The sequence below is a fragment of the Haematobia irritans genome, chromosome 5 (assembly GCF_050003625.1).
Source record: "Haematobia irritans isolate KBUSLIRL chromosome 5, ASM5000362v1, whole genome shotgun sequence".
In the NCBI taxonomy this organism is placed as follows: domain Eukaryota; kingdom Metazoa; phylum Arthropoda; class Insecta; order Diptera; family Muscidae; genus Haematobia; species Haematobia irritans.
In genome coordinates, this window is record NC_134401.1 from 129,737,285 (window position 1) to 129,881,463 (window position 144,179).

The 144,179-nt window shown below is 33.2% G+C and overlaps 1 protein-coding gene across 1 annotated transcript; it reads right to left on the minus strand.

Annotated features, from left to right (window-relative positions):
* Window positions 1–3,013: 3,013 nt before the first annotated feature.
* On the minus strand, window positions 3,014–97,036 carry Liprin-gamma (liprin protein kazrin). The gene is given in 13 exon segments (XM_075313092.1): window positions 3,014–4,645; window positions 6,188–6,211; window positions 16,223–16,334; window positions 45,997–46,141; window positions 55,666–55,827; window positions 55,969–56,463; window positions 56,527–56,774; window positions 56,776–56,836; window positions 56,909–57,822; window positions 88,503–88,958; window positions 88,960–89,030; window positions 89,033–89,323; window positions 96,481–97,036. Coding segments are annotated over 13 exon segments (3,756 nt in total). The 5' UTR covers window positions 96,595–97,036; the 3' UTR covers window positions 3,014–3,982.
* Between the last annotated feature and the right edge of the window lie 47,143 nt (window positions 97,037–144,179).

The following is a 144,179-nucleotide window of genomic DNA, read 5'->3' on the forward strand; positions in this document are numbered from 1 at the left end:
AATATATAAATAACTAAATAAATTAAAAAATTTCTATAAAAAATGTTTCTGTAGAAATAAAATTTTAACAATTATTCTATAGAAATAAAATATTAACAAAATTGTCTATAGAAATCAAATTTTACCAAAATTTTGTACAGAAATAAACGTAAAAAAATTTTTTGTATAGATATTCTGTAAAAATTTTATATAGAAATAAAATTTTGCGATAATTTTCTATAGATATAAAATTTTGACATAATTTTCTATAGAAATAAAATTTTGCGATAATTTTCTATAGAAATAACATTTTGGCAAAATTTTCTATAGAAATAAAATTTTGACAAAGTTTTCTATAGAAATAAAATTTTGGCAAAATTTTCTATAGAAATAACATTTTTACAAAATTTTCCATAGAACTAAAATTTTGACAAAATTTTCTATAGCAATAAAATTTTGACATAATTTTCTGTAGAAATAAAATGTTGACAACATTTTCTATAGAAATACAATTTTCTATAGAAATAAAATTTTCACAAAATTTTGTATAGAAATAAAATTTTAACAAAAGCCTTAAACAAAATTTCTATAGAAATAATTAAAAATAAAAAGTTGACAAAATATTCTATCGAAGTAAAATAAAATTTTGCGATAATTTTCTATAGAATAACATTTTGGCAAAATTTACTATAGAAATAAAGTTTTGACAAAGTTTTCAATAGAAATAAAATTTTGGCAAAATTTTCTATAGAAATAACATTTTTTACAAAATTTTCCATAGAACTAAAATTTTGACAAAATTTTCTATAGAACTAAAATTTTGACAAAATTTTCTATAGAAATAAAATTTTGACATAATTTTCTATAGAAATACAATTTTCTATAGAAATAAAATTTTCACAAAATTTTGTATAGAAATAAAATTTTAACAAAAAAAGTTGACAAAATTTTCTATCGAAGTAAAATTTTGGAAAAATTTAACTATTAAATGATATTAATTTAATTTGGAAAAATGGTCCGCTGGTATGAAATTTGGTTCAAGTTTGGAAAAATGGTGGTACAAAATAAATATTCATTGTGGCAACGCTGGTATGCATGGAAATCACATAGTTTTATAAATAAAATGATAAAATAATATGGTTGCGACAAAAATGATATAGGGTCCTCTTGAAAAAGTAACATTATGCTCGTGAAATATGTGTGAAGTGATCATATTCCTTCTTTAAGTGTATATACGTATGTTTACAACTTGTGTTTCTCACTGTATATTTATAGCGCTATGAATACGGCCTCCTTTTAAAATTAGCCCAAATACCTAAATGAAATAGGACCCCAAAAATTATATATGGAAAACAACAACACCAAATTTTTAATTTTTTTTGAGGAGAAACCTCAAAGTAAGCTGATGCTCCAGTTTTCTTTTTTGGGTATTGTGCTTCGTTGCTATGACTAAGGGCCCCATGAAAATTAGCCCCATTTGCATTATGAATATAAGCCCCAATATTTCAAATTAAAATTAACCCAAATTTCCTTTCTGCTTCGTTTTCACGTGAAGACATATTTTCGTGAGTTGATAATGGTTTCAAATAAAGACACATTTTTGTTTTTCCGAATAGAATTGCATTAAATTTGTTTTTCTCAGCAACACACATTTAATTATTTTCTTAAAACTTTTATCTATAGGTTGGGGTTCATTTTCACACAGTATTTTAAAGAATACTAAAAGTGAGCCTCAATTTTATTCAGCTAGATTTTGTTGAGGCTCATATTCATTAAGAGGCGTCGCCCCACATTTGTGGCCGTGTTTCATTTGGGGTTTGAGGCTCAAGTTTGTGGAACCGTCTGGTGCTTCGTTTTCAAGTGGAGACATATTTTCGTGAATTGACAATGGTGTCAAATATATACACATTTTTGTTTTACCGAATAGAGTTGCATAGCATTAAATCTGCTTTTCTCAGCAATACACATTTAATTTTTTTCTTAAAACTTTTATCCATAAGTTAGGGTTCATTTCCACACAGTCTTATAAAAGAATACTGAAAGTGAGCCTCAATTTTATTCAGCTACATTTTGTTGAGGCTCATTTCATTCAGAGGCGTCGGCCCACATTTGTGGCCGTGTTTCATTTGGGGTTTGAGGCTCAATTTTTTGGAACCCATTTTCATACCGTCTGGTGCTTGGTTTTAAAGTGGAGACATATTTTCGTGAATAAACAATTGTGTTAAATATATACACATTTTTGTTTTTCCGAATAGAGTTGCATAGCATTAAATCTGTTTTTCTCAGCAACACACATTTAACTTTTTTCTTAAAACTTTTATCCATAAGTTATGGTTCATTTCCACATAGTCTTTTAAAAGAATACTGAAAGTGAGCCTCAATTTTATTCAGCTACTTTTTTTTGAGTCTCCTATTCATTAAGAGGCGTCGCCCCACATTTGTGGCCCTGTTTCATTTGGGGTTCATTTTTTTGGAACACATTTTCATACCGTCTGATGCCTCGTTTTCAAGTTGGGCCTTTTTTCGAATTCTACAAGAATTTTTGCCAAATTTTATTTCTATAGAAAATTTTGTTAACATTTTATTTCTATAGAAAATTTTGTCAAAATATTATTTCTAAAGAAAATTTTATCAAAATTTTATTTCTATAGAAAATTTTGTCAAAATATTATTTCTAAAGAAAATTTTATCAACATTTTATTTCTATGGAAAATTTTGTCAAAATATTATATGTAAAGAAAATTTTGTCAAAATTGTATTTCTATAGAAAATTTTGTCAAAATTGTATTTCTAAAGAAATTTTTTTAAGTATCCTTTAGTTAGAGGGGAATATTTTGCAAAATCTACCAAAATATGAAGAATTCTACTAATCTACCAAACAGTAAAAAATCTATCATTTTTTATAATTTTTTTCACACGTATTTGTGCCAAATTTCGATTTGTACAAAACTGCAAAGACACCATTCTAAAAAATCTTTTTTCTTGGGTATTCAAAAAAATTTTCTCCTATAATTAAGTTTCTGCCGGCAAAATGAGAATTTCCGCAAATCCTAGACTAAAAATATTTTAAAAATTTTCTAAAATTCTCTCTCTGGTACAAAACTCTATGGAATATTTGGTGAATACCAAAAAACAAAAAATGAAATGAATTACCATTCCATTTCCCAAGTTGATTATTATACTTTAGGAATTGCTGTCCCCCATTTGCTGATGACCAACTGAATAACCACAAAATTAGTTATTAATTGCATTGTTATTGCCAGAGATGACTACCATCTATGGTTAGACCACACTAAATGGATATGCTCATAGCATAGTTTTGTGTTATTTTGAGCTCGAACAACAACATTAACAGCAGTTGGAATATGGTGTATGGAGATGAGATGGTCTATTCCAGGGTTATGGGAAGCCATAACCAGATACAAATGCAGATGCAGAACTACAAACAAACCAAATTAAACGAAGTGAAGATTAAATTATGTTGTGGACACATTATTGGATTAAATTTCCAAAGCTCAATGCCAGTGTGGTTGGGAGGACATAGTACGAGTACAGGCTGCAAAATAAAAGCTCATGGAGTAGCATAAAATCGATGAGGTGGATAAATGGGTGGCTTGGATTTTAGTTTGTATGTTTTTTTTTTGTTTGGGTGGGTGGGAGTGCACTTTCGTTTTATTTTTTTATTTTTTTTTTGGTTAATCTCCTCATGTATACTGCTGAATTGGCTCCTGTGGAGCACATCATCTGTTTTGGTTGTTTGTGCTAATTGAGTATAACTAACTACGTTTGATTTTAAATGACTTTAATTAAACTGAAATTGTGTTAACCTACAATAGTTGTTGACCAATGAAGAGGAATGACTCACTCGGGCAAAATTTCCGAGATTTATGGATTTCCTCCATGGCTCTTTTACCTTTCCGTATGATGACTACAGCTATAGCTACGGGTGAATGCAAGTTGTATGCATGACACCATGCACACCAACTTACATTATAACCGATTCTCATACAGGTGAATTCGAGGATTCCGTTGATGCTCCCTGATTATGTTCAATGCCTATTAGGCTACCACTAATGCCACTTGCTATGCTGCCCGTATCCGATAGGCCCATATTACTAAGACCACTTATACCACTCATACGATCTCTACTGCCGTTGGCCGTCGATGAACCATAGGTTGAAGCTGTGCCACCTATATCGCTGATACTTTTGACTCTTCGATGTTGTTCATAGAGTAGACTAGAATCGATGGGAGCCTCAATACCTGCACTAGCTGGTGGAGCACTTATACGATGGGTTGCTGTTGCTTGGGGATGAACATAGAATTGTTGTTGCTGTTGACTTTGCTGATAGTGTTGCAATTGCTGTTGGGATATTGATGTTGAAGGCGTACTAGTGGGAGGTGGTGGTGGGGCTGTTGTGGGTGGTGGGTAATGATGATTACTATAGTGTGGTTGCTGCTGCTGCTGCTGTTGATGATAGTTAAGATGATGCATTTGTGCTCCATGAGGATGAGAACCTACAGTGGCGTAAATTCCTCCGCCCCCCTCTGAGCTGCTAAACGATGGTGTTGGGGAGGTGGAGTTCCCAAGAGAGGTGCGGTCACCAATTGAGCTACCGCTGCGGGATGATTTTGCATTGAAACGGAAGGCTTTTGAGAGGGAACTCTACAAGGGGAGATGAGACAGAGAATAAAGAATATTAGAAAAACTTGTATAATTAAGTAAATAAAAAAAAAATTAATAAAAAAGGGCCTAAATAAATAAATAATAATAAAGTGCTCTCAAAAAAAAATATTATTGGCAAAAACAAAAAAATTGAGCCATTTGCCGTAGAGAAATTTAATATCAATTGAAAACTTTATTTCATGATATTGATCTATTCTTTAGGCATGGTTAGGTTAGGTTAGGTGGTAACCCAATGTATCAGGCTCACTTAAACTATTCAGTCCATAGTGATACCACATTGATGAACTTTTCTCTTATCACTGAGTGCTGCCCGATTCCATGTTAAGCTCAATGACAAAGGACCTCCTTTTTATAGCCAAGTCCGAACGGAGTTCCACATTGCAGTGAAACCACTTAGAGAAGCTTTGAAACCCTCATAAATGTCACCAGCATTACTGAGATGGGATAATCCACCGCTGAAAAACTTGTTGGTGTTCGGCCGAAGCTGGAATCGAACCCACGACCTTGCGTATGCAAGGCGGGCATGCTAACCATTGCACCACGGTGGCTCCCAAAAATTGGGCTTTAACACTGTCTAGAGAATAGGGAATAACATAGTGGACTTCGCTAGTCTTTACTCTTTCATACCCAAGGCGCATGTTAATGAACTACATAACAACTACAAAAAACATAATCTTCGATAATTAGGTACACACAAAAAATTTTTTTTCTGATTCAATCACGAAATTAATTGATCCAATTAATTTTTTAATTGAAATGTCTTCAATCACGAAAATGATAGTATCAATCACAGTTTTAATTGGGCATAGAAAAAAATCTTGATTAAAAAATTAATTGAATTCATTACCAAATTTCAATTAATTTTTTAATTAATTCAATTAAAAATTTAATTGATGTTGATTGCAAAACTCAATTAATTTATTAATTAAAAAAAGGTAACTATTTTCAATTACCTTTTGAATTGGCTTAGAATTTTTATTTGGATTAACAATTGATTGTTTGAAAAAAAATTTAATTAAAAATGTAAAAAAATGTTAATCACTTTTTTAACTGACTTAGTCTTCCGAATTTGATTAAAAGTTTATTGTATCAATTAACTTTTTAATTAAAAATTTTAAAATTTTCAATCATTGACTTAATTAACTTAATGTTTCTATCTTGATTAAAAAGTTAATTGTACCAATTAATTTATTAATTGAAAAAATTTTCAACTTCAATTAACTTTTTAATTGGAAATATTTTGGTGATATTTTTTTCTGTGTAAATAAAAAATTAAGACAGTATTTAGTCACTAAATAAAAATAATGTATACTCAGAAAAAAATTGTTATTAGCAAAAAACTTATATTGAGCCATTTCCCCTAGGGCAATTCAATGTCAAATGAAAAATTTATTTCATGATTGAATCAAATATCTTTTTGTTTGTGTATCTTTTATTTAGGCATATAATTGGGCTTTAATATTTAATTTAATAACTACAAAAAAAAACATAATCCTTTTATTAATAGTTTGATGTAATTACCTGTGATCCTTTCCATGCCGATATCTATTTATGTATATAGTGTGTTGAAATAGTGTTTAATGAATAAAGATAAATACAAGAAAAAACAAGAACAAAATTATTAAAGATGTTATGCCGTAATTATTTTGTTATTTAACTTTATGTTGTTGTTTTTGTTGTTTTCAATTTAATTTTTTTTTTTTAACAATTGTTGTAAAAGTAAATAATTGTGTATATGTATAATGAGTTGTGTGTGTGGGTGTGCATTACCACATGCAGTGTTACATGTTCATATTGTAATTGAGTGTGTGTTTGTGTGTGGATATTCTCTGTTAAATTAATCTTTTGTATTTGTGGCAAAATCATTTTATTTTTCAATTTACAAAAAGAAGACACAAGAAAAAAAACAGAATTATAAATAAGTTTAATTGATTTCATTAATGATCCGGCACGTAAATCATGTATATCAATTTATTATTTATAGTCTGATTAATATTCACATTGTGGTATTAATCTTTTAATATTTGATGTGTTCAATTGAAAGGCACTTACTAAGAAATTACTGTGGTCAGTAGCAGGGTTTGGTGTACTTCAACTTTCAACCACTGCATTGATAATTGTGACTATTTATATTGCATTCGATTTACAGAAGATTTGAAAATAAAAGGAGGTCTCTTGTTATTAAGCATCACTTAGAACAAGTATATACGGCCGTAAGTTCGGCCAGGCCAAATCTTATTTACCCTCCACCATGTATTGCGTAGAAACTTCTACGAAAGACTGTCATCCACAATCGAATTACTTGGGTAGTGGCATCTTAAAACTTCTTAACATCGTTTTCTAAATTGTGAGTTAGTCCATACGAGACATATATTACAAACAAAAAAGGTATGAATAGGTACGTCTACAAATAATTACGAATCGATATGGGCTTTTGCACGGTACGTAGATTAACATTATTTTGTAATGACAATTCGTGTTATGAAAAAATAAAAAGTAGTGAAATAAGTGCTGGTATGGTAATAATACATTGGTTTTAAAACTATCATTGCCGAAAAAATTGGTCTAATTCTTCTGGAAACTCTATCAATATTGGTTCCTCTTCATCATGTTTTCTGATATAAATTAAGCCACGCATGCTAAAAGCAGTTTTAATTTTTCTATCACGTTTTAGCTTTAATGCGGATTTTAATATTCCATAGTTGTGAGGTGTTAAATTTTCATGGATATAAACAGGGACTGTGCTCTCTAGACCAAAATCAGACAAATTTATAGGTCTCTTATTATATTTTCGGTGTTTTGCTGCTTCTTTTAAAATCAAATTTTTATTAGAAGGGGTGTGAAGTTTTATGTAAATGGCATCCTCAGTTTGAAAACTTTTCCTCACTGCATACTTTCTTATCCTGTCGAGCCGATAGATAGATTCTATTTTTGGTACGGGAATATTTAGCGTCCCACAAAATTTACTAAATATTTCAATAAGGTTTTCATTTTCTTCTTTGGGAATTCCAGTGATACGCAGTCCACTAGAAACTACAGAATTTTCTTTTGCTAAAAATTTTCTTTTAAGCTGGACAACTTCATTTTCTAATTTATCCAGTTTTTTATAATTTTTTTTGCTTTCCTCTACTCGAGATTTCAGTTCATTTATATCCTTTTTCACAACATTTATTATGGAATCCAGTTCCGACAGTATACGCTGCTCACTTTCTTTTATCAAGTTTCCCATCGACTTGATTAATTCACCATTCAATTGTTCTGTTAGTTTCTCAAATCGTTTGTCTATTATTTGAATAAATTTAAGTGGAGATTCCATGGTTGTTAATTTGGGTGTACTTATTGCACGATCGAGCAGTCTATGATGTAGAGACTGATTGAGTCGTGATGGTGTGGAAGGATCCATTTTATCTTATAACAGCTTGTGTATTTGCGTTTGTCGCTTTTATTGTGTTTTCACTATTGTGAATTATTTGATTTGGCAGTAATGTTCTTACTGGGGGTGTTCGTGTGACTCGATACTCGCACTCGGTATATGTATGTTAGTCAGCAACTGTGCAACAACTAGCCAGTATTTTGCCAGAAAGAGGGCAGCTGGTTTTGTTTTTGTGGTTGCAATTGAGTGGTTTTTGGTTTGTGATTTCCAGTGAAATTCACAAAAATGTTAAAAATTTATTATTATTATTGTGCTATAATCACCAAAAAGTGCTTCCAACCAACATCTACGCGTCTTCTACCAACAATGTGCCGCATCCCCGTCAGGCCACTATATCACGAAAATGCTTGCGGAAACTTTTATTCGATTTTGTTTCGGCCGCCCAGAAAAACACGTACGTTCAATATCCCACAACAGAGGTATTTTTGTGTGATTGGGGATCGATTTATCTGAGGGCTCTATATAAAACTATAGACCGATATGGACCTATTTAGGCATGGTTGTTAACGGCCATATAATAGTACAATGTACCAAATTTCAACTGACTCGGATGAAATTTGCTCCTCTAAGAGGCTCCAAAACCAAATCTCGGGATCGGTTTATATGGGGGCTATATATGATTTTGGACTGATATGGACTACTTTTGGCATAGTTGTTAAATATCATATACTACCACCACGTATCAAATTTCAACCAGATCGGATGAATTTTGCTTCTCCAAAAGGCACCGGAGGTCAAATCTGGGGATCGTTTTATATGGGGGTTATATAGAATTATGGATTGATATGAACCAATTCCTGCGTGGATGTTGGATACCATATACTGACATCACGTACCAAATTTCAACTGAATCAGATGAATTTTGGTCTTCCAAGAGGCTCCGGAGGTCAAATCTGGTGATCGGTTTATATGGGGGCTATATATAATATTGGCCGATATGGACCAATTTTTGCATGGTTGTTAGAGACCATATACTAACACAACCGGACCGGATGAAATTTGCTTCTCTTAGAGGCTCCGCAAGCCAAATCGAGGGATCGGATTATATGGGGGCTATATATAATTATGGACCGATGTGGACCATTTTTTGCATGGATATTAGAGACCATATACTAACACCATGTACCAAATTTCAGCCAGATCGGATGAAATTTGCTTCTCTTAGGGTCCCTGCAAGCCAAATTTGGGGGTCCGTTTATATGGGAGCTATACGTAAAAGTGGACCGATATGGCCCATTTGCAATATCATCCGACCTACATCAATAACAACTACTTGTATCAAGTTTCAAGTCGATATCTTGTTTCGTTCGGAAGTTAGCGGACGGACGGACATGCTTAGATCGACTCAGAATTTCACCACGACCCAGAATATATATACCTTATGGGGTCTTAGAGCAATATTTCGATGTGTTACAAACGGAATGACAAAGTTAATATACCCCCATCCTATGGTGGAGGGTATAAAAACTTATTTCAAATTTTGGCTAATCTATAAAAATGTAGAAGTTCATTTTTTTGGATTATCGTTTTCCAACGGAATAATTTAATCGAATAATTTCCATTGCAAGTCTCTACTAAAATTTCAATTTCATGATTTATTTAGTTTTTAATTCTATCCATATGGCCTTATTGCAACTTTCATTTGCCTACTAGTTTTTATACTTGATACGCTATCTTATTTGAAATCAGTATTTAATGTGGTATTTGCGGTGTGTGTGTATGCGTCTGCATGTGTGTGGGTGGGTGACCTCGTTTCAAAGTTGTCATTGACAAATGATAAACAATTTTATTTCTGAATGAATTTTAATTAAAAAAACATTCGATTTAAAATTGAAAACAGATTTAAAACATTTATTTTAAATTTTATTTAGTTTATTCTTTATTAAATGAATTTTAACCATTCTCTTTATTGTGCTGACTGTGGGTTTGACAATGTTTTGTTTTTTGTTCATATTCATTTTGGTGCCTCTTCGAGTACAGAAGAGGGATGTGTGAGTCTATAGCTACCTCACTATAATATCATGGTATATGTTCTTTTTTCTTATAAATTTTGCTAGTTGTTCGTTTGAATTCATTGGAAGTTATTTTTGTTTATTTTTTTTTTTATTTTATTTATCGACGAATTTTATTAAATAAAATTTCTTTAAATTGTTATGAGATTTTTGTTTTGCTATAAGTTTTTTGTTTTTTTTTATTAAATACATTTTACTATTAATGCCTATATATCATATGTGAGAGTGTTTTTGTTGTATCTCTGTTTATATATACGTGTTCAATATTTTTTTTTTCTTTTCTATTTTTTTGTTTTTATATAAATTATTTATATCATTCACACATAAACGAAAAACAAATAAAATAATACCAGAAACGATAGTATTGCATCTATACCACACATATGTATGTATTTATTTATATCTTTTGTATACAAAATCCATTTGAATCTTTGTTTTTAACAATTGATTTTAATTTAGTTATGTTATCCAGAATATTTGTTTGCTTTTTTACCAAAAATAAATATAAATAAAAAATAACATTTATTTATTTGTTATGTTTTTTCTTCCAGATTTCTGTAGTTAGAATTTATTTTGAAAACATATCCTATGAATGTTGAATGTTGTTTGGCTATTTCAAACGTGTTAGTGATTTGCTTTAAAAAAAACAAAAATTGGCAACAAGTTTGTTTAGTAGTGTTTTGTTTGATTTGGTATTTGGCCAAAAGGAAGCTGTTTTTTATTCCCTAGATTTATAGTTTTGTTTATTTTTACTATCAATGCTATTTGAAATAAAGTTTTAATTTTGAAATTATTTTAAAATCATCATGCAATTTATTTACTAAATGTTTAGTTTTAGACAAGCAGAAAAAAAATTGTAATATTTGTTGTGATGGTATGTATTTGATTTTAAATCAATATTATATATATAGACACAAAAATGCATGGGAGTATAAAATATACGATGTGAAAAGAATTGAATAATTAGTGCTCTTTGAATATTTTCAGTGAATTCCTATGATATTCAGAAAAGTTTCTGGTTGGTCCCTTAAAAAATTTGGTGGGTGAGTGGAACGAAATCCATACATTGCCACCTTCGGTAAGAAGAAATTTAAAGTGAACATTGTGAAAAGCAAACCGGCTTCATTTTACAATATCTGGGAGACTTTCACTTGTCTGACCATTTTATAAATCAAGTTCTATCATTTCCATTCCCGGGGGTCTACATTTTAGGCATGCTGCAAAAGTTCATGGCTCTTCCTTTTTTGGTTTTGTGATATTTGGAAGACAAAAGGCGTCTTTCGCCTGCCCCATGAAGTATGTAAATATTTTTTGAATTTCTGTTGAATTTCTGGCTTGAGCTAGTCAAGTCCGTTCATCTGATGACGGAATTGAAAACTCTTCTAAAGTACTTCTCTGTGCTGTGTGGTAGTGAGCATTTCAAATAGACCATACAAGATGGCTGATATGTATTGCAAACAACTTTAAGCTGCTATCCATTTCAAAATCGATCGTCTTACAGCTAACAGATTTATTCCAGTGACAGTTCATTTTATTATTTACAAGCTTACAAAAGCATTTTGATCTATTGCATTAAGAAATAAAATTATTGGTGATGGAATTCAATCATGATTGCTGATATATTTGGCTGGATAACCACACATGGTAATTGCCCAGTAAAAAAAGCGTCGCCAAAAAAATAGTGAAAATATTCTTTTTGGATCCGGAAGTGGTGCACAATTGGCGCAGAAGCGATGCATTTAACATGGGTCTCCTATGACAAGAGGGATACCCACCGTTTCAACAACCGTTGCACTGAATTTGCATTACATCTTAAGGTGTGATGCGAATTCAGTGTTTTGGATGTGAATTAAAAAATGTTGTGCTAGTTTGAGAAATAAATAATTTATTTAAATAATTATAAATAATTTATTTATTTTTATTTATTTTTTATTTATTTATTAATTACATTTACAATAAAATTATAAATATAATTGTAAGCTTTGACTGCTAGGGTCTTAAGCTTGAGTATGATTTTTAATGCATTCTAACGCTTGTTTGAAACGTCTGACATCAAATATTTTCAAAAACTCGTAATTTTTTTCCAAAATGGATTCAGCATTTATTTCGGCACATTTTAAATAATTTGTACCATTTTATTAATACTTGATCTGGTTTTAACCTATTTGAAACAAAAAAAGTTAAAATGTCCCATTAAAAATACGAAAAAAAACCAGTTATAAAAAAGTGACTCAAATTTACTTTCTGTGGAGTCAAAATAAAGAACATCGGAACATTCGGAGGATATTTTTGGAAGTGCTTTTAAAGTTGTGCCTTTAGAAGAAGAGCCACCGTGGTGCAATGGTTAGCATGCCCGCCTTGCATTCACAAGGTCGTGGGTTTGATTCCTGCTTCGAACGAACACCAAAAAAGTTTTTCAGCGGTGGATTATACCAACTCAGTAATGCTGGTGACATTTCCGAGGGTTTCAAAGCTTCTCTAAGTGGTTTCACTGCAATGTGGAACGCCGTTCGGACTCGGCAATAAAAAGGAGGTCCCTTGTCATTGAGCTTAATATGGAATAGGGCAGCACTTAGTGATAAGAGAGAAGTTCACCAATGTGATATCACAATGGACTGAATAGTCTAAGTGAGCCTGATACATCGGGCTGATACCTAACCTAACCTAACCTTCGAAGAACTTGTACAATTGCTTGTTACCGTGATACTGGCAGTATTGCATCGCGTCCAAAAAGTAGACGAAAAAACGGTAATAGAACTAGAAATTATCTGAAAAGTGAAAACTAAAGGGTGGTTAAATTGTAAGGACCGATGTTGAATGTGAACCACATCTAAACGCCAAGTTTTTTCCCGAATTTTATTTGACATTTCTCTATTTCAGACTTACTCAATTTGAACCATGGATGTCGTGAATGAGTAGAATGGTTCCCAGAAATGGCAACAGTGGATGATCAATTTTCGAAGGAAATCATCTTCAGTGATGAGGCACATTTTCACCTCAGTGGATTCGTCAATAAACAGAATTGCCGCATTTGGGCGAATGAGAATCCAAGAGTGATTGTCGAAAAACCAATGCACCCACAAAGAGTGACTGTTTGGTGCGGTTTATGGGCAGGCGGCATCATCGGGCCCTATTTTTTCCAAAATGAGGCCGGTCAGGCAGTTACTGTGAATGGTGTTCGCTATCGTGAGATGATAACGAACTTTTTATGGCCCGAATTGGAAGATATGGATGTGGACGATATGTGGTTTCAGCAGGACGGTGCCACTTGCTAACGAAACAATGGCCCTTTTGCGCAAAAAATTCAATGGCCGTGTTATCTCACGTAATGGCGATGTCAATTGGCCGCCAAGATCATGTGATTTGACACCGTTGGACTTTTTTCTTTGGGGTTATTTGAAAGAAAAGGTGTACGTCGATAAGCCAGCAACAATTCAAGAGCTAAAGGATGAGATAATTCGGCACATTAACGGCATAGAACCTCTATTATGCCTCAGCGTCATCGAAAATTTGGACCATCGGATGAAGGTGTGCCACCGAGGTCGCGGCGCCCATTTGGCCGATATTTTGTTCCATACATAATTGAGTAATACCAATATATCATAATAAAATAAAATTACAATAATTTCCTGAATAGTTTGTGTTTTATTCAAAATCAACATCGGCCCTTGAAATTTTAACCACCCTTTAGATTTGAACGAAATCCTCGCCTAATGAGCTGAACATATGGAAGTTCTCAAAATTGCAAGAGTTCATCGATGGACAAAATCAAGTTAGACTGGAAAGAGGCAAGGCGTGGGTTCACTTGCACGAAAGTGGTTACCCAATTTGGTTTCTCCAATGACAAACCATTTCTAATTGAACAGTTTGTAAAAAAAAACAAAATGATCGGATTTACTTGCAAAGAAGTCAGCCGAAAATTTACACCTTTGATTGGCAAATGGTAATAGTGTTGGCCATCGAACTGGCCAAGGGTTACTTTCCGAAGTTATCCACCGATATAATACCGAATACTATCAGGAAAATGTTCTAAAGACAGTATTGAGCTGAGATTGATTTTTACTCAGTACGAGGGAAACTCTAGGGTTTGCAATCCACCCGATAGTTTTGATGTTATACGTACTCAGAACGTTTTGACAAACAAGCGCTATTTTGTGTCCTTTGCAGCAATTTAGAAGATTCATATCGCCAAAAAATGCAATTAAATCGTGAAGATTTTCATGCTATTTATAACATTTGGCGAGAATAAACACAAAAACAGTGCATCGATAAACTCAATTCGATTTTTAGCGATGAAGCTAAGGTCCAGTATTTATCGATGGTGAATTCAACGGAGGTCGTAGTTCACTCCAAGATGAAGGTCGTCCAAAATCAGTTGTTGTTCCGGATGCTGAGACCGAGACAACTATAGGTATTAGTAGGACCAGGATATATTCAAGATTACTCCGAAAATACGATTACGGTACTTCGAAACACCTCTATGACATTGTGATAGGTGATGAATCGTGGATTTATGCCTATGAGTTTGAAAGTAAACAGCAGTCGACTGTATGGGTGTTTCAAGATGAACCAAATTTAATAAAAGTTGTTCGCGAACGAAGAACTTCCAAGAAAATATTTAATCGTTAATTCTGAGTAGTGAACAACCATTTGTTTTACAGTTATCTTCCAAGAAAACAGGAAAATCAATCGCCTAAGACGAGTGATCCAATTTGACCACAGCATCGACTCAAGACCTCAAAAATATAATTCGTGAGGCTATCGAGGACATAGTATAGTCACTTTATGATTTGAGAGCATTTCATGAAAAGAATATGGTCCTATAAACGTGGTCATGGTGGGCATATCTAAGGTAGATATTTCTTTTCGTTATTAACGACTTCATTATGATATAAACAACCATTCAGTTATCTAAAAAATAAAACCAGTTTCATGTTGGTTTGGAATGGTTTCTTATCATATTATTTCGCGAACGTATACCACTGGCCTCTTCAAATTAGGCTATATATGGAGTTGTTTCCTCCTGTAGCTACATTGGTTTCTAATTCAGATTACCCATGTATATGTACTTTTTTGAGATTGAAATATTTTTGAAATCAGGCCGTAATGAAATTCCGATGAATTTTGTTTTGGGTTGATTTAATACTCAGAATTCAAATTGACATTGGACTAATTTTTTTTCTCAACCTAATAGATGCTAAATTAAGCCATTTCAAATAAAATAAAAAAATCCACATTTTAATTATATTTTTGTTTTATATATTCCTAAAAAAATGCCACATTGCTAGGAAATCTATGAAAACTTAAATAATAACAACACCTATATGGCTTGGTGGTATATGTTACCACTATTTTGAAGACCTTGAGGAAAACTATTTTAATCAAGGGATAGAATTGCTAGAAAAGCGTTGGACTAAGTGTATTGAAGTTTCAGGAGATTATATTGAAAAATAAAAATATTTTTGAAAAACTAACTATTCTCTTTCATTGATAGGCTAAGAAGTTTCCGATCCGCCCTCTTATTTCTTTTCGTTATTAACGACTTCATTATGATATAAACAACCTTTCAATTATCTAAAAAAAAATCAATTTTCGTCGAAAATAAAACCAGTTTCATATTGGTTTGGAATGGTTTCTCATCGTATTATCTTGCGAACGTATACCCCCGGTCTCTTCAAATTAGGCTATATATGGGGCTGTCTCCTCCTGTAGCTATATTGGTTTCTAATTCAGATTATCCATGTATATGTACTCTTTTGAGATTGAAATATTTTTGAAATCAGGCCGTAATGAAATTCCGATGAATTTATTTTGGGTTGATTTAATACTCAGAATTCAAATTGACATTGGGCTATTTTTTTTCCTCGACCTAATAGATGCTAAATTAATCCATTTCAAATAAAATAAAAAAATCCACATTTTAATTATATTTTTGTTTTATGTGTTCCTAAAAACATGCCACATTGCTAGGAAATCTATGAAAACTTAAATAATAACAACACCTATATGGCTTTGTGGTATATGTTACCACTATTCTTTTTATCATAGCTAACATTTAAAGCATATATGTAAGTAAAATGTAAATAAATAAAATTTAAAATTTAAACTTACCCTTAGACTCCCTGTTGAACGACGATCTGTTGAGGCATAGTGTTGAAGACCTCCTGGCCCCGTTAGCGGAACTATACCACAACCGGAACGTATACCTTGACCCAATGTAGTTCTAAACATACAGCATCACAATTAGGCAACATCCGCATTAGCATCAGCATCATCAACGAACAAAAATACAGACACACACACACATATACATTCACATCGAATGCACAAACCAAAAGAAATAATCAAAGGCAAGGCAGGCAAAGAGATGGTATTTTTTTCGTATTTTAGCAAACAACATCAAATGTAGCGCATATATACACACGCACAGAGCAAATGTAATTTTGTTGCCAATTATGTCAGTGTGGTAGTTTTTTGGTTGTCGTCGTTGTTCGGTATTGTTTTAAACAAGGCCATTGTTTGTTGTTGTTTTGGTTTTCATTATGTTTGTGGGTTATTGTGGTTGATTGTGGGAGTGAAGACATTGAGACAAAAACAATTATCACAATTTAACAAAAGACCAAGAAAAAGCATACATATAAATGTATGTAGATTGTGTGGCAAAGAACGTAGAAAAATATAGATGAAAAAGAGAAAAAAGAAGAAGACAAAAAACAGAGAGAAAAAGAGCATTAAACATTGGACATTTAAACATTAAATATATAATTTTTTTTGTCTATGCTATATATTTTTATATATGAATATATATATGTAAGTATTTCTCTAATTTTAACTATAATATGTTTTTAGTATAATTGTGTGTATGTGTGGGTGTAGTAAAATAAAAAAAAAATGGGATTTGTTATATTTGTGTCTAGGTTTGTGTGATCAATTGATTTTAATATTAAATTATAATTCAACATTATCTATCCTTAAAAATATTAATTAAAAATTTTCTATATTTTGTTTCATTATTTGTTATATGGATAAAATGATTTTAGCATAATACAACTAATTTTATAATGTTATTATTGTAGTTAGTGTTTTTTTTTAATAATTTCTTTTTAATATTTTATTGTAATTACTATGTATATTAGTTATCTTATTAGCTATATCTCTATAAGCTAATTAAATATGTTTTTTAGTAACAAATAACTACTTGTTATTTAAAATAAAATAAATTGAAATTTTGAAAAAAATGAAAATATTATAAAAAACGTGCCACTTAATACAAAAATCAAAAAAAAAAAAATGCTTAAATATAAATGCTAAAAATATTTTTTTTGTTTTTCTATTATGGTTAACGTTTTATTTATTGTTGTTTTTTTTTTGTTATTTTTATTTAGCATTTTGTATTAGTATACTAATGGAGTTCATTATTGGATGTTTATCGTTTTGAAAATATCATATGTTTTGTTTTGTTTGATATTCTTAAAATATACAATTATAGTAATAAAAATATTGGTCTTCCATTTGTTGCACTTTTTTTTTTGGAGTTTACATTTAAGTTACCTCAGAAATGTTGACGTGTATTTTGAGATCGATAATATCAAAATGGGAATTAAATGTGAAAAAATATAAATTATATATCTAAAGATATTAAAGTTTACATTTTGTGCCCAACATATAAATTTTTGGAAGATTTTTTGAGAGAGTTCTTTACCCTTAATCTCATTTTACTGCAATTTTTTTGTATTTAAATTGGACAATTTTTTTTATTTATATTTAATTTGTTTTGAGTTACAGTGAAATTACATATATTTGTAAAGTAGCCACAGTTAAATAAAGCACTGAACTAAACTGAATTTTTTTAACAAAAATTCTTAAACCTCATGTTTGGTTTCATCATCTAAGAAATGTGACATTGAAAAATATATTTTAAATTTGGAATCTATTAAAAAAATAAAACATCGGCTAAAATTGTTTGCTTCTTCACTTCTAATAAAATATAAAATTATTTTAAAATATGTATATCTCTTTCACTAAATGGCATTTAATTCCCACATTGATATTCACAATGTTTTTCTTTTAAGATTACTTGGAGTGAAATATAATTATGTGCAAAAAAAAAAACAAAATTATTAAAATAACTACATTTTCAATATCAGTTTTGATTTTACAATACAATAAAGTAAAATGTTGCTGTTTGTTTAAAATTTTTTAAAATTTTGTTTTTGTTGTTACTGTTGTTCTAATAAATAAAGTAATTGTGCGATATCTATTCGTTCTCTATTTGGTTGTTTCCCTATTTGCCTTACTGGAATTTTTAGTCTTCTATATTTTTTTGTTTGTTTTCTTACTTTAATATGTGTTTATAATTAAATAAATAAAATAACGCTTGCAATGAATTGTATAAATAACAAAAAAACAAGCTCGATTTAATTGTCACTGGGCTTAAATATGCATCACATAGATGTTTGAATGTAAATCTTAATTGGCTAGCTAATATTTAATGGATTTCCTTAATGAGAGTGGAAGTCTACGCAGGGTGCTATTTCGGTGGAGTATTTTTTTTTGTAGGCTAAGTGCTGAACCTACGTATGTAATAAAAGTCAGATGTGTAGAGTATTGTAACATTGGGATTGTACACAAATATGAATTTGGGCAGAATATGAATGATACATTGCATTACATATGCGGCTATGGGTGCGTATAAGTGATATGAATATTTATCTCACAAATAATCATTCGCCCCATTGTCCACGATTTAACACAAAAATAGTGTGAATATTATACCAAATTAAATTTTTATTTTATTTATTTATTTATTTATTTATTTATTTATTTATTTATTTATTTATTTATTTATTTATTCAGTCTATGGAATACATTCCTTACAGACTAGCAATTCTTAAAATAAATTAAGTCTAAAATAGAATTAAAACTATTTAGGGAAATTGAAAAATCTAAATCAAAGTTATTATTTAAATTATTAAATTCTTTAAGAGATCTTAAAATTGGTTCCGAAGATCCATAGTTTGTTCTATGAGCAGGAATTGCAAAATAATCATGCTTTCGCAAACAATGTATTGGTACATTAAAACCAATCAACTCTAAAAGAGACGGACAATCTATAAATCCATTAATTATTTTATAAATAAACAAAACTGAAAACTTTAATCTACGCGATTGAAGAGAATCCAAATGAATTAACCTACACCTAGCTTCATATGAAGGCAAAGGATCAGTAAAAGGCACCGACAATAATGCAAACTTTATAAACTTTTTCTGCAATTTTTCAATTCGATCGCAATGGACAGTATATATAGGATTCCAAACAATAGCGGCATATTCCAGCCTAGATCTCACAAAGCTAGTGTATAGTATTTTTCTTGTATATGGATCTACGAATTCCTTAGAATTCCGTTTAACAAATGCCAACATCGAATAAGCCTTTGGCATTATATAATCTATATGCAATTTGAAGGAAAATTTAGCATCAAAAACTACCCCCAAATCACGAACATGATCAACCTTTAGCAGCTCCTGATTATTTATAAAATACGAAGAATTCAGGTCATTAATTCTTCTCGAGTAGGATAGATATACGCATTTAGACACATTCAAAGGCAATAAATTCAATTCACACCACGAGAATAATCTATCCAAATCAGATTGTAGCAAGAATACATCAGATAAGGACTTAATATTTGCAAATATCTTAATGTCATCTGCATAAATCAAACAGTTAGCAAAATGGCAACAAAATATAACATCATTAAGGAATAATATAAATAACAAAGGACCAAGAATACTACCTTGGGGAACTCCAGACGTAGCAATATAGGGTTCCGATATTGAAGCATCCACATAAACAAAACATTTTCTCATATTTAAATATGACCGTAACCACTGCAGTAAACTCGAGTGGAAACCAATTTTGTAAAGCTTTGCAAGCAAAATATTATGTGAAACTTTATCAAAAGCTTTGCAGAAATCCAAGTATATAGTGTCAACTTGGTTCCCCTTTTCTAGACTATTTAAACAGAAATTAGTAAATACTAATAAATTTGAAACTGCCGAGCGATTCTTTACAAACCCATGTTGAACATCTGAGATATGATGCCGTACTGTCGAAACTATTCTTCATAAACTAAATGTTCTAAGATTTTAGATATATTAGACAATTTGGAAATTGGCCTATAATTACGAATATCCCCCTTCAAACAAGACTTGAAGACAGGCGTAACAGACGCAGTTTTCCAATTATCTAAAAATAAACCATTTCTTAAAGATAAATTAAAAATATATTGTAGAGGTCCAGAAATAGATGAGGCACATTCCTTCAAAAATAAAGAAGAAAGGCCATCCATATCTGACCTCACCGAATCATTAAGATTTTAACAATGAATTCCAAACATCATCCAGTGAGAACTGGATCAAACCCATATCTAGAACAGAGCTAACATTTTCTAAGATTCTAGAATCCAACTCATTTAAATCGAATTTCTGAAAATTAGAACTAAAAAATTTAGCAAATAAATTTGCCTGAGATTGCGATGAATCTGCAAACACTTCATCCATATGCATTGAAGAAGGAAAATCACTATGTCCTTTCTTACATTTAATAAATTGCCAGAACGATTTTGGATTACTTTTTATTTTGCCTTCATAATCAGAGATGTATTGTTTATAAAGAAACTTATTTAAGAATAAAAATTCCCGTGAATAGTGTTCATGAAGCCTTTTACTTTCAGCAGAATTAGTGGATTTATGGATTTTATGGAATTTATTTCTTAGATTTTTTAGCTTTTTCAAACCATTTGTATACCATGGAAGTTTATGATTACAACGCTTAAGCCGCGGTATATGCAAATTAATGATATCCTTCAATTTCCCAAGAAATAAAGTATAGCAACTTGAAACACACTTATCTCTAAACAAATGAAACCAATCAATTACATTAATAATTTCATTAATTAAATCAAAATTAGCAATAGAATAATTAAAAATATCATCAATTTGACAAGTAGTATTAGGAAAACAGTAAAATTCAATTTTGAGAGACATAGGTACATGATGTCTATCAGAAGCACTGATTGGATGAGCACACTGCTCTACAAGAAATTCTACGTTTTGAGTTATAAAAGCCAGATCCAAAAGTTTACCACGAGCATTAAATAGAGGATTAATTTGATAAAGATCCAAAGCATACATGTTATCAATAAAACTTATTTCAATAGTAGAATTTACATTATTTGGATAAAAAATATTTGAATTTATGGAATTAGACCAATCTAAATTACATAAATTGAAATCACCTAAAATTAAAGAGCCAGCTGAATCATTATCAGGGACCAGGCTAGTGATATTAAAAATATGAGCATCATATAAAGTTTGATGAAAACCAGGTGGTATATATGATACAATAATAAATAATACAGATTTAGAACCAATTAGTTTAATACAAAGTTGATCAAGTAATGAATCATTATTTACCAAAGGAACTTCAGCAGAAATTAAAACTTTTCTTACTGAAATTAATACACCACCACCTCGAGAGTGACCAGTCTTAACAGGGTCACGATCTTTACGGTATATATTGTAGATATTCATATCGAAAAATTCACTATTCAGAAAATCCGGGTTGAGCCATGTCTCAGTTAAAACAATAACATCGAACTCTGATTGAGACGTTTCCATAAACAGTTCATCGCATTTCGTTCTCATTCCACCAATATTTTGATAGTAAACACGGAGCAGGGAAAATTCTACTGGTTTTATGCTCCCGGTATATCCGTCCGAGTGTTTTGAAAATTCGCAAAAGGACGAATTTGCACATTAGCAGGCCATAGCGATGGTGTAAATACTGCATTATAAAATCCAGGCGAAATACCCACTTTAAAATTTATGCTCCTTAATTCATTCAGATTAGCATCCTTTTTGACTAATTTATAGCAAGTAAAGTTTTTGGCATCAATCTTAAGATGTTTTGCTAAGTAGTTTATAATCTCTTGTTCAGTAACTGTAGGACGGAACGAAGAGATATGAACCCATTTCTTTCTAACAACAACTTCCAGTTCTTCATTATCATTTTGCCCAATAACAGCCTTTTTACGATTTTTTCTTGGCTGTACAGTATTCCACTGTAAATTGTTTGCTGGTATGTTATTATTAACACCACCAACAGTTTCCAACGCAGCAGTATCTATGTTAGCAGCAGTATCTATGTTAGCAATTTTAAATTTAAATTTTTAAATTTTTATTAAACTTACTTTATAATAAAATATAATTAACCTAAAATATAATTAACCGATGGCAAGGTATCTTAAAACTTCCTAACACCGTCTTCTAAATTACAAGGTAGTCCATACGTAGTATATATTAAACTAAAAAAAGGCCGATTAAATACGTATATAATTAAGTTTAAAGTTTCTATAGAAATAAAATTTTGACAACATTTTCTGTAGAAGTAAAATTTGGAAAAAATTTTCTATAGAAATAAAATTTTGACAAAATTTTTTATAGAAATAAATTGTCTATAGAAATAAAATTTGACAAAAATCTCTATAGAAATAAAACTTTGACAAAATTTTCTATAGAAATAACATTTTGACAAAATTGTCTATAGAAATAAAATTTTGGTAGATTATTTTTCGCTCGAGTGGCAACCATGATTATGAACCGATATGGACCAATTTTTGTGTGATTGGGTATCAGCGGCCATATACTAACACCACGTTCAAAATTTCAACCTGATCGAATGAAATTTGCTTCTCTTAGAGGCTCCGCAAGCCAAATCTGGGGATCGGTTTATATGGGGGCTATATATAATTGTAAACCGATGTGGACCAATTTTTACAGGGATATTAGAGACCATATACTAACACCACGTTGCACATTTGAACCGGATCGGATGAATTTTGCTCCTCCAAGAGGCTCCGGAGGTCAAATCTGGAGAGCGGTTTATATGGGGGCTATATATAATTATGGACCGATGTGGACCAATTTTTGCATGGTTGTTAGAAAACATATACCAATACCATGTTCCAAATTTCAGCCGGATCGGATGAAATTTGCTTCTCTTAGAGGCTCCGCAAGCCAAATCGGGGGATCGGTTTATATGGGGGCTATATATAATTATGGACCGATGTGGACCAATTTTTGCATGGTCATTAGAAAACATATACCAATACCATGTACCAAATTTCAGCCGGATCGGATGAAATTTGCTTCTCTTAGAGGCTCCGCAAGCCAAATCGGGGGATCGGTTTATATGGGGGCTATATATAATTATGGACCGATGTGGACCAATTTTTGCATGGTCATTAGAAAACATATACCAATACCATGTACCAAATTTCAGCCGGATCGGATGAAATTTGCTTCTCTTAGAGGCTCCGCAAGCCAAATCGGGGGATCGGTTTATATGGGGGCTATATGCAATTATGGGCCGATATAGACCAATTTTTGCATGGTTGTTAGATACCATATACTAACACCATGTACCAAATTTCAGCCGGATCGGATGAAATTTGCTTCTCTTAGAGCGATCGCAAACAAAATTTGGGGGTCCGTTTATATGGGGACTATACGTAAAAGTGGACCGATATGGCCCATTTGCAATACCATCCAACCTACATCAATAACAATTACTTGTGCCAAGTTTCAAGTCGATAGCTTGTTTCGTGCGGAAGTTAGCGTGATTTCAACAGACGGACGGACGGACATGCTCAGATCGACTCAGAATTTCACCACGACCCAGAATATATATACTTTATGGGGTCTTAGAGCAATATTTCGATGTGTTACAAACGGAATGACAAAGTTAATATACTAATGGAGGGTATAAAAAAAGGGGATAAGTATTCTTGCTAAATATTGAAGAATAGCATCACAGGGAAGCGAAAGAAGTCACAGTAATAGAATATTCTTGAGCCAGCAAAAAGTCACCGGAGATTATTTTTTTGTAGGCTTTGTAGTACTTAACACCTACGTATGGAATGAAAGTCATCCGTTAAAAATACTGTAACGTTAACAAATATACGCAAACAAAAATTTAGGACAAAAAATGAATATGGCATTGAATTATATTTGCAGCCATGGGTACGTATAATTATTTTCAATTAAATTATAAATAACCATTCGCCGCACTGTCCTAAAAGGACATTGTAGGCATATTTTATTAAATTAATTTTTATACAGCTTACTTGATTTATAATAAAGTCTAATTGAAATAATGTTTATAATAACTAATCTAGTTGTATTTACGTTAAATTGTTTTATAATTTATTACAAAAAAATTAAAAAAAAATTTGTATAATTTTAAAATAAAGAGGATATGCATTAATATGGAGGAATACCATCGCACGGATATAGAAAGTCTCACGAAAATTTTTCCATTTAAAGTCTTAATTGAATTTTAAAAAATTAAAAATTTCATTGATTTAACAAATTTTTTTATTTAAACAAAAAGCAATCACAAAAATTAATAGTATCAATTAATTTTTTAATTGATACTATCGTTTCTATGATTGAAGACATTTCAAGTACAAAAATTAATTGGATACATTATTTTCGTGATTGAATCTGAATTTTTTTGTGTGGAAGCGAGAGAAGGCACCTAAAAATAATGGAATTCTCTGGAGCTAACAATCCATCTACATATGGAATAAATGTCATCCGTTAACAATTGTAGCGTTAGAAAATATTTTTGCATATTGTGCAAGAAGTTATAGAAGAAAACAAGTAAGGAAAGTATAAAGTCGGGCGGGGCCGACTATATTATACCCTGCACCACTTTGTATATCTAAATTTTCGGTACCATATCACATCCGTCAAATGTGTTGGGTGCAGAATTTGATAGACTTTTACAAAATCTATAGACTCAAAATTTAAGTTGGTTAATGCACTAGGGTAGAACACAATTTTAGTAAAAAACAAGTATATACGGCCGTAAGTTCGGCCAGGCCGAATCTTATGTACCCTCCACCATGGATTGCGTAGGAACTTCTACTAAAGGCTGTCATCCACAATCGAATTACTTGGGTTGCGATAACACTTGCCGATGGCAAGGTATCGTAAAAATTTTTAACACTGTCTTCTAAATTGTAAGTTAGCCCATACGGGGTATATATTAAACAAAAAAAGGCCGATTAAATACGTATATAATCTAGTTTGACAAAATTTTCTATAGAAATAAAATTTTGACAAAATTTTCTATAGAAATGAAACCTTGACAAAATTTTCTATAGAAATAAAATTTTGACAAAATTTTCTATAGAAATAAAAATTTGACAAAATTTTCTATAGAAATAAAAACTTGACAAAATTTTCTATAGAAATAAAATGTTGACAAAATTTTGTATAGAAATGAAATTTTGACAAAACTTAGTATAGAAATAAAATGTTGACAAAATTTTCTACAGAAATAAATTTTTTACAAAATTTTCTATAGAAATAAAATTTTGACAAACATTTCTATAGAATAAACTTTTGGCAAAACTTTCTATAGAAATGAAATTTTAACAAAACTTTCTATAGTAATAAAATTTGACAAAATTTTCTATGGAAATAAAGTTTTGGTAGATTATTTTTGGCGATATGGACCAAGTTTTGTGTAATAAGTCATCGGATATATATAACTAAAGACCGATATGGACCAATTTTTACATGGCTGTTAGAGGCCATATATTGACAAAATGTACCAAATTTCAACCGTATCGGATGACTTTTGCTCCTCCAAGAGGTTCCGGACGTCAAATCTGGGGACGGTTTATATGGGAACTATATATAATTATGGACCGATATGGACCAATTTTTGCATGGTTGTTAGAGACCATATACTAACACCATGTACCAAATTTCAACTGGATCGGATGAATTTTGCTCTTCCAAGAGGCTCCGGAGGTCAAATCTGGGGATCGGTTTATATGGGGGCTATATATAATTATGGACCGATATGGACCAATTTTTGCATGGTTATTAGAGGCCGTAAACTAACATCAGGTACCAAATTTCAACCGGATCGGATGAATTTTGCCCCTCCAAGAGGCTCCGGAGGTCAAATCTGGGGATCGGTTTATATGGGGGCTATATATAATTATGGACCGATATGGACCAATTTTTGCATGGTTGTTAAAAACCGTATACTAAGACCACGTACTAAATTTCAACCGGATCGGATGAATTTTGCTCCTCCAAGAGGCTCCGGTGGTCAAATCTGGGGATCGGTTTATATGGGAGCTATATATAATTATGGACCGATATGGACCAATTTTTGCATGGTTATTAGAGGCCGTATACTAACATCAGGTACCAAATTTCAACCGGATTGGATGAATTTTGCCCCTCCAAAAGTCTCCGGAGGTCAAATCTGGGGATCGGTTTATATGGGGGCTATATATAATTATGGACCGATATGGACCAATTTTTGCATGGTTGTTAGAGACCATATACTAACATCAGGTACCCAATTTCAATCGGATCGGATGAATTTTGCCCCTCCAAGAGGCTCAGGAGGTCAAATCTGGGGATCGGTTTATATGGGGGCTATATATAATTATGGACCGATATGGACCAATTTTTGCATGGTTGTTAGAGACCGTATACTAAGACCACGTACCAAATTTCAACCGGATCGGATTAATTTTGCTGCTCCGGGAGGCTCCCCAAGCCAAATTTGGGGATCGGTTTATATGGGGGCTATACGTAAACGTGGTCCGATATGGCCCATTTTCAATACCATCCGACCTACATCAATAACAACTACTTGTGCCAAGTTTCAAGTCGATAGCTTGTTTCGTTCGGAAGTTAGCGTGATTTCCACAGACGGACGGACAGCCGGACAGACGGACAGACGGACAGACGGACAGACGGACGGACGGACGGACATGCTTAGATCGACTCAGAATTTCACCACGACCCAGAATATATATACTTTATGGGGTCTTAGAGCAATATTTCGATGTGTTACAAACGGAATGACAAAGTTAATATACCCCCATCCTATGGTGGAGGGTATAATATGGGAAACATTTAAATCTGAAGCAATTTTAAGAAAACTTCGCAAAAGTTTATTTATGATTTATCGCTCGATATATATGTATTAGAAGTTTAGGAAAGTTAGAGTAATTTTTACAACTTTTCAACTAAGCAGTGGCGATTTAACAAGGAAAATGTGGGTATTTTGACCATTTTTGTCGAAATCAGAAAAACATATATATGGGAGCTATATCTAAATCTGAACCGATTTCAATCAAATTTGGCACACATGACTATACTACCAATTGTACTCTTTGTGCAAAATTTCAAGCTAATCGGGCTTCTGGGTCCATATAAGTGCATATCGGGCGAAAGATATATATGGGAGCTATATCTAAATCTGAATCGATTTCAACCAAATTTGGCACGCATAGCTACAATGCCAAATCTACTCCCTGTGCAAAATTTCAAAAAAATTGGGCCAAAACTCTGGCTTTTAGGACCATATTAGTCCATATAGGGCGAAAGATATATATGGAAGCTATATCTAAATCTGAACCGATTTCAATAAAATTTGGCACACTTGACTATACTACTAATTGTACTCCTAGTGCAAAATTTCAACCAAATTCAGCCAAAAATCAAGCTTCTGGGGCCATATAAGTCCATATCGGGCGAAAGATATATGTGGGAGCTATATCTAAATCTGAACCGATTTCAATCAAATTTTGCACACTTGACTATACGAGTAAGTGTTATGTTTGTACAAAATTTCAAGCAAATCGGTATAAAACTCTGGCTGCTGGGTCCATATTAGTGCATATCGTGCGAAATATATATATGGGAGCTATATCTAAATCTGAACCGATTTCTTCCAAAATCAATAGGGTTCTATTCTGACCCAAATTAGGAACATGTGCCAAATTTGAAGACGATTGGACTTAAATTGCGACCTAGACTTTGATCACAAAAATGTGTTCACAGACAGACGGACGGACGGACAGACGGACATGGTTATATCGACTCAGGGACCCACCCTGAGCATTATTGCCAAAGACACCATGTGTCTATCTCGTCTTCTTCTGGCTGTTACAAACATATGCACTAACTTATAATACCCTGTTCCACAGTGTGGCGCAGGGTATAATGAATGCGACTTTGCATTATATCTGCAGCCACAGGTGCGTATAAGTGATGGTAATGTTTACATTACAAGTAATCATTCGCCCCATTGTCCATGGTCTATAAGAAAATAGTTTGTATATTGTTTTAAATTAAAATTTAATCAACTTAATTCCGTTATAGAAAAATCTAATTAAAATAATTTTTTTTAATTATGTAATTATATAAATATGTTAAATCTAATACGGATAATTAAGGTTTTCTAATTGAATTTTACTCGGATTGACTTTATTTCATTGGGACAAATGCCTGGTAAAGTTTATCACAAAAGAACTGATGCCTACTTAATTGTGTACTATTGTTAGATTTTAACACTCTCAAAAAACACCTGGTTTTTATATAGAACATTTCGTTTGAATTAAAAAAAAAAAAAAAAACAAGAACTTAAACATTTTTTAAAAAATTTAATTTGAACATTAATTTTAAGTTAACGGATTAGGAAGAAATAATATTATTACAGATGATTTCATATATCCTTTTAATTTGTTTTCAATTGATATTTAATTTTTCTTAAAATAAAATGAATTAAATCGAGCCTTGTTTTAATGTTAAGCTTTAAAGGAAATAGTTTTATGTTATTTCTATAGCAAAAATATAATAGGCTTATTTAATCTAAAATGTTTTTAACTGACATCACATGAAGATAATATATTTTGTATGTTTTTGTTTTATTTTATAGTTGTGTACTTTGAAGCGTTTATTGTTTTGAATATGATTTTAGTTATAAATCTCTTTTGTTTTTATATATTTTTGGCAATTTTTTTTTTTGCCACTTTGCTCTTGGCCTTTAGTACTATATAATAGATAACATATACATTACCATATTCGATTATTTGTCTATATCATTAGAGAGCTCTAAACAAAATGAATTGACACAAACTATTATATTATTTCTCTAATAAAGCATGAATCCAGTTTTTGTTCATTCTTGGCTAAAGGAAAGTTTTACATCCTAGCCAATAGGTGATTTGAAAATTTTTGGAATTACTAAATTTACAGCATTTTAATAACTTATATTTACTGGCTATTATTAGGGTTTTTGAAAATTTTCGAAATTAATAATTTAATATATTTTTAAAATATTTTAAAACAAAAATTAAATGTTTAACAATGTCATTGAGATTTAATTTAATTTAACGTCCTATAGATTTTTGATTTAATATCATTTGCCGTGTATTACTATCCACTTGAAATTCATCCATTTGACAGTAGATCATATATCTGCAGACCATGTGTGTGTTTTTTTTTGATACGTTTATGGAAATCGTCATTGTTGCATGATGGTTTTTCGATTACGATATGCAATGTTAGTTGGGACATTACAATACGGTTTTTTGTTTTGTTTTGAATACGATTGTTGGTTAGTTAACGAAAATGAAAGCACAAAAAGAGAGGAAGGACGATATATACAGAGAATAATGATTACACTGTTTAGTTTTATTATTATTATTATTTTTTTTGGGAAATTAAATTAATTATTATATTTAAATAGATTTCCTATAATTTTTCTTCAAGTCTATATATATATATATATATATATATATATATTATATATTATATATATATCTATATATATTATTTTGGAGACGATTTTTGTTTGATTAATTGTTTTTTTTTTTTTCAAAGACATAGAATTGTTATTTGTTAATAGACATTACAATTAATTTTTGTATATACATATAACAGCAAACAATATTTAATTACTTCTACATGAGAGATAAAGTCTTGAAATTGTGGATGAGGTAAAGTTAAAGATTTTTCTCAAAAAGAGACATTTTCAAACAAATAAAAAATTTCATTAGATCTATTTCGGAGTTGACAAACACTATTGATTTTGTTATTGAAATTTTATAGAAATAAATATAGTATGAGAACTATGGTAAAATGATGTGAAACATGATAGTGGAAAAATGCTCTGATAACATATCGATATTTTAATTTAGATTAAGTTTGTCTATGGCGAAGAGAGTACTTTTAAACAAATATATTTTAATAATTATTGGTAATATTGTTTCATGCGACGAATAATAACATTATAAATGTTTCTTATACATCTATGATAAGTCAAAAAAAAAAAAAAATAAAAACAAGTAGGGAAAGTCTAAGGCTAATTCGATACCTGCTTCACGATACCGGGCTTTGGTTGAGAGTTTACCACGAAGATTGACCGAAGTTATTAAAAACAAGTATATACGGCCGTAAGTTCGGCCAGGCCGAATCTTATGTACCCTCCACCATTGCGTAGAAACTTCTACGAAAGACTGTCATCCACAATCGAATTAATTGGGTTGTGGTATAATAAAACTTCTTAACATCGTTTTCTAAATTGTTAGTTAGTCCATACGTGGTATATATTAGACAAAAAAGGTATGTATGGGTAAGTCTACAAATAATTGCGAATCGATATGGACTTTTGCACGGTATGTAGAGAGCCAGAGTTGAAATATTGGGGTCGCTTATATGGGGGCTCTATACAGTTATGAACTTGATATGGACCAATTTTTGTGTGATTGGGGGTCGATTTATCTGAGGGCTATATATAACTATAGACCGATATGGACCTAGTTAGGCATGGTTGTTAACGGCCATATACTAGCACAATGTACCAAATTTCAACTGACTCGGATGAAATTTGCTCCTCCGAGAGGCTCCAAAACTTAATCTCGGGATCGGTTTATATGGGGGCTATATATGATTATGAACTGATATGGATCACTTTTGGCATGGTTGTTACATATCATAACTACCATCACGTACCAAATTTCACCCAGATCGGAAGAATTTTGCTTTTCCAAAAGGCACCCGGGGTCAAATCTGGGGATCGGTTTATATGGGGGCTATATATAATAATGGACTGATAGGAACCAATTTCTGCATGGTTGGTGGATACTAGAGGTCTACACAATTCCATTTGTAAATGCAGAGTACACGTGTACTTGCAACTTGAGTACATCTATTTGAGAGAGTCGCAAAACAATTGGTACACATTTTGATCAGTGTGCCAGGTGATTTTTGATTCTTCACCCCAAATCTTAAGAAAAAAAACCCCTAAATTGGTCTAAGCTTTTTTCAAAAACCCCCAAAAAAAAATTCAGAATATAAAAGTACAAAAAGTGGTCCCATAATTACGTGAAAAAAATCCTGTAGTGATACACTTTAAAAATTAAATTTAACACAAATATATATCCTGAAAGAAGAGTTCTTTCCTGAGAAACGAAATTTTAGAAAAACTAAGTTTTCTTTTGATGCTAAATTTTTTTTTTCGTTTGAAGTAAATAAAGACTAAAATTTGCTATTTAAGAAAATACTTTAAAACAAAAGAGATTTTCGTTTGTTTAAAATTTCATCCCTGAGGAAATTATTTTTTCTATGGATGTAATAATACAATATGTATATCAATTTAAAAAGCGGACTTACTCTTAAAAAGCTTTCAGCTGCTAAGTTAAAATACGATTGTTTTTAATTTTGTCAAATACTAAAAATGCCCTTTCAACAGAAGAGTTTAAAAAAGATAACGAAAATAATGGTATTGGATACTTGTTTGTATTTAGGATCTTCTGTTGACTTTCCGCATCTTTCTTCTCATAACTCATGCTAGAATTGTTCCGAATTTGCTTGAGAATTGCTCCACTTTAAAAGGTCTTAAATAATTTTTTACCCCCAAAAATCCCCCTAAACGTGAAAAAACCCCTAAATTTGGGGGGGAAACCCCTAACCAGGCAACACTGATTTTGATGAACAACAAAAGCCACGAGTAACTTCTTGTTGCTATTCTGATGTCTTCACTATCAACAAACACATATTCCTCTTTCTCTGTTATTGAAGTGTACTCAGAGTGCTCACGTCGAGTATGTTGCGAGAACAAAATTTCATAGAGTACTCCATGTACCACGTGCAGTTTCAGAAATACAAAAAAACAGTTACTCTCCATAATATATGTTTTCGGTTTTATATAAAGAATGGCAAACGTTAAGGAAAGTGTGTAACATAAATATATGGAATATGTGACATACATATATATCTATGATTAATAATAATGGAAAGTTTTGCTTCGCACATAACGGAGAAATACTTGTGGTACCACGTGAAGTAAAGAGAATCCATGTTGTACTTTTTCTCAAGTACATACATTTTTATTGTTCCTTTTCTTCGGAACACATATTGTTTCGGATAAATACACGCAAAGAAAAAAACAAAACGTTTGGAAAACGTGTACCGAAAAAGTTTTTCTTTTGTTAGAGTTTTTTGAATTGCTGCGAAAATTTTAAACTTTTATCACCAAAAAAAAAAATCATTTTTTACAAAATTTTTATTTTTTCAATAAAAAAGTTATTTTTGAAACAACAACACAGTCCATTTCGTTTATATCAAACACTGTTCTTTTCTGACTTTAGGTCTTTAATAAGACACATTTTACAGTTCAAAATTTAATATACTACAATGTAATGTTGAACATTTTTTCGGAATCTTCCGAACATATCTGGAATATATGTTAAAACAAAAAAAAAAAAACTTTGGTCGAAGCAGGGATCGAACCCACGACCCTGGGCATGCAAGTCGGACGTAGCAACCACTGCTCCACGGTACCAAATTAAATGTTTGTTCCTGTTAAATAACCTTTGTTTATTCGGTTCGTATAAATATAACTTATATGGATATTTATCTATTGATGACCATAACAGGTACATAGCTCAGTGGTTAGTGTGTTGGCTTACAAAGTGCATGGTCCGCGGTTCGATTCTCCGTCCAGGCGAAAGGTAAAAAAATTTTAAAAATTTATAAAATCGTATAATTTCTTCTACATTGTTGGTATTACAGGAAAAGGTGTTAAGAACAAAAAAAACTTCGTCGATGTGAGAAAGATGTGAGGGAAAATGCAATTAGCAAGAAAACAATTTTTTTTTGAGTTTATCTTTATGAAATTGTTTTTACATCCTGGAAAAGAATAAACGTTTATCACAAAAAGTATATACTTTTCTTTCAAATAAACTTCCTTACAGCGAAAAGCAAATGAGAAACGAACTTTGTTTGTCTAAAATTTCGTTTGGGAGGAAAGAATTATTTTTTTGCGTGTACTTGGTGGTATTTGACAAGCAAGTGTTCTCTTCACTTCACTACTTGCGCTCTGAGAGAAAGACAGTGTATGTACTATATTCGACAGCGAATTGCATAAATGTAGTGAAGATTTATTCCATGCAGACCTTTAGTCGATACCATATACTAACATCACGTACCAAATTTCCACCGAATCGGATGAATTTTGCTTTTCCAAGGGGCTCCGGAGGTCAAATCTGGGGATCGGTTTATATGGGGGCTATATATAATTATGGACCAATTTCGACCAATTTTTGCATGGGTGTTTGAGGCCATATATTAAAACCATGTACCAAAGTTCTGCTGGATCGGATAAAATTTTCTTCTCTTAGAGGCTCCGCAAGCCAAATCTGGGGATCGGTTTATATTGGGTCTATATATAATTATAGACCGATGTAGACCAATTTTTGCATGGTTGTTAGAGACCATATACTAACACCATGTACCAAATTTCAGACGGATCGGATGCTATTTTCTTCTCTTAGAGGCTCCGCAAGCCAAATCTGGGGATCGGTTTAAATGGGCCCTATATATAATTATTGACCGATTTCGACCAAATTTTGCATGGTCATTAGAGACCATATACTAACACCATGGACCAAATTTCAACAGGATCGGATGAAATTTGCTTCTCTTGGAGGCTAAGCAAGCCAAATCGGGGGATCGGTTTATATGGGGGCTGTAATTATGGACCGATGTAGACCAATTTTTGCATGGTTGTTAGAGAACATATACTAACACCATGTACCAAATTTCAGGCGGATCGGATGAAATTTTCTTCTCTTAGAGGCTCCGCAAGCCAAATCTGGGGTTCCGTGTATATGGGGGCTATACTTAAAAGTGGACCGATATGGCCCATTTGCATTAAAGGGTGATGCGGTCAAAATTTGGTCAAGGGAAAACGCGTGTAAATCGGTGAAATCGTTTATTTAAAAAATCAAATTAAATTTCTTTTTCAAGTTCAATTAGTATAAAATTCAGGAAAAATATTCAGTTAGGCTTTCGCTTTTCCAAAAACGAATTGCCGGACCTCACGCTCGACACCAGCCATCAGATTTTGTACAGCCACCTTGTCCACCTTCTTCGCCGCAGAAAGCCAGTTTGTCTTGAACTGTTGCTCGTCCTTAGCAGTTTTTTGGTCTTCTTTAGGTTCCGCTTGACAATAGCCCAGTATTTCTCAATTGGGCAGAGCTCTGGCGTGTTGGGAGGGTTCTTGTCCTTGGGTACGTGCAGGTGGCACGTTGTTGGCGGCGTACCACTCCATGGCATTTTTACCGTAATGGCAAGATGCCAAATCCGGCCAAAACAGTACGGAACAACCGTGTTTCTTCAGGAAAGGCAGCAGACGTTTATTCAAACACTCTTTCACGTAAATTTCTTGGTTGACAGTCCCGGAAGCTATGAAAATGCTGCTTTTCAAGCCATAGGTACAGATGGCTTGCCAAACCAGATATTTCTTTGCGAACTTTGACAGTTTTATGTGCTTGAAAATATCTGCTACCTTTCCCCTTCCTTTTGCCGTATAAAACTCCGGTCCCGGAAGCTGCTTGTAGTCGGCTTTGACGTAGGTTTCGTCGTCCATTACCACGCAGTCAAACCAGTCAGCATCGTCGTATACAGCCTCCGGGATCACGCTTTGGCCGTCGTATTTTGTTTATCATCGCGATTTGGAGTCACTACCTTCTTGTAAGTCGATAGTCCGGCTCATTTTTTGGCTCGATGCACGGTTGTAGACGATACACCCAGATTATTTGCGGCATCTCGGACAGAGAAGTTAGGGTTTCGCTTGAAACTACCGGCAACTCTCTTTGTCGTCTCAACGGCTTCCGGTTTTCGATTTCCCCCCGATCCAGACTTCCTGGCTGTCGACAAACGTTCCCCAAACACTTTTGTAACTGTTGATTTGGCAACTTTTAGCGACTTTGCCAGCTTTGCGTGCGAGTAGCTCGGATTTTCCCGATGCGCGAGCAAAATTTTGATACGCTGCTCTTCTTGCTTGGACGGCATTTTGACAACTGAAGAGTGATTTCCAAAATCAAAAGAGGAGCAACATTCTACACACACACACCTTCAAAATGGAGGGTGTTCAGGTTTTTTAAATGCAAAATTGAAAGAAATACGTCAAGTTTATATTGACCAAATTTTGACCGTATCACCCTTTACCATCCGACCTACATCAATAACAACTACTTGTGCCAAGTTTCAAGTCGATAGCTTGTTTCGTTCGGAAGTTAGCGTGATTTCAACAGACGGAGGGACGGACATGCTCAGATCTACTCAGAATTTCACCACTTTATGGGGTCTTAGAGCAATATTTCGATGTGTTACAAACGGAATGACAAAGTTAATATACCCCCATCCTATGGTGGATGGTATAAAAATTCGAAAACATTGGGGCAAAATCAAAAAAATTCCATTTCGACCGACAATCGTACCAAATTTAAAAATTATAAATTTTTAGGACCAATTTTGATGCGACGCTGTTGTGGATGCCCTTTCTACCTATATATAAGATCCGAGTTATGTTTGTTTGTATATTCCGGGTACGATTGGAGACTGGTGAACCGATTTAGATATTGAAATCCGTATTAATACGAATTTCGAAAATAACTTTAAACCCTTTGGAATTTTTTCAAGAAAGATATCTTATCATATGTTCCGATACTATTATATATAATTTGTACACGGCAACGGGATTATACTAACGGTAATTATTGGAAAACAATTTTTATTCAACAAATAATACCAACAGACATTAAAAATATAAATAAATGAAATGTTTTTAATTTTTTGTTTTTTTTTTTCATTGATTAAAATATCGATGTGTTGATTGTAAAAAAAAAAAAAAACAAATACATACATACATATATGGTCAACACTTTGAGAGAGAACATTACAATAACAAGAGCAGTTTTTTGTTAATTGATTAAAAAAGCATTTTAACAATGATGATGATACATTCAATGAGTTATTCTGATTTTTGATTTTTAGATGATCACAATTTGTTAATGATGTCGAAATGATGGAAGCTTACATTTTTAATGATGACCATTTTGTTAATGATGTAGAAATAATAGAAGCTTTAATTATTCTAAGTAGTTAGATATTTGGAGTTGATTGATGTCTATGATTCTGCAGACGAATAAGATAACAAACAAAGCATTAAAGTTAAAAGCCTTTATGAGTTATGGATTGGGCTGTGAACAATAACAAGTTATAAATATTTTAATTTTGTTTTATTTTAAAGACAATAAATTTAAAATTTATATGTACTTTAAATTTGACAAAATTATTTCAATAGAATTATAAGATAATATTCGTTGAAATAATTATTTTATATATTTAGTTTTTTTTTTGTTATTATTCTATTCTTTACTTCCATAATTGCTCACAACACAATGTTTATAATGATGAAGTGGATTTAATGATATCAATGGTAACAAAGCTTTCTAAATAACCATAAATATTATAGCTAGCTATAGTATAGTATAGTAGTAAAGTAAAGCAGTCAACGTAGAACAATAAATAAAAACTAATATAGTTTTTTTTTTTTTTATTTAATTATTTTTATATATAAATTTGCACAAAGAGTCTATAATACATTACTAATGAGTTTATAGAAAAAAAAAAAAATTATATTAAATATTTTGTCATTTTTTTTGTTGTTTTAGTTTTGCTTTTATCCTATTATAATTGCTATTGTAGATCATGTATCAATGAGTGTCAATGATGAGATGAGATGTGAGATGATACTATTATGGATTATATCCATATGAATTTTTTCCCATGATTCCAATGAGCTTAATTATGTGTGTTTGTTTTTGTATGGCACAATAATGAGTAGAGTTGAAACATAATATGAATTGAATATACAATAATTTATAATATTATTTTTTTTAAGTATGAAATAAAAAAAACACTTAAATGATAATCTGCTATTTCAAAGAAACCGAATTGTCATGAGTAGTTGATGTTGAATTTTTTTTCGGTATGACCAACATATAAAGGAGTATAAAATTCCAAAAATTGTTTGATGCGGAGTATTTTTCTATAGAAAAAAAGTTTTCTGGGAAAATAAAAATAAATTAGTGGATATTTTTAACTTTGTGTTACGTGATAGCCTAAACGCTTTCCACTGGTTAACAAAAATTATAGGAATTTCTAAATCACTGGTACATAAACTCGAAGCTAGGGATCTATAAATCGATTAGTCCATTATTCGAATTTTGGCATGAAAACCTAAAAAAGTCGAAATCGATTATTAAACAAGTATATACAGCACTAAGTTCGGCCGGGCCGAATCTTAAATACCCACCACCATGAACCAAATATTAGGGTTTCCTTTGAAATTTCAGGAGGGCTTGAGAACACTTCCCGAAGATAAATTTAAAGATTTCACCTATGAGGACTATATCAGATTCTGGATTCATAAGAACCATTTTTGTTTGAGGTTTAGAGGAATCATTAACATCTCTTGTAAGGGTGCAAGAAAATTATAAAATGACGTCTTGATTTGAAATCTTTCATCTGTAGAAGTAAAATCTGGAAATTTTACATTGAATTTCAAGCAATTTTCATGATCAGTGCGCCTTCTACACCCTCAAGAAGTGAAGTCGGTCTATATGTAGGCATTACCAAATGGACCGATAAAAACTTAATCCGATACACGTTTTTGTGAGCCTAAAACACCAGAATACTTACAATTTCAGGCAAATCAGATAAAAACTACGGTTTCTAGAAACCCAAGGAGTTAAATCGGGAGATCGTTCTTATGGCTATGGGCTATACTAAAATATGGACCGATACTCACCGTTTTATGACCCGAAAATACCACTAGATTTCCAATTTCAGGCAAATAGTATAAAAACTTCGGATTCTAGAAGCCCAAGAAGTAAAATCGGGAGATCGGTCTATATGGGGGCTATACCAAAATATGGACCGATACTCACCATTTTCAGCACACCTCTTTATGGTCATAAAATACCTCTAGATTTCAAATTTCAGGCAAATTGGATAAAAAATACGATTTCTATAAGCCCAAGACCCCAAATCGGGAGGTCGGTTTATATGGGGACTATATCAAAACCTGGACCGATATAGCCCATCTTCGAACTTGACCTGCCTGCAGACAAAAGAGGAGTTTGTGCAAAATTTCAGCTCGATTACTTCATTATTGAAGACTGTATCGTGATTACAACAGACAGACAGACAGACAGACAGACGGACAGACGGACATCGTTATATCGTCTTAGAATTTCTCCCTGATCAAGAATATATATACTTTATATAGTCGGAAATCGATATTTCGATGTGTTACAAACGGAATGACAAACTTATTATACCCCCGTCACCATTCTATGGTGGTGGGTATAAAAATAATTGCAAAATCGATTTTAACCTAAACCTTAGGTTATGGAGGATGACACGAATCCGAACTAGCGGATTTCAGTGAGAACCGTAAGCTCTCTACGACAGCGGCTGACTACCTTCGACCTTATGTTCGTATTGCCCAGTGCCTTTATAGCTGACTGACTATCGATGAAAATGCTGATATCGCATCTAAATACACCCAGAGAAGGAATATGATCACCTCAAACATGTTTTAAGAGCAAAATGTTATTTTTGGGTGGTAACCATGTAAAATGGTTTTCGCAACCAAGTTATTTTCTCGAAAATCATGTACCTGATTTCGGCAAGCAGGTTATATTTGACGAGAAAATAACATTTTAGTGACAAACATGTTACATGGTCACCATACAAAAATAACATTTTGCTCTTGAAACATGTTTGAGGTGATCATATTCCTTCTCTGCGTGTAACGGCCTCATCTAAAGAAGTTCCACAGCTTTTGCAATAGCAAATATCTCAGCCTGAAAAATGCTGCATGTTTCGTCCAAATTAAAGGACTTCTTAAGTTCCAACTCCTTGCAGTAAATTCCGCTGCCTGTACCCTCGACTATTTTGGGGCCTCCATTGAGATTTCCAAAGTGTATCCTATTTTCGTCCCAGTCCTCTATGCTTGGGATAATTGCATCCAGGTTATTCTCATACATATGCGGTGTCGCCATATAGTCAGTTTTCAAATGTCGTCCGGCATAGACTATCAGTTCAGTGTGTCTGCAGCCAGTGCTCTCCAATGAGTCCAGGCCCCTCAGTCTGGTCAGTATGACCTCCGCGGTCCTCCTAATATGCAGGTCCAGGGGACATATCCCCATCAATACCTCCAGTGATGCGGTGGCCTTTGTCCTCGTCGCCCCGGTCATGTAAATGAGGGCCGTTCTATTTATTCTGCCCAATCTCAGTATTTTATTGTGGTGGTTTGTGATGGGCCACCATACATGACATCCATACACAGCTACTGGCCTTATAACAGCTGTATAAAGCCAGTTGAAAAGCGACGGTTTCATTCCCCACCGCTCCCCAACAAGCTTCTGACATGCGTATAATGCCTCATAGGTCTTCTTCATATGATCCGCTAAATTCTCGAGCCAATTCAGTTTGGAGTCCAGGACAATCCCAAGGTAACGTGACGATTTCGAGAGTATCAATTTCGTTCCCGGAAATTCTGGATCTTTGTATCCATCCAGTCTCCTTTTCCTGGTAAAGAACACCAAATCAGTTTTCCTAGGATTTACTCCTAATCCACCACCACTGCCCCATTCTGATAGGGATTTCAGTGACTCACTCATCACGTCCGAGATCGTGTCCAAGAATTTGCCTGAAACCATTATGACAATGTCATCCGTATACGCCACCACTTTTATATACCCTATTACTCAGGACGCTAAGAATCTCATCCACTATAATTAGCCAGAGCACAGGTGGTATTACCTCTCCCTGCGGAAGTCCTCTCGTCGTAGTCGCTTGTCGTTTGGATTCTGCCAATTCCGCTTCGATGCTCCTGTGGCGTAGCATTGCCTCAATCCAGTTCGTTACGATCTCGCTCACACCATTCCTCTCTAGTGCAAGTAGTACTTTCTCGAACTTTGTGTTATTGAAGGCGCCTTCAATATCCAGAAATGCCGCCATTGTGTAGTCTCCGCACGCTATGGATTTCTCAATGTAATGTACTACAGAGTGTAGCGCAGATTCCACCGATTTATCCTTTAAATAGGCATGTTGGCAGTTTGATAGCTTCTAATCCAATTTATTCCTTAGGTGGTTATCCAAGATTCTCTCTAGAGTCTTCTATAAGAAGGATGTTTGGCTGAAAGGTCTGAAGTCTTTGGCTGTTCCGTGTATTATTCTACCTGCTTTGGGGATAAAAATCACTTTAACCCTTTGCAGAGCCTTCGGTATATACCCGTGTTCCAGTGACGCCCTGAAAAGTTCCACATAAGTGTCCCCCAGGATATCGAAGGACTTCGGCGGCATACACGGATAGATTCGGTCCAGTCCCGGAGACTTATAAGGCCCGAAACTATTTAGTGCCCATCTAATGCTTCGTCTTGTAAAAATATCTGAGACCTCCTCTCTTCCTCCCTCGAAGTCTTTAAAACCACACGGGTCCGGTGGCATTTTTTAGATTTTAAATTTTTAATTAATTTTTAATTTTGACTATCAAACATCGATTTTAAATTTTGAACTATTTTTTAATTTTGACTATCAAAAATCTATTTTAATTTTTTTATTCATTGGTTTCAATTGAATTGAAATGTACAATTCTTATTTACAGAAATTTATTACCAATGAGAATAAAAATTTTGATTTGATTAAATAAAATAAAATACCAAATTGGTGGAAATGAATCCTTTGTGTTTTCAATTGTCTTGAGTTTATAGGTTAATTAGTTGGGGAAATAATGATATATGATTCGTACATGTTAAAAATTATTTTTCGAACATTTTAAAAATATATTAAACAAATAAAAAAAAACATGTTTGACTGGAACACTAATTTTTTGCATTTCTTACCAACTATTGTAGATAACACTCACAAAAAGACACATAGATTTCTTAAAATCGAATATTTAGTATAATCATGATTTGTATGAAATTCGATTATGAAGAAGTATATACGGCCGTATGTTCGGCCAGGCCGAATCCTATGTACCCTCCATCAAGGATTGCGTAGAAACTTCTACGAAAGACTGTCATCCACAATCGAATTACTTGGGTTGTGGTAATACTTACCGATGACAAGGTATTTTAATTTTTCTTGACATCGTCTTCTAAATTGTAAGTTAGTCCATATATGGTATATATAAGACAATAAAGGCAGATTAAATACCTATAAAATACACTTCTTAACCACTATATATAGGAAAGTCCACAAATAATAACGAACCGCTACGAACTTTTGCGTGATAATTAGAGAGCCAGAATTGAAATATGAGGGTCGATTTATATGGGGGCTATAACTATGAACCGATATGGACCAATTTGTGGGTGATTGGGGATCGGTTTATCTGAGGACTATATATAACTATAGACCGATATGGACCTAGTTAGGCATGGTTGTTAGCGGCCATGGTCGATAGAGACTATATACGTATCCTACGTACCTAATTTCAACCGGATCTGGTGAAATTTGCTTCTCCAAGAGGCTCCAAAACCAAATCTGTGGATCTGTTTATATGGGGGCTATATATAATTATGGACCGGTATTGACCAATTTTTGCATGATTGTTAGAGACTATATATGTATCCCACGTACCTAATTTCAACCGGATCGGATGAATTTTGCTCCTCCAAGAGGGTCCGGAGTTCAAATCTGGGGATCGGTTTATATGGAGGCTATGTATAATTACGGACCGATATAAACTAATTTATGCATAGTTGTTAGAGACCATATACTAAGACCACGTAAATTTTGCTCCTCCAAAAGGCTCCGGAGGTCAAATCTTGAGATCGGTTTATATGGGGGCTATATATAATTATAGACCGATATGGACCAATTTTTGCATGGGGTTTAGATACCATATACTAACACCATGTACCAAATTTCAGCCGTATCGAATGAAATTTGCTTCTCTTAGAGGTTCGGTAAGCCAAATCTGGGGATCGGTTTATATAGGGGGCTACATACTATAATTAGTGACCGATATAAATCAATTTTTTCATGGTTGTTAGAGACCATATACTAACACCACGTACCAAATTTCGGATGAAATTTGTTTCTCTTAGAGGATCGGTAAGCCAAATCTGCGGATCGGTTTATATGGGGGCTATATAGAATTATGGGCCGATATGGACCAATTTTTATACGGTTGTTAGATACCATATATAACACCATGTACCACGTTTCAGCCGGATCGCAGGAAATTTGCTTCTCTTAGGGGATCCGCAAACCAAATCTGGGGATTGGTTTAAATGGGGACTATATACTATAATTATGGACCGACATTCAGATGAAATTTGCTCCTCCAAGACGCTCCGGAAGTCAAATCTGGGGATCGGTTTATATGGGGGCTATATATAATTATAGACCGATATGGACCAATTTTTGCATGGGGTTTAGATACCATATACTAACACCATGTACCAAATTTCAGCCGGATCGGATGAAATTTGCTTCTCTGAGAGGATCGGTAAGCCAAATCTGGGGATCGGTTTATATAGGGGGCTACATACTATAATTAGGGACCGATATAAATCAATTTTTTCATGGTTGTTAGAGACCATATACTAACACCACGTACCAAATTTCGGATGAAATTTGTTTCTCTTAGAGGATCGGTAAGCCAAATCTGCGGATCGGTTTATATGGGGGCTATATAGAATTATGGGCCGATATGGACCAATTTTTATACGGTTGTTAGATACCATATATAACACCATGTACCACGTTTCAGCCGGATCGCAGGAAATTTGCTTCTCTTAGGGGATCCGCAAACCAAATCTGGGGATTGGTTTAAATGGGGACTATATACTATAATTATGGACCGACATTCAGATGAAATTTGCTCCTCCAAGACGCTCCGGAAGTCAAATCTGGGGATCGGTTTATATGGGGGCTATATATAATTATAGATCGATATGGACCAATTGCATGGGGTTTAGATACCATATACTAACACCATGTACCAAATTTCAGCCGGATCGGATGAAATTTGCTTCTCTGAGAGGATCGGTAAGCCAAATCTGGGGATCGGTTTATATAGGGGGCTACATACTATAATTAGGGACCGATATAAATCAATTTTTTCATGGTTGTTAGAGGCCATATACTAACACCACGTACCAAATTTCGGATGAAATTTGCTTCTCTCAGGGGATCGGTAAGCCAAATCTGGGGATCGGTTTATATGGCGGCTATATAGAATTATGGACCGATATGGACCACTTTTTTCTTGGTTATTAGAGATCCTATACTAACACCACATACCAAATTTCTACCGGATCTGATGAAATTTGCTTCTCCAAGACGCTGTCTTAGAGGATCCGCAAACCAAATCTGGGGATCGGTTTATATGGGGGCTACATAGAATTATGGACCGATATGGACCAATTTTTGCATGGTGGTTAGAGACGATATACTTACACCATGTACCAAATTTTGGCCAGATCGGATGAAATTTGGTTCTCTTAGACGATCCGTAAGCCAAATCTGGGGATCGCTTTATATAGGGGCTATATAGAATTATGGACCGATATGGACCAATTTTTTCTTGGTTATTAGAGATCCTATACTAACACCATGTACCAAATTTCAGCCGGATCGGATGAAATTTGCTTCTCTTAAAGGATCCGCAAACCAAATCTGGGGATCGGTTTATATGGGGGCTATATAGAATTATGGACCGATATGGACCAATTTTTGCATGGTTGTTAGAGACGATATACTTACACCATGTACCAAATTTTGGCCAGATCGGATGAAATTTGCTTCTCTTAGAGGATCCGCAAACCACATCTGGGGATCGTTTTATATGGGGGCTATATAGAATTATGGACCGATATGGACCAATTTTTGCATGGTTGTTAGAGACCACATACTAACACCACATACCAAATTTCAACCGAATCGGATGAAGTATGCTTCTCTTAGAGGATCCGCAAGCCAAATCTGGGGATCGGTTTATATGGGGGCTATATAGAATTATGGACCGGTATGAATCAATGTTTGCATGGTTGTTAGAGACGATATACTTACACCATGTACCAAATTTTCGACAAATCGGATGAAATTTGCTTCTCTTAGACGATCTGTAAGCCATGCCTGGGGATCGGTTTATATAGAGGCTATATAGAGTTATGGACCGATATGGATCAATTTTTGCATGGTTGTTAGAGACGATATACTAACACCATGTACCAAATTTTAGCCAGTTCGGATGAAGTATGCTTCTCTTAGAGGCTCAAGCCAAATTTAGGGGTCCGTTTATATGGGGGCTATACGTAAAAGTGGTCCAATATGACCCATTTGCAATACCATCTGACCGACATCAATAACAACTACTTATGACAAGTTTCAAGTCGATAGCTTGTTTCATTCGGAAGTTAGCGCGATTTCATCAGACATATATGCTTAGATCGACTCAGAATTTCACCACGACCCAGAATATATATACAGTAATCCCTCGATTTACGTCGTGATTGGTTCCATAATTTGACGACGTTAATCGAAACTATGTAAACCGAATTAAAAATTTCTCATACTTACTCTTAAGTCCATTTATGTATGTATGTGCGTGTACATAATAAAAAAATTCAAAAATACCTCTATTGTTGAAGTTTCAGTAATTTCGATAAGAATTTCAGAAAAAAATATTTCGATGTCATCATCGTTGATACTTAGTTTACTTATGGAAGGCGTTTCTGATAAAGTGTGCAAGAAAACGACGACGTAAATCGAAGTTTGATGGAACAACAAATTTGACGACGTAAATCGAAACAACGTAAACCGAGGGGTCTTAGAGCAATATTTCGATCTGTTACAAACGGAATGATAAAGTTAATATACCCCCCCCCCCCCCCTCCATCTTATGACGGAGGTTATAAAAATATTTTATATTTTTTTCTGGTTATCTTTAGCATTAGTACAAGATATTTGTCATGCTGGGTTTTCATAAAAAAAATAAATATATATATTAGATACCGCTCAAACATTTTGGAATTATTTAATGCTATGAATGTGAAATAAAAATTATGTTTCCTTGATGTTTTTATTATGTAGTAAGAATTTTAAATTGTATAATTTAAAACTTTTATTTTAAAAAAATCTAAGAAAACAATATATAATTTTAGTAAACCTACCCAAATACTCTATAAATTAAAATACCACCACACCCACACATACATACACACTCCCTTCCACAAAATATAAACATAAAGGCACATAGACATACACACACACACCCACAAAGGAATACATTACAATAACTTCATACATAGTAATAAAGAAATGATGGAAATAATGAACAAAGAGAATAATATATAGTGATAGTAATAGCTATTGTGGTAGGGAGGTGAGGTTAAGTGCATATTATCTAAGTTAATTGAGCATAAGGGATGAGGGATGAAAAAATCATTTTGAATCAAGATATTATAACTACATTCTCGTATATACTTTTCTGTTTATTAATTTCTATTATTCTATATATCACTATGTAGATGGTATTCGAATTTCTCTCTAATGTTATGATGATGGTTGCAATGGTCATCACCATATCCATCATTATCATCTTAGTTGACAACAACACTTACCTGGCGGGTAGTATTAATGCATCAAATTCCGTTGATAAATGTCGACGTATTATATTCTTTGATGGTGGTATGCCCAAAGCTGTTGCCATTGTATCACCTGAAAAGGATGGCTCCAACACAACTAATCCTCCATGAACTCCGCTATCTGTAATGGGACCAAACGAAGGACAAGAAGAATAATTGAAATAAATAACAGACAAAGAGTATGATAGGCTTTTGATTGTCATTGTTGACAGAATACATGTGTCCACATGAAATATAATTAGGGATAATTACGATGACAACATTTATGTCAGAGGGCAAGGATAATAGCATGGAGGCAATCATTGGTATTCCACAAAAGGGTCTTCAACGGAGGAGGGTATTGAAAATTGAAAATAAGTAAGTAAAAGATAAGTTTTTTTCGTCTTATTTGAAGATGGAGCTGTTTCTATGCGCGCAATGTTAGTAACATATTGATCGGAGAGCATAAGCGTAGTAAGGCCTCTGGGGAGGGCTTAGCCCCCTCCAGAAAAAAAATTAGCCCTCCCCTAGAATGTAAAAACCTATATATCATTTTCCATTATATATTGTTAATGTAGTATGGATAGGGGGGCTATAGCCCCTGGTTAAAAATGTATAGATACGGCAATGTCGGAGAGAATAGTGTTGTTTTCAAGATCATTACATTTTTATAATTTTTTTATATAATAAATATTTTTCTGATTAAATTGTATGTTTAAGCTGTGAAAAGTTGTAAATATTTTGATATAATTTAATTTAATATGTTGAACATAAGTCGATATCGACTTTTTGTATTTTGAAAAATCGATACCTTCTACTTTTAATGAAAAAGTAAAAAAATCGATATTTCATTAAAATAGTATGCCAATGGTAAGTTAACATACCATAGTTAACTCTAAAATTATCTGTTTACGATATCATAGAAAAGTCGTGAGGTCGACTTTACCAAAATTTAAAATATCCAAAGCTAGAAATTTTTAAAAATCAAACCGATTTTTCTAATTCTTTAAAATATCCACTTTCTCAAAGTTTGAAAAAGTAAATAGGACAAAATGTCGATTGTTTTCAAAATTATAGAACGTCGAAAGGTAGATTTTTCGGAATTTTTCAAATATTGAAATTTTTTTTAAAATTTTGAAAAATTCAAAAAGGTCGAATGTGGACATTTTCAGTTTAATAAAAATACGAAAGTTCCAAAAGACGACTTTTAACAAAATTTTTGGACAAGTTGAAAGTTTGAATATTCAAATTTTTAAATTTTTTAAATGACAGAGGTTCGCAAAATAATTTCTCCAAATTTTTAAGAAAGTTGGAAGGGTAGAAAATTTAAATTTTCCAAATTTTTCAAATATCGAAATTTTTTTTCAAATTTTGAAAAAGTCAAAAAGGTCGAATATGCACATTTTTAGTTTAAGAAAAATACGAAAGTTCGAAAAGACGACTTTTAACAAATTATTTTTGGAAAAGTTGAAAGTTTGAGTATTCAAATTTTTAAATTTTTTAAATGAAAGATGTTCGCAAAATAATTTCTCCAAATTTTTAAAAAAGTTGGAAAGGTAGAAAATTAAAATTTTCCCAATTTTGAAAAAAGTCGAAATGTCGACTTTCCCAAATTAAAAAAAAAAAACAATGATAAGCCAATTTTTCCAAATATATAAAATGTAAATTTTTCTTAATTTCAAAAAGTCAAAAATTAAAAAAAGTAGAATTTTTCAAATTTGGAAAAAATTCGACTTTTTCAAATTTAAGAAAAAGCCATTTTCATTTTAAGAAAACTACGAAAGTTCAAAAAGACGATTTTTAACAATTTTTTTGGAAAAGTTGAAAGTTTGAATATTCGAATTTTACAATTTTTAAAATGTCAGAAGTTCGAAAAATCATTTCTCCAAATTTTTAAAAAAGACGGAAAGCTAGAAAATTTACCCTTTCTAAATTTTGAAAAAATCTATCGAAATGTCGACTTTCCCAAATAAAAAAAAAAAATAATAAAATGAGAAGTCAATTTTTCCAAATATTTAAAAAGTTAATTTTCCTAAATTTGAAAATAGCAGAAAATTACAAAGAGTACATTTTTTTTTTTTAATTTCAAAAAGTTGATTTTTTTCGAAAGGTAAAAATTTCGATAGTTTTGAGAAAAGGGGCTAGATTTCGAATAGATGATTTTTTTTAATTTTGAAAAAATCATGTTGTCGATATCGACCCAAATTATAAAAAACAATCGAAAAGTCGATCTTTACAATTTTTAAAATATCCTGAATGAAACCCTGAAAAGTAGATTTTTCCAAATTTTGAAAAAGGCGTATAGTACTATTTGCTAAATTTTGAAAATAGTTAATAGTCGACTTTTCCAATTTTTAAAAATGGTTAATAGTCGACTTTTCCATATTTTGAAGAATTTGAAAAATAGATGTTCCACGTTGAAAAGTCGACTTTTCTAAATTTAAACCAGTAAGGAAAGTCTAAAGTCGGGCGGGGCCGACTATATTATACCCTGCACCACTTTGTAGATCTAAATCTTCGATACCATATCACATCCGTCAAATGTGTTGGGGGCTATATATAAAGGTTTGTCCCAAATACATAAATTTAAATATCACTCGATCTGGAAGAATTTGATAGACTTCTACAAAATCTATAGACTCAAAATTTAAGTCGGCTAATGCACTAGGGTGGAACACAATGTTATTAAAAAAATATGGGAAACGTTTAAATCTGAAGCAATTTTAAGGAAACTTCGAAAGAGTTTATTTATGATTTATCGCTCGATATATATATGTATTAGAAGTTTAGGAAAATTAGAGTCATTTTTACAACTTTTCGACTAAGCAGTGGCGATTTTACAAGGAAAATGTTGGTATTTTGACCATTTTTGTCGAAATCAGAAAAACATATATATGGGAGCTATATCTAAATCTGAACCGATTTCAACCGAATTTGGCACGCATAGCTACAATGCTAATTCTACTCCCTGTGTAAAATTTCAACTAAATCGGAGTTAAAAATTGGCCTCTGTGGTCATAGGAGTGTAAATCGGGCGAAAGCTTTATATGGGAGATATATCCAAATCTGAACCGATTTCAAGCAAATTTGGCACGCATAGTTACAACGCTAATTCTACTCCCTATGCAAAATTTCAACTAAATCGGAGCAAAAAATTGGCCTCTGTGGGCAAATGAGTGTAAATCGGGCGAAAGCTATATATGGGAGCTATATCTAAATCTGAACCGATTTTGCTGATATTTTGCAAGTTTTTCGAGACTCATAAAATATTTGGATGTACGGAATTTGAGGAAGATCGGTTGATATACACGCCAATTATGACCAGATCGATGAAAAATATATATGGCAGCTATATCTAAATCTGAACCGATTTTTTCCAAAATCAATAGGGATCGTATTTGAGCCGAAACAGGACCCTATACCAAATTTTAGGACAATCGGACTAAAACTGCGAGCTGTACTTTGCACACAAAAATACATCAACAGACAGACAGACAGACGCACAGACAGACGGACAGACAGACGGACATCGCTAAATCGACTCAGAATTTAATTCTAAGCCGATCCGTATACTAAAAGGTTGGTCTATGATTACTCCTTCTTGGCGTTACATACAAATGCACAAACTTATTATACCCTGTACCACAGTAGTGGTGAAGGGTATAAAAAGTCGAAAGGTCGAATTGTTGTCGACTTTTCCAATTGAAAAAGAAAAATCATGAAAACTTGAAAAGTATACTTTTCTAAATTTTGGAAAGTCTTAACCCTCTATTGTAAAATCAGGATGCTTTTAGTAAAACACACCTTAAGACAACAAAAATGGTTAAAATAAAAAGAAAACTAATACTGAATTTTACATCATAAATGTTTTTTGTTTCGTTTTCTTGCTTTTGTGTCGTTTACATTAAATATTTAATCAGCTGGCAAAAAAATTGGGGCATTAGAGGGTTAAGACCGATATAGACTTTTTCAAATTTTAAATGTGAAAATATACATTTTCATTTTCAGAAAGCTATTTTTGTTGGAATTCACCTAAGTGGTGAACAATCATTTTCTCAATGACTTCAAAAATCTTCGATTTTTCTCAAATTTGTGAAAAAGTTTAAAGGTCGAATAGTCGAATTTTCTAAATTTTGAAAATAATTCGAAAGGTCGACATTGCCTTTTTCATATTGTTAAAATTTAGAAAAGTTGATTGTTTCATGTGTTTATAATGTCGGTCGTGTGATTTTTTCCATAATTTAAAAAGTCGAAATATAGAAAATTTTTCCAAACAATTTTTTCTAAATTTTAAAAATGTAAATTTTTTCAATTTCACAAAAAATTTGAAAGGTCTAGTAGTAGATTTTTCGCTTTTGTGGATAAGTCGTAAGTTCCATATTGACTTCTCCAAATTTTAAAAAAGTTGAAAGTCAATTATTCTGCTTATATTTAAAAAGACAATTTTTCCAAATTTTAAAACAGAAAAATGAAGAGACGATTTTTCGAAATTTTGAAAAAGTTGAAAATACAATTTTTTAAAATTTTGAAAAAGTCGAATTTGTCAAATTTTAAAAATAGTAGAAAAGGCGATTTTTTGTAAAAGTTGAAATATTGAAAAGACGAATTTTCTAAATTTTGAAAAAAATCGATATCGACTTTTCCAAATTTTAAAAAAGTTGAAAATCCGAAATGTCTAAGTTTTCAAAAAAAAAAACGACATATCCCAATTTAAAGGAAAATTTGAAAGGTCAAGTCGACTTTGTCAAATTTTAAAAATAGTAGAAAAGGCGATTTTTTGTAAAAGTTTAAATATTGAAAAGACGAATTTTCTAAATTTTGAAAAAAATCGATATCGACTTTTCCAAATTTTAAAAAAGTTGAAAATCCGAAATTTCTCAGTTTTCAAAAAAAAAAAAAAACGACATATCCCAATTTAAAGGTCAAGTCGACTTTGTCAAATTTTAAAAATAGTAGAAAAGGCGATTTTTTGTAAAAGTTTAAATATTGAAAAGACGAATTTTCTAAATTTTGAAAAAAATCGATATCGACTTTTCCAAATTTTAAAAAAGTTGAAAAGCCGAAATGTCTAAGTTTTCAAAAAAAAAAACAACATATCCCAATTTAAAGGAAAAGTCGAAAGTTCAAAATTTCTAATTGTCTTGGTTTCATTTTTGATAGGAAAAAATTAACTTTTAGTTGCTTCCAATTTCCTTTCATATGAAATAAAATATTTATTTATGTAGTTATTTGGCTAGAAATGTTGATATAACATATTCACCACAAATTTGCTCGGTCTTTTAACATATAAAACATCCAATTTGTTTTACCCTTTTCATTTATACCATGTATCATAGATCAAGTAAAATACAATCTTATTCACATAATTAGCAATTGTTAAGCAAGTATCATTTTTTGTATTTTATATCCATGAAATCTGATGCTAATTAGGTTTTAAAAAATAATCAGAATAATAAAATTCTAAAATGACATTGTGACATATGATTACATATGCATAAATATTCACTTATGCTTTAACACAATTGAAAGCAAAAGTTCCCATATTTGTATATGTGAGGGCGACGGTTGATATGCGCAAGCGAATGGCAGGCTAGAATATCCGATTTCCTGAGTTCTCTGTGTTGTGCGAGAATTTAATATTACATAAATTCTACATGTTTTTAATCTGACACTATAACAGATGCTATACATTTAACATGTACGAGTATAATTGCATATGCCGGAAATACTAAAGGCAGTTTGATGCAATTATGTTTTTTTTTCTTTCAATATAATGAAACAATAAATGTATTATAGCAAATGAGAATAAATAGGCTACAGTTGGGTGAAGTTTATTGTATCTTTATTATTAGCAATAAAATTCATTTTAAATTTTGTACAATATGTGAAAATTGGTCGGTACATATGGTAAATCCCATCCCAATGCTGCTCAATGTTGGTGATAATATGAATGTCCACGGTGTATCATAGAGGAAAACTTTGTTCCCAAATTTAATCAGTTCGATTAATAAAAGAAGTGGTAACAGGTTGGCTGATAAGTCCCCGGTCTGACACATAGATGGCGTCGTTAGTATTAAATGCATATTATTTTTATATAGTACCAACTTTCAAATGATTCGTGTCAAAATTTGACGTCTGTAAGCCAATTAGTTTGTGAGATAGAGCGTCTTTTGTGAAGCAACTATTGTTATTGTGAAACAAGTAAGGAAAGTCTAAAGTCGGGCGGGGCCGACTATATTATACCCTGCACCACTTTGTAGATCTAAATTTTCGATACCATATCACATCCGTCAAATGTGTTGTGGGCTATATATAAAGGTTTGTCCCAAATACATACATTTAAATATCACTCGATTTGGACAGAATTTGATAGACTTTTACAAAATCTATAGACTCAAAATTTAAGTTGGCTAATGCACTAAGGTGGAAAACAAGAATTTAATTCTAAGACGATCGGTATACTAAACGATGGGTCTCAGACTTTTCCTTCTTGGCGTTACATACAAATGCACAAACTTATTATACCCTGTACCACAGTAGTGGTGAAGGGTATAAAAAATGGAAAAAAGGAATTTCGTGTTTTGATAAAATACTGTTTCCTGAAGGGAAAAAATACGGTGGAAGCAAAAACTTGGCTTGATAATGAGTTTCCGGACTCTGCCCCAGGGAAATCAGCAATAATTGATTGGTATGCAAAATTCAAGCGTGGTGAAATGAACGGAGGAGGGTGAACGCAGTGGACGCCCGAAAGAGGTGGTTACCGACGAAAACATTAAAGATATCAAAGGAACGTGTTGGTCATATCATTCATCAATATTTGGATATGCGGAAGCTCTGTGCAAAATGGGTGCCGCGCGAGCTCACTTTTGACCAAAAACAACAACGTGTTGATGATTATGAGCAGTGTTTGCAGCTGTTAACTCGTAATACACCCGAGTTTTTCCGTCGATATGTGACAATGGATGAAACATGGCTCTATTACTACACTCCTGAGTCCAATCGACAGTCGGCTGAGTGGACAGCGACCGGTGAACCATCTCCGAAGCGTGGAAAGACTCAAAAGTCCGCTGGCAAAGTAATGGCCTCTGTTTTTTGAGATGCGCATGAAATAATTTGTATCGATTATCGTGAGAAGGGAAAAACAATGAACAGTGACTATTGGAGCGTTTGAAGGTCGAAATCGCGGCAAAACGGCCCCATATGAAGAAGAAACAAGTATATACGGCCGTAAGTTCGGCCAGGTCGAATCTTATGTACCCTCCATCATGGATTGCGTAGAAACTTTTACGAAAGACTGTCATCCACAATCGAATTACTTGAGTTGTGGTATCTTAAAACTTCTTAACATCGTTTTCTAAATTGTGAGTTAGTCCATACGTGGTATATACTACACAAAAAGTTATGTATAGGTAAGTCTATAAATAATTACGAATCGATATGGACTTTTGCACGGTACGTAGAGAGCCAGAATTGAAATATGGGGGCTATATAGGTTGGGTTAGGTGGCAGCCCGATGTATCAGGCTCACTTAGACTATTCAGTCCATTGTGATATCACATTGGTGAACTTCTCTCTTATCACTGCCCGATTCCATGTTAAGCTCAATGACAAGTGACCTCCTTTTTATAGCCGAGTCCGAACGGCGTTCCACATTGCAGTGAAACCACTTAGAGAAGTTTTCAAAACCCTCAGAAATGTCACCAGCATTACTGAGGTGGGATAATCCACCGCTGAAAATTTTTTGGTGTTCGGTCGAAGCAGGAATCGAACCCACGACCTTGTGTATGCAAGGCGGGCGTGCTAACCATTGCACCACGGTGGCTCCCTTGGGGGCTATATAGAATTATGAACTTGATATGGACCAATTTTTGCGTGATTGGGGATCGATTTATTTAAAGGCTATATATAACTATAGACCGATATGGACCTAGTTAGGCATGGTTGTTAACGGCCATATACCTCCAAGAGGCTCCAGAACCAAATCTCGGGATCGGTTTATATGGGGCTACATACACATGATTATGGACTGATATGGACCACTTTTGGCATGGTTGTTGAATATCATATACTACCACCACGTTCCAAATTTCAACCAGATTTTGCTTCTCCAAAAGGCACCGGAGGTCAAATCTGGGGATCGGTTTATATGGGGGCTATATATCATTGTGGACAGATATGAACCAATGGATACCATATACTAACATCACGTACCAAATTTCAAACGAATCGAATGAATTTTGCTCTTCCAAAGGGCTCCGGAGGTCAAATCTGGGGATCGGTTTATATGGGGCCTATATATAATTATGGACCGAGATCGACAAATTTTTGCATGGGTGTTTGAGGCCATATATTAACACCACGTACCAAATTTCAACTCAATCAGATGAATTTTGGTCTTCCAACAGGCTCCGGAGGTCAAATCTGGTGATCGGTTTATATAGGGGCTATATATAATTATGGACCGATGTGGACCAATTTTTGCATGGTTATTAGATACCATATACTAACACCATGTACCACATTTCAGCCGGATCGGATGAAATTTGCTTCTCTTAGAGGCTCCGGAGGTCAAATCTGGTGATCGGTTTATATGGGGGCTATATATAATTATGGACCGATTTGGACCAATTTTTGCATGGTTATTAGAGACCATATACTAACACCATGTACTAAATTTCAGCCGGATCGGATGAAATTTGCTTCTCTTAGAGGAATCGCAAGCCAAATTTGGGGGTCCGTTTATTTGGGGGCTATACGTAAAAGTGGAGCGATATGGCCCATTTGCAATACCATCCGACCTACATCAATAACAACTGCTTCTGCCAAGTTTCAAGTCGATAGCTTCTTTCGTTCGGAAGTTAGCGTGATTTCAACAGACGGACGGACGGACATGCTTAGATCGACTCAGAATTTCACCACGACCCAGAATATATATATATACTTTATGGGGTCTTAGAGCAATATTTCGATGTGTTAAAAACGGAATGACAAGGTTAATATACCCCCATCCTATGGTGGAGGGTATAAAAAGCCTTTGATACACACCTCCGCCTTGCATACACAGGGTCGTGGGTTGCACCCCAGTTTTGTCCAAACACCAAAAAGTTTTTTTAGCGGTGGATTACCCCTTTCAGTAGTGCTGATGACATTTCTGACTGTTCGTACGGCTATGAAAAGGAGGTCTCCTGTCATTGAACTAAACACAGAATCGGGCAGCACTCGGTGATAAGTGAGATGTTCACCACTGTGGTATCACAATGGACTGAATAGTCTAAATTAGCCTGAAATATCGGGCTGCCACTGCTCTAAGAAAAGTACATTTGCGAAGATGATTTGGTACCATTTCAAAAATACAATATATCAACCTGGTAACCAGGTTGATTTAAACATGCTTTATTACGTGCCTGTTTCTCTTGGAATAAGATAACACCGCACTAAGAACTGCCAAACAATGTATGATCAGAATTCTGAATTGATTAGACTTAGACGTACTCTCTGATTGCCTTCCGAAATATGAGACGAACACCACCTCACTAGCCATATGAGTTATGATTGGTGTGACAAACTTTTTGCAATCTTTAGATTTATTTCCGATAAATATATATGACTGAGATCATGGATCATGCTCCAAATGTTAGAACTAAAAAAAACTTAATATCCACTTACCTTTAAGATTATCAGCATATTCACCCAAATCAATGGATCGGGCCCAGCGTATGAATCGTTGATTGGTCCAAACGATAGGATCCGTATCGACATTTTCCGATTGTACTCGACGCATGGCTAAATTCTGACGGTCATATTTAACAATACGGAGGACATGAATGCCTATGGAGAAAAACGACCAAATAAAGAAAGACAGAATTAAAAAAAGAAACTAAAAGATATCAATTCCATAAATTTTCTAATGTCAGAAAATTATTTCTATGCCTTTGCAGGTCCTTTCACCTCAATAACTCAATCACTTACCATGTACTATACTGGCCTGATGGAATTTCCTCGTAACACCCAAGAATTTTTCCAATTCCTTTTTCGAGAGGGTATCTAACATGCGGGCATCAACCAATGAATGCAGGAACGATTCAGCATATTGTGGTAAACCTATATCGGGTAGCCATTCCGAAGCAACCCATGTGTGACCCAATTGTGTAATCATGGGATATCGAACCATTTCGGGACGTCGTTGTTCCTCAATGGCCAAACGCAATTTCTTACGATGCATGGGGTGAGCTAAACCCAAACCGGCTTCCAGTTCAATATCGTTGAGCTCAAGTAGAACTTTACCACTTTTGACATTTTCAGCACATCTTGAACTATATTGGGGCATACCAAGGGCCACTTCCAACCAGGCCAAAACTTGGGGGGCTCGCCATCTTTCCATGGGTAATTGAGAGGCTTCACGTAACAGACGAAGTTTTTCAGCGTAGCCCTCTTCGGAAAGGGGGCTCCAACCATAATCGGTGACTAGGAGAGAATATATGGGTAAAAGAAATATTTTATTTTTTTATTTTTTATAGCTATTCTTACATTCACTGGCACCATCTGATGACAAAGCTTTATTTTTATTTCTTGACCTGGCAAATACCCTTGATATACTACCCCAGGTACCACCGCGCCCATTGCGGGCCCCCAGTGTCGTGCCTGATGATTTGGGAGGAAATTTTCGAGCCACCGCTCCTGGTCCCTCGGAATCGACAGGTGATCCTAATTGCTCAACAGATCTAGAAGGAAATATATTTACAAATATTTCTCTATACAGGTCCAACTTATATTTACCTGGAGTATGCAGCAGAGTTAAGGGGAGATAATGTGGGACTTCTTTCTTTAGGTGTTCCATCTGTTGGAAAAAACAAAAAGACATTTTATTTTTTTATTAAAATTAAAAAAAATTGTTCTTGTTGATTCTTACATTGGTACATATTTTGACTAGAGACCAGAGATATACTATCCGGATCCACAGTAATACAGGGTCCATTATCTGAAATGCCATCACTGAAATTCATATCACCTCCAGTACTTTCACGATCACTATTATTTCTCAAAGCTGAATCATTTGAACATGAATTACGATCACCAGCTGTATTACCGGAACTATTACTAAAAGCGGAGAGGGAATTTGAATTGCCACGCCCACTATCATCATTACGATAGGCTGATACACCACTTGAACCACCACCACCAACGCCCGCACCACTATTCATTTGAGTATTCAAAAGACCTGACGTAGCCGATGGTGGTGTTAGGGGAGCAAATGAGAGAAGACTCTCTTGGTCTGACATACAACCGGACATTTGTCGTTGCAATTGTTCCTGTAAATTCTTCAATTGCATATCGCGGGCACTTAACTGTTGCGCCAGAGACAAAGACCTTTCAGCCTCATCTCTGGCCTGTTTAAGCAATTGCCATCGCTCACGTTCACGATCTCCAGACATTTTGGCATTATTCGATTCGGATTCTCTTACACGCTCTTGATAGTTGCGTATGAAATCTCTTAACTCTTGCTCTTTCTCTTGCAATGAGGCACACAATTGTTTCACTTGTCCCACTAGCTCATTTTTATCACTGCGTAATTTTTTTCTCTCAATCCGAAGATTCATCAATTGATTTTTAGCCGATCGTAATTCCTGTTCCAAACGATCGATTCGCTGTTGGGTATTGGAACTACTGCCATCGGTTGATTGTCCATCGCCACAGCTGTTGGAGTCGGAGAGGTCAATACCGCCTACCGCTCCTTCGGGTGAGCTTTCGAGAAGTTTGCGCAAACGATGTAGTTCGGCATTAAGTCTTTCATTTTCTTCACGAAGCTTTGTGGGAGAATCTGAAAGTAAAAAGAGTTGAGATGAGTAATTAAAAGACTATGTGGTTAATGTAAATCAATGTCATTCTAATTATAGAAGCTTTTGAGAAAGTTGTAATAGAAAAAAGCTTTAACAAAAAATATTATTACTTTGTGGAGGGTAACTGATATCTAATGCAACAAAGTAAAGCGTCATTTTTATATATTTTTAAATATTATTGTTCAAAAGCAAAAAAAAAACATAAAATTTTGCTATCAGATGAGATTTGTTGGAATTTGCTTTAGCACGATTTATGAAATACAAGATTGGGCGAAGCGCCATCTTAAGATGATCGACTTTTATTTTTTACCCTTACCAACCTTACTTTTCCAAATGCCCAAGACGCAAAAGTCCAAAGGAATGACATTTTTGGTGGTCGTTGTGCGGTAGAAATGAAGTGAAGTACATCATTTTTAAGTCATTCTTGGTTTCCCCTTACCAACCTTACTATTCCAAATGCCCAAGACGCAAAAGTCCAAAGGATTGCAATTGTGCGGTAGAAATGAAGCAAAGTACATAATTTTTAAGCCATTCTTGGTTGACCTGTGCTGAGGGCTATGGTGAAGAGTCCTGTGCAATACTCTCGTTAGGACATTTTACCGATAATATTTGGCATTTAATTTGACCCCATGGTCGATGAATACAAGCAAGGGGCGTCAATCAGCCCTTGCGACGGCCCACACCATTACCATTACCCTTACATTCGAAAGGTCATGGGTTCAATCGAGAGTTATATTTATTTATTTATTTATTTATTGTGCATGTGAGTGAGAAATTCCGTACTCGCGCACACTCAAATACGAACAACTTTTAAGGACGCATACTCACAATAAAAAAATTCTAGTAATTCACCATTGAGTTGCATGCTACAGTTCGAGTATACTTTTGAGAGAGCGGAAGTACGAAGAGTTATTGAAAATTCTTTGTCGAGGAGAATAATGTGGTATTCGTTGTTAGATATAGGGACAATTCTAAAATCCTTTGCCGATTGAACTGTCTTTATCGGGTGCAGTCCACAGTTTCGACAATTCATTGGTTCCCGATGTGTTCACAATAGTTTAATATTTCGTTGGATATCACGAAACTAAACAATTGGAGTACGCTTGACGTTGGTACGGTGTTGCCAGGGAAAATTTTCGGTTTACCCTACAAGGACAAAAATAGTTTTCAACTTTCCCCTACATTCTCAAACAAATATTCCCTACAACTTCCCCCACAATACTTTTTGTTAAATTTAAACAAAAATTAGAAAACAAAAATGTGCTTTATTATTTTAAAACATATAAAACTGCATCGTATATTACATAAAAATAAATTTATAAGTAATGTTTGCCAAAAAGATTTTTTCCTGTTTGGTAGATTGGTAGAATTCTTGATGTTTTTCGTAGATCAACATTTCTATAGAAATACAATTTTGGAAAAAGTTTATATAAAAATAAGATTTTGAAAAAAGTTTCTATAAAAAAATTTTGAGAAATTTTTCTATATAAAATATCTTTTTTATATAAAAATAAAATTTTTGAAAAAAGTTTCTATAAAAATATTTTGAGAATTTCTATAGAAATAAAATTTTGAAAAAATTTTCTATTGAAATAAAATTTTGGATACAATTTATATAGAAACAAAATTTTGACAAAATTTTCTATAGAAATAAAATTTTAACCAAATTTTCTATAGAAATAAAATTTTGGATAAAATCTCTATAGAAATAAAATTTTGACAAGATTTTCTATAGAAATAAAATTTTAACAAAATTTTCTATAGAAATTAAATTTTTACCAAATTTTCTATAGAAACAAAATTTTCTACAGAAATAAAATTTTGAAAAAATTTTCTATAGAAATAAAATTTTGAAAAAAATTTCTATAGAAATAAAATTTTAAACAAATTTTCTATAGAAATAGAATTTTAAAAAAAGTTTCTATAGAAATAAAATTTTGATAAAATTTTCTATAGGAATAAAATGTTGACAAAATTGTCTATAGAAATTAAAATTGTGACAAAATTTTCTATAGAAATAAAATTGTGACACAATTTTTTATAGAAATAAAATTGTGACAAAATTTTCTAAAGGAATAAAGTTTTGACAACATTTTCTATAGAAATATTTGTTTGGTAGATTTGTGGTAATTTTTTTTTTTAAATTTGGTCGATTTTTTTGAACGAGTGTTAACCGTGGAAATTAGAAGTCTTGCCTCCTTTAGAACCACCAAATGTAAAAATTATATAAAACTTTGTTGAGTGAAAAAGTCCCTACATTGTGCCTCTACCTAGATGACAAAAATAAAGAGGCACCTTGTAATTTTGTTTGTTCAAAAACTGCTCAATTTGGAATAACTTCTCATCGGAGAAAAATTGTCACTTTCTTAATTCATTCCAATCTAAATTTTTGTTTTTCTTTCGGTAAGCTCATCCACTTTTTGGGCCTTCAATGGTTTTTTTATACCCTCCACCATAGGATGGGGGGTATATTAACTTTGTCATTCCGTTTGTAACACATCGAAATTTTGCTCTAAGACCCCATAAAGTATATATATTCTGGGTCGTGGTGAAATTCTTAGTCGATCTAAGCATGTCCGTCCGTCCGTCTGTTGAAATCACGCTAACTTCCGAACGAAACAAGCTATCTACTTGAAACTTGGCACAAGTAGTTGTTATTGATGTAGGTGGGATGGTATTGCAAATGGGCCATATCGGTCCACTTTTACGTATAGCCCCCATATAAAGGGACCCTAAAGGCTTGTGGAGCCAAATCCTCTAACAGAAGCATATTTCATCCGATCCGGCTGAAATTTGGTACATGGTGTTGGTATATGGTCTCTAACAACCACGCAAAAATTGGTCCACATCGGTCCATAATTATATATAGCCCCCATATAAACCGATCCCCCGATTTGGCTTGTGGAGCCTCTAACAGAAGCATATTTCATCCGATCCGGCTGAAATTTGGTACATGGTGTTAGTATATGGTCTCTAACAACCATGCAAAAATTGGTCCACATCGGTCAATAATTATATATAGCCCACATATAAACCGATCCCCAGATTTGGCTTGTGGACCCTCTAACAGAAGCATATTTCATCCGATCCGGCTGAAATTTGGTACATGGTGTTGGTATATGGTCTCTAACAACCATGCAACAATTGGTCCACATGGGTCGATAATTATATATAGCCCCCATATAAACCGATCCCCAAATTTGGCTGCCGGAGCCTCAAAGAGAAACAAATTTCATCCGATCCGCCTGAAATTTGGTACATTGTCTGTAACAACCATTGGTTGGTATATTGTCTGTAACAACCATGCAAAAATTAGTCCACATCGGTCCATAATTATATATAGCCCCCATATAAAACGTTCTCCATATTTGACCTCCGGAGCCTCTTGGAGGAGCAAAATTCATCCGATCCGGTTCAAATTTGGAACTTGATGTTAGTATAGGGCCGCTAACAACCATTCCAAAATTGTTCCATATCGGTCTATAGTTATATATAGCCGATCTCCAATCACACAAAAATTGGTCCATATCGGTTCATAATCATGATTGCCACTCGGGTCAAAAATAATTTACCAAAATTTTATTTCAATAGAAAATTTTGTCAAAATTTTATTTCTACAGAAAATTTTGTCAAAATTTTATTTCTATAGAAAATTTTGTTAAAATTTTAATCGGTTCATAATCAAATTTTCATCATTGACATAATTTTATTTCTATAGAAAATTTTGTTAAAATTTTATTCGTTTCATAATCATGGTTGACACTCGAGCCAAAAATAATATACCAAAATTTTATTTCTATACAAAATTTTGTCAAAATTTTATTTCTATAGAAAATTTTATCAAAATGTTATTTCTATAGAAAATTTTATCAAAATTTTGTTTCTATAGAAAATTTTGTTAAAATTTTATTTCTTTAGAAAATTTTTGTTAAAATTTTATTACTATAGAAAATTTTGTCAAAATTTTATTCTTATCGAAAATTTTTTCAAAATTTTATTTCAATAGAAAATTTTGTCAAAATTTTATTTCTATAGAAAATTTTGTTAACATTTTATTTCTTTAGAAAATTTTTATTAAAATGTCATTTCTATAGAAAATTTTGTTAAAATTTTATTTCTATAGAAAATTTTGTTAAAATTTTATTTCTATAGAAAATTTTGTCAAAATTTTATGTCTATTGAAAATTTTGTCAAACTGAATTATATACATATTTGATCGATTTTTTTTGATCAAATATAACCACGTATGGACTTACATACAGTTTAGAAGACGGTGTTAGGAGGTTTTAAGATACCTTGCCATCGGCAAGCGTAACCCAACTTAAGTAATTTGATTTTGGATGGCAGTGTTTAGAAGAAGTTTCTACGCAATCCATGGTGGAGGGTACATAAACTTCGGCCTGGCCGAACTTACGGCCGTATATACTTGTTTAAATATGTATTGCATCCATTCAGCTCAGGGTCACGTTTTGTATCACTGAGGCGTATACTTCGAACAAATCTGGCCTTCACATTTTGGATCATTTTTATGTTATTACCGCTAGAAATAAAAGCAACATAAAATTGGTTGCAATCCATATCAGTTACTCTGTATATATCAAAATATAGTGACAAAGTTTATACCACACGTCAAAAAATACAGTTATTTTCTCTCAGCAGTGTTGCCATTATTCCTAGCTATTTTCCACAAATTAGGACGCTCATTTGTGGACATTAATAAAATAATAATTCCTAACAAAAATATCTAATAAATTTTTGACTAGATGTTATGAAAAAGAATCAAGTCCGAGTCCGAACGGCGTTCCACATTGCAGTGAAACCAGTTAGAGAAGCTTTGAAAGACTCAGAAATGTCACCAGCATTACTGAGGTGGGATAATCCACCGCTGAAAATATTTTTGGTGCTCGATCGAAACAGGAATCGAACCCACGACCTTGTGTATGCAAGGCGGGCATGCTAACATTGTACCACGGTGGCTCCCCATAAAATCTCTTAATTTCTGGAAATACCCCACCAAATCGCTAAATACCCAACTCAATAATTTCAATATTGCCAGTATTTGGAAAAAATCCAAATACTGGCACCACTGTCTCTAAGTACGAGTAATACTAGTGACATCGCAGTGATTCAAAGCATCTCTAAGTGGTTTCACTGTAATATGAAAATAATAATTTTAAGTTTTATCTTGTAACTCGGGGAATAAAATTGCTCCATTGAAAAGTGTTTCGATTTTTGGTCAAAGACAAAAATTATGTATCTGAGTAGTGCGTCTTATATATATTAAACTAAACTCGCATTCCTAATTTAAGGACAATAAATCTTTGAACTCACTATAATATTTTTTTCCAGAATACCAATAGCTCTTTAATTTCTATTTGTCTTTCCCCCTACAATCGGGTAATTTTACAATTTTTTGTTGCATAAATATTTAATTAAAACTTTTATAAACTTCAGTCATAAAAAAACGCACACAAACAATAGATGATGTATACAAATGCTATAGTGGCTTTATTACAATAAAACAAAAAACAAAAACGAATATTCATGCTCTGTTAAGAGAATGGTATGGTATTAACATTTACATTACAACAAACATAGTATTGCAATTAAGCAATTACAGTTTTAAGTAACAAAAACAACAACTATCAACAACAACAATGAGCAAAAAAGAAGTAAGAAAAGAGAAATAAGCTAGCTTTTTAAAAATACATAGAAAAACAAGAGCAATATTAAAAAAAAGAAAACAACTATGGCAACAACATAAAGTAATTAACAATTAAAGGATAATAAAAGTTATCTAGATCAAAAATGACAAAAACAGAATAAGGGACGGAGAGAGAGAGAGAGAGAGAGGAATATTATAAATATGTTACATGGGGAATGAGAGATAGAGATGGTGAGTATATGTCACTCCCATCACCCTCATCTTCATCGTATTCAACAACATCAACATTAGAATCAAAATCATAGGCAACAGCAGCAACAAGTTTGTAGTTGATGTTGCGGTGGTGGTGGTAGTTCCTTGGTCAGTCAGTTTATACAACTAATTAGTGAGCAATTATTTGTGAACCAAAAGCTTGAAATTTCTATGAAATACTATGGCAAAGTAACTTTTCCCACTTTCTCCCTCTTTTTCTCTCTCACATAGTATGTGTGACTCTTGGGCAATATAGAAAACTAATAGCACAACTTAAAAAGCAAACAAACGAACAAGTAAGTAAATTCTAAAGTCGGGCAGGGCCGACTATATTTTACCCTGCGCTATTTTGTAGATCTACATTTTCGATATCAAATCAAATCCTTCAAATTTGTATATAGTTTATGTTCCCATAATTTAAATCTGAATCAATTTGAACACGTTTTTCTACACTTCTGCAAAATCTCTAGACTTAAAATTTAGATCGGCTAATGTCAAAATTTTGTACAAATTTTTTGTCTGTAGAAAATTTCGTCAAAATTTTATTTCTATAAAAAATGTTGTCAAAATTTTATTTCTATAGAAAATTTTGTCAAAATTTTATTTCTATGGAAAATTTTGTCAAAATTTTATTTCTATAGAAAATTTTGTCAAAATTTTATTTCTGTAGAAAATTTTGTAAAATTTTATTTCTGTAGAAAATTTTGTCAACATTTTATTTCTATAGAAAATTTTGTCAACAGTTTGTTTCTATAGAAAATTGTGTCAAAATTTTATTTCTGTAGAAAATTTTGTCAAAATTTTATTTCTATAGAAAAATTAGTCAAAATTTTATTTCTATAGAATATTTTGTCAATATTTTACTTCTATAGAAAATTTTGTCAAAATTTTATTTCTATAGAAAATTTTGACAAAATTTTATGGCTATAGAAAATTTTGTCCAAATTTTATTTTTATAGAAAATTTTTTTAAAATTTATTTTTATAGAAAATTTTGTCAAAATTTTATTTCTATAGAAAAATTTGTCAACATTTTTTGTCTATAGAAAATTTTGTCAACATTTTTTGTATGTAGAAAATTTTGTAAAAATGTAATTTCTATAGAATAATTTTGCAAAATTTTATTTCTATAGAAAATTTTGTCAAAATTTTATTATAGAAAATTTTGTCAAAATTTTATTTCTATAGAAAATTTTGACAAAATTTTATTGCTATTGAAAATTCTGTCAAAATTTTCTATAGGAAAATTCTATAGGAAAATTTGTCAACATTTTTTGTCTATAAAAAAATGTTGTCAACATTTTATTTGTATAGATAATTTTGTCAAAATTTTATTTCTATAGACAATTTTGTCAAAATTTTATTTCTATAGAAAATTTTGTCAAAATTTTATTTCTGTAGAAAATTTTGTCAAAATTTCATTCTATAGAAAATTTTTGGTGTACTTCTTAGTTGGAGAGGAATATTTTGCAAAATCTATTCTAGTAAGAAGAACAGTAAGAATTCTACAAATCTACCACACAGTAACAAATCTACCATTTTAGGTAAAATTCGACCAACTGTGACAACCGTGCTCAGAGGTCGGACCAGAGCATTATTGCCAAAACCCGCATGTGTCTATCTCGCCTCCTTCTGGATGTAGCAGACATATGCACTAACCTATAATACCCTGTTCTTTAGTATGGTGCAGGGTATACAAAAATTAGCTTGAAACTTATATCGTTCTCCTCACAAAAAAAAACTGAAAGATATAAATTTTGTTATTGGCTGGGAAAACTTGATAAATTGCTAAAGTTCTCTTCTAATAAAGAAGTAAATTGCAACTGAAATGTAATTATATAACTGTGATTGGCCATAAGTAGAAGCAAAAGCAAATGAATGGAGTTTAATAGGAGTAATAGAATTGCAATAGCATCTGACTAATGACCAAGAGTAAGTTTAATAAATCCATGGACACGTGAAATGAAATATAGCTTTTGGGATTTTCCCATAAATTTTGAATGATGAAATATTGCATGGATGTAGTTTTGAAGAATTTATTATTGAGGACACGATTTATGTGAGAATAATAGTCTACTAGGCTACATAACTTTTAAAAATATCTTAGCAATAGTGTAGAGTGAATTTTGTATACCATCGATCTTATGATATGGAAGGTCCAATGTTTAGTGCACGTAATATATTGGAATATCGATATGCAAACATATAAAACAGACATGCAAGGGTTTATCTCATCAAGGCGAAATTTTTGGGCAATTAGCCAACTATTCTTTCAATAATCGAGTTTTCCTTTAAAATATATGTATTTTTTACTAATTCTTTTAGTTTTCTGTAGCTTAAGTCCGAACATGGGTTATATTGGTTAATTTTCTTCATGTCAATCGATATTTTTATATGATTAGAAGTAACAACATGCCGTAGTTACATTTTTATAATCTGCAGATACAGCTAATAGAGTTTTAGTTGTTAATTTGATATGTTTGTTTTCATATTGGCCACTAAACGAATTCTAATATACAACTCAAAAAATTCCATTTGCTCAAAAAGAAAATTTGATGTAAATGTTGGTGTGACAACTCTGGAAAAATTGAGAGGTATACTAACTTTGCCATTCTTGGTTATATAAATGAGCCATATCGGTCCCACATTTAGGTATAGCCCCCATATAAATCAATTCTCAGATTTTAAGAGTAAATTTCATCAGATGCCGTTGTAGTTTCGTATGTGATATTAATTGATGAGTAATGAAGTGCATTGTTGTCAATGTTTTAATTTTATTGCTCAAAAACAAAAAATATCGGAAATAACATCAAATTTTAAAATCAGTTTAGATTTGTACAAATTGGCTATCTTTGGCGCGAATTATGGACTAAAAACGGCGAGCAAAGCCAAAATATGCAGCACGAAAGTGGAACTGCGTTTTTGGCCAATTGCCGGTGAAGTGCCGATGCCCAGGGTCGAAATGTTTGTTTACCCTTAAGCTTTGTTAGCTTAAGGACGTTAATCCGATGAATGCGACTGGGGAGCGACCATTGGCTGCACTTGAGTTGTCAATCAAAAGTGTGCATTTGAAAAACTTATTTTGGCCAAAATAAGTCACAGGAGCCACCGTGATGCAATGGTTAGCGTGCTCGCCTTCTATACACAGGATCGTGGGTTCAAACTCAGTTTCAACCAAACACCAAAACGTTTTTCAGCGGTGGATTATCCCACCTTAGTAAAGCTGGTGACTTTTCTGAGTGTTTCACAGCTTCTCTCAGTGGTTTCACTACAATGTGGAAAGGACTCGGCTATAAAAAGATGGTCCCTTGTCTGGTGACTGTGGTATCACAATGGACTAAATAGTCTAAGTGGGTCTGAAATATCGGGCTGCCACTATACCTAACCTAACCTAGCCTTGTCCATATCTCCGTAAGTCACGAAATTTTTCGTAATTCACGACAATTTCGTGTCACGTGCATACCTCTAGTATCGAGGATGCATGGCACTTTGTGGTTGGTCCCCCTTGTGTCGACCCCGGTATATAAAACCGACTGCAGTGAGTGTTCTTCTCCAACAACCCTTGAATAATGTCCTTACCTATTGATTGTTATACCCTGCGCTACACTGTGGAGCAGGGTATTATAAGTTAGTGCATATGGTGTCTTTGGCAATATTGCTCAGGGCCGGCCCCTGAGTCGATTTAGCCATGTCCGTCCGTCCGTCTGTGAACACATTTTTGTGATCAAAGTCTAGGTGGCAATTTAAGTCCAATCGACTTCAAATTTGGCACAAGTATGTATTTTGGGTCAGATTATAACCTTACTGTGGTATCACAATGGACTGAATAGTCTAAGTGAGCTTGATACATCGGGCTGCCACATAACCTAACCTAACCCTATTGATTTTGGAAAAAAATCGGACCAGTTTTAGATATAGCTCCCATATATATCTTTCGCCCGATGTCTACTAATATGACCCCAGAAACCAGAATTTCAGCCTGATTTACATTAAAATGATGGTGTCGTAAAGTGTGCCGAAATTGGTTGAAATCGGTTCAGATTTAGATATAGCTCCCATATATATCTTTCGTCCGATTTAGACTCATATGATATATACGATTTAAGAGAAATTTTGGACAGTGAGTAGAATTATCATACCAAATTTGGTTGAAATCGGTTCAAATTTAGATATAGCTCCCATATATATCTTTCACACGATATACACTTATATGCTCCCAGAAGCCAGAGTTTTATCCTGATATGCTTAAAATTTTGTACAGGGGCTAGAATTAACATTCTCGATATACATGCTAAGTTTGGTTGAAATCGGTTCAGATTTAGATATATCTCCCATATATATCTTTCGTCCGATTTAGACTCATATGACCCCAGAGGTGGGAGCCACCGTGATGCAATAGTTAGCATACACAAGGTCGTGGGTTCGATTCCTGCTTCGACCGAACACCAAAAAGTTTGTCAGCGGTGGATTATCCCACCTCAGTAATGCTGGCGACATTTCTGAGGGTTTCAAATCTTCTCTAAGTGGTTTCACTGCAGTGTGGAACGCCGTTCGGACTCGGCTATAAAAAGGAGGTCCCTTGTCGTTGAGCTTAACATGGAATCGGGCAGCACTCAGTGATAAGAGAGAATTTCACCAAATGTGGTATCACAATGGACTGAATAGTCTAAGTGAGCCTGATACATCGGGCTGCCACCTAACCTAACCTAACCTAACCCCAGAGGTCAAATTTGTAATCCGATTTAAATGAAATTTTTCATAGGGAGTAGAAATAACGTTGTCACTATGCATACTAAATTTTGAAATCGGTTCAGATTTAGATATACCTCCCATATATATGTTTTTCTGATTTCGGCAAAATTGGCCAAAATAACCACATTTTCCTTGTAAAAACGCCACCGCTAAGTCGAAAACTTGTGAACATTTTTCCAATTTTCCTATACTTGTAATACATATCTATCGATCGATAAATCATAAATACACTTTTGTAAGGATGACTAAAAATTGCTTGAGATTTAAATGTTTCCCATATTTTTTTACCAACATTTTGTTCTACCCCAGGGTATTAGCCGATTTAAATTTTAAGCCTACAGAAGTCTAACAAATCTTGTCCACATAGGGTCAGATTTAAATATATGTATATGGGAACATAAACCTTTATATATAGCACCCAATACATTGGATGGATTTGATATGGTATCGAAAATGTGGATCTACAAAGTGGTGCTGGGTATAATATAGTCTGCCCCGTCCGACTTTAGGACTTTCCTTATTTGTTTGCTATTGAAATTTTTATTTTTTTTCATTGGCAAAAAAAGTGCAACACAAAAAGTCGATTAAAGCAAATTTACCATAGATGATTTTACTCTTGCAAAGAAATGAAAAATTAATGGAATTTTAAATAAATGCTATATAAATTACATGGCAAGCTTCAACAACAACTACTGCAACTACAGCGAGATAAATGAAAGTGCATGATAGAGTCTTTTTCGTGTAAGAGTGATCTTAAAATGTGGCAAGTGTGTTTTCTTATAATTCTGCTGATAATGGCAGTGGTGGTAATGGTGTGGGATTGTTATCTTTTGTCGGTAATTGTGTGTGTATCTGTCAGTACGTGTGTGTGCGTGGTGGTTTGTGTGCTTTTTTTTTTTTTGTTGCCAGTCACTTTGTAAGCTCTTACCTGCGTGATGTTGCAAATATTTCATGTCATTATTGCGATTGTCATCACAATTGTTAAGTTTGTTAATATTCGGCGATGATGATGATTGTGATGATGGCAATGTTGAAAGGAAAGAGGATGTTTGCCCTGATGCTGGTGCTGCCACCGCTGGTGATGTGATGACCGAATTTGTCATTGTCATAGGTCCTGCTGTTGGCAATTTTGCCATATCCAAGGACTTAATGGTTGTTCGATTCTCCATTGTTGGATGATGTGGCTGCTGATGCAAAAGTCCGGTGGCGTTGATTGACGTTGGACAAATATTGTTGGCATTTCTTTTATCAACTGTTTAAAAATCAATTTGGTTGGGTTTGTTTGTTCAATTCGAGTGGGTATCGTTCAATTTTCGTTATTGAATATAAATTTCAGATTCAGTTTCATGTGTATTTGTGCATATAAGAATTTCGGAGTATTTTTTTTTTGTGGGTGTAGATTAGAGGTGTGCACGTGACACGAAAGTGTCGTGACTCACGAACATTTTCGTGACTCACGCGTGAGTCGTGAGTCACGCTGACGGCAACGGCGTGAGTGTGAGTGAGCGTGATTAACCAACCAAATGTCGTGCGTGAGCGTGAGTCACGAAAATAATATCTTCGTGAGTGTGCGTGAGTAACGAATTTCGGAAAAACACGCTCACGAAAATAATCCCGCTTACGAATATAAAATGCTTACGAGTTGAATTCATTTATAATTTTAGTAACATCCTACGTGGTAAGAGTTTTATAACGCACTCGATTTTAACCATACTCATGTTTTCAGTCAGGTTCTATAGGTAAATCACTCATAAAATTATTCGTTAGTCACGAAGTTTTTCGTGAGTCACGACATTTTTCGTGAGTCACGATATATTTCGTGAGTCATGACATTTAAAAGATTTTCGTGCGTGAGTGTGCGTGAGTATAAATTTTCTTTTCGTGAGCGTGCGTGACCGTGAGTCCTACCAAAAAATATCGTGCGTGAGTGTGCGTGAATAAGATTACTCCGTCGTGAGTGTGCGTGAGCGTGAGCACAATATTACTCACGTGCACACCTCTAGTGTAGATGTGTGTATGTGTTTGTGCATGTGGGTTTTTTGATTTCCCTAGCAGACATTCGATATCATTACCAATGCTCTTTGTTTGTTGGCCATTTTTGCTTGGGAAAAATATTTGTTTTTTTTTTGTGTTTGTTGAATATGCCAATTGATATTATGGTTTTGATTTCAATATCAATATTGGACGGAAATTTGTCAAAAAAAAAATTAAGTATTGGATAGATAAAAGGAAAATGTACGTCTTTTCCTTACCAAAAGATATCCATTTAACACACACAAAAGCCTTCATCGAGAAGAATTATTGAAAATTTGATAAAGTTCTGTATTGATATTTTGAATTTCTTTCTCGCTTTTGTATTGAATAAAAAAGTATGGATATCATTGAACAAATAGAAAAGAATTTTACTAATAATATTTGAAAACACTATTGACAAAAAAAAAAAATTGGGATATTAACTAGAAACTTTACGAGAATTTTATCATTAACATTTGAATAGATTCTGATAAAATAAAAGATGCGATATCAAGTCGCAAATTTATAAGAATTTCATTACAGATATTTGAAAATATTTTCCCACATAAAATATAATATTTGAAAATATTTTCTAATAAAAAATTGGAATATTAATAAACAAATGTTGGAAAATTTTATGAAAAATACTTGCAAATATTTTCCGAGAATTTTATCGTTAATGTTTGACACTATTTTCCAATAAAAAACGAGTATATACGGCCGCAAGTTAGGCCAGGCCGAAGCCTATGTACGCTCCACCATGGATTGCGTAGAAACTTCTACTGTCATTCACAATCGAATTCCTTGGGTTGCGGTATCACTTGCCGATGGCAAGGTATCTTAAAACTAAAAAGGCCGTTTAAATACGTGTATAATTAAGTTTGACAAAATTTTCTATAGAAAAAAAAATTTTGATAAAAGTTTCTATAGAAATAAAATTTTGACAAAATAAAATTTTGACAATATTTTATATAGAAGTAAAATTTGGGGAAAATTTTATATAGAAATCAAATTTTAACAAAATTTTCTATAGAAATAAAATTTTAACAAAATTTTCTATAGAAATAAAATTTTGTCAAAATTTTCTATAGAAATAAAATTTTGTCAAAATTTTCTATAGACATAAAATTTTGACAACATTCTCTATAGAAATAAAATTTGACAAAATTTTCTATAGGAATAAAATTTTGACAAAATTTTCCATAAAAACAAGTATATACAGCACTAAGTTCGGCCGGGCCGAATCTTAAATACCCACCACCATGAACCAAATATTAGGGTTTCCTTTGAAATTTCAGGAGGGCTAGAGGACTTGAGGACACTTCCCGAAGATAAATTTAAAGATTTCCCCTATAAAGACTATATCAGATTCTGCTTTTATAAGAACCATTTTTGTTTGAGTTTTAGAGGAATCATTAACATCTCTTGTAAGTGTGCAAGAAAATTATAAAATAACGTCTTGATTTGAAATCTTAAATCTGTAGAAGTAAAATCTGGAAATTTTACATTGAGTTTCAAGCAATTTTCATGATCAGTGCACCTTCTACACCCTCAAAAAGTGAAGTCGGTCTATATGGAGGCATTGCCAAATGGACCGATAAAAACTTAATCCGATACACGTTTTTGTGAGCCTAAAATACCAGAATATTTACAATTTCAGGCAAATCAGATAAAAACTACGGTTTCTAGAAACCCAAGGAGTTAAATCGGGAAATCGTTCTTATGGGGGCTATACTAAAACATGGACCGATACTCACCGTTTTTGGCACACCTCTTTATGACCAGAAAATACCTCTAGATTTCCAATTTCAGGCAAATAGGATAAAAACTTCGAATTCCAGAAACCCAAGTAGTAAAATCGGAAGATCGGTCTATACGGGGGCTATACCAAAATATGGACCGATACTCACACCTCTTTATGGTCCTAAAATACCTCTAGATTTCCAATTTCAGACAAATTGGATAAAAACTACGGTTTCTATAAGCCCAAGACCCAAATCGGGACGTCGTTTTATATGGGGACCATACCAAAACATGAACCGATACCCACAAGTTTTGGCACACGTATTTGTGGTCCTACAATACCTCTAGATTTCCAATTTCAGGTAAATTGAATAAAAACTGCGGTTTCTATAAGCCCAAGAAGTAAAATCGGGAGATCGGTCTATATGGGGGCTATACCAAAATATGGACCGATACTCACCATTTTCGGCACACCTCTTTATAGTCCTAAAATACCTCTAGATTTCCAATTTCAGACAAATTGGATAAAAACTACGGTTTCTATAAGCCCAAGAAGTAAAATCGGGAGATCGGTCTATATGAGGGCTATACCAAAATATGGACCAATACTCACAATTTTGGCACACGTATTTATGGTCCTACAATACCTCTAGATTTCCAATTTCAGGTAAATTGAATAACAACTGCGGTTTCTATAAGCCCAAGAAGTAAAATCGGGAGATCGGTCTATATGGGGGCTATACCAAAATATGGACCGATACTCACCATTTATGGCACACCTCTTTATGGTCCTAAAATACCTCTAGATTTCAAATTTCAGGTAAATTGGATAAACACTACGATTGCTATAAGCCCAAGACCTCAAATCGGGAGGTCGGTTTATATGGGGACTATATCAAAACCTGGACCGATTTAGCCCATCTTCGAACTTGACCTGCCTGCAGACAAAAGACGAGTTTGTGCAAAATTTCAGCACGATTCATTATTGAAGACTGTAGCGTGATTACAACAGACAGACAGACAGCCAGACGGACAGACGGACATCGTTATATCGTCTTAGAATTTCTCCCTGATCAAGAATATATATACTTTATATAGTCGGAAATCGATATTTCGATGTGTTACAAACGGAATGACAAACTTATTATACCCCCGTCACCATTCTATGGTGGTGGGTATAATAAAGTTTTCTATAGAAATAAAATTTTGGTATATTATTTTTGGCTCGAGTGGCAACCATGATTATGAACCGATATGGACCAATTTTTGTGTGATTGGAGATCGGCTATATATAACTATAGACCTATATGGACCAATTTTGCCACGGTTGTTAGCGGCCACATACTAACACCACGTTGCAAATTTTAACCGGATCGGATGAATTTTGCTTCTCCAAGAGGCTCCGGAGATCAAATCTGGGGAACGGTTTATGGACCGATATGGACCAATTCTTGCGTGTTTGTTAGAGACCACATACTAACACTACCTTCCAAATTAACACCGGATCGGATGAAATTTGCTTCTCTTAGAGGCCCCGAAAGCCAAATCGTGAGATCGGTTTATATGGGGGCTATATATAATTATAGACCGATGTGGACCAATTTTTGCATTGTTGTTAGAGACCATATACTAACACCATGTACCAAATTTCAGCCGGATCGGATGAAATTTGCTTCTGTTAGAAGGTCTGCAAGCAAAATTTGAGGATCGGTTTATATGGGGGCTATATATAATTATGGACCGATATGGACCAATTCTTGAGTGTTTGTTAGAGACCACATACTAACACTACGTTCCAAATTAACACCGGATCGGATGAAATTTGCTTCTCTTAGAGGATCCGCAAGCCAAGTCTGAGGATCGGTTTATATGGGGGCTATATATAATTATGGACCGATGTAGACCAATTTTTGCATGTTTATTAGAGACCATATACTAACACCATGTACCAAATTTCAGCCTAATCGGATGAAATTTGCTTCTCTTAGAAGGTCTGCAAGCCAAATTTGGGGGTCCGTTAATATGGGGGCTATACGTAAGAGTGGACCGATATGGCCAATTTGCAATACCAACCGACCTACATCAATAACAACTACTTGTGCCAAGTTTCAAGTCGATAGCTTGTTTCGTTCGGAAGTTAGCGTGATTTCAACAGACGGACATGCTCATATCGACTCAGAATTTCACCACGACCCAGAATATATATACTTTATGGGGTCTTAGAGCAATATTTCGATGTGTTACAAACGGAATGACAAAGTTAACATCTATGGTGGAGGGTATAAAAAAGTATGGATATCATTGACCAAATAGAAGAGCGTTTTACCAATAATATTTGAAAACACTATTGATAAAAAAACTTGGGATATTAACTACAAAATTTGCGAGAATTTTATCATTAACATTTGAATAGATTCTGATCAAATAAAAGGTGCGATATCAATACCCAAATTTATAAGAATTTCATTGCAGATATTTAAAAATATTTTCCCACAAAAAATATAATATTTGAAAATTTTTTTCTAATAAAAAATTGGGATATTAATAACGAAATGTTGGAAAATATTATTAAAAATACTTGCAAATATTTTCCGAGAATTTTATCATTAATGTTTGACACTATTTTCCAATAAAAAAACTTCAGGTATCAATATACGAAACCTTTATCAGCAATATTTGAAAATATTTTCGCATAAAAAGTTGGAATATCAACATCCAAATTTACACGAATTTTATAAATAATATTTGAAAATATTTTTCGATAAGAAAGTAGATATATCAAGGACTCGATATACAAGAAATTTATCATTAATAGTTGTCAATATTATCTGACAAATAGGAAATGATAAAATATTTGAAAATATTTCCAAGTAAAAAATTTACGTATTAATAAATAAGCAAATACACAAAAATTTTATCAACAGTACGTGAAAATATTGTAAAAGATTTACTATTTGAAAATATTTTCCGTAATGTTCAAATGAAAAAGTTGGGTTATTAACATCAAAATTGACAAGAATTTTATCATTAATACTTAAAAATATATTCTGGCAAAATAGATTTTATTTGAAATTTTTTCTAATAAAAAATTGTCCTTTTTAAATTATAATTTTGCGAAAAATTTGTTAACAATACATGAAAATATTTTTTGCAAATTTTTTCATAGTTACTTGAAAATATTTTCCTACAAATGTGATGTATCAGCGTCTAACTATACAAGAATCATATTCCAAACTTCCGATCATTACTTCTATCACTGAAAAAAATATTGTCGTGAGGCCAAAGATTTCATGTCCTTAAAATACGAATGCGAATTTTGCTTAGCGTAAAAGACGCATTTCTCTAATATAAAGTTTTTTCCCTTGCCCAAAAGTCAATAAACTTTTCAATGAAGTCGTGTTGTCCTTATAGTTAAGTGATTTGAAGTAATAGTGGGTCTCATAACATGAAAGAACATACTTTTGGGCTAAGGTCAACTTGTCTTTAATAATCAAGAAAAATTCTTTAAAATTAATGAAATTGTCTTTAAATTTGTTGTCGTTTTGCATGTTGACTACAAAGCAAAAAATCGTTCAAAAATAGGACATGTTTTTCAACATAGCATAATTTCTACTGGAAGTCGCGTCTGAATTTGGAAAATAAAGTAGTCTTTTAGAGGACTTTGATAGCATATGAAGAAAAAAAAGATGATAAAACGAAAAATTAAAGTTTGCTTCCTAGAAGCAAGTACACAAGTAAAAGAGAATTGTGTCTTAAAAGTATCCCTACTTGTATTCTCCGCTTCTTTGGCTCGGAATCAATACCAAAATTTTTAAAGTAAAGACAAAATCTTTGGAACCTGGCATGTTTTTTTTTTCAGTGTACATTTAAAACCCAACATTTTGTTATGACATGTATTTGAAATGTGGATTACAATCAGAATGACAATGTCTTCGACTTTTTCAATATTGTTTCGCTGTTTCTAAATTTGAAAAAGTGTTATTTCAATTTTTACAACTATAGGAAAGTTGACCTTGTGCAAAATTTTAAGCAAATCAGGCTAAAACTCTGGCTTATGGAGCCAAATAAATGCATATCTAAATTTCAAGCGACTTCTTCCAAAATCAATAGGGTTCTATTCTGATCCAAAACACATACTTGTGCTAAGTTTGAAGTCGATTGGGTCAAAACTGTGATCTAGACTCTAGCCAAAAACACCGTCACTTTCTGGGTGGTGCATACATATGCACCAACTTCCCAGCAAAAAAATTTGGAAGTTATTCCAAAGGCACAACTTTAAAAGCACTTCCAGAAGTGCTTGATGTTCTTTATTTTAACTACCAAGGAAGTTCTTTTAATTCAATTTTTATATAACTTGGGTTTTTTCATACTTTTAATGGATAATTTTAACTTTTTTTGTTTCAAATAGTTTAAAAACAGAGTAAGAATTCATAAAATGGTACAAAATATTTGAATTTTGACGAAGAAAATGCTAAATCCAATCTGAAAGAAGTATATGCGGCCGTAAGTTCGGCTGAACCTTATGTACACTCCACCATGGATTGCGTAGAAACTTCTTCTAAACACTGCCATCCACAATCGAATTATTTAAGTTGCGGTAACGCTTGCCGATGGCAAGGTATCTTAAAACCTCTTAACACCGCCTTCTAAATTGTATGTAAGTCCATACATGGTATATATTAAATCAAAAAAGATCGATTAAATACGTATATACTTCAGTTTGACAAAATTTTCTATAGAAATAAAGTGTTCACAAAATTTTCTCTAGAAATAAAATTTTGACAAAATTTTCTATAGAAATTAAGTTTTGACAAAATTTTTTAAAGAAATTAAATTTTAACAAAATTTTCTATAGAAATAAAATTTTAATAAAAATTTTCTATAGAAATGAAATTTTGACAAAATTTTCTATAGAAATAAAATTTTGGTAGATTATTTTTGGCTCGAGTGGCAACCATGATTATGAACCGATATGGACCAATTTTTGTATGATTGGCGGCCATGTACTAACACCACGTTCCAAATTTGAACTGGATCAGATGAATTTTGCTCCTCCAAGAGACTCCGGAGATCAAATCTGGGGATCGGTTTATATGGGGTCTATATATAATTATGAACCGATGTGGACCAATTTTTGCATGGTTGTTAGAGACTATATACTACCACGATGTACCGAATTTCAGCAAGATCGGATGAAATTTGCTTCTCTTTGAGGCTACGCAAGCCAAATTTGGGGATCGGTTTATATGGGGGCTATATATAATTATAGACCGATGTGGACCAATTTTTGCATGGTTGTTAGAGACTATATACTACCACGATGTACCAAATTTCAGCAAGATCGGATGAAATTTGCAAGCCAAATCTGGGGATCGGTTTATATGGAGGCTATATATAATTATAGACCGATGTGGACCAATTTTTGCATGGTTGTTAGAGACTATATACTACCACGATGTACCAAATTTCAGCCGGATCGAATGAAATTTGCTTCTCTTTGAGGCTCCGCAAGCCAAATTTGGGGATCGGTTTATATGGTGGCTATATATAATTATAGACCGATGTGGACCAATTTTTGCCTGGCTGTTAGAGACCATATACCAACACCATGTACCAAATTTTAGCCAGATCGGATGAAATATGCTTCTCTTTGAGGCTCTCCAAGCCAAATCGGGGAATCGGTTTATATGGGGGCTATATATAATTATAGACCGATGTGGACCAATTTTTGCATGGCTGTTAGAGACCATATACCAACACCATGTACCAAATTTTAACCAGATCGGATGAAATATGCTTCTCTTATAGGCTTAGCAAGCCAAATTTGGGGGTCCGTTTATATGGGCGCTATACGTAAAAGTGGACCGATATGGCCAATTTGCAATACCATTCGACCTACATCAATAACAACTACTTGTGCCAAGTTTCAAGTCGATAGCTTGTTTCGTTTGGAAGTTAGCGGACGGACGGACATGCTTAGATCGACTCAGAATTTCACCACGACCCAGAATATATATACTTTATGGGGTCTTAGAGCAATATTTCGATGTATTACAAACGGAATGACAAAGTTAATATACCCCCCATCCTATGGTGGAAGGTATAAAAATGGTGAATTTTTGAAAATATTTGAGGTCGTTTCCGAGAAACGTTAGAATCCATTAAAAATTATAAAAATTATTTATTTGACAAAATATCACAGAATTTTTTAATTTATATCCAAAACATTGAATACGGATCACACCTAAAGAAGTAATACAAATTCAGTGCAACGGCTGTTGAAATGGAGGATGAGGACAATTTTATTTTTCTTTGAACCATGTTCACTGAGCCAACATGGTTGTAGGTGAAAATGTTACATGGTCGCCGCAAAAATAGCTCCTATCATATTATTTTGTTCTTCGAATATGATTGCGTGTATATGTAGGTTAGGTATATGTAACATCGTCCGACTCTACCTCTTACTCATATTTTAATCTTCTTACTCACATTTTAATCCATTCCACTTCCCAGCAAAAAAAGCGTCGCCAAAAAAGCAATGAAAATGTTCTTTTTGGATCCGGAAGTGGTGCAAAATTGACGCGATGAATTTAACATGGGCTTGTCATAGGAAGGAAGTCCTCCATTTCAGCAGCCGTTGCACTGAATTTGCATCACTTCTTTAGGTGTGATCCGAATTCAATGTTTTGGATGTAAATTAAAAAATTCTGTGATATTTTGGCAAATAAATAATTTTTATAATTTTTTTTATCATTTTTATTGGATTTTAACGCTTGTCGGAACCGTTTGACCTCAAATATTTTCAAAAAATCACAATTTTTCAGATTGGATTTAGCATTTTTTTCGACAAAATTTAAATGATTTGTACCATTTTATGAATTTTTACTCTGTTTTTAACCTATTTGAAACAAAAAAAGTTAAAATTACCCATTAAAAATATGAACAAACCAAGTTATAAAAAATTGAATTAAAAGAACTTCCTGGGTAGTCAAAATAAAGAACATCATTGGAAGTGCATCTTCTGGAAGTGCTTTTAAAGTTGTGCCTTTGGAAGAACTTCCAAATTTTTTTGCTGGGTTGTTCTTTATTAAAGCCCTCACTCACCGATTTAGAAATCCTACAATTTAAATGTCATCTAATTTCTATTTATACAAATTCCCGGAAAATGAAAACTTAATTGCACCATTAATAGCATCCATATGCTAGCTAGCAGAATTAATAAAAGAAATTTGCAATCGATTTGGTTTGACAAATTTTTTTTTTTCTTTTATGGAATTTTATTTTAATTAATTAACGAATAATTTTCATGACGACGACATGAAAGATAAATGGGATTTAATTAAAAATCCCATTCGCCGATTGAAGCAAACAACGCTTGTGTGTTATTATTAGACGACAAAAGAGAGTATGTCGATATGAAGCTATGTTCCTTAATATCAATTAATTATAGATATCTAATATGTAAGGAGCTAAGGATAATGGCAAAGGAGAAGCAACAACATGAACTAATACTAGCGTACATGTGAACATAAAGCCGCTAGTTTCAATAGAAACCACCGAAATGGGGATAATGAATGCATTAAGAATTCAGTCATTAATGAAGAATGTGTGAAAGTTAGTGATTAGTTATGAGTTAAGGCAAATTAAAATGAAGCAATAAACGTTGCGATTTTAAAGGAGAATCCTACATCTTTACCCAGTTAGATATATATAAGAATACTCATATCCAGCAATGTTGCTTGGATCAAGGACGAAAGTTTTCCCAAACATCAATGCCAAATTCGCTATAAAATCCTTTCTGCGTTAATTTTCATATTGATAGTTTTCTGCGAATTGCATATTCATATAACATATAATAGAATTATTAAAGCCAATTTATAGTTTAAATAGGATATATGATTTATTAATATTAACTTGCTGGCAATAGAAGTAAATTTGATGTGTATTAACCTTCATGCCTTATTTAAATTTTGATTATTTATGTTTTGTAATTGATTTCGATATTCTCCAATTAAATGATAAATTGCCTAGGCTTGTAAAGCCCAAAGGTAAATATCTAGTCAACTTGAAGATGTTCAAGTTGTTGTAGCGTTTATTTGCAATTTGTAGATGTAAGAATGTGTTATCAATTAATTAAAAGTAAATTACAGTTCACATTATTTAATTGCATTTTATTATGTTTATGTTTGATGTTGAAATTTTTAATGATAGTAACATAATCATTGTTGTTGTATTGCATAGAGATTTGAAAACAACAACATGTGTACTTGTTATCAAGTAATTATTGTGTTGTAGTTTAGCAAAACTCATATAAAGTTAATTATTGAACTGTTATAAAACTAAATAAGGCTGCTGTTGAGTTTGGGTGGACCTAAGCTCATACACTTAACAAAAATTTTTCCTTGGATCCAAAAAATTCGTTTTGTTTTCAAATTTTGAGCGACGAGCGGCACGTGTTAACGACGTTTAATCGGGCTCAAATTTTGGCTATCCCAATATCTGGAAAGGGGTTTCGTTTTGTGGGATTAAGGCGAACAAGATTCCGAAATTTTTTTGCCCCATATAAGTTGCGGTCACTCTAGTACTCACAAATGCCACTTTAGAATCCAAATTATAACGGATACTTCAAAGTAAACAAGTAAGGAAAGTCTAAAGTCGGGCGGGGCCGACTATATTATACTCTGCACCACTTTGTAAATAGATCTAAATTTTCGATACCATATCACATCCGTAAAATATGTTGGGGGCTATATATAAATGTTTGTCCCAAAAGTCGTAAAAGTCTATTTATGATTTATCGCTCGATATATATATGTATTAGAAGTTTAGGAAAATTAGAGTCATTTTTACAACTTTTCGACTAAGCAGTGACGATTTTACAAGGAAAATGTTGGTATTTTGACCATTTTTGTCGAAATCAGAAAAACATATATATGGGAGCTATATCTAAATCTGAACCGATTTCAACCAAATTTGGCACGCATAGCTACAATGCTAATTCTACTCCCTGTGCAAAATTTCAACTAATCGGAGCAAAAAATTGGCCTCTGTGGTCGTATGAGTGTAAATCGGGCGAAAGATATATATGGAAGCTATATCTAAATCTGAACCGATTTCAACCAAATTTGGCACGCATAGCTACAATGCTAATTCTACTCCCTGTGCAAAATTTCAACTAAATCGGAGCAACAAATTGGCTTCTGTGGTCATATGAGTGTAAATCGGGCGAAAGATATATATGGGAGCTATATCTAAATCTGAACCGATTTCAGCCAAATTTGGCACGCATAGCTATAATGCCAATTCTACTTCCTGTGCAAAATTTCAATTAAATCGGAGCAACAAATTGGCTTCTGTGGTCATATGAGTGTAAATCGGGCGAAAGATATATATGGGAGCTATATCTAAATCTGAACCGATTTCAACCAAATTTGGCACGCATAGCTACAATGCCAATTCTACTCCCTGTGCAAAATTCCAATTAAATCGGAGTAAAAGATTGACCACTGTGGTCATATGAGTGTAAATCGGGCGAACGATATATATGGGAGATATATCTAAATCTGAACCGATTTCAAAAAGATTTGGCGCACTTGACAACACTACTAATTGTACTCCTAGTGCAAAATTTCAACCAACTTGGGATAAAACTCTGGCTTCTGGGACCGTATTAGTCCATATCGGGCGAAAGATATATATGGGAGCTATAGCTAAATCTGAACCGATTTCAATAAAATTTTGCACACTTGACTATAGTACTAATTGTTTTTCTTGTGCAAAGTTTTAAGCAAATTAGGGTAAAACTCTGGCTTCTGGGGCCATATAAATCCATATCGGGCGAAATATATATGGGAGCTATATCTAAGTCTGAACCGATTTCTTCGAAAATCAATAGCGTTCTATTCTGAGCCAAAACACATACTTGTGCCAAATTTGAAGTCGATTGAACTAAAACTGCGACCTAGACTTTGATTACAAAAATGTGTTCACGGACAGACGGACATGGCTATATCGACTCAGGAGCCCACCCTGAGCATTTTTGCCAAAGACATCATGTGTCTATTTCGTCTCCTTCTGGGTGTTGCAAACATATGCACTAACTTATAATATCCTGTTCCACAGTGTGGCGCAGGGTATAAAAAATGCTTTCTTAATTCCAAAAAAAAAACTTTAAACAAAAGAAGCTAAATCCTCAAAATAAGACTTAGCCTATATTTGAAGCGTTTTTATCTTAAATCTAAAAAAAAAAAAAATTTCTTTACTTTAACCCTTTCACTACCGAAATACACTTAATGTTAAAAACTTTAATTTTTCTTCTGTTCTAATTTTTTTTCTACTAGTACTAACAGCATGTAGAACAAAAATTGTCATTTTACCTCAGTTACTTTATGAGCTGTAACAGTCTGGCTGATAAGTCCCCGGTCTGACACACAGATGGCGTCGCTAGTATTCAATGCATATTATTTTTATATAGTACCAACCTTCAAATGATTCGTGTCAAAATTTGACGTCTGTAAGTCATTTAGTTTGTGAGAAAGAGCGTCTTTGTGAAGCAACTTTTGTTATTGTGAAAAAAAAAATGGAAAAAAAGGAATTTCGTGTTTTGATAAAATACTGTTTTCTGAAGGGAAAAAATACGGCGGAAGCAAAAACTTGGCTTGATAATGAGTTTCCGGACTCTGCCCCAGGGAAATCAACAATAATTGATTGGTATGCAACATTCAAGCGGGGTGAAATGAACACGGAGGACGGTGAACGCAGTGGACGGCCGAAAGAGGTGGTTACCGACGAAAACATCAAAAAAATCCACAAAATGATTTTGAATGACCGTAAAATGAAGTTGATCGACATAGCAGAGGCCTTAAAGATATCAAAGGAACGTGTTGATCATATCATTCATCAATATTTGGATATGCCGAAGCTCTGTGCAAAATGGGTGCCGCGCGAGCTCACATTTGACCAAAAACAACAATGTGTTGATGATTCTGAGCGGTGTTTGCAGCTGTTAACTCGTAATACACCCGAGTTTTTCCGTCGATATGTGACAATGGATGAAACATGGCTCCATCACTACACTCTTGAGTCCAATCGACAGTCGGCTGAGTGGACAGCGACCGGTGAACCGTCTCCGAAGCGTGGAAAGACTCAAAAGTCCGCTAGCAAAGTAATGGCCTCTGTTTTTTGGAATGCGCATGGAATAATTTTTATCGATTATGTTGTAAAAGGAAAACCCATCAACAGTGAATATTATATGGTGTTATTGGAGCGTTTGAAGGTCGAAATCGCGGCAAAACGGCCCCATATGAAGAAGAAAAAAGTGTTGATCCACCAAGACAACGCACTGTGCCACAATTCATTGAGAACGATGGCAAAAATTCATGAATTGGGCTTCGAATTGCTTCCCCACCCACCGTATTCTCCAGATCTAGCCCCCAGCGACTTTTTCTTGTTCTCAGACCTCAAAAGGATGCTCGCAGGGAAAAAATTTGGGTGCAATGAAGAGGTGATCGCCGAAACTGAGGCCTATTTTGAGGCAAAACCGAAGGAGTACTACCAAAGTGGTATCAAAAAATTGGAAGGTCGTTAAAATCGTTGTATCGCTCTTGATAGGGAACTATGTTGAATAATAAAAACGAATTTTGACAAAAAAATTTGTTTTTCTTTGTTAGACCGGGGACTTATCAGCCAACTTGAGAATTTTTAGAGAATTTTTAACTTAGAATCATAAAAAATACATTATTACGTCCAGGGTCATGCCGAACAAAATTGTTCTTCGAACTCAAAATGCCTGCCAAAAATTCAGAACGTCAGGCTCTACTGCTATATTGCCATAAAATTGTACCTTTATCAAGAGTATATATACACAGAAAAAAATTTTTTTCTGATTCAATCACGAAATTAATTGATCCAATTAATTTTTTAATTGAAATGTCTTCAATCACGAAAATGATGGTACCAATTACAGTTTTAATTGGTCATGGAAAAAATTCTTGATTAAAATATTAATTAATTTCATTAGCAAATTTCAATTAATTTTTTAATTGATACAAGTAAAAATTTAATTGCTGTTTATTGCAAAACTCAATATTTTTTTAATTAAAAAATGTAACTATTTTCAATTATTTTCTGAATTGGCTTAGAGTTTTTATTTGGATTATTTTATTTGGAAGAAATTAACTGACTTAGTCTTCCGAATTTGATTAAAAAGTAAATTGTGTCAATTAATTTTTTAATTAAAAATTTTTAAATTTTCAATCATCGACTTAATTAACTTAATATTTCTGGGGGGTATGGGGGTATATTAACTTTGTCATTCCGTTTGTAACATACGAAATATTGCTCTAAGACCCCATAAAGTATATATATTCTGGGTCGTGGTGAAATTCTGAGTCGACCTGAGCGTGTCCGTCCGTCCGTCCGCCTGTTGAAATCACGCTAACTTCCGAACGAAACAAGCTATCGACTTGAAACTTGGCAGAAGTAGTTGTTATTGATGTAGGTCAGATGGTATGGCAAATGGGCCATATCGGTCCACTTTTACGTATAGCCCCCATATAAATGGACCCCCAAATTTGGCTTGCGAAGGCTCTAAGAGAAATAAATTTCATCCGATCCGGCTGAAATATGGTATATAGTGTTAGTATTTGGTCCCTAACAACCATGCAAAAATTGGTCCACATCGGTCCATAATTACATATAGCCCCCATATAAACCGATCCCCCGATTTGGCTTGTGGAGCCTCTAAGAGAAGCATATTTCATCTGATCCGGCTGAAATTTGGTACATGGTGTTAGTACATGGTCTCTAACAACCATGCAAAAATTGGTCCACAGCGGTCCATAATTATGTATAGCCCCCATATAAACCGGTCCCCCGATTTGGCTTGAGCAGCCTCTAAGAGAAGCAAATTTCATCCGATCCGGCTGAAATTTGGTACATGCTGTTAGTATATAGTCTCTAATGACCATGCAAAAATTGGTCTAAATCGGTCCATAATTATAAAGGGTGATTTGTTAAGAGCTTGATAACTTTTTTTAAAAAAAAAAACGCATAAAATTTGCAAAATCTCATCGGTTCTTTATTTGAAACGTTAGATTGGTCCATGACATTTACTTTTTGAAGATAATTTCATTTAAATGTTGACCGCGGCTGCGTCTTAGGTGGTCCATTCGGAAAGTCCAATTTTGGGCAACTTTTTCGAGCATTTCGGCCGGAATAGCCCGAATTTCTTCGGAAATGTTGTCTTCCAAAGCTGGAATAGTTGCTGGCTTATTTCTGTAGACTTTAGACTTGACGTAGCCCCACAAAAAATAGTCTAAAGGCGTCAAATCGCATGATCTTGGTGGCCAACTTACCGGTCCATTTCTTGAGATGAATTGTTCTCCGAAGTTTTCCCTCAAAATGGCCATAGAATCGCGAGCTGTGTGGCATGTAGCGCCATCTTGTTGAAACCACATGTCAACCAAGTTCAGTTCTTCCATTTTTGGCAACAAAAAGTTTGTTAGCATCGAACGATAGCGATCGCCATTCACCGTAACGTTGCGTCCAACAGCATCTTTGAAAAAATACGGTCCAATGATTCCACCAGCGTACAAACCACACCAAACAGTGCATTTTTCGGGATGCATGGGCAGTTCTTGAACGGCTTCTGGTTGCTCTTCACTCCAAATGCGGCAATTTTGCTTATTTACGTAGCCATTCAACCAGAAATGAGCCTCATCGCTGAACAAAATTTGTCGATAAAAAAGCGGATTTTCTGCCAACTTTTCTAGGGCCCATTCACTGAAAATTCGACGTTGTGGCAGATCGTAAGTCTATTCATGATGAAATGTCAAAGCATACTGAGCATCTTTCTCTTTGACACCATGTCTGAAATCCCACGTGATCTGTCAAATACTAATGCATGAAAATCCTAACCTCAAAAGAATCACCCTTTATATAGCCCCCATATAAACCGGTCCCCCTTGCGCAGCCTCTAAGAGAAGCAAATTTCATCCGATCCGGCTGATGCTGTTAGTATATGGTATCTAATGACCATGCAAAAATTGGTCTAAATCGGTCCATAATTATATAGCCCCCATATAAACCGATCACCAGATTTGACCTCCGGAGCCTCTTGGAAGACAAAAATTCATCCGATTCGGTTCAAATTTGGTACGTGAGGTTAGTATATGGTATCAAACAACCATGCAGGAATTGGTTAATATCAGTCCATAATTATATATAGCCCCCATATAAACCGATCCCCAGATTTGACCTCCGGTGCCTTTTGGAGAAGCAAAATTCATCCGATCTGATTGAAATTTGGTACGTGGTGGTAGTATATGATATTTAACAACCATGCAGGAATTGGTTCATATCAGTCCATTCTCATATATGGCCCCCTTATAAACCGATCCCGAGATTTGGTTTTGGAGCCTCTTGGAGGAGCAAATTTCATTCGAGTCAGTTGAAATTTGGTACATTGTGCTTGTATATAGCCGTTAACAACCATGCACACAAAAAAATTTTTTTCTGATTCAATCACGAAATTAATTGATCCAATTAATTTTTAATTGAAATGTCTTCAATCACAGAAATGATAGTATCAATTAAAAAATTAATTGAAGGTCAATTAAAAAGTTAATTGATCCCATTAAAAAATTAATTGATACTATTAGTTTTGTGATTGATTTTTGTTTCAATTAAAAAATTTGTTGAATCAATTAAATGTTTAATTGAATATTTTTTAAAACTCAATTAAAATTTTAATTGGAAAAACTTTCGTGAAATTTTTTTTGTGTGTGTCTAACTAGGTCCATATCGGTCTATAGTTATTTATAGCTCTCAGATAAATCGATCCCCAATCACACAAAAATTGGTCCATATCAAGTTCATAATTGTATATAGCCCCCATATTAACGACCCCCATATTTCAATTCTGGCTCTCTACGTGCCGTGCAAAAGTCCATATTGATTCGTAATTTTTTATAGTGTTACCTATACATAACTTTTTTGTCTAATATATACCACTTATGGACTAACTCACAATTTAGAAAACGATGTTAAGAAGTTTTAAGATACCACAACCCAAGTAATTCGATTGTGGATAACATTCTTTCGTAGAAGTTTCTTCGCAATCCATGGTGGAGGGTACATAAGATTCGGCCTGGCCGAACTTACGGCCGTATGTACTTGTTCAACTTCAATTAACTTTTTAATTGGAAATATTTTGGTGATATTTTTTTCTGTGTAGGCTTAAAAATTAATAGTTTAATAATTCAGCCCACATTCTAGTAAAACCTACTCTTTATATCACCGTGAAATCTCACCCATATAAATACACTTTGAATAGCCTGAATTCCAGTATTCCAGTATTTCGTTTTTCGTTGTTCGATTGAAAACACTAATGGAATCTAATTTTTCGAAATATTTATTTTGTTACAAAGATATGAAGTGTTTTTTCAAATTTTGTTTCGCCGGAGTCGGAGTCGAGCAAAGTTTATACGACTCCGGCTCCGACTCCAGCAAAATTTTCAGACTCCGACTCCGGCTCCGACTCCACAGCCCTGATTACGTCGGATTTTCTTGCACGCCTAGATGAGATGCTTAATATTCATCCAAAACTGAAACTAAAGTTTTTCTTATAAATTTAGAATGTTTCGTAGTAGTAATCTAGAAATGTGGAATTGATTTTCATTTGAACCGATTCATGGTCAAAGAATCAAATCTAAGGATCTTGTAAGGAATTCTGAGATTTATTACGTTTTACATGAAGTTGAACCATCTCTGATATTTGTATACATTTATCTAAATATCGAAATGTCCTTCTTAATTAAAAAATATTTACATTTGCGACAGGGAATTAAAATGAATTTTCAAATGGAGTGAATGATTTTAATTTCTAATATTTTCATATACTTTTAAATACAAGAATTATAGAAATATCGAAACATATAATAAAAATGAACGAACAAACAAACAATTACAACGATATTTTACATACTATATAGAAAACACACTTACACACACACACACACAAACAAATACACATATAGAGAAAGAAAAACAAAAACATTTAATATAAGACAAAGGTTCACTTCCAACCAAATGGTCAGTAGTAAATACCGAAAAACTGTTACCAAAAAGGAATAGAAATGAATATCAGCTTTTCAAACTCAATACAAAAACACACAGACACCACACACCTAACATATGCCATACATACCTAAGGAGGGATGAAGATTTGTGGTCAATGCCGAGGAATTGTTGCTATTGATGTTATTGGAATTGTATACATTGGCAGCATTTAGGCTAGTATTACTGTGATTACTGTTGGTCGATGAGGCCGAACCGCCACTGATGCTACCCGCACTACTGGTACTACCATTGGCTAAATGATGATGTTGCTGCTGCTGCTGTTGGTCGTTTAATAGACCGCCAACGCCGCAAACGGCTCGTTGGCTGCCGCCATTCAACTGTTGAGTCATATGTGGTGTGGTTTCACTACCACTACCACCACCTGGGCCACTACAACTGTTGCTATTGTTGCTACCTTTCGATGAAGGAGGATATGGAAAAGAGAGTCTATGTTGCTGTTGCTGCTGTTGCTGCTGTTGTTGTTGCTGGTTATCAATGGTCATTGGTGATGTGAGGGTATGATTGCTACCATTGGAGCTTAAGGGCGATGTAATACTATCACCACTTGGTGTTAAATCATTGTGTTGTTGCTGTTGTTGCTGCTGCTGTTGTTGTTGTTGCAGTCTTTGTTGTTGCTGCTGCTGTTGATTTTTATGTTTATTATAGAAAAGTGCTGATGCCGCTGCTGTTGCTGACGAAGGTGATTGTATGCTACTATTAGAGCTAGCAACAAATTTATTTGTTGTAGTCGTTGCCGTCCCAATTGATGGAGTAGGTAATGCGTTTGTGGGTGATGATACAGCTGTTGCTGCTGCTGCATTTACTCCTGTACCCGGCGTTGCTGAGATTGTATTATTGTCCAGGGACAATATCGTTTTCAAAGGTTTATTGTTATTGACAGTTTTATCGTTAAGTGCACTGGAATCTAATGATTTGATATTTTTCTGAAAGAATAGAAAAAAGAAAGTGGGAAAACAGAAAGTCAAGATGAAATGTCAGACGAGAAGAAATAATTGAGCATTGTAATGGTAGTAAACATTTAAACACTATTTGTGCAGATAATAGGGAAAAATATAACAAAATCTACCCAAGTAATGTGATGAAATTGAAGTAATTTTGTTAGTTTGAATTCGAAATTTTCGAATTCAAAACAAATATTAAATTTTTTCTCAATTAATATTAGTCTACAGACATTTTAGACTCGGTCTGATTGAATTAAAGGAAACGTTTATTTATAGTGTGCTGAGTAAAGATTTCTCGAAAGAAATTTTGGTCTAATGTAACCCAGCTATATGAAATTCTCCATAAGAAATCTCTAAGATGTACGTTATCCTACTAACCCCCATTTTCATGAATCTCCGTTAGTGCAGGTTTAGCTAACCAACTTTTAAACCTTTCCAACGATATGTTTGTCATCTTGCCAATATACTCATAAGCCAGTTAGAAACTTAACTACCGAAAATTGTTCAGTTAAAGATAACCCGGAAAGAAGATATCTGCAGTATACTTCTTGTTAACTGACAGTTAAATCCTAACGGAGCTATATGCAAATGGCCGTAAGAGACCTAACCCTAGGCCTAAGATGTCCATATTTTCCAAATTTTCTGTTTTGGCATTTGTAACACATTTATCTCATTTGCCTCATATTGATCCAAATTGAGAAGTGCAGAATATGATGTGTATGAGTCCATGTTTTGGTATAACTCCCATATAGACCGAACTTCCGATTTGACTTCTTGAGCTTCGGAACATAACAGGTTTTATTCAATTGGCTTTTTATTCGCAATATACAGATATTTAGGTCTGTAATCAAGAGTGTGTATATGGGTCCATGTTTTGGTATAGCTCTCATATGGACTCATCTAGTCTCGTCTCTAAAAACTTACTTTTATTTCTCATTCCCTTTTCACTCTTTGCCATATCACACGGGAAATATTTTCTATTGATAAAATAGCTGGTATATCTGTGGTCACAACCCTTAACAGCCTAACTCGAGTTAGGAAACAATTGAGTTATTAGCACCATCTTATTCAGCGTATCTAAATTTATTTGCTCTAAATTTTTCATGTTTGTATCTCTTCTAGGAATCTGTAGCAAAGTTTTCCAAAAAACACCTTCTCCTGATTTTCAGTGAAGATTTAAAACTTTAAACTCCTGTACTGAAAATATTGAAAAACAGACTTTGGCTATTATGGGTTGTAACCACGGATATATCGGGTGTGAAATTTTCTTTTTTATACCCTCCACCATAGGATGGGGGGTGTATTAACATTGTCATTCCGTTTGTAACACATCGAAATATTGCTCTAAGACCCCATAAAGTATATATATTCTGGGTCGTGGTGAAATTCTGAGTCGATCTGAGCATGTCCGTCCGTCTGTTGAAATCACGCTAACTTCCGAACGAAACAAGCTATCGACTTGAAACTTGGCACAAGTAGTTGTTATTGATGTAGGTTAGATGGTATTGCAAATGGGCCATATCGGTCCACTTTTACGTATAGCCCCAATATAAACGGACCCCCAAATTTGGCTTTCGGGGCCTCTAAGAGAAGCAAATTTCATCCGATCTGGCTGAAATTTGGTACTTGGTGTTAGTATATGGTCTTTAACAACCATGCAAAAATTGGTTCACATCGGTCGATAATTATATATAGCCCCCATATAAACCGATCCCCCGATTTTGCTTGCGTAGCCTTTAAGAGAAGCAAATTGCATCCAATACGGCTGAAATTTAGTACATGATGTTAGTATATGGTCTCTAACAACCATGCAAAAATTGGTCCATATCGGTCCATAATTATATATAGCCCCCATATAAACCGATACCCACATTTGAGTTCCGGAGCCTTTTGGAGGAGCAAAATTCATCCGATCCGGATGAAATTTGGTATAGTTAAAGGGTGATACGGTCAAAATTTGGTCAATATAAACTTGACGTATTTCTTTCAATTTTGCATTTAAAAAACCTGAACACCCCTCATTTTGAAGGTGTGTGTGTGTAGAATGTTGCTCCTATTTTGATTTTGGAATTCACTCTTCAGTTGTCAAAATGCCGTCCAAGCAAGAAGAGCAGCGTATCAAAATTTTGCTCGCGCATCGCGAAAATCCGAGCTACTCGCACGCAAATCTGGCAAAATCGCTAAAAGTTGCCAAATCAACCGTTACAAATGTAATTAAAGTATTTGGGGAACGTTTGTCGACAGCCAGGAAGTCTGGATCGGAGGGAAATCGAAAACCGGAAGCCGCTGAGACGACAAAGAGAGTTGCCGGTAGTTTCAAGCGAAACCCTAACCTCTCTCTCCGAGATGCCGCAAATAAGCTGGGTGTATCGTCTACAACCGTGCATCGAGCCAAAAAACGAGCCGGACTATCGACTTACAAGAAGGTAGTGGCTCCAAATTGCGATGATAAACAAAATACGACGGCCAAAGCGCGATCCCGGAGGTTGTACACGACGATGCTGACGAAGTTTGACTGCGTGGTAATGAACGACGAAACCTACGTCAAAGCCGACTACAAGTAGCTTCTGGGACAGGAGTTTTATACAGCAAAAGGAAGTGGAAAGGTAGCAGATATTTTCAAGCACATAAAACTGTCAAAGTTCGCAAAGAAATATCTGGTTTGGCAAGCCATCTGTACCTGTGGCTTGAAAAGCAGCATTTTCATAGCTTCCGGGACTGTCAACCAAGAAATTTACGTGAAAGAGTGTTTGAATAAACGTCTGCTGCCTTTCCTGAAGAAACACGGTTGTTCCGTACTGTTTTGGCCGGATTTGGCATCTTGCCATTACGGTAAAAAGGCCATGGAGTGGTACGCCGCCAACAACGTGCAGGTGGTTCCCAAGGACAAGAACCCTCCCAACACGCCAGAGCTGCGCCCAATTGAGAAATACTGGGCTTTTGTCAAGCGGAACCTAAAGAAGAAAAAAAAACTGCTAAGGACGAGCAGCAGTTCAAGGCAAACTGGCTTTCTGCGGCGAAGAAGGTGGACAAGGTGGCTGTACAAAATCTGATGGCAGGTGTCAAGCGTGAGGCTCGGCAATTCGGATTTGGAAAAGCGAAAGCCTAACTGAATATTTTTCCTGAATTTTATACTAATTGAACTTGAAAAAGAAATTTAATTTGATTTTTTAAATAAACGATTTCACCGATTTACACGCGTTTTCCCTTGACCAAATTTTGACCGTATCACCCTTTATATATAGCCATCTCTACACAGATATCACCATAATATTACCAAAATATTTCCAATTAAAAAGTTAATTGAAGTTGAAAATTTTTTCAATTAATAAATTAATTGATACAATTAACTTTTTAATCATGATAGAAAATTAAGTTAATTAATTCAATGATTGAACATTTTAAAATTTTTAATTAAAAAATTAATTGATACAATTAACTTTTTAATCAAATTCGGAAGACTAATTCAGTTCAAAAAAATGCTGATTTTTTTTTAATTTTTAATGAAAAATGTATTTCAACCAATCATTTGTTAATCCAAATAAAAACTCTAAGCCAATCTAACTAAGTAATTAAAAATGGTTACCTTTTTTAATTAATAAATTAATTGCGTTTTACAATCAACATCAATTAAATTTTTAATTGAATCAATTAAAAAATTAATTGAATTTTGAATTTGAAGACATTTCAATTAAAAAATTAATTGGATCAATTAATTTGGTGATTGAATCAGAAAAAAATTTTTTTTGTGTGTAGGATGGGGGTATACTATTAACTTTGTAATTCCGTTTGCAACACATCGAAATATTGCTCTAAAACCCCATAAAGTATATATATTCTGGGTCGTGGTGAAATTCTGAGTCGATCTAAGCATATCCATCCGTCCGTCTGTTGAAAGCTCGCTAACTTCCGAACGAAACAAGCTATCGACTTGAAACTTGGCATAAGTAGTTGTTATTGAGCCATATCGGACCACTATATAAACCGACGCTCAGATTTGGCTTGCGAAGCCTCTTGTAGGAGCAAAATTCATCCGAACCGGTTAAAATTTCGTACATGATGTAAGTATATGGTCTCTAACAACCATGCAAAAATTGGTCCACATCGGTGCATAATTATATATAACCCCCACACCCAGAGAAGGAATATGATCACCTCAAACATGTTTTAAAAGCAAAATGTTATTTTTGGGTGGTGACCATGTATATAAAACGATCCCCATATTTGGCTTGCGGAGCCTCTAAGAGAAGCAAATTTCATCCGATCCATCTGAAATTTGGTACATGGTGTTAGTATAGGGTCGCTAACAACAATGCAGGAATTGGTCCATATCGGTCCATAATTAGATATAGCCCCCATAGAAACCGATCCCCAAATTTTACCTCCGGAGCCCTTGGAGAAGTAAAATTCATCCGATCCGGTTGAAATTTGGTACGTGGTGAGATTTGGTACAGTGCGTTAGTATATGGCCACTAACAACCATGCCAAAATTGGTCCATATCGGCCTATAGTTATATATAGCCGATCCCCAAAAATAATCTACCAAAATTTCTAAAGAAAATTTTGTTATTTCTATAGAAAGTTTTGTCAAAATTTTATTGCTTTAGAAAATTTTGTCAACATTTTATTTCAAATGAAAATTCTATGTTTTTTCATTTGAAAAACAAAGATCGAAAAAGCACAAAAATCAAAAACATTTTATTTCTATAGAAAATTTTGTCAAAATTTTATTGCTTTAGAAAATTTTGTCAACATTTTATTTCTATAGAAAATTTTGTCAAACTGAATTATATACGTATTTAATAGGCCTTTTGTTGGTTTAATATATACCCCGTACACGCAAAAAAATAATTCTTTCCTCCCAAACGAAATTTTAGACAAACAAAGTTCGTTTCTCATTTGCTTTTCGCTGTAAGGAAGTGTATTTGGGAGAAAAGTAGGATGTAAAAACAATTTCATAAGGACAAACTCAAAAAAAAAACATTGTTTTCTTGCTAATTGCATTTTCCCTCACATCTTTCTCACATCCATGATGTTTTTTAGTTCTTAACACCTTTTCCTGTAATACCAACAATGTAGAAGAAATTATACGATTTTATAAATTTTTAAAATTTTTTTTACCTTTCGCCTGGACGGAGAATCGAACCGCGGACCATGCACTTTGTAAGCCAACACACTAACCACTGGGCTATGTACCTGTTATGGTCATCAATAGATAAATATCCATATAAGTTATATTTATATAGCATAGCTTGCGGCGCCCACGAACCGAATAAACAAAGTTTATTTAACAGAAACAAACATTTAGTTTGTCACCGTGGTGCAGTGGTTGCTACGTCCGACTTGCATGCCAAGGGTCGTGGGTTCGATCCCTGCTTCGACCAAAGTTTTTTTTTTTTTGTTTTTTTTACATATATTCCAGATATGTTCGGAAGATTCCGAAAAAATGTTCAACATTCCATTATTAGTATATTAAATTTTGAACTGTAAAATGTGTCTTATTAAAGACCTAAAGTGAGAAAAGAACAGTGTTTGATATAAACGAAATGGACTGTGTTGTTTTTTCAAAAATAACTTTTTTTATTGAAAAAATAAAAATTTTGTAACAAACGAATTTTTTTGGTGATAAAAGTTTAAAATTTTGGAAGCAATTCAAAAAACTCTAACAAAAGAAAAACGTTTTCGGTACACGTTTTCCAAACGTTTTTTTTCTTTGCGTGTATGGACTACTTACAATTGGGAAGACGGTGTTAAGAAATTTTAAGTAACCTTGCCATCGGCAAGTGTTACCGCAACCCAAGTAATTCGATTGTGGATGACAGTCTTTAGTACAAGTTTCTATACAATCCATGGTGGAGGGTACATAAGATTCGGCTGGGCCGAACTTACGGCCGTATATACTTGTTGGATCTACATTAAACGTAAAGATTTGGGAAGAACATCCAAAATGATTTGCTGGGTAGTTATGTCACATTTGTACAAGTTACTATGCAATCCATGGTGGAGGGTACATAAGATTCGGCCGGGCCGAACTTACGGCCGTATATACTTGTTGGATCTACATTAAAAGTAAAGACGTGGGAAGAACTTCCAAATTCATTTGCTGGGTAGTTATGTCACATTTGGTTTATATCGATAAGTGCTTCATATAGGTCCCATATAAACCGGTCCCCCTAATTAACTTACTGTGGAGATGGCAGAAGGTAGACTTTTCATACAAATTGCGCGATATCAAAAGTAATTTCCCAACTTTTCGAGCTCATTTGGGTAAGGATCCCCGAGCAAATCATTTGCTAAATATTAGTTAGTTTAGATTTTTAGTATACTCGTATGTAAACATTCAGATTATTTGCTGATGAGAACCATTTAAATTTTTGGCAGTAAAGAAAAAATTTAAATTCTTATTAGAAATCGTAAAAATGCATATAACGTTCTTACTACAAAGAATAGCTTAGCTTGAAACGAATAAATTTTACATATTCCAAAACACAAAGAAAAATAGTATGTTTTCTGATATTTTCTTTAGGATAAACAGAGATGTTATGTTTCTAATAATATTCCATGAATTTCACTACTCAACATGCAAGTTTTTCTTTTCAAACTCCATTGCCCTCCCCTATTTCCATAAAAGCCAAACGGATAGAAAAATAGTGTAACAAAGTTTATAGGGAGAATGATTGAAGAAAGTTTGTTATGCCAAAGAGAATAAAAATATTCAATTTTGATCAAATTATAAAAAAAGAATGTTTTGGTTTTTTGTTTTTTTCGTGGAAACATGAAGGAGTGATTCAAGAACAGCATTAAGATTTAAGAAGGGTAAGTAAGCATGCATAAAACATTAAAAAATTCTAATATAACAACCAACAAATTTTGCACGAATTTCATCTAAAGGACGAAAAGAAAAGGATGATGTTGAGAATGCGTGCTCAAATTGCTTTTTGCGGGAGGGTTTTTCTTTTTTTTTGTATAGCCAGAGAAACAGAGTGTTGGACACGCAACATACAAATCACATCAAAAAGGGGGAACTACAAGGTGATTACAAGTAAGTGGTTGTAAGGGTGAGGCGGGGTAGGTGGTTGGTTGACAATGGATTGATGGTTTTGGTGTTCTATACTTGCACCACCATCATCTCTACTTACTGATTCGGCCAGTTTGTGTAACGTGGCATTAATACGTTCCGGATTACGCGGTGGTGGTTCTGGTGGCTCGGATGCAGCCATTGTTGGACCACTATTTGTGATATTTATTTGCATAATACAGGTGTTAACAAACTTTTGGTATAAGCTCGTTGTGCTGTCCTTTTTTTTTTTGTATATGTGTTGAGTTTTTGAGTTGAGTTTTTTGTTCTACAACTTGTTTGTTTTTATGTAATGCAAAGGCCTTTTGTGGCCAGATGCAAAAAAATATGAATTTTGTCCTTGTGGCTCCCTAATAGCTTTGCTGATATGTAAAAAGTATGGAGGGGATATTATCATTAACACTCTTCATGCTGGTCTCATTTGTGGTACTGTGCTTTAGTTTAGTTTTTGTTTTATTTCTCTTACTAGGTCTAATTTGTATAGGCTAATTAGGCTTATGTGAGTGCTTTATTAATTAATAATTGCAAAGTTTTGGTTTTTTCTCTCGTGGTCTTTGAGGCTTATTTCATTTACATCCACGCCAGAGAGTAGGACATTCAATCGTGATGTTACATTACGGAACATATACAAACGCAGACGCTTACATAGATACAGAAAGAGAAAGGATTGATGTTTTGTGGTACTATGTTGAACAATTTACTAAAACTACTTACAATTGTTGTAACAGTTATAGATATTTTCCAGTTTCTTCATTTATTGACTGCAAAGATTTCAAGATTCTGAAAAGAGAAGAGAAAAATTGTTAATTTTTTTTTTTGTAATGTGTTAAAAAATAAATTAAGTTAAAAACAGTATATACGGCCGTAAGTTCGGCCAGGCCGAAGCTTATGTACCCTCCACCATGGATTGCGTAGAAACTTCTACTGAAGACTGTCATCCACAATCGAATTACTTGGGTTGCGATAACACTTGCCGATGGCAAGGTATCTTAAAACTTCCTAATACCATAATATATACCACATAGTCCATACGTGATATATATTAAACTAAAAAAGGCCGTATAAATACGTATATAATTAAGTTTAAAGTTTCTATAGAAATAAAATTTTGACAACATTTTCTGTAGAAGTAAAATTTGGAAAAAATTTTCTATAGAAATAACATTTGGATAAATTTTCCTATAGAAATAAAATTTTGACAAAATTTTATATAGAAATAAAATTTTGACAAAATTTTCTATAGAAATAACATTTTGACAATGTTTTCTATAAAAATAAAATTTTGGTAGATTATTTGTGGCTCGAGTGGCAACCATGATTATGAACCGATAAGGACCAATTTTTGTGTGATTGGGGATCGCCTATATATAACTATAGACCGAAAATCTGGGGATCGATTTATATGGGTGCTATATATAATTATGGACCGATATGGACCAATTCTTGCATGGTTGTTAGAGACCATATACTAACACCACGTACCCAATTTCAACCGGATCAGATGAATTTTGTTCCTCTAAAAGGCTCCGGAGGTCAAATCTGGGGATCGGCTTATATGGGGGCTATATATAATTATGGACCGATATGGACCAATTTTGGCATGGTTGATAGAGACATTATACTAACACCATGAACCAAATTTCAATCGGATCGGATGACTTGTGCTCCTCTAAGAGGCTCCGGAGTTCAAATCTGGGGATCCGTTTATATGGGGGCTATATATAATTATGGGCCGATGTGGACCAATTTTCGCATGGTCATTAGAGAACATATACCAACACCATATACCAAACTTCTGCCGGGTCGGATGAAATTTGCTTCTCTTAGAGGCTCCGCAAGCCAAATTGGGGGATCTGTTTATATGGGGGCTATATACAATTATGGACCGATGTGGACCAATTTTTGCATGTTCATTAGAGAACATATACCAACACCATATACCAAATTTCAGCCGGATCGGATGAAATTTGCATCTCTTAGAGGCTCCGCAAACCAAATCGGGGGATCGGTTTATATGGGGGCTATATATAATTATGGACCGATGTGGACCAATTTTTGCATGGTTGTTAGAGACCATATACTAACATCATGTACCAAATTTCAGCCGGGTAGGATGAAGTTTGCTTCTCTTAGAGGCTCCGCAAGCCAAATCGGAGGATCTGTTTATATGGGGGCTATATATAATTATGGTCCGATGTTGACCAATTTTTGCATGGTCATTAGAGAACATATACCAACACCATATACCAAATTTCAGCCGGATCGGATGAAATTTGCTTCTCTTAGAGGCTCCGTAAACCAAATCGGGGGATCGGTTTATATGGGGGCTAAATATAATTATGGACCGATGTGGACCAATTTTTGCATGGTTGTTAGAGACCATATACTAACACCATGTACCAAATTTCAGCCGGATCGGATGAAATTTGCTTCTCTTAGAGCAATCGCAAGCAAAATTTGGGGGTCCGTTTATATGGGGGCTATACGTAAAAGTGGACCGATATGGACCAATTTCTGCATGTTTGTTAGAGACCATATACTAACACCATGTACCAAATTTCAGCCGGATCGGCTTCTCTTAGAGCAATCGCAAACCAAATTTAGTGGTCCGTTTATATGGGGGCTATACGTAAAAGTGGACCGATATGGCCCATTTTCAATACCATCCTACCTGCCAAGTTTCAAGTCGATAGCTTGTTTCGTTAGGAAGTTAGCGTGATTTCAACAGACGGACGGACGGACGGACATGCTCAGATCGACTCAGAATTTCACCACGACCCAGAATATATATACTTTATGGGGTCTTAGAGCAATATTTCGATGTGTTACAAACGGAATGACAAAGTTAATATACCTCCATCCTATGGTGGAGGGTATAAAAATAATAAAAATTTTGTGGTATAAAGAAACTATTAAATTCGGTTTTCTATAGGTATAGCAGAAAACGCTCTGTAACCCAAAAACTGTCATTAGAATGGACCCTATGAAACAATTTCATAAATGCCATTCAGGTAAGGGTTTAAATAAAATTATTATTGTTTTAATTTCTATTAAAATTGGCCATTAAAATTTTTGAAATAATTGTTAGACGATGTTTTGGACGTCGAGATGGCGTTGACGATGAACCATTTCCATGACGGCCATGATCAAGAACTTTTGAATGATATCGGGATCATTGAAGATTTCACATAAGTTTGAGTATTTGTATGTAACTCCAAGAAGGAAAAGTCTGAGTCCCATCGTTTAGTATACCGGTTGTCTTAGAATTAAATTCTGAGCCGATTTAGCGATGTCCGTCTGTCTGTATATGTAAGACAGACAGCTTGCAATTTAAGTCCGATCGTCCTCAAATTTGGAACATAGTTTTACCTTGGCTCAAAAACAATCGCTGTTGATTTTGAAACAAATCGGTTCAGATTGGATATAGCTATAGTCAACTGTGACTAATTTAGTTGAAATCGGTTCAGATTAAATATAGCTCCGATATATATTATTCGTCCGATTTGAACTCATATGACCTCAAAAGTCAAAGTTTTGCCCTGATTTGCTTCAATTTTTCCACACGAGTACGTTTAATAGTATCATTGAGTGCGCCAAATTTGATTGAAATCTGTTTAGATTATATATCTTTCGCCCGATTTACAATCATATGATCACGGAGGCCAAAGCTGTTCTCCCATTTACTTGAAATTTTGCATAGATAGCAGAATGTTTCATGCTTTACACCCTTTTTTCGATGGGAGTGTCCTGCAATTGACCCGATAGTTTCCACAGAGAATATATTTAATATGCTATTTAAGTGTGCCATCTTGATCTTATTGGTTCAGATTTAGATAAAGGCTCCATATATTTGTTCTTCCGGTTTATACAATTATGACCAAAATATCCACATTTTACACAAAATTCTTTGATGATTTCCCCATAACGTACTCATATCCTACATGCTGAATACCAGACTTTCCGCAGAACGGTCGAGTTTTAAATTAAGCTCCGACTTGTGGAAACATAGCCCGACTTGGCCAAATAATATATCAAAATCCACAATTGACCACATATCTTGGCGAGATCTAACCAATATCTTTGTAAAATCGCCACTGCTAAGTAGAAGAAATTGTAAATATTACTCAAATTGTCCTATATCTCGAATACATATGTATCGCCCGATATGCTCTGTTGTACAATTGCATTAAAATTGCTCTAGCTGTATATTTCCCATATTTATACCCTGCGCCACACTGTGGAACAGGGTATTATAAGTTAGTGCATATGTTTGTAACACCCAGAAGGAGACGAGATAGACACATGGTGTCTTTGGCAAAAATACTCAGGGTGGGCTCCTGAGTCGATATAGCCATGTCCATCTGTCTGTGAACACATTTTTGTGATCAAAGTCTAGGTCGCAGATTTAGTCCAATCGACTTCAAATTTGGCACAAGTATGTGTTTTGGCTGAAAATAGAACGCTATTGACTTTGGAAGAAATCGGTTCAGATTTAGATATAACTCCCATATATATCTTTCGCCCGATATGGACTTAAATGGCCCCAGAAGCCAGAGTTTTACCCAAATTTTGCTTCAAGTGGGCCAAATTTTATTGAAATCGGTTCAGATTTAGATATAGCTTCCATATATATCTTTCGGCCGATATGGACTAATATGGTCTCAGAGGCCAAAGTTTTACCCCAAAGTGGTTGAAATTTTGCACTAGGAGTACAATTATCAGTGTAGTCAAGTGTGCCAAATTTTATTTAAATCGGTTCAGATTTAGATATAGATCCCATATATATCTTTCGCCATATTTACACTCATATGACCACAGAGGCCAATTTTTTACTCCGATTTAGTTGAAATTTTTCACAGAGAGTAGAATGAGTGTTGTAGTTAGGCGTGCCAAATTTGGTTGAAATCGGTTCAGATTTAGTTATAGCTCTCATATATATGTTTTTCTGATTTCGACAAAAATGGTCAAATACCAACATTTCCCTTGTAAAATCGCCACTGCTTAGTCGAAAAGTTGTAAAAATTACTCTAATTTTCCTAAACTTCTAATACATATATATCGAGCGATAAATCATAAATAAACTTTTGCGAAGTTTCCTTAAAATTGCTTCAGAGTTAAATGTTTCCCATATTTTGTTTACTAACACTGTGTTCCACCCTAGTGCATTAGCCGACTTTAATTTTGAATCTATAGATTTTGTAGAAGTCCATCAAATTCTGTCCAGATCGAGTTATATTTAAATGTATGTATTAGGGGCAAACCTTTATATATAGCACCGAACATATTTGACGGATATGATATGGTGTCGAAAATTTAGATCTACAAAGTGGTGCAGCCCGACTTTAGACTTTTCTTACTTGTTTTTACTAACATTGTGTTTCATCGCAGGACGTTAGCTGATTTAAATTTTAATTCTAGAGATTTTGTAGAAGTACAAAAAATTGTCTCCAAATCGGTTAAGATATTTGCATATGGGAATATAAACCTTCAACATAACTCTCAACAAATTTGAGGGAGATGAGATAGTAACGTTAATTTTTGTCTACATAGTGGTGAATGGTATAATATAGTCGGTCCCGCCCGACTTTGGACCTTACGTACTTGTTTATAAATGCTTTCATTCTATTAAATTTTTTGGCAGACAATTTGAAAATATAACACGCGCTTCGACTGCAACGTCGGTAATACCAAAGCTGCAGGTATTGTGCGACGTCTATATGGTTGACATTTGTTTTCTTTGCAGAAGAGAACTTTTCGTCCTCTTGTATTTCCTACTCTCTGAAATAAAAGTGTGTATGGATGCCACCATTGTCAAATCCCAGGAAATGAAAACGAAACACAATCCAAAAAACGAAATTTTAATTCATTTTCATTTGAAATTTTGGGGTTTATTTTCGTAATGCAAAATAAAATCAAATTACTTTCCAAAAATCATAACAAATTGGTGTTGTTGCTTTCCAAATATTTTTTTTTGGATCCTACTTCATTTAGGTTTTGGGATTTATTATCATAACACAAAATAAAATTAAATTACTTTTAAACAAGAATAAAAAATTGTTGTTCTTTTCCAAATATTTGTTTTTGGGTCCTACTTCATTTGGGTTTTGGGGTTTATTTTCAAGGAGGCAATCTTCATAGTTCTAATCTTTGGTGGAAGGTTTAGATGAAGTCTATATATAATTATGAACCGATATGGACCAATTTTTGCATGGTTGTTATGGAACATATACTAACATTGCGTTCCAAATTTCATTCCGACCAGATGAAATTTTCTCGCCAAAAAGATTTCGGTCAAAAGTCAAAATTGGTGATCGGTTTATATGAGGGGCTATATATAATTATGAACCCATATGTACAAATTTGTGCATTATTGTTAGGTGGCATATACTAACATCAAGTATCAAATTTTAACCGGATTTGATGAAATTTACTCCTCCAAGAGGCTCTGCAAGTCAAATCTGGGGATCGGTTTGTAACAGTTTTATTGAAATTTTATCTTCAAAAAATTTTCTTAGTGTAGGCGATATGCCAATTTGTTTAAAAACGCGGCAACCATGGGAATTTTATTTTAATTTTTGACACAAGTTTATATATGAAAGTTCCAAACCTCTTACCCACTAACAGATCGCATTTCTCCTGGCCAGTCCCAGTTGTCATTCCATTTTTCATGGATTACCTCAAATTCGAATATAGTCTTTAAGAATTTCCACAAGAAATATCTACATCTGATTAAGATTACGATTTTAGTTTAGGAAATGCTCATTAATCAAATTTTATATTTTCGAAACTGCTTGCGGCCATGAATTTTAAGTAGCATTGGCCATTGTGATGTATAATCAACAATCAAATTTGGTGCGTAATTCATACGCACCGGTGGTCCTTCACAATTTTATTGTTCTGGTTGCTTTGTCATACACAATAACATATCTCTTTGGATGTTTTCAAATCAGTGTTGCCATGTTTATGATTTGTTATTTCTTATGAATTTGAAATTACTGTTAGTGGAATAGTGTGGGCAGTTTTTTTTTTCGATTGTCGAGGATTATCGGTGGTCCTTCACAATTTTATTGTTCTGTCTTTGTCGCACTCTCTATCTCTCGCTCTCTTTGGATACCTACAAATGAGTGTTGCTACGTTGGGGGTTTTCTTGCACAATCTATAGGTTTCGTTCGGATTATTTAGGGGATTTTTTGGGACTAATATATAGGTATATTTCAGTTAAAACAAGTATATACGGCCGTAAGTTCGGCCAGGCCGAATCTTATGTACCCTCCACCATGGATTGCGTAGAAACTTCTACGAAAGACTGTCATCCACAATCGAATTACTTGGGTTGTGGTATCTTAAAACTTCTTAACATCGTTTTCTAAATTGTGAGTTAGTCCATTCGTGGTATAAATATATTAGACAAAAAATTTATGTATAGTTAAGTCTACAAATAATTACGAATCGATATGGACTTTTTGCACGGTACGTAGAGAGCCAGAATTGAAATATGGGGGCTATATACAATTATGAACTTGATATGGACCAATTTTTGTGTGATTGGAAATCGATTTATCTGAATGATATATATAACTATAGACCGATATGGACCTACTTACGCATGGTTGTTAACGACCATATACTAGCACAATGTACCAAATTTCAACTCACTCGGATGAAATTTGCTCCTCCAAGAGGCTCCAAAACCAAATCTCGGTATCGGTTTATATGGGGCTATATATGATTATGGACTGATATGGACCAATTTTGGCATGGTTGTTAAATATCATATATGATCACCACGTACCAAACTTCAAGCAGATCGGATGAATTTTGCTTCTCCAAAAGGCACCGGAGTCAAATCTGGGGATCGGTTTGTATGGGAGCTATATATAATTATGGGCTGATAGGAACCAATTCCTGCATGGTTGTTGGATACCATATACTAACATCTCGTACCAAATTTCAACCGAATGGGAAGAATTTTGCTCTTCCAAGGGGCTCTGGAGGTCAAATCTGGGGATCGGTTTATATGGGGCCTATATATAATTATGGACCGATACCGACCAATTTTTGCATTGGAGTTTGAGGCCATATATTAACACCACGTACCAAATTTCAAATGAATCAGATGAATTTTGGTCTTCCGCGAGGCTCCGGAGGTCAAATCTGGTGATCGGTTTATATGGGGGCTATATATAATTATGGACCGATGTGGACCAATTTTTTTATATATATTCATGATCAGGGAGAAATTCTAAGACGATATAAGCATGTCCGTCTGTCTGTCTGTTGTAATCACGCTACAGCCTTCAATAATGGCGCTATCGTCCTGAAATTTGGCACAGTTTCGTCTTTTGTTTTGGTACATGGCGTTAGTCTATGGTACATGGTGTTGGTATATGGTCTCTAACAACCACGCAAAAATTGGTCCACATCGGTCCATAATTATATATAGCCCCCATATAAACCGATCCCCAGATTTAGCTTGCGGAGCCTAACAGATAAGCAAATTTCATCCGATTCTGCTGAAATTTGGTACATGGTGTTGGTATATGGTCTCTAATAACCATGCAAAAATTGGTTCACATCGGTCCATAATTATATATAGCCCCCATATAAACCGATCCCCAGATTTGGCTTGCGAAGCCTCAAAGAGGAGCAAATTTCATTCGATCCGGCTGAAATTTGGTACATGATGATGGTATATGGTCTCTAACAACCATGCAAAAATTGGTCCACATCGGTTCATAATTATATATAGACCCCATATAAACCGATCTCCAGATTTGGCTTGCGAAGCCTCAAAGAGAAGCAAATTTCATCCAATCCGGTTGTAATTTGGAACATGGTGTTAGTATATGATCTTTAACAACCGTGCCAGAATTGGTCCATATCGGTCCATACTTATATATAGCCCCCATATAAAACATTCTCCAGATTTGACCTCCGGAGCCTCTTGGAGGAGCAAAATTCTTCCGATCCGGTTCAAATTAGGAACGTGGTGTTAGTATATGGTCGCTAACAACCATACCAAAATTGGTCCAATCACACAAAAATTGGTCCATATCGGTTCATAATCATGGTTGCCACTAGAGCCAAAAATAATCTACCAAAATTTTATTTATATAGAAAATTTTGTCAAAATTTTATTTCTAGAGAAAATTTTGTTAAAATTTTATTCGGTTTATAATAAAATTTTCATCATTGTCAAAATTTTATTTCTATAGAAAATTTTGTCAAAATTTTATTTCTATAGGAAATTTTGTTCAAATTTTATTCGGTTCATAATCGTGGTTGCCACTCGAGCCAAAAATAATCTACCTAGATTTTATTTCTATAGAAAATTTTGTCAAAAGTTTATTTCTATAGAAAATTTTGTTAAAATTTTATTTCTGTAGAAATTTTTGTCAAAATTTTCTTTTTCTAGAAAATTTTGTCAAAAGTTTATTTCTATAGAAAATTTTGTTAAAATTTTATTTCTATAGAAAATTTTGTTAAAATTTCATTTCTGTAGAAAATTGGATCGATCTTTTTTGATTTAATGGATCGATCTTTTTTGATTTAATATATACCACGTATGGACTACCTTGCCATCGGCACGCGTTACCGCAACTTAAGTAATTCGATTGTGGATGGCAGTGTTTAGATGAAGTTTCTACGCAATCCATGATGGAGGGTACATAAGCTTCGGTCTGGCCGAACTTACGGCCGTATATACTTGTTTATTATTATTTTTTTCTTAAAAAAATTTAAGTGTTTTCACAAAATTTGGAACATCATTTTGTACTTATTTACATTCCTAATAAGTTTTTGAAAAATCAAAAACAATTTGGAAATTTTTTGTTTTCTTAAAAGACACTTGGCAACACTTCTTCATCTTCATGCTACCTGTAATAAATTACAACAAAATTATTAGGAATTCCCTTGGTGATGGGCATATAAATAGAACAAGAAAAGAAATTTAAAAAAAGAAATGAATTGTAAATACAAATAAGGAACGTGAACTGCCTTGATAATAGAAAAACATTTTCAAAATACATACAGTTTTTCTCTCCTTGAGTATTGAGTAAATACTGCCTTTTAAAGTTGTTGGTTAGCATCTTAAAACCTAAGAGATAGCTTTCGAATATCCTGCTTGGTTCTGAGAATTTAATCAAACACACCAACAAATAAATTTCTATCCTACGTAGACCGCAACAACTATCACTTTTATGCTATTCTCCTTGGTGTTGTTTATATACTGACAAGGAAACAGAAAACACTTTACTCACACTTCAAGCCATAACAGCTCTATTGACATGGATTCTATGTGCGAATTGGATCGTTCCTTTTTCTCCATTTCACACCGCGACTTATATACAATGGACACATTTATTTCACAACATCGAGTGGTCTATTGACATTTGGATTAGTTTGGAAATGGGGAGTTGTTCAATTTCCGTCTATCCCGTAGTGCAATTGCAATTCTCAAAACATTTCACTTAAATGGAACAACTTAACACCAAGTCCATTTGGAGCTTTGAGAGAAAAAGGCGTATGAGCAAACACTTGTATTCGGTAGAGTTAGCTAGATTTCCAATTTCAATTGAATAGAGTAGGGTAACATTTGTACTGGGATGTGAATAAATTTGCACAATTTTTGATTTCAGTATCCATTTTTGTTTTTAGCCCAATGACAAGACCACTGTGGCTTTTCTTGCCGTTTCTTCAATATTGAGCTTAAAGTCATTTTTCTAGAGAGTAGAATAAAGTCAATCTAGGTGATTGGGGCGTGATTACTTCTTTAATGATTATTGCCAATCATATGAAATTATTTGATTTGAAAACTAATACCAAAGATGGTCTGCTGACGTATTTGACATACATTTACGAGGTTTTTTTTACTATAGGTCAAAAATAACGTAAAAATGTGTAAAACACTTTGTTTTTGAAATATATTAATTTTATCTTTTTTTTGCAATTTTTTTATGAATGACTTATTCTGAGAAAAAGAGTGCTGGAAAAAATTAAAAGTTGTCCAGACCCAATTTTATTGAAACATACAACGGCAAACTTGAAGTTTGATATGAAAACTTCTTAAGATCTACCTGGTTTCAACAATTTGAAAACGATTTGAATTAAAACAAAAAAATAATCTATTTATCTATCGGAAACGGCTGCACCGATTTACTTGAAACTTTCAGAGATCGTAAGGGAGGCTCATGAGGCAACCTTCCTTGCCCCACACTTGAAGGAAAGTTTCAACAATTTTCTGGGAAGGTTAAGGGTGGTATTCACTTCGGTGTTTGTCGATATTGTGTCGAAGAAAGTGACGTCCCTTTAAAACAATAGAGCAAAATTTAACAATAAAGCACACTGTGGAACAGGGTATTATAAGTTAGTGCATATGTTTGCAACACCCAGAAGGAGACGAGATAGACACATGGTGTCTTTGGCAGAAATGCTCAGGGTGGGTCCTTGAGTCGATATAACCATGTCCGTCTGTCCACACTGTGGAACAGGGTATTATAATTTAGTGCATATGTTTGCAACACCCAGAAGGAGACGAGATAGACACATGGTGTCTGTGGCAAAAATGCTCAGGGTGGGTCCCTGAGTCGATATAACCATGTCCGTCTGTCCGTCCGTCTGTCCGTCCGTCCGTCCGTCTGTCTGTGAACACATTTTTGTGATCAAAGTCTAGGTCGCAATTTAAGTCCAATCGACTTCAAATTTGGCACAAGTATGTGTTTTGGCTCAGAATAGATCCCTATTGATTTTGGAACAAATCGGTTCAGAGTTAGATATAGCTCCCATATATATATTTCGCCCGATATGGACTTATATGGCCCCAGAAGCCAGAGTTTTACCCTAATTTACTTAAAATTTTGCACAAGAAGAACAATTAGTACTATAGTCAAGTGTGCCAAATTTTACTGAAATCGGTTCAGATTTAGATATAGCTCCCATATATATCTTTCGCCCGATATGGACTAATACGGTCCCAGAAGCCAGAGTTTTACCCCAATTTGGTTGAAATTTTGCACAGAGAGTAGAATTAGCATTGTAGCTATGCGTGCCAAATTTGGTTGAAATCGGTTCAGATTTAGATATAGCTCCCATATATAGCTTTCGCCCGATTTACACTCATATGACCGCAGAGGCTAATTTTTTGCTCGGATTTAGTTGAAATTTTGCACAGGGCGTAAAATTAGAATTATAGCTATGCGTGCCAAATTTGGTTGAAATTGGTTCAGATTTAGATATATCTCCCATATATAGCTTTCGCCCGATTTACACTCATATGACCACAGAGGCCAATTTTTAACTCCGATTTAGTTGAAGTTTTGCACAGGGAGTAGAATTAGCATTATTGCTATGCGTGCCAAATTTAGTTAAAATCGGTTCAGATTTAGATATAGCTCCCATATATATGTTATTCTGATTTCGACAAAAATGGTCAAAATACCAACATTTTCCTTGTTAAATCGCCACTGCTTAGACGAAAAGTTGTAAAAATTACTCTAATTTTTACAACTCTTTCCTAAACTTCTAATACATATATATCGAGCGATAAATCATAAATAAACTTTTGCGAAGTTTCCTTAAAATTTAGATTTAAATGTTTCCCATAGGTTTTTACTAACATTGCGTTCCAACCTAATGCATTAGCCGACTTAAATTTTGAGTCTATAGGTTTTGTAGAAGTCTATCAAATTCTGTCCAGAGCGAGTGATATTTAAATTTATGTATTTGGAACAAACCTTTATATATAGCACCCAACGGATGTGATATGGTATCGAAAATTTAGATCTACAAAGTGGTGCAGGGTATAATATAGTCGGCCCCGCCCGACTTTAGACTTTTCTTACTTGTTGTCTTGTAAAATTTGTTTAAATTTAACGAAAAATATTGTAGGGAAAATTGTTTGGGAATGTATGGGAAAGTAGGGAACTTTTTTTGTCCTTGTATGGTAAACCGAACATTTCCCTGGCAACACTGACTATGAGCTATAGTTAGATTGAGACAAAGCACCCATAAACATATATCCCTTAATTTTCTTAAATATGCAACTGCGGTTTATGTCCCAGACTCCCTATTTACTTACTTGTTTTTTTTTTCTTAAATTGTAAGTAGAGGGTTGTCCGTAAAAGGGAAATCGGTACATTATATCAGTTTTTATTTTCTATATTTGCACAGGCTTCTGCCAGACTTCTTTTTAGTGAAGAACTTTAATTTACATGAAATTGGCAGCCAACGTAGAGGGTGCATTATTTTCCGGTATATGTTTTTTAATGTTTGTAACATTAAAAAACTGTTTGGAAATGAAAGAAACTTATCTCGATTTCACTATCACGTAATACCTCATTCACATTACACTTCCAAAATCCACTTGAAAAAGATATCAACTGTCATGTGCCAGTTGAAATTGTAAAGAAAATTTCCCGGGAAAGCGGGAGCGAAAAAATAGCAAATTCCCGGGAATTCCCGGGAAAAAATCCTAATATTTATGCACCCAAATAAAAAAACTTAAAATTTTTTTTTTTTTGGTAGATTTTTCTTCAAATTTTGTTAGATTATTTCGATCCAAAAATTTGTCCTCCGGAACCTCTTGGAGGAGCAAATTTCATTTGATCCGGTTGAAATTTGGTAAGTTATGTTAGTATATGACCTCTAAAAACAGTGCATTAGTCCATAATAAGCCGGTAAAAAAAAGATCTTCCAAAGAAGTAGATTTAATACCCAATTTGTGATTCGGAAGTATTGTAAACTTGGATTGTCTCCAATTAATTATACCCTGCGTCACACTGTGGAACAGGGCGTTATAAGTTAGTGCATATGTTTGCAACACCCAGAAGGAGACGATTTGGACACATGATTTCTTTGGCAATAATGCTCAGGGTGGGTTCCTGAGTCGATCTAGCCATGCCCGCCTGTCTGTCCGTCCGTACGTCTGTCAGTGAACACATTTTTGTGATCAAAGTCTAGGTCGCAGTTTTAGTCCACTCGACTTCAAATTTTGCACAAGTTTCTGTTTTGGGTCAGAATATAACCCTATTGACTATAGAAGAAATCGGTTCAGATTTAGATATAGCTCCCATATATATCTTTCGCCCGATTTTCCGTCATACGACCACAGAGGTCAAAGTTGTAGTCCGATTTACGTGAAATTTTGCACAGGGAGTAGAATTAAAATACTAAGAATACATGTCCAATTTGGTTGAAATCGATATAGCTTCCATATATATGTCTTTCCGATTTGGGCAAAAATGGCCAAAATACCCACATTTCCTTATAAAATCGCCACTGCTAAGTCGAAAACTTGTAAAAGTGACTTAAATTTTTCTTTATTTCTAATACATATCTATCGACCGATAAATCATAAATACACTTTTGCGAAGTTGCCTCATAATTGCTTCAGATTTAAATGTTTCCAATATTTTTTTCTTAACATTGTGTTCCACCCCAGGGTATTAGCCGACTTAAGTTTAAAGTCTATAAATATTGTAGAACTTTGTCCAAATCTGGTCAGATTTAAATATATGTATATAGGAACATAAACCTTTACCTATATAACAGGTTGGCTGATATGTCCCCGGTCTGACACATAGATGGCGTCGCTAGTATTATGCATATTATTTTTATATAGTACCAACCTTCAAATGATTCGTGTCAAAATTTGACGTCTGTAAGTCAATTAGTTTGTGAGATACTCGTAGAGCGTCTTTTGTGAAGCAACTTTAGTTATTGTGAAAAAAATGGAAAAAAAGGAATTTCGTGTTTTGATAAAATACTGTTTTCTGAAGGGAAAAAATACGGTGGAAGCAAAAACTTGGTTTGATAATGAGTTTCCTGACTCTGCCCCAGGGAAATCAACAATAATTGATTGGTATGCAAAATTCAAGCGTGGTGAAAAGAGCACAGAGGACGGTGAACGCAGTGGACGCCCGAAAGAGGTAGTTACCGACGAAAACATAAAAAAAAATCCACAAAATGATCTTGAATAACCGTAAAATGAAGTTGATCGAGATAGCAGAGAAGCTCTGTGCAAAATGGGTGCCGCGCCAGCTCACATTTAAAAACAACAACGTGTTGATTATTCTGAGCCGTGTTTGCAGCTGTTAACTCGAGTTTTTCCGTCGATATGTGACAATGGATGAAACATGGCTCCATCACTACACTCCTGAGTCCAATCGACAGTCGGCTGAGTGGACAGCGACCGGTGAACCGTCTCCGAAGCGTGGAAAGACTCAAAAGTCCGCTGGCAAAGTAATGGCCTCTATTTTTTAGGATGCGTGTGGAATAATTTTTATCGATTATGTATATAATATTCACAATCAACAGTGAATATTATATGGCGTTATTGGAGCGTTTGAAGGCCGAAATCGCGGCAAAACGGCCCCATATGAAGAAGAAAAAAGTGTTGTTCCACCAAGGCAACGCACCGTGCCACAAGTCATTGAGAACGATGGCAAAATTTCATGAATTGGGCTTCGAATTGCTTCCCCACCCACCGTATTCTCCAGATCTGGCCCTCAGCGACTTTTTCTTGTTCTCAGACCTCAAAAGGATGCTCGCAGGGAAAAAAAATTTGGCTACAATGAAGAGGTGGTCGCCGAAACTGAGGCCTATTTTGAGGCAAAACCGAAGGAGTACAATCCAAAATGGTATCAAAAAATTGGAAGGTCGTTATAATCGTTATAATATAATAATAAAAACGAATTTTGACAAAAAAATGTGTTTTTCTTTGTTAGACCGGGGAATTATCAGCCAATCTGTTATAACCAACCAACACATTGGACGGATTTGATGTGGTATCGAAAATGTGGATCTACAAAGTGGTGAAGGGTATAATATAGTCGGCCCCGCCCGACTTTAGACTTTCCTTACTTGTTATCAATATTTTTATTACACTTTTATTTTCTTATTATCTAGTTGTTACAATTTGAAAAACCTCTTGGAAACTGGCATAGGTTCAAATCCCCGTGGAAATTTTTACATTTTATTCTCATTGTTTTTTACTTTTTGACTAATTTTCTAGTCTTGATGTGTCATTTAAATGTCCAAAATTTAAATGTAAACTTTGGAAGGAGGATCCCGGGATGATCTTTAAAAGAAATGTTTGTGGAATAACTTCCAATTTTTTTTTGCTGGTAGGTTTAATATACCTTGCTATCGGTAATTGTTACCACAGCCCAAGTAATTCGGATGACAGTTCTTCGTAGAACTGTGTACGCAATCTAGGGTGCAGGATGCATAAATTTCGACTTGGCCGAACTTTCGGCCGTATTTACTTATTTTTGTCCTTAATATTTAATATTTAAAGTTCACCAATGTGGTATCACAATGGACTGAATAGTCTAAGTGAGCCTGATACATCGGGCTGCCACCTAACCTAACCTAACCTAATATTTCATATTTATCAATAATACATTTATATTATGAAAATTAGTCATCCATATGTGTTTGCATATTGTAGTAGTATAAACCAATAAACAATTTCCAGAATTTTGAAAATATTTTATTACAATTTTTCCAATAAAACTATGCACATCAAAAAAAAAAATTATTTAAATATTTACTTTTGTACATTTATAAATATTCTGCATACACAACTCTGTTCTTCCAATGGATTCATGGACAAGCTATATACTTAGTCATTCGTTTAAGGGGGCGGAATATTATTCTAGAGCAATGAATCCTTTAACTAAGGTCATATTGGTTCTAAAGAATTTTGGAATATTATATAGCTAACTTTAATGAAATCTATTTATATTAAAATAATTTATAATAAAATTTATATGTAGTTATAAAAGTCTCTGTCTGGTATTAAATTAAAAAATAATTTTTTTTTCTGAAATACGTTCTGTATGTATTGCATTCCATTATGTTAACTTGGATGTATAACGAAGATATTAAGGTTCTGGATAAAACTTCCTCTGTAACATGCTCTTTTCCTGTGCTATATAAATTCATATGTAATATTGCCCAATATTTATGTATGCGTAGCTGTTCATATGAATAAAGCATTTTTCATACATTTATAGTAAGATGTAATCATGATTTCGAAGATATGGAAGTGCTTGCAAAAGGCCTTTATTGAATATGTTTTCTCATGTACTTAATTCAGGCGCTTTGCCAAAGGACTAAGGAAGAGTTGGCAATCAATTAAGTTAAGAAGTACTTCCATTTTATATAGACAAAAAAGAGTGGAACATTTTTTTACAGAAATAAAATTTTCTGTAGAAATAAAATTTGTACATAATTTTCTATGGAAATAAAATTTTGACAAAATTTTCTATATAAATAAAATTTTGACAAAATTTTCTATAGAAATAAAATTTGTTCATAATTTTTTATGGAAATACAATTTTGCCAAATTTTCTATATAAATAAAATTTTGACAAAATTTTCTATAGAGATAAAATTTTGACAAAATTTTCTATAGAAATAAAATTTTGACAAAATTTTCTATAGAAATAAAATTTTGATAAAATTTTCTATAGAAATAAAATTTTGACAAAATTTTCTATAGAAATAAAATTTTCTGTAGAAATAAAATTTGTACATAATTTTCTATGGTAATAAAATTTTGGCAAAATTTTCTATATAAATAAAATTTTGACAAAATTTTCTATATAAATAAAATTTTGACAAAATTTTCTATAGGAATAAAATTTTGACACATTTTTTTATAGAAATACAATTTCGACAAAAATTTTCTATAGAAACAAAATTTTCTATAGAAATAAAATTTCTATAGAAATAAAATGTTGACAAAATTTTCTACAGAAATAAAAATTTAAACAAAATTTTCTACAGAAATAAAATTTTTACATAATTCTTTGTAGAAATGAAATTTTGCAAAATAAGTTTGTTTTGTTTAGTAGATTTTGATAAAATTGTCTAAAAATTTTTTTCGATTATTTTTAGCTCATGTTGAAATACATTTGTACCAAATTTGGTACATTTGACCTCTAACAACCATGCAAAAATTTTTCCATATCGGTCCATATTTATATCACGGTTGTCACAGTTGGTAGAATAGTCATGATTTCGAAGATATGGAGGTGGTTACAAAAGGCCCTTATTGAAAATGTTTTCTCATGTACTCAATTCAGGCACTATGCCAAAATGACTAGAGTTGGCAATCAATTAAGTTAAGAAGTACTTCGATTTTCTATAGAAATAAAATATTGGAAACATTTTCTATAGAAATAAAATTTTCTGTAGAAATAAAATTTGTACATAATTTTCTATGGAAATAAAATTTTGACAAAATTTTCTATATAAATAAAATTTTAACACAATTTTTATAGAAATAAAATAGTGCAAAAATTTTCTATAGAAATAAAATTTTCTGTAGATTTTGACAAAATTTTCTATAGAAATAAAATTTTGACAACATTTTCTATAGAAATACAATTTTCTGCAGAAATAAAATTTATACATAATTTTCTATGGAAATAAAATTTTGGCAAAATTTTCTATATAAATAAAATTTTGACAAAATTTTCTATATAAATAAAATTTTGACAAAATTTTCTATAGGAATAAAATTTTGACACATTTTTTTTATAGAAATACAATTTCGACAAAAATTTTCTATAGAAACAAAATTTTCTATAGAAATAAAATTTCTATAGAAATAAAATGTTGACAAAATTTTGTACAGAAATAAAAATTAAAAAAAATTTTCTATAGAAATAAAATTTTTACATAATTCTTTGTAGAAATAAAGTTGCAAAATAAGTTTGTTTTGTTTGGTAGATTTTGGTAAAATTGTCTCAAAATTTTTGTCGATTATTTTTAGCTCGTGTTGAAATACATTTGTAGCAAATGTGGTACATTTGACCTCTAACAACCATGCAAAAAATGTTCCATAGTGGTCCATATTTATATCACGGTTGCCATAGTTGGTAGAATAGTCATGATTTCGAAGATATAGAAGTGGTTACAAAAGGCCCTTTTTGAAAATGTTTTCTCGTGTACTCAATTCAGGCACTCTGCAAAAGGAGTAGAGTTGGCAATTAATATCCATAATGTGTGGCCGAAGACTCTAAAATGTGTTTTCAAAATTTTCTTTCCACATCAGAGTTTTCTGTATTTAATGCCAGGACATAAATTAGAATTCATTCGTTTTTTCTGCTATTTTTATTATGTTACATTAAGGCCCTTTAAAACCGAGTAAACCTTAACTTAAATTTGTATTAGGACATTTATGGATAAATTTTAGTTCATAAACAGGTTAAAAAAATCATCGAAATAAAAACGATTGTTTCAGACTTTTAGGATTATTTGGCATCCACGAAGTGAATCGGCACATTTTCCACATATTTTTTTTTAGGTATCACCATTAGATTGCTTATCCTTAGGAAATTTTAAATTATTGCAAAAACTTCGTAAACCAGCGACTTTTTATATATTGCCCCTAAAGAAATTCCTGTGAATTCAAAATTATGTGCATGTCTTTTGCCGGGTTGTTTATTTCATGGCCCTGAGAAGTAAGGCCTACCGAAATACCTGTTTCACCTTGTATTCAACTTTGCATACAAAATAACAAATTTCGGATATGTCTCGCTCTATTTACGTAAATTCACACATTCATGTTTACTGTGTACGAATGAATGAATACTCATCATATTGTATATGAGTATATATCTTCAGGTACGTATGAAATACACTGACTGACGTTTACGTTGAATAAGTCGGAAAAGCGCAAATGAACGGGGGAGAATAAAAAAAAAAAACAACATAATGTTGTGTTAACATCCTTTAAGTAGGCTTCAATTATGTTAAGGTTTTCTTGAAGCTTGACGTAGTACATGCCTACCATGTCTATATATATACATATTTGGTCGGTCTTATCTTTACAACTGGGTTATATTTGATGTTTGTTGTATAAGTTATGTCTTTATGGATGGATTGGGGTTGGCGTTCGGTATAATCCAAAAGGTGAAATCTTTTGTTGGGTCAGGATGTATGCGAGAACCTCGAGAAGGAGAACTACTATCCAATTAAGAAATGAAAATGTTACCAAATATGGGTCATATTTGCATTAAAGAAAATTACCTCCATTAGTCAGGGTTGAGTAAATGAGAACAGAAAGTTTATATCAATTATATGGCAGAAAGGATAAGTGCGAAGACTCAAAGTTTAAGTGGGATATAAAATAACATTACTTTCCTTTACCTTGTTTTTTGTTTTGTTTTATTTTTTTTTTTTTCGTTGGAAAAAGGATGTTGAGAAAAATGTGAGAATAAAGGAAATATAAACTTCATAACATTGTTTCACATACTCATAATATTTTTTGCAATTTTATTAATTTAATTTAGTTGTTATTATGTGTCTCATATAAGCAAAAGGCAATAAAATTTGATAAGGTTATATTTTGGTTTATTATTTAAATGCACTGCATAGGATTTAGAATCTCTACATTTTTCTTACATTTCAAGTAAAACGTCATTAAAATAAGGAGTTGAAAACTTCTCCTATTTTTGAATGCTGTTTTAAAAATAGGTATCTTTACATGAAAGAAATTTTTGTTTAACTAAATTCAATTTCACTTTAATAATTCAGAAAAATTTTTTAAAAGTAATGAAATCGAAATTTTTGACTTTTTGTAACTTCACTACAAATCAAAAAAGTGTTCAAAAATACAACATGTTTTTCATTACCTTATTTTAAAATGTTCTTTTTACTTAAAACATGGTATAATGTCTACTTGAAGCCGACTTGAAATTTCTATTAGCACATGAAGAAAAAGTTCAAAAACCGAATAAATTAAAATTTGTTTCCTAGAATCAAGTACGCAAAACTCAAATCTCCAAACGCTTCAGGAGCAAAATTCCATTTTCTATAGCAATAAAACTTCGACAAAATTTTCTATAGAAATACAATTTTGACGAAATTTTCCATAGAAATAAAATTTTGATAAAACTTTCCACAGAAATAAAATTTTGACAATATTTTCTATAGAAATAAAATTTTGACAAAATTTTTCATAGAAATAAAATTTTTACGATATTTTCCGTAGAAATAAAATTTTGACAAAATTTTCTATAGAAATAAAACTTTGACGAAATTTTCCATAGAAATAAAATTTTGACAAAATTTTCTATAGAAATAAAATTTAACAAAATTTTCTATAGAAATAAAATGTTGACAAAATTTTTTATAGAAATAAAGTTTTGACGAAATTTTCCATAGAAATAAAATTTTGACAAAATTTTCTATAGAAATAAAATTTTGACAAAATTTTCTATAGAAATAAAATTTTGACAAAATTTTCTATAGAAACAAAATTTTTACGAAATTTTCCATAGAAATAAAATTTCTACAAAATTTTCTATAGAAATAAAATGATGACAAAATTTTTTTATAGAAATACAATTTTAGCAAAAAATTCTATAGAAATAAAATTTTGACATAATTTTCTTTAGAAATAAAATTTTGAGAAAATTTTCTATAGAAATAAAATTTTGACGAAATTTTCTATAGAAATAAAATTTTGACGAAATTTTACATAGAAATAAAATTTTGATAAAATTTTCCATAGAAATAAAATTTTGACTATATTTTCTATAGAAATAAAATTTTGACAAAATTTTTCATAGAAATAAAATTTTTACGAAATTTTCCGTAGAAATAAAATTTTGACAAAATCTTCTATAGAAATAAAACTTTGACGAAATTTTCCATAGAAGTAAAATTTTGACAAAAGTTTTCTATAGAACTAAAATTTTGACACAATTTTCTATAGAAATAAGATTTTGACACAATTTTCGTTAGAAATAAAATATTGAGAAAATTTTCTATAGAAATAAAATCTTGACAAAATTTTCCAAAGAAATAAAATTTTGATAAAATTTCCTATAGAAATAAAATTTAGACGAAATTTTCCATAGAAATATAATTTTGACAAAATTTTCTATAGCAATAAAATTTTGACACAGTTTGCTTTAGATATAAAATATTGACAAAATTTTCCATAGAAATACAATTTTGACAAAATTTTCTAAAGAAATAATATTGATAACTTTTATATAGAAATAAAATTTTAACAAAATTTTCTATAGAAATAAAATTTTGATAAAATTTTCTATAGAAATAAAACTTTGACGAAATTTTCCATAGGTTAGATAAAAGTTTGACACAATTTTCTTTAGAAATAAAATTTTGCCAAAATTTTCTATAGAAATAAAATTTCGACAATATTTTCTATAGAAATAAAATGTTGACAAAATTTTCTATAGTAATAAAATTTTGACAACATTTTCTATAGAAATAAAATTTTGACGAAATTTTCTATAGAAAAACAATTTTGACAAAATTTTCTATAGAAATAAAATTTCGACAAAATTTTCTATAGAAATAAAATTTTGACAACATTTTTCTATAGAAATAAAACCTTGACAAAATTATCTATAGAAATAACATTTTGACACAATTTACTTTAGAAATAAAATAATGACACAATTTTCTATAGATATAAAATTTTGATGAAATTTTTCTTAGAAAAAAAATTTGACGAAATTTTCCATAGAAATAAACTTTTGACAAAATTTTCTATTGAAATAAAATTTTGGCAAAAGTTTCTATAGAAATAAAATTTTGACAAAATTTCCTATAGAAATAAAATGTTGACACATTTTTTATAGAAATAAAATTTTGACAAAATTTTCTAAAGAAATAAAATTAAAAAAGAAAAAATTAGAAATAAAATTTTGACAAAATTTATTCTAAAAATAAAATGTTGACAAAATTTGCTATAGAAATAAAATATTTGATAAAATTTTGATATAATTTTCTATAGATATAAAATGTGGACAAAATCTCCCATAGAAATAAAATTTTAACAACATTTTCTATAGATATCAAATTTTGACAAAATGTTCTCTAGTGAACAGATTTTGACAAACTTTCTAAAGAAATAAAATAAAATAAAATAAAATTAAAATAAAAAAAATGAGAAATAAAATTTTTGCAAAATTTATTCTAAAAATAAAATTTTGACAAAATTTGCTATAGAAATAAAATTTTCAAGAGAAAAGAAAATTTGCTATATAAATTGAATTTAAAAATTTTTTTTTATTAAGTTAATAAATAAATAACTATATTTTTTATAAAGTCATTTCATCATAATAACCACAAAAATTAAAAAAAATAAGATTTTTTTGTATTTCGTTGTTTAGTTCTTAAAATTTTGGCTCGAGTAGCAACCGTGACTTCAATGGCTTTGTGTCCGAACTCATTCTTCAATATATGTTGAAACCGTCCTTATCTCACAAACATGTTGTATACCATTACGGCACGGAGTTCTATCAACTCTGGCCTTTACTTTCGGATAATTTCTGGCTTTTCGCTCAATCTATGGGCGCGATGCATCGTTGCTAGTACCACGGTAATGAGCAATGGTAGGAGAATCAGAAAATTTATTCACTTTTAAATGCTTGAGGGCTTTAGCGATAGCCACTTGAAGTTTTCTTGACAAATATAAAGCAATCACACTATCGCTTAAATTCCATCATGTATAAATTTTATTTATGAATGGAATAGATCAAAATGCTTTAGTAAGCTTATAAATAATAAAATGAACTATCTCGGGAATAAATATATCAGTTGTTTTACGAAATTTTCCATATAAATAAAATTTCGACAAAATTTTCTATAGAAATAAAATTTTGACAAAATTTTTCATAGAAATAAATTTTTTACGAAATTTTCTATAGAAATAAAATTTTGACAAAATTTTCTATAGAAATAAAATGTTGACAAAATTTTCTATAGAAATAAAATTTTGACAAAATTTTCTATAGAAATATTATTTTGACACAATTTTCTTTAGAAATAAAATTTTGACAAAATTTTCGATAGAAATAAAATTTTGAGGAATTTTTTCATAGAAATAAAATTTTGACGAAATTTTCCATAGAAATAAAATTTTAACAAAATTTTCTATAGAAATAAAATTTTGATAAAATTTTCTATGGAAAAAAATTTTTACAAAATTTTCTATAGAAATAATAATTTGACAAAATTTTCTTTAGAAATAAAATTTTGACAAAATTTTCTATAGAAGTAAAATTTTGAGGAAATTTTTCATAGAAATAAAATTTTGACGAAATTTTCCATAGAAATAAAATGTTGACAAAATTTTCTATAGAAATAAAATTTTGGCAAAATTTTTATGGAAATAAAATTTTGACAAAAATTTTCTATAGAAATAAAATTTTGACAAAATTTTCTATAGAAATAAAATTTTGACAAATTTTTCTAAAGAAATAAAATTTTGACAAAATTTTCTAAAGAAATAAAATTAAAAAAAATTGAAATAAAATTTTGACAAAATTTATTCTAAAAAATGTTGACAAAATTGGCTATAGAAATAAATTTTTTTATAAAATTTTGATATTATTTTCTATAGATATAAAGTGTGGTCAAAATCTCCCATAGAAATAAAATGTTGACAAAATATTCTCTAGGGAACAGACTTTGACAAAATTTTCTAAAGAAATAAAATAAAATTAAATTTAAAAAAAAAATTGTAGAAATAAAATGTTGGCAAAATTTATTCTAAAAATAAAATTTTGACAAAATTTGCTATAGAAATAAAATGTTCTATATATATCGAATTTTTACAAATTTTTTGATTATGTAAATAAATAATTAACTAAATTTTCTATAAAGTCATTTCATAATTTCTTTTGAAGAAACATTTTTTTCATAATAACCATAAAAATTAAAATAAAGTCTTGAAAGACACCTCCAACTTTAGAATACATTTTGACTTTATACACGTAGAGAAAGAATATGACCACCTCCTAGAAAAATCCTATTTCTGCACGGAGAACATCGAACATTTTTGCTTCAAAAGTGTTGTTTTCGCGCCAAAGATAAAATGGAAGTCGAAATCCAAAATAGTCGAAATCGTCCAAAACTAACATTTTGCTCTACGAGGTGGTCATATTCCTTCTCAGGGCGTGTTTAAGTTTTTGGGGCAACTTGACGCCAGTTCAATAAAAATTACTTCGATTTATTTTGATTCCATTTTAAAATTTAATTGACTTTATTATTTTTTGTCCAGAAAAAAGGGAAATGCGTCTACTATGTTGAGCAAAACTCACAAATCTTATATTAAGGACTTACTGTGGGCAAAAATCTATAAGACTTTTTTTTAAATAATTTTAATATTTTTACTTATTCTTATTCAAATCCCTCTTATATAGGGGTTTTTTATTTAATTGTCTTCATTATTGTTACCTTTAATTTGAGTTCTCTCTATTCGGTATTGTTATGATTAAAATTCATTTTTTTGCTTCACTGTCCATCAAGAGCCTGTTAACACTGCAGTATGACTTTGATGTGTGACATCTACTAGATTTCATATGGTCGTTTCGAATTTTCTTTTAGCATATTGCTGCTGTCATAGCAATGAATATTATTATGTTTATTTTTATGATAATTTTAATAAGATGACGATGTTAACTAGTGATAAAATTTATATACATATGTACATATACAAATAAGTTTAAGTGTCTTTCTGTATGTGTCTGTGTGTGTGAACGTATGGGTAATGTTCTTAACTAAATGAAGATTTGTTCACTATATTGCATGTCAAGCATATCAAAAGAATACAAGGACATAAGAAAATATTGTGTAATAAAATTATGATGAGGTGTTGATGGTACGATAAATGAAATTTTTCTGTCATAATTATTATTTATAATAAAATTTATTTGAAACTAGAGATAGAGACAAAGACAATTTGTTTTTGTTTTAACTCACAAAAAAAAAACTGGCATATGTGAATGAGTGAGCAAAAGCTTAAGGCGTCTTTGAAATTTTCTCTCTCTCTCTCTCTGATAAGATCGTATGTTTTTGACTTAGCAACATTTTACTGACTTTAAGGATTACATTTTTGAATTAAAGATAAAAAGCTACACATACACTTAAAAAAAAAAAAAAAAAACAAGTATATACGGCCGTAAGTTCGGCCAGGCTGAATCTTATGTACGCTCCACGCATTGGTGTTTGAGGCCATATATTAACACCACGTACCAAATTTCAACTGAATCAGATGAATTTTGGTCTTTCAAGAGACTCCGGAGTTCAAATCTGGTGATCGGTTTATATGGGGGCTATATATAATTATAGACCGATGTGGACCAATTTTTGCGTGGTTGTTAGAGATCATATACCAACATCATGTACCAAATTTCAGCAACATCGGATGAAATTTGCTTCTCTTTGAGGCTCCGCAAGCCAAATCTGGGGATCGGTTTATATGGGGGCTATATATAATTATGAACCGATGTCAACCAATTTTTGCATGGTTGTTAGATACCATATAGCAACTCCATGTACCAAATTTCAGTCGGATCGGATGAAATATGATTCTCTTAGAGGCTCAGCAAGCCAAATCTGAGGGTCCGATTATATGGGGGTTATACGTAAAAGTGGACCGATATGGTCCATTTGCAATACCATCCGACCTACATCAATAACAACTACTTGTGACAAGTTTCAAGTCGATTGCTTGTTTCGTTCGGAAGTTGGCGTGATTTCAACAGACGGACATCCTTACACGCAAAAAAATAATTCTTTCCTCCCAAACGAAATTTTAGACAAACAAAGTTCGTTTCTCATTTGCTTTTCGTTGAAAGGAAGTGTATTTGGAAGAAAAGTATGTACTTTTTGTGATAAACGTTTATTCTTTTCCAGGATGAAACAACAATTTCATAAAGACTAACTCAAAAAAAAAAAATTTCTGGCTAATTGCATTTTCCCTCCCATCTTTCTCACTTCCACGATTTTTTTAGTTCATAGCACCTTTTTCTGTAATACAAACAATGTAGAAGAAATTATACAATTTTATAAATTTTTAAAATTTTTTTACCTTTCGCCTGGACGGAGAATCGAACCGCGGACCATGCAATTTGTAAGCCAACACACTATCCACTGAGCTATGTAGCCGTTATTGTCATCAATAGATAATTACCCATATAAGTTATATTTATATAGCATAGCTTGCGGCGCCCACGAGCCGATTAAACAAAGTTTATTTCACACAAAAATACATTTAGTTGGGCACCATGGAGCAGTGGTTGCTACGTCTGACTTGCATGCCAACGGTCGTGGGTTCGATCCCTGCTTCGACCAAAGTTTTTTTTGTTTTTTTTTTACATATATTCCAGATATGTTAGGAAGATTCCGAAAAAATGTTCAACATTACATTGTAGTATGTTAAATTTTGAACTGTAAAATGTGTCTTATTAAAGACCTAAAGTCAGAAAAGAACAGTGTTTGATATAAACGAAATGGACTCTGTTGTTGATTCAAAAATAACTTTTTTATTAAAAAAATTAAAATTTTGTAACAAACGAATTTTTTTGGTGATAAAAGTGTATACGTTTCGAAGCAATTCAAAAAATTCTAACAAAAGAAAAACGTTTTCCAAACGTTTTTTTTCTTTGTAGATCGACTCAGAATTTCACCACGACCCAGAATATATATACTTTATGGGGTCTTACAGCAATATTTCGATGTGTTACAAACGGAATGACAATGTTAATATACCCCATATCCTATGGTGAAGGGTATAAAAATACTGCCATATGTGAATGAGTGAGCAAAAGCTTAAGGCGTCTTTGAAGTGTTCTCTCTCTCTCTCTGATAAGATCGTATGTTTTTGACTTAGCAACATTTTACTGACTTTAAGGATTACATTTTTGAATTAAAGATAAAAGCTACACATACACTACAAAAACAAAAAATTGTCTTGAGCACAAACATTTATTGTTCGTAAAAATACTAGTTATGCTTAATATAAAAGATCCGTTTCTCTGATACACGAGTTACATGATTCGACTTTAAAATTGGTATCTTCGTTTAAAGGAAAATTCTATTGACTTAAGATCAATTTATCCTTCCTTAGGTTAGATTAGATTATGTTCAAAAGAGAATTCAAGTTACGCTGTCTTATGTCGGCTGACATACACCTAAGCCAATCTGGCTTGTTGTGTTCTCTAGTTTTTTATTTCCATCACAACCTTCTTTTAATCCAGGAACTCCGATATGGTTAACACTTTGCTTTGTAACGGCAGGGTAGAGACTCTCGAAGGCCCCCAAGTCGCTTGCCTGCAGCACTTGGGGTGAGCATGGACACTTCAAACTAACGAAACGTAGTTGAATAACATACAGACCTGTCCAAACGCTGTCCAACATACAGACCTGTCCGAACGCTGAATAACATACAGACCTGTCCGAACTGTGGAGATATCATATCGAACTGCGACTTGGTATATCCACAGTACACCCCTGGATCAACTTTATGCGGAGACCAAGATCATCCAAGTGCGTAGACCCAATAACATGTTTTTAATTACATGTTGCTTCTGGGTTTGCTATGGCGGTAGCCATCCAAATCACCATCTTCTGGATAGGCAACCACCACCTATGAATGTAGGGGTTGATCTTCACCTTCGCGAGATCCAGCGTTACAAAGGAGGCCCTCTAAATCAGGCAGCATACCAGACAGGTCTGAACAGGATTCATGAGGATACTGTAGCTGAAGCGGTGAGAAGCTAAAAGGTTAATATTGTTCTCGTTGCTCGACCTCCACCCATAGCACCGGAAGAAAGTGACTTCAATTGTCCGGTCTGTGATAAACTAAGCAGCGCCAGAATTGACACCTCAAACTAGTGACACGTAGCGGAATAACATACAGACCTGTCCGAACATTGCCCTTAGATCTTCCACATGATATCTCTACAGTATACCCCTTGCACCACTAAGATCAGATAAGTTCAGCCTCAATTCGTTTCTATAAGTGATTGATAGAAGCGTAGCTGACATGTGGTCCATCTGTAATGAAGAACAACGTGACACTCTTCACATTTCGCATGTCCAGCTAAACCTACCCGACTAACCGCCAGGTCACTCTGGACACATACCATTCTTGTCGCAAAGTTCCTTCATCTGTACTGAAACGTAAACCAAAAATGGATGAAATGACATAAAATTCGTTAACAACAATCATCTTCTTCTGCTCCCATTTGGCACAGATGTGCTCACACGGTCCACCCGACCGTCACCTTACACTCCTTGAGTAGTCTGATCTGGGCCTCCCCATAGTATTTTCATCCTTCCGGCCGTTGCATTGGTCCATATCGTTTTATGTGACTCTCGTGCCCATTCATCAAATTTGGCCTGCGTTGCCTACACATATACGACCAATCCCATCCTCTTACACATCTTTGATCCCTCTATCTGCTCTTGGGCTCCCATTCTAGGACCCTCCAAGCAAAAAATTTAGAAGTTATTCCAAATGTACAACTTTAAAAGCACTTCCAAAAATGTCCTCCTAAAGATGTTCTTTATATTAACTGCACAGGAAGTTCATCAGAATTAATTTTTATTCCCTCCACCATAGGATGGGGGTATATTAACTTAGTCATTCCGTTTGTAACACATCGAAATATTGCTCTAAGACCCCATAAAGTATTTATATTGGGGGTATATTCACTTTGTCATTCCGTTTGTAACACATCGAAATATTGCTCTAAGACCCCATAAAGTATTTATATTCCGGGTCGTGGTGAAATTCTGAGTCGATCTAAGCTTGTCCGTCCGTCCGTCTGTTGAAATCACGCTAACTTCCGAACGAAACAAGCTATCGACTTGAAACATGGCACAAGTAGTTGTTATTGATGTAGGTCGGATGGTATTGCAAATGGGCCATATCGGTCCACTTTTATGTATAGCCCGTATATAAAGGGACACTTTATTTGGCTTGTGGAGCCTCTAACAGAAGCATATTTCATCCGATCCGGCTGAAATTTGGTATATGGTGTTAGTATATGGCCTCTAACAACCATGCAAAAATTGGTCTATATCGGTCCATAATTATATATAGCCCCCATATAAACCGATCCCCAGATTTGGCTTGCGGAGCCTCAAAGAGAAGCAAATTTCATCCGATCTTGCTGAAATTTGGTACATGGTGTTAGGTTAGGTTAGGTTATGTGGCAGCCCGATGTATCAGGTTCACTTAGACTATTCAGTCCATTGTGATACCACAGTGGTGAACTTCTCTCTTATCACTGAGTGCTGCCCGATTCCATGTTAAGCTCAATGACAAGGGACCTCCTTTTTATAGCCGAGTCCGAACGGCGTTCCACATTGCAGTGAAACCACTTAGAGAAGCTTTGAAACCCTCAGAAATGTCACCAGCATTACTTAGGTGGGATAATCCACCGCTGAAATACTTTTTGGTGTTTGGCCGTAGCAGGAATCGAACCCACGACCTTGTGTATGCAAGGCGGGCATGCTAACCATTGCACCATGGTGGCTCCCTACATTGTACCATGGTGGCTACATGGTGTTGGTATATGGTCTCTAACAACCATGCAAAAATTGGTCCACATCGGTCCATGATTATATATAGCCCCCCATCCCCAGATTTGGCTTGCGGAGCCTCAAAGACAAGCAAATTTCATCCGATCCGCCTTAAATTTGGTACATGATGTTGGTTCATGGTCTCTAACAACTAAGCAAAAATTGGTTCACATCGGTCCATAATTATATATAGCCCCCATATAAACCGATCCCCAGATTTGGCTTGCGGAGCCTCAAAGAGAAGCTAATTTCATCCGATATTGCTGAAATTTGGTACATGGTGTTGGTATATGGTCTCTACCAAACATGCAAAAATTGGTCCACATTGGTCCATAATTATATATAGCCCCCATATAAACCGTTCTCCAGATTTGATCTCTGTAGCCTCTTGGAGGAGAAAAATTCATCCGATACGGTTCAAATTTGGAACGTTGTGTTAGTATATGGCCGCTAATTGATCCATGTATAGTATATGGCCTCTAATTGATCCATAATTGCCAAAATTGATCCATATCTGTCTATAGTTATATACAGCCGATCCCCAATCACACAAAAATTGGTCCATATCGGTTCATAATCATGGTTGTCACTCGAGCCAACAATAATCTACCAAAATTTTATTTCTATAGAAAATTTTGTCAAATTTTATTTCTATAGAAAATTTTGTTAACATTTTATTTCTATAGAAGATTTTGTTAAAATTTTATTCGGTTCATAATCATGGTTGACACTCGATCCAAACATAATCTACCAAAATTTTATTTCTATAGAAAATTTTGTCAAAATTTTATTTCTATAGAAAATTTTGTCAAAATTTTATTTCTATAGAAAATTTTGGCAAAATTTTATTTCTATAGAAAATTTTGTCAAAATTTTATTTCTATAGAAAATTTTGTCAAAATTTTATTTCTATAGAAAATTTTGTCAAAATTTTATTTCTATAGAAAATTTTGTAAAAATTTTATTTCTATAGAAAATTTTGACAAAATTTTAGTTCTATAGAAAATTTTGTCGAAATTTTATTTCTATAGAAAATTTTGTCAAAATTTTATTTCTATACAAAATTTTGTTAAAATTTTATTTCTATAAAAAATTTTTTGAAAATTTTATTTCTATAGAATATTTTATTACAATTTTATTTCTATAGAAAATTTTGTCAAAATTTTATTTCTATAATTTTTTTTTGAAAATTTTATTTCTATAGAAAATTTTATTACAATTTTATTTCTATAGAAAATTTTGTCAAAATTTTATGTCTATAGAAAATTTTGTCAAACTGAATTATATACGTATTTGTTCGTTTTTTTTATTTAATATATACCACGTATGGACATACATACGTTGCGGTAACGGCAAGCGTTACCGCAACTTAAGTAATTCGATTGTGGATGGCAGTGTTTAGAAGAAGTTTCTACGTAATCCATGGTGGAGGGTACATAAGCTTCGGCCTGGCCGAACTTACGGCCGTATATACTTGTTTATAAATCGATTTTTTTCTAATTTTTAATGGGTAAATTTAATTTTAAATAGGTTTAAATATTTTTGCACCACTTCCGGATCAAAAAAAAAAAGACTTTCGAAAAGAACATGAGTGCTGCCCAATTCTATGTTAAGGGACCTCCTTTTTCCGTTCCACATTTTTTGCGTTCCACATTACGGTGAAACCACTTAGAGAAGTTTTGAAACGCTCGGAATGTCATCAGTATTACTGAAAGAGGATAAGCCCCGCAGAAAATCTACTTGGTGTTTGGTCAAAACTGGGATTAAACCCATGACCCTTAACTAACCATTGCTACACTAAATTGTTCTTTGGATCAGAATCAATTAATTGTTCAAAAAAAAATCTTATAACCTTGTATACGAAGACAGTGAAGCGCCATTTTGAGATGGTCGACACTATGGTAGTTTTTAGTGCTAACCATACGCTTCAAAATGTCTTAGGCGCAAAAGCCTAACAGAATGAGATTCGCAAATTTGGTGGCCATTGTATAGTAGAATGAAGCCAGAAACCTGAATTTAGAATAGTGTACCCATTGTATTCAAATGAAAAAGCTTTAAAGTTTTTAATATCACCAATCTCAGTGTTGTTATTATTCATTCTTCAAGAATTCTTCTTCATATTTTCTTTGGTATGTTCCCAGAACTTCATTACTTTAGCATTTTATTTTATATTAGTTTTTGAAATTATTTTTACTTTTTCTCTATAGAAAAAAAAGAGATTAGTTTAACTTAGACAAATGACTTTCATAGAATATCTTAGTAATGGAAAATAGAAATTAAATTAAACGAACTATTTGAGTAATAATGTCAACCATTTTTGTTCATTCTCATCACGAAACTACCTCAGACATCCATAGTTCTCTGTTTAAGGGAATTAAAGGGAGACAACGGTATGTCTTCTACTAATGCACTTTGATGGATTAGTTTTATAATCAGATTGTCCTCATCATTGTCGGATGAGTGTATGCATGTATGGGTACTGTAAATATGTGCATGGAGTTGTCAGTAGAAAGCTTTGGCATTTAATTGCAGCTTTAGGGGTTTAGTAGTAATACGGTGACATGAGAGAACCGGAATGAGACAGAGAACAGACAATTGCTGACAACCTGAAACATATGAAGTTCTATAGATTGAGGAAGATATAGAAGAATTATTATTTTTTTAAAAAGTATTTTAAATGGTTATTATGAGTATATAATGTTGTGAAGAAACACAAGTTAAAGCGTTGCTAGATTGCAATACTCGTGTAGAAGTCTCTATTGGAAAAATTTGCCTGGGCAAAAGTTAAAGTAAAGTTTCCAATGTTCATTCATTATCAACAATCACACAACAGCAATTTGTGGTTATCGCTAAAGACCTCCAGTATTTAAATGTTAATAAACTTTTCGTTTCTGGTACCCAAAAATGAGAAATGATCCGAAAAGTGAATGCCAGATTTGATCGAAATCCACGAAGCTGTAGTAGAAAACTTGTTGCTGAGCTGAACATATCTCTAGGACGATATTGAAAAATGAACTTGTACTAAAGCTCACCCATGCACAAAAAAAATTGGACTGCAAAGTGGGCAGCCACTGTAGTGCAATAGTTAGCATGTCCGTCTTGAATACAAAAGATCATGGTTACAACCCTTGTTTCGACCGAACACTAATAAGTTTTTCAGATTTCTGAAAAACAAATTTTCACTAAGTCGTGGTCTTGTTATTGTGATAAACATGGAATCGGGCAGCACTCAGTGATAAAAGAGAATTTCGACACTGTGGTATCACAATGGACTGAATAGTCTCAGTAAGTCTGGAATAATGGGCTGTCACTATACCTAACACAGACTGGAAAGATCCAAAGTGTTGATTCACTTACACGCCAGTGGCCAGTTACCGAATTTGTGTTACTCCAATAAGAAGCCTTTGATATCTAAGCAGTTCACCGAACACCAAAAAGTTTTTCAGCGGTGGATTATCCAACCCCAGTAATGCTGGTGACATTTCTGAGGGTTTCAAAGCTTCTCTAAGTGGTTTCACTGCAATGTGGAACGCCGTTCGGACTCGGCTATAAAAAGGAGGTCCCTTGTCATTGAGCTTAACATGGAATCGGGCAGCACTCAGTGATAAGAGAGAAGTTCACCACTGTTGTATCACAATGGACTGAATAGTCTAAGTGAGCCTGATACATCGGGCTGCCACATAACCTAACCTACTAAGTGGGTCAGCTAAAAATTCACACCTTCGAATGTCCACCAGAACTCAAGCGTCGCCGATAGTAATAGTTTGACCAGGAGGTCAAAATAAATGCCGAATATTATCGGGAAAGTCATGGATAAAGAAACAATTGGGCTGAAGAACATTGACATTCCAACAGGACTCAGTACCACGGTTGCCATAGTTGGTAGAATTCTACCAAAATTGTAGATTTTTTACTTTTTGGAATATTGGTAGAATTATTAATGTTTTGGTAGATTTTACAAAAAATTTCTTACCAATTATAAGGAACAGTTTTCTATAGAAATAAAATTTTGACAAAATTTTCTATAGAAATAAAATTTTGACAAAATTTTCTATAGAAATAAAATTTTCACAAAATTTTCTATAGACAAAAAAATTGACAAAATTTTCTATAGAAATGAATTTTTGACAAAAAATTCTATAGAAATAAAATTTTGACAAATAATTTCTATAGGAATAACATATTGCAAAAATTTCTATAGAAATAATGTTTTTTACAATAATTTCTATAGAAAAAAAATGTTTGACAACTTTTCCTATAGAAATAAAATTTTGACAAAATTTTCAATAGAAATAAAATGTTTACAAAATTTTCTATTAAAATAAAATTGTATTTCTAACAAATTTTATTTTTTGACAAATAAAATTTTCTTTAGAAGTATTATTTTGACAAAAATTTCTATAGAAATAAAATTTTGACAAAATATTCTATAGAAATAAAATTGTGAAAAAATTTTCTATAAATTAAATATAACCATAATTTGATCAACAACTTCAAAATAAGATTTTTTTAATTTGCTAGATTTTTGTTAAAATTTTCTTCAAATTTTGGTAGAATTTTTTTGTCGAAGCTGGGATAGAAAAAATTACCCTTGGTATGCAAGACGGACATGCCATTGCACCAGGGTGGCTCCCGTGGTTTAATGGGCCGACATAAAGACCGACATGACTGATCAGCGTTAGAATTTCGCCTTAATGTAGAGTTTGATTATTTCTCTAAATAGGCGCATTCGTCATCTTTTGATCTTCATTTCTTTGTAGGAAGAGATAATAAAATATCCCTCATCGTCTGAGGCTGTATATCGAAATATAAAATACAATTTCTGTATAACATATGTAAGCCAGAGAAGAGTATGGTATCCTCTAATTATAACTCAATTTAATGACAATCACATACCAATACATCAGCACATACTCTGACAGCAATTTAATGTAATGTAATTTGGAGGTAATGCTGTCATACACGCCTGGGGACAATTGAAGTAGGAGACAATAATTCAAATGTCACACAAACCGACAGACAATTGTAATTGTAATGTCAATGCCAAGAATTTGACATTTATGCTGAGTATGGTATGGTATATAATTGTATGAGTGCTTTGTGTGTGTGTGTGTGAAGGACCAATTTTTGTGGTGGGGCACAATAAACGTTTTGTCAAACGTCATCACTTCAAGCAACAGCAAAACAATTTGCTCTTCAAATTATACCCCACAGTTATCACAAATTGAAGAGAACGTGATAGGGAGCTCTCACACACTCTCTCTCTTTCTCCCTCTTGCTATTTTTTGGTTGTTCACATTGACTACTGGTTTTCAATTGAATTTTGTTTTGTTTGTTGAATATATGAATGTGTGTGTGTGTGTGAGCGTGTGTTTTTCTCTACTATTGTGGTAAGAATTTTGGGATCCACTCATTTTATTGTGGCATAGTGAAAATCTGCCAGCGATTTGGGTCAGTTTTCTGTGGTAGCTGTCACTCTGACATTTTGTAATGTTCACACTGTCATGTGAGTGTGTGACAAGGCAGGCAGTGGGTTTTCATACTAAAATATATTAAATATTCCTTTTGAGTTGATGATGCCATGAAAAACAAGAACGGATGTTTATATCATACATGCATGTAAGGAAATTGAAAAAAATATGCAAACATTTAAATAAACGTTATATGAGTTGCCGGTATGGTTAAATGAACCATTTTGGAGGTTGTTCATATTTTATATGGTTAACATTTTATATGGCCCGCATAACCATACATCCACACATACACACTCACACACACATACAAACACCCATTCACATACATTCGTTAAGTAAGGCTAAATGTTTGAAGGGAAATGAAAGAGGGGGGTTATTAAAAACATTTGCCATTTCCATTTGTGAGTTCTTGAAATATTAATCCCGACTTAATGTTCACAATGATGTGACATTTAAAGGTCTGAATAAGAATATGAAATATGAAGACAGCTGTTCTATCTCTTTTGATTGGAAATAATAAACATTTTGATAATGAACAATCGAGTGAAAATCTGACAAAATCCGAAAAATTTTAAGATCTGAGTTCATTCAATTACATCTATCCGGATTGCAATATTGGTCTAGATTAGACATCCTGCACAGAAAAAAATAGTTGTTAAACTGATGCTAAAATTAACTTATGCTTATTGTCAGAAGTTTATTCTTATCGTTTATTTTGTAAACATTTTTACCCAGCCCAATGAAATTTTCTTTATTCCAAGTATGTCTCAAAGCAATTTTATTTTTCGCCGAACGTCGTTTCACATTGTGGTGAAACCACTTGAAGAAGATAAGCTTTGACACACTCAGAAATATCACCAGCATTACTGAGAAGGGATAATCCATCGAAGAAAAACCATTGCCCACCGTGGTGAAATGTGTTTCTTTGGTGGATAATATCCCAGCAAAAAAATTGGAAGTTGTTCCACAAACATTTCTTTTAAAGCCCATCCCAGATTCCCCCACCGACTTTTTTCAACTTCCGATGCAGTCCTTTTGGAAAAGTCCACAAACATTTCTTCTAAAGCGCATCGTGGGATCTCCCAATGATTTTTTTCCACTCCCGATGCAGTCCTTTTGGACAAGTCCACAAACATTTCTTCTAAAGCGCATCTTGGGATCCCCCAATGATTTTTTTTCTACTTCCGATGTAGTCGTTGTGGACAAGTATTAGAAAGTACGCAATCAGGCTATTTTAAGTGCAAATTTTGGACACTTAAATTTTACAAAAAAAAAGAAAATTAATAAAAAACAAGTAAGTAAAGTCTAAAGTCGGGCGGGGCCGACTATATTATACCCTTCACCCCTATGTAGGCCAAAATTTGTGTTACCATCTCAACTACTTCACATTTGCTGGAAGCTATATAAAGGAGACAATTTTTTTACTTCTACAAAATCTCTAGAATTAAAATTTAAATTGGCTAACGATATCCAGTTAATTGGAGGAAACTTCCATTGAAAATGGGTCTAAAATGTGTAACAGTCTACCATATTTCTCCAACTCTGGGGTACGTATATATGGGAGCTATATATAATCTGAACCGATTTTGACTAAATTTGACATGTATAGTTAGAATAATAATTCTGCTATCTATGCGGAATTTCACGTAAATGGGAGTATAACTTTGCCCCCCCCCCCCCTGGTCATATGAGTGCAAATCGGACGGAAGATATATATGGAGGCCATATCTAAATCTGAACCGATTTCAACCAAATTTGGCACAATTACCGATACTACTAAACGTGCTCCTTGTGCGAAATTTGAAGCAAATCACTGCAAAACCCTGGATTTTGAGGCCATATAAGTCCAAATCGGGCGAAAGATATATATGGGAGCTATATCTAAATCTGAACCGATTTTAACAAAATTTGACACACTTAACGATATTATTAAACGTACCCCTTGGGCAAAATTTGAAGCAAATCACGGCAAAACTCTGGCTTTTGTGGTCATATAAGTTCAAATCGGACGAAAGATATATATGGGAGCTATATCTAAATTTGAACCGATTTCAATCAAATTTACCAAGCATTGGGAGAATGTCAATTCTACCTTCTGTGCAAAATTTCACGAAGATCGGTAGTAAACTTTGGCCTCTGTGGTCATATGAGTCTAAATCGGACGAAAGATATATATGGGAGCTATATCTAAATCTGAACCGATTTGGCTGATATTTTGCAAGATATTCGAGATTCATAAAATATTTGGATATACGGTATTTCAAGAAAATCGGTTGATAAACACGCTAACTATGACCAAATCGGGGATAAATATATATGGCAGCTATATCTAAATCTGAACCGATTTTTTCCAAAACCAATAGCGATTGTCTCTGTCCCAAGAGACGGCACTATGCCAAATTTGAGGACGATCGGACTTAAATTGCGAGCTGTACTTTGTGCACAAAATTACATATACAGACAGACGGACGGACAGACAGACAGACAGACGGACTTCTCTAAATCGACTCAGAATTTAATTCTAAGCCGATCGGTATACTAAAAGATGGGTCTATGACCACTATTTCTTGGCGTTACATACAAATGCACAAACTTTTTATACCCTGTACCACAGTAGTGGTGAAGGGTATAAATAGAAAATTAATAAAAAAGTAAAGAAATAATAATAAAAAATAAAATAAATTTCATTTCCGCTGGTATTTGAACCTGTGCCGTTTGACTTTTTCGCTTCCATAGAAGTTATTTTGCGAAGGTTTTGCAAATTATGAGAATATTTAATTTTTTGTTGAATTTTTAATGGACAAAATATATTTATACGAAAATATATGACGAAAATAAAAAATAAAAACGATGCATAACATAAAAAAAATATTCGTTTAAAAAATATTTGATAAAAAAATTGCCGCTGGTGAGAATTGAACCTGCGTTTCTTATTTTTTTGTTCATACTAATAAAGAACATATCGAGAAGCAATTATAATGTTATTCCTTGGTGTCGTATTACGATCATACCACAAACATTTGAATATACCTTTCGTCGCTTTATGTTCAATGGCGTTTTTGGCTGAGTGTGCTAAGGCTTTCTGTTATGGTGCCAACAAACCCAGGTTCAACCCCTGGTCGGAGCGAAAAAAGTTTTCAAATTGTAAAAAATTAGATAATAGGAAAATAATTGTGTAATAAAAAATATGGATGAAAAAAAAAGTGAAATTCGTTGAAAAATTTTTTTTTTCGCTTTTTAAATTTCTTCATTCAAATTAACTTCCAGGACACAACTTCTAAAGCAATGCAAAGGATCCAGAAAGGGAGTACTTCCGTCCTATGACAAGCCCATGCAAAATTCATTGGAGATGATCCAAGTTTGCACTACTTCCGGATCACAGATTGGGGATCGAAACTACTTTTTTGGAAGCTCTTTTTTTGCTGGGATGGTAAGGATTTGGTGTCAATGATTCATGGTTTAATTTTAATTCAATCTCATAAAATGGACTACAATTTCTCTGTTTCAAAGTTTCGCTCTTCGGGATAATCTACCAGTATAAGGAGGAAATTCCTTGTAATTGAGCTAAACATAAACAACGCGTAGCCACCATTGATAGGAGAGGAGATCACCATCTGTGACATTATAATGACCTGGAGTTTAAGTGGGAATGAAATAACAGTTTCTATTTCAAGTTTCTATTATTTCTTTCTAAACTGCTCATTTGACATCTGACATATTTATTCCAGTGACAGTTTATTTGAACATTTTGATCTATTGCATTCGGAATTGACTTCATCACAGTTATTCGCGATGAAATTCATGGGTGATAGTGTGATGGCTTCATATTTGGCTGCCACAAGAGGCTATCGTTAGAGCCATCCAGTTTGTAGATGTGAATAAATCTTTTGTTTCTTCTACCATTACAGTGTTGCATCGCGTTAAAAAAGTGGACAAAAAATAGTAACAACACCAGAAATGATCCGAGAAGTGAAGGCCAGATTTGACCGAAATCCATGCCGCAATGATAAAAAACTTACTTGCACACAAAAAATTTTTTTTCTGATTCAATCACGAAATTAATTGATCCAATTATTTTTTTAATTGAAATGTCTTCAAAATACAACTCTCGTAATTCAAAATTAATTGATCCAATTAAAAAATTTTTGTTTCAATTAAAAAATTTGTTGATTCAATTAAATTTTTAATTGAAAATTTTTTAAAACTCAATTAAAATTTTAATTGGAAAAATTTTCGTGAAATTTTTTTCTGTGTGGAAGCTAAACATATCGCGAGAACGGATGTAATACATATGGCTTAAGCCATTAAAAATCCAAAAAGTGCAAGAGCCCATTGATTCACTAAGAGTTAGACTGGAATAAGTCAAGGAGTTACTGCACGAGAGTGGCAATTTACCGAATTTGGTTTACCTCGATGAGAAGTCATTCAAAATTGAGCAGTTTGTGAACAAAATGATGGGCTTTACATGCCAAAGAAGTCAGCGGCACACATTATTTCCATCAAGCGCGGCCGATGGTAATGCTGTAAAGGATGATGGTCCCTCCCCTTTCGTATTCACCATCCTTTGGGTCAAAACAAATTCGAAAAAGACTGTCCTGTGCAGACAAACATTTCGGCAGTAGACCATGAACTTTCTAACAGTGCACCATTGCACTCAACACGGGTCGACCCAAAATGACTTCGTTTTTAGCGCCCTATGAAATTTTGCGCCTAAGGTTGGTACCAAAAACATTCCAAAGTAAGGACTATCTGTAGACGGCGGGAATGAGCCAAACTACCGCAGAGTCATTTTCGTGGAGCTTGTGATGGCTTTGTCAGCCGCTTGAAGGCCATAATTCGTATCAACGATACACTGAAAAAAAAAACAATTGTGGTGAGGTCAAAGATTTCATGTCTTTAAAAGACGAATGCAAATTTTGCTTAGAGTAAAAGACGCATTTCTCTAATATAAAGCTTTTTTCCTTGTCCACAAGTAGATAAACTTTTCAATGAAGTCATATTGACCTTATAATTAACTGATTTGACTTATGCATATCATAACATGAATGAAAAAAAAAATGTTTGGGCTAAGGTCAACTTGACTTTAATAATTCCGAAAAATTCTTTAAATTTAATGAAATTGTCTTTAAATTTGTTGTCTTCTTGCATCTTCACTACAAAGCAAAAAATCGTTCAAATATAGGATATGTTTTTCAACACTTTATTTTAAAGTCATTTTTTACATTAAACATAGCATAATTTCTACTGGAAGTCGAGTCTTAATTTGGAAAATAAGGTTGGCGTTAACTAGTTTTTAAAGGACTTTGATAGTATATGAAGAAAAAAAGCTGAAAAAGCGAATAAATAAAATTTAAAAGAGAATTGTGTCTTAAAAGTATCCTTACACACCCAGCAAAAAAATTTGGAAGTTCTTCCAACGACACAACTTTAAAAGCACTTCCAAAAGATGCACTCCCAATGATGTTCTTAATTTAAACTACCCAAAGACAAAATCTTTGGAACCGGGCACCGGGCATTCGATCAAATCTAAACTGATTCTGACATTTGATGTTATTTGAAATATTAAATAATAAAATTACATTACGAGAGTTGCATTTTATAGTGTTGCAATCTGTCAGCTGATGGCTCCATCGTAGAGCTTGCCTGTTTTGAGGCATTAACATATGTACTCAGAACGTATTGACTTACGAGCGCTGTTTATATTATTTACGGCAACTTAAAAGATTCATTTCGACCATAGGCTGCTGTTCGAGGCGAATCTAAGGCATGTGAGAAAAATTAGGGCTCAATGAGGCCCTCACCTTCAGATAATGGAACGGATAATTTTCATCCGATAGAATTTTCATTCACACATGATCGTATCCAAAAGTTTTCATTTTACTTAATCACCGGGAAATGCCGCTTCTACCCCATTTGTTATAAATGAAACCCTTTTCGTACAAAATATTTTCTTTGTTTTGTTTTTATACCCTCCACCATAGGATGGGGGGTATATTAACTTTGTCATTCCGTTTGTAACACATCGAAGAATTGCTCTAAGACCCCATAAAGTATATATATTCTGGGTCGTGGTGAAATTCTGAGTCGATCTGAGCATGTCCATCCGTCCCTCCGTCCGTCCATCCGTCTGTTGAAATCACGCTAACTTCCGAACGAAACAAGCTATCGAGTTGAAACTTGGCACAAGTAGTTGTTATTGATGTAGGTCGGATGGTATTGCAAATGGGCCATATCGGTCCACTTTTACGTATAGCCCCCATATAAACGGACCCCCCAAATTTGGCTTGCGAGGCCTCTAAGAGAAGCAAATTTCATCCGATCCGGCTGAAATTTGGTCTCTAACAACCATGCAAAAATTGGTCCACATCGGTCCATAATTATATATAGCCCCCATATAAACCGATCCCCCGATTTGGCTTGCGAGGCCTCTAAGAGAAGCAAATTTAATCCGATCCGTCTGAAATTTGGTACATGGTATTGGTATATGGTCTCTAACAACCATGCAAAAATTGGTCCACATCGGTCCATAATTATATATAGCCCCCATATAAACAGATCCCCAGATTTGGGTTGCGGAGCCTCAAAGGGAAGCACATTTCATCCGATCCGCCTGAAATTTGGTACATGATATTGGTATATGGTCTCTAACAACCATGCAAAAATTGGTCCACATCGGTTCATAATTATATATAGCCCCCATATAAACCAATCCCCAGATTTGGCTTGCGAAGTCTCCAAGAGAAGCAAATTTCATCCAATCCGGTTGTAATTTGGAACATGGTGTTAGTATATGATCTTTAACAACCGTGGCAGAATTGGTCCATATCGGTCCATAATTATATATAGCCCCCATATAAAACGTTCTCCAGATTTGACCTCCGGAGCCGCTTGGAGGAGCAAAATTCATCCGATCCGGTTCAAATTAGGAACGTGGTGTTAGTATATGGTCGTTAACAACCATACCAAAATTGGTCCAATCACACAAAAATTGGTCCATATCAGTTCATAATCATCGTTGCCACTAGATCCAAAAATAATCTACCAAAATTTTATTTCTATAGAAAATTTTGTCAAAATTTTATTTCTAGAGAAAATTTTGTTAAAATTTTATTCGGTTCATAATAAAATTTTCATCATTGTCAGAATTTTATTTCTATAGAAAATTTTGTCAAAATTTTATTTCTATAGAAAATTTTGTTCAAATTTTATTCGGTTCATAATCATGGTTGCCACTCGAGCCAAAAATAATCTACCAAGATTTTATTTCTATAGAAAATTTTGTCAAAAGTTTATTTCTATAGAAAATTTTGTTAAAATTTTATTTCAGTAGAAATTTTTGTCAAAATTTTCTTTCTATAGAAAATTTTGTGAAAATGTTATTTCTATAGAAAATTTTGTTAAAATTTTATTTCTGTAGAGAATTTTGTAAAAATTTTATGTCTACTTTGTCAAACTGAATTATATACGTATTGGATCGATCTTTTTTGATTTAATATATACCACGTATGGACTTACATACAATTTAGAAGATGGTGTTAAGAGGTTTTAAGATACCTTGCCATCGGCAAGCGTTACCGCAACTTAAGTAATTCGATTTTGGATGGCAGTGTTTAAAAGAAGTTTCTACGCAATCCATGATGGAGGGTACATAAGCTTCGGCCTGGCCGAACTTACGGCCGTATATACTTGTTTTTTTTTTTTAATTTTCAATAAGTGCTCAACAACTTTCAAAAATATCGAATTTACATAGAATGATAATTATTCATCTTTAAAAATGATTTCATTTCTTACCAACTTGTTTGTAAACAATCCACTAAGAATATAAGGGAAAGATGTTGGTCATAACAAAATTTCCCATAAAACCATCCATCTGCTGTCGTTTGTAATTCCTGATAATAGACTTTGGCTAATCCTCTTATCCACATTGGATTTAACGTTTATTAATTTGTATGGTAATTTTCGTATAAGAATTTGAAATTTTTAATTTAAAATATGCGACGTTTATAATTATTCAAAGCGATGGGCCATGAGGAAGGGTGGCACGTAAATATGACAGCACACAAACTCACACACCTGTCATTGCTGTAAATACAGCAGCAAAGCATGAAAACAAAAAAAAACTCATTCACTTACACTTATAGCCTTTTTACACCAGACACATTTAACATCATACATCAATTTGCCAAATATGTTAACATTTTTCAATACTAATTTGGACGTCATGCGTCTCAAAAATGTTTAACATCTTTGGAAAATGTTCCTATTTCACTTTGTTCCAACTCATTGTATTCGATTATTTTTTGTGTCTTCACTAGAAAAATGACATCAATGTTAAAAAATAACACAGCCTTTATTTGAAAACATGGTATTTAAGCTATAGAAGTATGTATATTTTTTCTATTAGTCAAAAAATCATAATTGCAGTAAGAAAACTGAGGCGAGAAAACATGAGAAGGCTTATGGAGGAGACATTGAAATATTGCGTGAAAGGATGGGCTGCATTGCAGCTTGAGTCTGGACTTTATTGCAAAATTATATCATATATTAATAGTGACGGTTTACATTATCCCGATGAAATGAAAATTCGCTAGTGTTTAATGAAGCCTTTCAAAAGAAAGGTTCACGTTATTAAGGGACATGGACATAGAGAAGATTAAAAGTATTGATGAAAATGCAAGATTTCAAATGGAATTCCTGAAAAAAAAATTACACAAGTAAAATTGATATTCCAAAATTTAAATAAAATGTTATTGCTATAGTCGTTAATAAACAATTTTACTTAATCATAATCTTCGACTGAAAAACTGACATTTTGATATATTTCTATTATCGGGATGTGAGCGTGAACTCTCCTCACGTTGCACTTAATTCTGCCAACTGCATTCATGCCTATTAATGTTCTTTAGTTGAAACCGCAACTCCCAAATGATTCTTTAAAATTAATAATTTTTTTTATTAAAAAAGCAAACATTTTTGGTTTACAAATGAAACGTCAAATTGAAAGATGTAAAATGTTAGATGTTGAACGTATAAACACAATATTTCATTTTTCGATATATTCCGTTCATTCCTCGTAAATGTACTTAAGTGTAAAAAGGCTATTACACGCACTAACACTTCACATAATACACAAATGCACATGTATAGATGAATGAATATTTGAAACATTCGTCTGACTATGCCACAACCATCCATACCCAAATTATGAAGACCACGTTCATGTGTTGTCGTGTTTGCTTCTTTCACGCATACACCCACACACACACGCACAGACACCGCGAAGAAATTTACAAACTTACAACGAATAATGGCAATAACGCAAAAATTGTTGTTTTTGTTTTCCTTCGAAAAGGATATTCGATATATTGTATATTGTGTTGTATTTTCCAATTTCCTTCATGTGCATATAGTTTTTTTGTTGTTGCTGTTGTCTCTCTGTTGGATTGTTTCATTTTTTTGTTTTGTTGTTGTCTCTCTGTTGGCTTGTTTCATTTTTTTTTTGGTTTTGTTATTTGTATTTCTTTTTTCTCCATGTGAGTTTTCCGTTTTTTTTTGTCTCACAATAGGACAATATTTCACCTCCACAACTAATACGATAGTTGTGCTTTAAGAGCAAAAGTAGCGGCGACAAGTGTTATTTATAGAATATCCGGCAATAGACTGAAATAAAACGCATGGCATGCGTCTATGCCAAGTACCATTATCAGTCCTTGGCATCGTGAATTTGAAAATATCTGTAAAAATAAAACCTTGTATCAAGTGTCAGTTGACGTCATAATAAAGGACCAGAGAACATAATAAAGAGAGAATAGTGGTGAAATAGCAAACCAAAAGAGTCTGAGAGAGATAAAGAGAGAGAGAGAAAACGCTTTTGAAGGTTGAATGTTTTCGAGCAATGTAGTCATTCATTTGTAAACTCTGGTGAATATGAAAAGTTAATAAATGAATAGAACTTGTGAATGAACAAAGCTATACGACTGTATTGAGAGAGAGCCAAAGAGAGAAAAAGAGTTGAGATTAACAGAGTGCCAGTGTTTCCTTTTAGTGATTTTAAAATAATTTAGCGGTTTATTAAAGACATTGATAATCCTGTTTTATTAAATTGTTTTGCTTCGGTAGACCTTACAACGGAAAAAATATTGTCGTGATTTCATGTCTTTAAAATACGAATTCGAATTTTGTTTAAAATAGAAGACGTTTTTCTCTGATATAAAAATTTTTTCTTTGACCAAAAGTCGATAAACTTTTCAATGAGGTCATTTTGTCCTTATAGTTAAATGATTCGAGTTAAAATTGGGTAGTCTAATATGAAAGAAACTTTTGTTTTACTAAGATCAACTTGGCTTTAATGCTTCTGAAAAAATCTTCAAAATTAATGAAATAGTTTTTAAATTTTATAGACTTTTTGCATCTTGGCTATAAAGCTATAAAGCATTTAAAAATAGGAGATGTTTTCAACCCTTTATTTTAAAGACATTTTATAGCAAAATTTGAATTTACAATTTGAGTCGAATTTAGAAATTTAAGTAGTCGTTTACACGTCTTTAAAGGACTTACATAGAACATGAAGAAAATAAAATGAAAAACAACCCAGCATAAAAAGAGCTTCCAAAAAAGTAGTTTGGATCCCCAATCTGTGATCCGGAAGTGGTGCAAACTTGGATCATCTCCAATGAATTTTACATGGGCTTGTCATAGGACGGATGTACTCCCTTTTTGGATCCTTTGCATTGCTTTAGAAGTTGTGCCCTGGAAGTTAATTTGAATGAAGTAATTTAAAAGGCGAAAAAAATTTTTTTTTCAACCAATTTGACTTTTTTTTCATCCATATGTTTTATTACACTATTATTTTCCTATTATCTAATTTTTTCAATTTGAAAAACTTTTTCGCTCAGGGGTTGAACCTGGGTTTGCTGGCACCATAACAGAACACCTTAGCACACTCAGCCACCATCATTGAACATAAAGCGTCCAAAGGTCAATTCAAATGTTTGTGATATGATCGTAATACGACACCAAGGAATAACATTCTAATTGCTTCTCGAGGTGTTCTTTATAAGTATGAACGAAAAAATAAGAAACGCAGGTTCAAATCTTACCAGCGGAAAGTTTTTTATCAAATGTTTTTCTAAAAAAATAAAATTTTTTATGTCATTTATTTTCGGCATATATTTTCGTATAAATATATATTTTTTAAAAATCAACAAAAAAATTAAAAATTCTCGTAATGTACAAAACCTTCTCAAAAGAAGTTTCATGGAAGCGAAAAAGTCAAGCGACACAGGTTCAAATTCCAGCGGGGATGATTTTTTTTTAGTTATTATTTTTTTACTTTTTTATTAATTTTCAAATTTTTTATTAGTTTTCTATTTATTTTCTTTTTGTAAAACGTAATTGTCCGAAATTTGTACTTAAAATAGCCTGATTGCGTTCTTTCTAATACTTGTCCACAAGGACTGAAACGGAAGTAGAAAAAAATCATTGGGGGATCCCAAGATGCGCTTTAGAAGAAATGTTTGTGCACTTGTCCAAAAGGACTGCATCGGAATTGGAAAAAATCATTGGCAAAATCTTTGGAATCGGACATGCTTTTTTTTGTGTGTACTAAAAGTTATTACAAGAAATTAGACAAATATTCAATTAAAACTTTAATTGATTCAATTGATAAATATCCATCCAAAAATCAATTGGACTAATTAATTTTTTTATTGGCATTTTTAACTGTCATTATCATTTTTGTGGTTGTAGCAGTTTTCATTAAAAATTATTATTATATATAAATTTTTGATTGAATTTAAAAAAATATTTTTGAAAATTCGTGAGGTTATTGAATACATAGGGTGGCCACTTTGTGATTTGGTTATGCAAAAAATATATGGTTGTCAACTGGCTGATATTGCTTGCCATTGTTAACGGCATT